The sequence below is a fragment of the Oncorhynchus clarkii genome, chromosome 4 (genome assembly GCF_045791955.1).
Source record: "Oncorhynchus clarkii lewisi isolate Uvic-CL-2024 chromosome 4, UVic_Ocla_1.0, whole genome shotgun sequence".
NCBI lineage: Eukaryota > Metazoa > Chordata > Actinopteri > Salmoniformes > Salmonidae > Oncorhynchus > Oncorhynchus clarkii.
Window position 1 is genome coordinate 37,510,330 of NC_092150.1, and position 118,166 is coordinate 37,628,495.

Below are 118,166 nucleotides of genomic sequence, written 5' to 3' on the forward strand. Positions count from 1 at the left end.
CAAAAAAAAAACAGATACCGATATTAAACATTTTAGCAGCCTTTTAAGCATTCTAGTACAATTAAATAGTTAACACACACACGGACGCAGTGGTCTAAGGCCCTGCATTTCAGTGCAAGAGGCATCACTACAGTCCCTGGTTCGAATCCAGGCTGTATCACATCCGGTCGTGATTGGGAGTCCCATAAGGCGGCGCACAATTGGTCCAGCATCACCTGGTTTGGCCGTCATTGTAAATAAGAATTTGTTCTTAACTGACTTGCCTAGTTAAATAAAAATTACACACACACACACACACACACACACTTATCAAAAAGTTATTTTGTTGATATTTACGTATCTACCCATTACCAGTAAAACATAATCAAAACCTATTTCTTTCACTTACGTGCTGTGCCGTTTCGTTGTTCATTTGTTCAGTCATTTCATCCTCAACCAGGATTTCTATGGGACGCCGTTTGGGTATTTGCGTGTCAGAAAATATACTATTTAACAGTTCAAATAACACTATTTGATGTGTCAAATAAGCTTGTTGACCAATCAGGACCTGAATATGAGTGCACGTCACATAATAATTTAAACGGGTTCACACATTTTTTATGTAGTTATTACACATTGATTACACTATCACTCGTATTTCATATGTCACAACGATTCATCGATACGTATGCTATGATGCTGGAAAAGTTGTATCGCGCACCTACAGTGCTGGTCATAAAAAAAGCTAGCTAGCTCATGGATGCAAACAATGTTCTTCCCCAAAAACATAGCAAAACGACGTCCTGTTTCAGTAGCTATAGTTAGCTAGCTACCGATATAGCTAGGTGTCATTTAAAAATAACCCTAATTTATAAGACAGTTCTTATTTGATTAAATGGTGGTCGGACCCATCTATGTGAAGCTAGCCAAAGTAAGGATTAGCCACAATAGTGGAATTGTATGCATAATTCTACTATTTGTATTCATTTGCATTACTTTCAATGACATACCTTTATTTTGAACCAAACTGCAAATTCCAATATTGGGCCTTATCCTTATTGTGGCTAGCTTCACAACACATAACCCAGTGCGGTCAAGCCTCACCAGCCAGATGAAGCTACCTGGCTGCTTATAACGTTAGCTTTGGGCAACAGGGTTAGGTAGCTGGCTAGCTATGTATTTTCATGAACTGAAGTTCAATTTCAATAGGCGAACAAGTGGCTACCTAGCTAATACTTACTTACAAGGATTCCTAAACCATTGCTAAGAATAATGAAAATGACTGCAGGTTCTACTGCAGGTTTTCAGGCTGGTTGTATTGCTGTGGCTAAAGCTAGCTACCCCAGAAGTTGCGGTCGCGGTATTGTAAACACATAATTCGTGGCCGGTGTTTGCAGACTTTTTTGTACATATTTTTTAACACGCAAAGACCCAAACGGCATTCCATAGTATGTATGTCGTGAAGCTAACAGCAGTGATGCTATTACTGTGTAACGCCGATAGGGAACCATCTGAAAAATAGCGCACTTGGTAGCATGTACCGGTGCTCGACCAGTTGGCAAAAGCCAACATCACCCACGACAGAGAACAGTTGATTGTCAATGGCAATGAATTCCATTATCTTGGCTTTAATGGATTTCGCCTTGGAGTTGTCTCGCTGAAATGTTGTTACTCTTTGAAATGACTGCTCCATCCACACAGCAGACATTGTGGGCTAGTTTAAGAATGCTGTGTTGCACATATAGCTCAGATTTTACATGGCATCATTATGTCATGTACCTACGTTATATAGGTATGCACGTCAGCTTTGACATCGGTTTTGCACAATGGGGCGTTAAACTAGACGTTGGGCTGATACCGATGTTGGCATTTTTAGCTAATATCGACCGATTTCGATATGTTCACTGATATATCGTGCATCCTTACAAGAGATGAATGTTACACATCCAGAGTCAAAAGAGTTGCAGACTAGTTTGGTTCCGTTTATTTCTGTCTGTGTAATAGAGGTCTAGTTGTGTATTTTGGACCCAACAGCACTGCTGTTCACTGATGGCTAGGCTGTGTTAAGGCGAGAGATAGAGATAGCGAGAAACTGAGATGGCGAGAGAGAGCAAGTGAGGGGGAGAGAGATCTGCCATCATCTAGCTTGTGATGTTTATAGTAGTAATGAGGTCAGAAGGAGCAAAGCAGCTGCCAATAAACACACAACTTTATAGAGTGCAGGACCATTTATCTGATTGGTTCAAACAACATAACTTTATCATTGTATGACATGGAGAAAAGCCTGTTTCCGGGAAGGGATCCATGTGTGCTGCAGTCGAAGTGGAAAGAGAAATGGAAATAGGTTGTCTCCTTCATGTAGTACGGTATGATCAAGATGAATAACACTCATATGACTGTAGTGTGGAGGAAATGGATCAGAGGTCACAATATACACATTTTCAGTGAAAAGGAACAGAAAAGAGGTCTAAACATGTTGGTGTGAAAACAGGATTTGCAGCATAACAGGTTTGCAGCATAAGCAGGTTTGCAGCATAAGCAAAACAGGTTTGCAGCATAAGCAGGACATATTCCAATAGCCATTGTTTCATTTTATGCCATTTTAGCCTACTTTAGAGGATGAAGCAATAATTGATAACTGAAACAGATAACACACAGTAATGAAGATACCTCCTCCAGCTTCTTTTTTATCTCCTGGAAGACTGCATAGGCCTTGAACCTCTCCAAGCTGCTCTCTGCATTGGTGTTAACTGCCTGGATTCTCTGGGAGCTGAGAGAGGAGAGAAAGAAAGAGAGAGCGAGGGGGAGAACGAGAGAGAGAGAGAGACACACATAATGGACAGAGGGCATGACATACAGAGCCTGTGAGATAGGCTGCACCTATAACAAGCCAATTAGGATTATTCAGCAGGAGAAAAGAGATATAGCATGGGGGTAGATCACCCAGGCTAAAGAGACAGAGTCCTCATTACATAAGGCTCTTGCCACAGTCCCAAGTAGCTACTTTTAGCAAGTATATAGCTACTTTTAACTAGTATTTACACACTAATGTTGCGAGATATTAGCTTGCAAAAAAACAGAATAGTCCTCCAAAGGCCAGGAGTTAAATCTAATTCAATGTACTATTCCGATTGTCCGTAGGGTAGGTCCTTGTGCAGGAAAAAAAACAACACAAATCTGCTTCTTTGTGCAGGTATGTTGTAGACTCACTTCCTCTCTGCTTACTTCATACTAAAATAAAAGTCCTGCACGTGCACCATACCTGCACAAAAAAGCAATACTTTTATTTTGACATGAGGTAAGCAGAGAGGAACTGAATGGGTCTCCAACAGACACACATTTGGAAATTCTGTTTAATTATACATCCATTCTGTTTTTCTCAAATTCCCTACTGCACAAGGGTTCAAACATACAGACAATCAACAGAATAAGTTGGAATGTAATTCGATTTAACTTCTGGCTTCCTGCGAACTATTGCGTTTTTTTTTACATGATGGTATCAGTGACTGACATCCACTGTGAGAGCAGTCCAAATGCAGAGAGCAGAAGACATATTTGATGCAAGTTGTAGAAAGGGGTTGGCTCTTTGATTACATAATTAGACTAAAGTTGACCTACATCTAAACGCAATATTATGAATGTGGTGTGAAAGTAATAGCAGTGGCTAAAGTTAATAGCTAGCAAGTATATGGATAAATAAAGATGGATTCCATAGGAATATAATATAATACTTGTCAGGTTGTTATCTTGTTATTATTACACACGTCATGTGTTAGCACAGCAGTTGTCATTGTTTTCAAAGAGCTAGCCAATGAGCTAGCCAGCAGCTAGCATAGCTCCACACTTGCATTTCACAAGGTTGGCCCGTTCCAGATGAATAACGCGAGGAAACGAGTGGCAATTAAATGGCTGTGATAATGTTACTCATTTGAAGTATTTCTCACCTTACAACCTGTGATTCGCGCATTTTGAAATTTGAAACAACCATTTTCAAACAGGCCGATGCAGCTCTTATGCTTGCTGTGTTGTGAATAAACTTTGTAACCGGAATTCCTTATTATGTTTCTCTGCAAGACCCTACATGTCAATAGCCGAGAAGGCGATGATTTGATCTTCAATGCAGAGTTCTACTACACTGTTCCTTGGAGCCAAAGATTTTGATTCTGTTTTTAAAAAAAACAGCAGAATTTGCTCTAAGCCTATATGACCAAATAACTAACATCTTTGTTCGTGTGTTGATGAGTATTATTGGCCACTATTCCAATCACACGATCTTATTCTGCCTTAAACAACTAATTTCACTTATAAGCCTTGCTCTTTTTATGCAATATTATTTTTAAAATTGTATTTATTTAATGGTTTCATTTTTAATAAAACATATGTAAGACATTTATATTGCAAACCATTTTTTAAATAGATTGTCGAACACGGTCAGTACCATGAAATTGTCTTGTCCCTCGCGTCATAAGTCGTGGTTTAGTGACATATTTTGAGTTAGAAAATACATTTTTCTACCACTTTCAAACCTGTTAAACTCTGAGCGGTTGTTTTGGGTCATGTACAAGGCCTGGTGAGTATGGGGGTACACCCCCCAAATGAAAAAATAAAGTAAAATATTCATCATAAAATAGAAAGTGACAAATCATTTGAAAGCTACAGCCTTGTCTTCTTGGATATTGAACTCAAATCTTACTACTGGCAAGTCATAAGAATCTCCTCCCTCCCCCATAAAGGGTGGCAGGTAGCCTAGCGGTTAAGAGTGTTGGGCCAGTACCCGAAAGGTCGCTGGATCGAATCCTCAAGCCGACTAGGTGAAAAATCTGTCGATGTGGCCTTGAGTGAGCCACTTAACCCTAATTGCTCTTGTAAGTCGCTCTGGATAAAAGTGTGTGCTAAATTACTAAAATGTAAATGTCATAGAGTTGAATGGCTGTGATAGGAGTACTGAGAATGGATCAACGACATTGTAGTTACTACACAATACTAACCTAATTGACGGGGGGGAAATAAGGAAGCCTGTACAGAATACAAATATTAATCCTGTTTGCAACAAGGCGCTAAAGTAATACTGCAAAAGATTTCTGGGGAAAAAATAAACAGAATGGAACTAAGCACAGGCAAAATCCTAGAGAAAAACCTGGTTCATTCTGCTTTCCACCAGATACTGGGAGATTAGTTCACCTTTCAGCTGGACAATAACCTAAAACACAAAGCCAAATCTACACTGGAGTTGCATACTAAGATGGTGAATGTTCCTGAGTGGCCGAGTTAGTTTCGACTTTAATCCACATGAAAATGTATGGCAAGACCTGAAGACTCACAGCTGTCATCGCTACCAAAGGCGCTTCTTAAAAAAATTGAATCATGGGTGTGAATACTTATGTAAATTAGATATTTCTGTATTTAATTTTTAATACATTTGCAAAAAAATCAAAAAACATTTTAACTTTTCCATTATGGGATTCAGGCTGTAACACAACTAAATGTGGAATAAGTCATGGGGTATGAATACTTTCTGAAGGTTACTGTAAACAGGAGTAATAGTAACCAGTATCTGGATAAATAGATAGATACTAATGGTAATGGAAATCAATAAGCAATGAATTGCAGCGTAGTGGTAGTAAAAAATCGAATCAATAATAATTTTAGCGGCAGGTGTGAGGGGGAGCAGTAGTTGTTAGCCATCAAAACTTATCTGGATTTTCGCCTGTCGGATAGGATTAAGTGCATAGGAATAGAATGAACGAATTGTTGACTTGAATGTGGACTCCCGTTCTATTCATTATATTTCTATGCATTTAATCCTATCCAATAGGCGAAATCCAGATAGATAACATTTGAAAACTGGTCCCTGGGGATAAAACCTGTACCGCCTGCCGGACGGGAGCATGGAGAGCAGTCCACATCTCGGGTGGCTGAAGTCTTTGGCAATTTTTCGGGCCCATCTCAAACACGGCTTGGCATGTACATCCTGGATGTCTGGGCGCTCACCCCCAGTGATGCGCTGGACCGTCCGCACCACCCTCTGTAGGGCCTTCCGAGAGCGGTGCAGTTGCCATACCAAAAGGTGACACAACCAGTAAGGATCCTCTCGATGGTGCAACTGTAAATTCCCTAAGGATCTGAGGGGCCAAGCCAAATCGTTTCAGCCTCCTCAGGGAGAAGAAGCACTGTCGTGCCTTCTTCACGACTGTGCTTGTTTGAGAGGACCCTGTTAAGTCCTCAGTGATGTGGACACAGAGGAACTTGAAGCTCTTGGCCCTCTCCACTGCGACCCCGTCAATGTGGATGACGGGGCCGCAGTGTGGATGAATATTTGATGAGGGGTGTTGACGTCAACCGCCTGTATTCAGTTAAGAGTGATATGCTATGCTGGCCTCATGAATATGCATAGACCATCTCGAATTTAAACAGGGACAACTCAGATATTAAGTGTTTTTGGTAGCGCTTCACTTTAAGGGGTCCTTATTACAGTGTAATTACATGTTTAATTACACTAACAAGCATTGTAGTTAATTGTAATAACTCCTAGTTACAATGTAATAACAACATGTAACTCACTGGTGGTTATTGCGGTTTGTAATTACAGAGGTGTAACAACAAATGCTTATTACCATGCTTGTTACAATTTAGTGTTTAGTTTATTCTCAGCTGCATCTGATTCAGTAATAACTGTTACAAGGTAATAACTGTTACAATCTCTTCTGGACAAGATGTGCCAGGTGTCCGAGATTACAAAGGTTGGAGGCTCAAAAGGCTCTAATTACCTACCTGTGAATGTGCACTCTTCAAAATCACCACTCAATGTTTTTGCTAAAACTTGCCCCCAAAAAGTGTATAATCTGATTTAACTTGGTTGAGTTTACAATAACAGATCAGATGTAGGTCGACCTCACTGACTGGGGTCTACCAGATGGGTGTCATCCCAGATTATAATAATACAAAAATTACTTATATGTACTTTACCCATTATGACAACCTGAACCTGAACCCACAAGTACACCACAGAGTAATATCTGCATAAATACAATGTAATTACTAGGTGTTACACAGGAGTTAGCTACTTAAAATGAAGTGTAACTTGAGGGGTACTTATACTTGTAATTAATGTGTACTTATATAGCACATTACCGAATCCTGACAATCTGGCCCTTACTTTAAGGCTTCCGGAAGCGCCCTTTAAGTGGGAGGATAAACACACTAGAACACCACAGAATACATGTAATATCTGTCTAAGTACAATGCAATTACTAGGTGTTATGCAGGATTTAGCTAGTTAAAATGAAGTATATCTTCGGGGGTACTTACTTGTAATGAATGTGTACTTATATAGTACATTACTCATCCTGACCCTCATTTTAAAACATCTGTAAGCACCATGTAATATTTGCATAAGTACAATGTAATTACTAGGTGTTACACTTAATTGTAATTAGCTAAATCCTGTGTATCTTGAAGTGTACTTAATTGTAATTATTGTGTACCTACAAAGTATGACAATTCTGACAATCCATTCTTACAATTTAATCGTCAGCTTTTGAAAGCGCCATTCAAGTGAGAAAATAAACCCACTATTACACCACAGACTACATATAGTGGAGCGGGTTGAGTTTCAAGCTCCTTGGTGTTCACATCACCAACAAACTATCATGGTCCAAACACACCAAGACACTCATGATGAGGGCACGACAACACCTGTTCCCCCTCAGGAGACTGAAAAGATTTGTCATGGGTCCCCAGATCCTCAAAAAGTTCTACAGCTGCACCATCGAGCATCCTAACGAGTTGCATCACCGCCTGGTATGGCAACTGCTAAGTCTAGGTCCAAAAGGCTCCTTCCTTAACAGCGTCTACTGCCAAGCCATAAGACTGCTGAACAATTAATCAAATGGCAACCCGGACTATTTACATTGACACTTCCCCCACCCCCTTTGGTTTTTACACTGCTGCTACTCGCTATCTATTAGCTACGCATAGTCACTACCTACATGCACAAATTACCTCGATTAACCTGTACCCCCACACATTGACTCAGTACTGGTACCCCCTGTGTATAGCCTCGTCATTGTTATTTTATCGTGTTACTTTTTATTTAATATTTTACTTTAGTTTATTTAGTAAATATTTTCTTAACTCTATTTCTTGAACTTCGTTGTTGGTTAAGGGTTTGTAAGTAATAATTTAACGGTAACGTCACACCTGTTGTATTCGGCACATGTGACAAATAACGTTTTATTTCATTTGTGATATCTGCGTAAGTACAAGGTTGTCGCTAGTTATTACACAGGATTTAGCTATTTAAAGTGAAGTGTAACTTTATAGTTACCTATGAGCAATTGCTTTATAATGGCTTTACTCATTACCAAGTGGAAATAACTACAATATGGATTTTTGTTTGTTTAATCTCATTAATCAAATTATTAATCTAAGATATATAGACCTACTCAATAACATACAAATAACTATTCTAGTGGTGACTCAAAAATGCAGCCTATAGTATGCTGTGTAGCCTAGACCGCTAGCTAATTCAGAACAAATGGGATTGTCTTTTTCATCCATTTTTAACACTAATAATGGCAATCGAAAACTCTGTCTCTGGCTCTGTCTTTATCCGTTTATTTTTTGCAACAATTTTACCATCCTAGAGTCTGAGACCTTGTGGGAATCTGTAGTAGTTATCATCATCATGATTTCTATAGTTTAGGCATATAGCTATCCAGGCCAAGCTAGTTGTGTCATCCAGCTAGCAATAATAGTTAGTGCTTGTGTTGACACAAGTAACTAGCTAGCTAAATTTAACATGCTGGTTCAGTGTTGCGAACTTAGCGACTTTGTTGCTATATTTAGCGAGTATTCAGGCCCCTCTAGCTACACATTTTTTTTAAATTGACTAACGACAAATCTAGCTACTTTTTCTGGTGATATTGGAGTCTTTTGGAGACTCTGATGTGAAAGCACATATCAACGAGCAGCGGGTGCTGCCGTGGGCCCCACCCCCATTCCAAAGCACTCATTGGTGGCCCAGTCCTTGCGCAGCAGTCCTTCCCAGCTGCAGTCAGAGCAGGAGATGTTCACCCCTCCGCGTCCAGAAGCCGCCGCTGGCTGATCCCGCCCTGGGAAGGAAAGAAATTCCACAAATTAACTTTTAACTAGACACACCTTTTAATTGAAATGCATTCATGGTGACAACCTCATGAAGCTGGTTGAGAGAATGCCAAGAGTGTACAAAGATGTCATCAAGGCAAAGGGTGACTACTTTGAAGAATCTCAAATATAAAATATATATTGATTTGTTTAACACTGTTTTGATTACTACGTGATTCCATATGTGTTATTTCATAGTCTTCACTATTATTATACAATTATTTGATGAAACATTGAATTTGGCCCTTACTTCTATAGCCCAGAGAAACGCATTGAATAACACATTTGTACATGGCAAAACAAACAGTTAAAACATAAATCATAAGGAACAAGGTGTCACGCCCTGATCTGTTTCACCTGTTCCTGTAATTGTCTCCGCCCCCTCCAGGTGCCACTTATGTTCCCCTGTGTTTCCTGTTTCTATGTGCCAGTTCGTCTTGTATGTTTCCAAGTCAACCAGCGGTTTTCCCATTCTCCTGCTTTTTGCATTCTCTTTTTTTTTTGTCCTCCCGGTTTTGACCCTTGTCTGTTTCTGGACTTTGTACCCGCCTGCCTGATCATTCTGCCTGCCTTGATCACGAGCCTGTCTGCCACTCTGTACCTCCTAGACTGTGATCTGGTTTTGGATTTATAAACATTGTAAGACTCCAACCATCTGCCTCCTGTGTCTGCATGTGGGTCTCGACCTTGTGCCTTGATACAAGGTTTTGAAGTGTGAGTCTGATATCTGAGAGACATAAGAAAACTCAGAATAAATGTTTGTTTTAGACCCATGTTTGGTCACCTTTTCCATGGTACATTTGACCCCCTATGCACTTTTTGCCATTTTTACAGCCATGTAATGGGTTACCTTCAGACAACTGCCCCGAAGCTTGTGTGCATCATAGAGTAGAACAACCGAAACCTTTGTGTTCATAAGAATCCCCCCTTTCGATATTGGTGTTATACAGATGATTTCATGACGATTCTTGTCCGGATCCTCTCGTTGAGAAAAATAGGGCTTTCACAAGCCCCATGTTATGGAATAGGCACGAATGTTATATCGGCGGGAAAAGAAAATTGAGTTGCAGCCACTACAAGAAACAGTAAGTGTCTAGCATAAACACTAGGGGAGCTATTCACAATTCACTGTGTGATGCGCTGGTGTGTCAATCGACTCTAGGGGGATTTATTTAAAAAGTCATGATCTGCTTAACATTAAACAGATTTTGGGTGGAGTAAACCCTTTCGCTTCACCTCTTCTTCTCTTGAAGGCAATACAACTTTTCAGCATGTAGTCCACCCTAAAACCCCACGAAGAAGAAGGTTCATTGGAGGCAGGGCTGTTTTGAAAAGCATATGGTGGGCCTGCACTCTCTCTTCATATGTTAGCAATTTGGTAATTCCATGCGAGGCCTGAAACATCTGTCACTTGTGTTACGCAGTTTATAGTAAGAGGAAAGGACATTTTTTTTATTGATCAAATCACATGGTTAAGTGATTTATTTACAATTTAAGAAGTATGGTTTGAGCTACTGTGGCTGCCATATTAGCTATGCGATCGTATCTGCAGATTTGTCACTGGTGTTACCATCACTGGTGTTACTGTTCAGGCTGGTGTTATTAGAATAGTATGCAGATTTGTCACTGGTGTTACTGGTCACTGGTGTAATTATAGAAAAATGTTACATAAACGATCTTTACACATACTTGTTTAAAGGAAATCAAAACATTTTCTTAATATTTTCATGAACCTTTTTCGTCTTTGATTATATATGAAATAGTAAAATGCCCTACCGGAAAGCCTGAATTGCCATCTAAAATATAGGTAACACGAGTGACAAAAAGGCAACACAAGCAATTTCTTTCAATAGAAAGTACTAAAAATATCAAAATACATTCATCCTTAAGTTTATTGACGCACCCATGCGTCAATCTAAGTAACATAACAAAACAATCCCCTTCAAAATCTGTCAGTTTAAGCAAAGCATGGGCATCTCAACAGCTCAACACATCGCATCCGCCTATGTCGGCCTTCTACAGGTGACCTAGCTACAGCAGTGTTTGTCATCCCGAAAATCGGTCTTCTCACAAAAACGGTCTGTAGGGTCCAAACGGTTTGGCCTACAAACTATTATGGAAAGGGGAGACTCTCACAAACACAATTGTGTTCTCTGTTTTGCTCTACAACGCCCACAAGTGTCAAGGAACTCGTCTGAACTTAACCCATACAAACCAATGGAAATATGGAGGTAGTTTTGTTTCAACAAAAATAAGGGGTTAAATACGTGTAAAAAAAAATATATATATTTCCTGGATATAGGACAGACACTTCAAAACCTTATTCCTTATGATACACTTTTTTTACTGTCTTTTTCACCATTTATGAATGTGTTATTCAACATGTTTTATGGGCTACAGTAGTAAAGGCCAAATTCTATATTTTATCAAATCATATTTACATATTTTTTTTTATACCTAAAGGGGTCCTAAAATTCTAATTTGTATCTTAGTAAAAATATATTTGGGATTTTTATAAGTGAAAAATTATATTTTTCTGAATATCACTAGCCGCGTTGTGGACACCATTTTTATTTATCTGCGTCTAGTATGAAGGAAGTTAGAGGTAGTTTCACAAGCCAATGCTAGCTTGCGTTAGAGCAATGATGTCTACAGGAAAAGTTAGCATGCTAGCTGTTCTTTTACATCTGTCACGTTCGTTATAAGGATCAGACGAAGGCGCAGCGTGGTATGCGTACATTCTTATTTATTTAAAGAATGAAACACTGAACAAAATAACAAAAAGAAACATGAAGCTATACAAACGAGTGCTGACAGGCAACTACACATAGACAAGATCCCACAAACACCAAAGGGAAATGGCTACCTAAATATGATCCCCAATCAAAGACAACGATAAACAGCTGCCTCTGATTGGGAACCATATCAGGCAACCCTAGACAATACAAAAACTAGCTTACCCATCCTAGTCACGCCCTGACCTAACCAAAATATAAAGAAAACAGAGATATCTAGGGTCAGGGCGTGACATCATCTGACTTTGGGGAAGTAGATAAATTGCTTCATTGACAATCTCGAACTATACCCTTAATATGGAGGAAATTACAGTCATTGGAGCTAATTACAGATTTTATTTCTATATAGACAATTCTTAGCGGGGTAAGTGGTCATTTTTGGAATGGAAAAACTGTTTCAGTGTCAACTTAAACAAGCAAAACCAGATTAAAAGCATGCAGAAAAGATATAGAACTATATCTATGTTAGGAATTTTATGAATAAATGACTAAACAATATCCCCATTTTAAATAGAACTGCAACTAAGTAAACTTATACTCTGTTTTATTATATCTGATTAACAATATGAGTTCACAAGAAGGGATTGTGGAACCTGAAACAGGGGGTAATTACATTTAAATAAATACCATTCCAGCCAGGTTGGAGGAGATTAGGAGTGGGGTTTTTTAAGTAAGCAGAAAAGGTCTTTAACCTATGGTTGAACCGACGAAACTTAGCTCTGGGGTGTTTTAGATAAGGCAGTGAGTGCATTCCTAGGTTTTCTGTTAACTAGAACTGTCAGCTAAGTGGTGATCGATAATGGGGAGAAGTCAAGAATTAATTCAGTTATGTTGTGTGTCCTGTGTGTGTGCTAGTGGATCGGAATGATCTTTTAAACTTGCTCTGTCTTGGTCGAGAGGAGATTCATTCACCAATGACGTCTTATTTTGTATATAAACTGTTGTTCGTGGTTAAATGGCAGCGTGCTCCGAGAATAAATACTATTATCCATTATTGATAAGACTGGTCTCCGTCTATTTTATGCAAATAAGAATCTTACAAATTCTCATAAAATAGACTAAGTGAATTAAATGAATGAAAACATATTGGAAATAATGACATTACAGTAACAATCTACTTTTTATATTATACCATCTTTGAGAAACCAGGCATTCAGGACACATGCCCATTGATTTTGTTATAAAGTTTGAGCAGAGGAACACAGCATTAGTCATGGCAAAATGCATAGAATTGCATGAATTTAGCTTTAATAAAACTACTAAATTGTCTCTCACCTCCATACCAAACTGTGTAGAATTGCTGGAAATTAGTTTTAAAACTGCAACATTTTCTCTCACCTCAATGGAACAATGTGTAAAGTGCAGAAAATGTGCTTAACAGAAACATTTTCTCTACACTGCCAAGATACCTAGCTAATAGACTATGTTAGTGTTTCCACTTCCTTGTGAAAAATACAATATTTTTTATTTTATTTTTGTCACCGGTTTGCCCGGGCAGGGGTCCCTGGGCAAGAAAAGTCAGAAAACTCCTGCTCTATTCAACCTGCATGGAATGTGTTGGTATAGTGGACAAATGTTTAATGGAAGTTTAGTTGGTTGTCACAGAACCAGTCATGGCTTAACTACATTATGAGGACACTGATATCCAGGCCACAAAATGTTTTTATAAGTCTAAGCGTGCTGCCTCTTTGCGAACGTGGAATCATGAACAGTGGTTTGTTCACCTGCGTCCCCCAGATTTGCCTTTTTAGCAGCACATTCACCACTCTCTCAAACTGCTACCTCTGCCCTCTCGCGGCACAGGTCAAGGGCCACATGAAACGTTTGCAGTCGGCTCAATAGGCAACTAGTCTGGAGACACTGCTGACAGTGTGTTTGCCAAATCCGGACAAAAGGCCATTTGAAAACCTTCCCACGACTCCGGCCACAAAAACGACTCTCGGAGAATGAGTGCAAAATTAGTAAATAGTCGATTATAGATATCAGTGAAGTGACGGAGATTTCTATTGCAGTAACGTTGAATTTTTTTATTTTTTATTTAACTAGGCAAGTCAGTTAAGAGCAAATTCTTATTTTCAATGACGGCCATGGAACAGTGGGTTAACTGCCTTGTTCAGGGGCAGAACGACAGATTTGTACCTTGTCAGCTTGGGATTGAAGGGCTCTGGCTAGTATTACTTCAAAGCACCGCATGGTCAATCCGACGTCTGCACTGGCCGTGCAGCATTTAAGGTGATATAGCCTCTGCAGAAGTCAGGGCATTCTTACTTCTTGCGTTTTGTGGAGCAGTGCAGAGCTGTTGTGAAGGAAGTTGTCAAGGAAGTGTGTTTGTGTTTATACAGGTCCTCCCGACCCCAACTACCATCAACCAATCATGTCAATGCGGAGCTATACCAAGTCAAACTTTGCTTTACAGAGTAAGCTACTGAGATAGACAGTGATGTGGCACTCAGTGGTGAGGCTAAAAGCCAATTTATGCTTGATCTGAAATGTGGTCGGATATTTTATTTTTATTTCACCTTTATTTAACCAGGTAGGCTAGTTGAGAACAAGTTCTCATTTACAACTGCGACCTGGCCAAGATAAAGCAAAGCAGTGCGACACAAACAACAACACAGAGTTACACATGGAATAAACAAGCGTACACAATAGAAAAAAGAAAGTCTATATACTGTGTGTGCAATTGGCATGACGAGGAAAGGCAATAATAAATAGGCCATAGTAGCGAAGTAATTACAATTTAGCAAATTAACACTGGAGTGATAGATGTGCAGATGATGATGTGCAAGTAGAAATACTGGTGTGCAAAAGAGCAGAAAAGTAAATTAAAACAATGTGGGGATGAGGCAGGTAGATTGGATGGGCTATTTACAGATGGGCTATGTACAGCTGCAGTGTTCAGTTACAGTGCCTTGCGAAAGTATTCGGCCCCCTTGAACTTTGCAACCTTTTGCCACATTTCAGGCTTCAAACATAAAGATATAAAACTGTATTTTTTTGTGAAGAATCAACAACAAGTGGGACACAATCATGAAGTGGAACAACATTTATTGGATATTTCAAACTTTTTTAACAAATCAAAACTGAAAAATTGGGCGTGCAAAATTATTCAGCCCCCTTAAGTTAATACTTTGTAGCGCCACCTTTTGCTGCGATTACAGCTGTAAGTCGCTTGGGGTATGTCTCTATCAGTTTTGCACATCGAGAGACTGAATTTTTTTCCCATTCCTCCTTGCAAAACAGCTCGAGCTCAGTGAGGTTGGATGGAGAGCATTTGTGAACAGCAGTTTTCAGTTCTTTCCACAGATTCTCGATTGGATTCAGGTCTGGACTTTGACTTGGCCATTCTAACACCTGGATATGTTTATTTTTGAACCATTCCATTGTAGATTTTGCTTTATGTTTTGGATCATTGTCTTGTTGGAAGACAAATCTCCGTCCCAGTCTCTTTTGCAGACTCCATCAGGTTTTCTTCCAGAATGGTCCTGTATTTGGCTCCATCCATCTTCCCATCAATTTTAACCATCTTCCCTGTCCCTGCTGAAGAAAAGCAGGCCCAAACCATGATGCTGCCACCACCATGTTTGACAGTGGGGATGGTGTGTTCAGGGTGATGAGCTGTGTTGCTTTTACGCCAAACATAACGTCTTGCATTGTTGCCAAAAAGTTCAATTTTGGTTTCATCTGACCAGAGCACCTTCTTCCACATGTTTGGTGTATCTCCCAGGTGGCCTTTGGTAAACTTTAAACAACACTTTTTATGGATATCTTTAAGAAATGGCTTCTTCTTGCCACTCTTCCATAAAGGCCAGATTTGTGCAATATACGACTGATTGTTGTCCTATGGACAGAGTCTCCCACCTCAGCTGTAGATCTCTGCAGTTCATCCAGAGTGATCATGGGCCTCTTGGCTGCATCTCTGATCAGTCTTCTCCTTGTATGAGCTGAAAGTTTAGAGGGACGGCCAGGTCTTGGTAGATTTGCAGTGGTCTGATACTCCTTCCATTTCAATATTATCGCTTGCACAGTGCTCCTTGGGATGTTTAAAGCTTGGGAAATATTTTTGTATCCAAATCCGGCTTTAAACTTCTTCACAACAGTATCTCGGACCTGCCTGGTGTGTTCCTTGTTCTTCATGATGCTCTCTGCGCTTTTAACGGACCTCTGAGACTATCACAGTGCAGGTGCATTTATACGGAGACTTGATTACACACAGGTGGATTGTATTTATCATCATTAGTCATTTAGGTCAACATTGGATCATTCAGAGATCCTCACTGAACATCTGGAGAGAGTTTGCTGCACTGAAAGTAAAGGGGCTGAATAATTTTGCACGCCCAATTTTTCAGTTTTTGATTTGTTAAAAAAGTTTGAAATATCCAATAAATGTCGTTCCACTTCATGATTGTGTCTCACTTGTTGTTGATTCTTCACAAAAAAATACAGTTTTATATCTTTATGTTTGAAGCCTGAAATGTGGCAAAAGGTCGCAAAGTTCAAGGGGGCCGAATACTTTCGCAAGGCACTGTAGCTGCTCAGATAGCTGATGTTTAAAGTTAGTGAGGGAAATATAAGTCTCCAACTTCAGCGATTATTGCAATTCGTTCCAGTCATTGGCAGCAGAGAACTGGAAGGAAAGGCGGCCAAAGGGGGTGTTGGCTTTGGGGATGACAAGTGAGATATACCTGCTGGAGCACGTGTTGTTATCGTGACCAGTGAGCTAAGGCAGAGCCTTACCTAGCAAAGACTTATAGATGACCTGGAGCCAGAGGGTCTGGCGACGAATATGTAGCAAGGGCCAGCCGACGAGAGCATACAGGTCGCAGTGGTGGGTGGTGTATGGGGCTTTTGTGACAAAACAGATGGCACTGTGATAGACTGCATCCAGTTTGCAGGGTAGAGTGTTGGAGGCTATTTTGTAGATGACATCGCCAAAGTCGAGGATCGGTAGGATAGTCAATTTTACAAGGGTATGTTTGGTGGCGTGAGTGAAGGAGGCTTGGCTGCGAAATGTTGCGATTCTAGATTTAATTTTGGATTGGATATGTTTAATATGAGTCTGGAAGGAGAGTTTACAGTCTAGCCAGAACACCAAGGAATTTGTAGTTGTCCACATATTCACATAAGTCGGAACCGTCCAGAGTAGTGATGCTAGTCGGGCGAGCAGGTGCGGGCAGCGAACGGTTGAAAAGTATGCATTTAGTTTTACTGGCATTTAAGAGCAGTTGGAGGCCATGGAAGGAGTGTTGTATGGCATTGAAGCTCGTCTGGAGGTTTGTTAACACAGTGTCCAAAGAGGAGCCAGACGTGTACAGAATGGTGTCATCTGCGTAGAGGTGGATCAGGGAATCACCAGCAGCAAGAGCAACATCATTGATGTATACAGAAAAGAGAGTCGGTCCGAGAATTGAACCCTGTGGCACACCCATAGAGATTGTCAGAGGTCCGGACAACAGGCCCTCCGATTTGACACACTGAACTCAGTCAGAGAAGTAGTTGGTAAACCAGGTGAGGCAATCATTTGAGAAACCAAGGCTGTTGAGTCTGCCAATAAGAATGTTGTGATTGACAGAGTCGAAAGCCTTGGCCAGTGAATACGGCTGCACAGTAATGTCTCTTATCAATGGCGGTTATGATGTTGTTTAGGACCTTGAACGTGGCTGAGGTGCACCCATGACCAGCTCTGAAACCAGATTGCATAGCGGAGAAGGTATGGTGGGATTCGAAATGGTCGGTAATCTGTTTGTTAACTTAGCTTTTGAAGACCTTAGAAAGACAGGGTAGGATAGATATTGGTCTGTAGCAGTTTGGGTCTAGAGTGTCACCCCCTTCGGAGATGGGACCGTGGAAGCTTTCCAATCTTTGGGAATCTCAGACGATACCAAAGAGAGGTTGAACAGGCTAGTAATAGGGGTTGCAACAATTTCGGCAGATAATTTTAGAAAGAGAGGGTCCAGATTGTCTAGCCCGGCTGATTTGTAGGGGTCCAGATTTTGCAGCTATTTCAGAACACCAGCTATCTGGATTTGGGTAAAGTTGAAATGGTGGGGGCTTTGGCGGGTTGCTGTGGAGGGTGCCGGGCAGTTGACCGGGGTAGGGGTAGCCATGAGGAAAGCATGGCCAGCCGTAGAGAAATGCTTATTGACATTCTCAATTATAGTGGATTTATCGGTGGTGACAGTGTTTCCTAGCCTCAAAGCAGTGGGCAGCTGGGAGGAGGTGCTCTTATTCTCCATGGACTTTACAGTGTCCCAGAACTTTTTTGAGTTAGTACTACAGGATGCAAATTTCTGTTTGAAAAAGCTTGCCTTAGCTTTTCTAACTGCCTGTGTATATTTGTTCCTAACTTCCCTGAAAAGTTGCATATTCGATGCCAATGCAGAACGCCACATATCAAGGGCAGACAGGTCTGGAGTGAACAAAGGACTATATCTATTCCTAGTTCTACATTTTTTGAGAGGGACATGCTTATTTAAGATGGTGAGGAAGGCACTTTTAAAGAATAGCCAGGCATCATCTACTGACGGGATAAGGTCAATGTCATTCCAGGATACCCCGGCCAGGTCGATTAGAAAGGCCTGCTCGCAGAATTGTTTCAGGGAGTGTTTGACTGTGATGAGGGGTGGTCGTTTGGTCGGAGACCCATTACGGATGCAGGCAATGAGGCAGTGATCGCTGAGATCTTGATTGAAAACAGCATAGGTGTATTTGGAGGGCGAGTTAGTTAGAATGACATCTATGAGGGTGCCTGTGTTTACTGATTTGGGGTTGTACCTGGTAGGTTCATTGATAATTTGTGTGAGATTGAGGGCATCAAGCTTAGATTGTAGGATGACTGGGGTGTTAAGCATGTCCCAGTTTGCTTAGAAATTCTAGGGACAGTAAGGAGGCATCTGTGTAGGTATGTACGGCAGGACCAAATCGGAAAGATAGGTAGGAGCAAGCCCATGTAATGCTTTGTAGGTTAGCAGTAAAACCTTGAAATCAGCCCTAGCTTTAACAGGAAGCCAGTGTATAGAGGCGAGCACTGGTGTAATATGATTTTAAAAAATGGTTCTCGTCAAGATTCTAGCAGCTGTGTTTAGCACTAATTTAAGTTTATTTAGTGCTTTATCCGGGTAGGCGGAAAGTAGAGCATTGCAGTAGTCTAACCTAGAAGTAACAAAAGCATGAATTTTGGATGAAGCTAGCATGCTGTTGTTGGGGGCAGGGTTTAGTAGTTGTGGGAGGATTTAAGGCCAAGCGTCAAACTCAAGCTTGGCTAGCTTGATTACTCTCTCATCCAACAGTCTGACAATATTCCAAGTTGAGTGAAGCCAGCCAATGTTGTGCTGCTGCTGCTTCTGACTGCTGCCAGACAGTGGGGGGGAGCAGGCCCCCGTTATGGCCTTTTGGGGCCATAAGCAAAATGTTGTTGGTCGAGTGTCCCCTAGCAGCCATGGTCGCTTATTGGCTAGGGCCGGCTCTGAGAGCAGCATAATAAGCTTGCTGTAGCCGAACCCATAGAGATGGAAAGAGGTCTTAACTTTGTGTCTGTGACAGTCTCAATGGTGCTGCCCATGCTATCTCCTTTTTAAAGTTTTCAGTTATCTTGGTCTTTTGAGGTTTGAAAGAAGTGTAAAGCTTATATTGGTGATTTACTGCCATCTGCAGTGCTGGAGTCTTGAACAAAATCTTGTGTCATTCATAAATTGTGGCCACTAGATGGTGGTGATATAGCTTAAATCCATTTACAAACTAGGCAAAACAATTTGAAGAAGAAGACGCTCTGCTCTTTGGCTGATTGCTGCCAACTCATAGGACTCACCAGTTGACTACTTTAAAATGGTGGAAGCCTTCAATGATAGTGTCCATGCAAAAACGGGTTATTTCCAAGTAGAGAGCTCTATACCACAGGAGGTTGCTGGGAACTTAATTGGGGAGGATGGGCTCGTGGTAATGGCTGGAGCGGAATTAGTGGAATGGTATCAAATACATCAAACATATAGTTTCCATATGTTTGATGACATTCCATTTGCTGCATTGTTTTAGCCATTATTATGAGCTGTCCTCACCTCAGCAGCCTTCACTGCTGTATACATCTATATGGGCCGAACCAAACCTTTCACTGATAAAGTAGATGCTGCCCTCTCCTGGAAAAGTATTGCGCTAATAAATTAGGAATGGTGTGTCTCTTTAAATTTCAATATACTAAGCAAAAACATTTGTCTGAACCATTTGTAGCTATTATGTCACGTGGTCAGGCAGGGAAAATATCCTCAAATTTTAAAGAGAAAAATGTGTTCTTCTTAATGAGGAAACCTGTCAAGCTGCGTAGCAATATCTTGTGTTCTGTGTGTGTGTGTGTATAAAAAGCTTACTTTGTCAAAGTACAGTAATGCAAACTGAGAGGTCACTAGCTGTGACTATCAGGAACCTGATCCATGGTGGGTAATTGTTCCCCTGCTCCTAAATTCTTATGTACCACACAATGTCAATTTCCGGTAAAACACTTCCTGCTTCCGCTGTCACAAATTCTTATTCATTTATTTCTGTCTGTCTGGCTCTGTTGTCATTGTCAATCCTTAGGCGGTAGTAGGGGAAGTTATGGAAGGAGGACTTATCTAGCCACTGGGCAGTCATAGGAGTTAACTCATTCATTGAGTAAATAGCTTGCGACCAATTAAAAGTGCCACACACTAGCTAACTTAGCTAGCTATCTAGCAAGCAGGTCGGTCATTGCCAGCTCTCCATATATGACCCTCTCGTTTTTGTAAGAATAGCAAATAAGATTACTATTGGCAACAATTTAAATGACACATTATGGCTAATTTTCTCTACCTGCAGTTTTGTGCTACACTCAGAAAATCTGGGAATCTGAAGCCTCTGAGAAGCATATAGTACCTAGCAAAAGATGTAATAGGAAGTCCAGCTGGCCGTAGCACAATATCAGGGGGGCACTCTTCTCAGTAGAGCCCAGGACGCAGCCACACCTTGTGTTGAGTGTGCCACCACAGATCCCAGCACTAGCCTGCCAGCCAGGCGGTATGCTGTCGTAATCGTGTCCACAATCCAGTGAGAGAGCCTCTGCTTGATAGCCCCGCCCCCAGGACTCTCTCACCATAGCAGACAAAAAGCTGGTCTGTTTGCACTGACTGTATTCGCTCCACATAGGCAGCCAGTGCCCACACGGCACAGCATGCCCGGAGGGAGGCCCAGGCTCCCCCGCCACTGCTGGGGGGTCGTAAACAGACAGGATTAAAGGGATGTTTACATGCCTGTCTGACAGAATCTTCGGGAGGAATGAAGGGTTGGGGCGGACAGATATACTCCTCCCACTGGGGTCCATCCGGTAGCACTCAGAACTTACAGAAAAAGCATGGAGCTCACCCACCCTCTTCATGGAAGTAATCGCTACCAAGAAATCCACCTTCCTAGAGAGGTGTTTCGGGGAGGCAGACTCCAACGTTTCTAAAGGCGGCTTTGCCAAAGCTGCCAAGACCACATCCAGATCCCAGCTCGCCATTGAGTGGGTCCTAGCTGGACGCAGGCAACAAACTCCCTTCATTAACCTGGAGACCAAGGGATGGCGCCCCACTGGCCTGTCCATCCACCCCACATGGCAGGCAGATATAGTGGCCAAATACCCTCTCAGTGTACTAGAGGCTGCCATGCCCTCATCCAAGCAAGACTGCAGGTATTGGAGGACATACTGCACCCTGCATGATTCGGGCACAACCTCAATACCAGTGCACCAAGAGCAGAACAACCACCAGCGCAACTGACATGCTGCGGTTGTAGCCGGTCACCTTGTGCTCTGCATGGTGTTCCTTACACCGTCCTGTAGTCCTAACATGGACCATTGGTGCCGTTCAGCGGCCAAGCCCACAGACTGAGGCGGTGCAGTCTCGGATGCCACAGTGTTTTCTCAGGCCGGGTCTCAGGGGCAGCCCCAGACAACAGGGACAGGAGAAGGCTGAACCAGGGTCATCTGGGCCAGTATGGGGCCACCAGCAGCAGACAATGCTCCCCATACCTGGTCCTGTCCAGCACAGCCTGGATCAGGGAAAAAAGGGGGGGGGGGGGGGGGTGCGTAAGCTCCAGCTCTGGCCAATCATGAGCCAGAGCATCCAAGCCTAGAGGCCCTGGTGGCTCTGACATGGAGTACCACAGGAGGCAGTGTGCATTGCCTAGGGAGTCAAACAGGTCCATCTGCACCCTCCCAAACTTGTCCCACAGGTGCTACACCGCCTGGGGATGTAGGCTCCAGTCCCAAGGTGGCGGGCCTTGCCTCGAGAGCATATCCGCTGCCACATTCAGGATGTCAGGTTGTACGTAGAGACGCTAGACATCCCTGATCCCAGAGAAGGAGCTCCAATGCTATAAGATTGAAGCGGTGGGATCTCAGTCCACCCTGTAAGCCACCACTGTGGTGTTGTCTGTTCTCACCAGGACATGTCTTCCTTTCAGATGTGGAAGGAAAGGCTGCAGGGCCAGCAGTACAGCTCAGAGCTCTAGTGTATTGATGTACCTGCCACTCCAAGGGGGTAGCCAACAGCCACTGGCCGACCTGCCCTTGGTCACATCCCCACAGCCGATCTGGGAGGTGTCTGTGCTGACCAGCTCCCGGTGGCACATCCTCAACATCTCCACCCCACCTGAGAAAAAGGAGCCACCTCAACAATGCCCTGAGGCCCTGTGCGGTCACCCGCAGCTGGCGGTGACGGTGGTGCTTCAGGTGCAGCCGGTGGGAGTTGAACCACCATTGACGAGGCCGGAGATGGAGCAGGCCTAGGGGAATCAGCAATGAGGCCGCCGTCAGTAAGCCCTACAGGCAAGATAAGATAGCCTGACCCCTTCTGGTGGGCAGGCGTGCTCTCATGAGGACTGAGTCCAGTTCCATGCCAATGAAGGTCACCCTCTGGGTGGGCGTCAGATGACTCTTCTTGTCATTTATAGTAATGCCCAGCCCGCCGATGTGGGTCAGGAGCATGTCTCTGTCTGACAGGACCTGGGTCCTGGTCGGGGCACAAATCGGCCAATCGTCCACGTAATTGATGATCAACAATCCTCGGGATGTGAGCGGTGCCAGGACAGCATCCATGCACTTTGTGAAATTGCAGGGTGCCAAGCAGAGGCCGAGGGGAAGAACCATAAATTCGTAAGCTGTCCCTTCGAATGTGAATCGGAGGTACTGACAATGAGCTGGGTGAACAGGAACATGGAAGGATGCATCCCTCAGGTCCAGCATCACAAACCCCTGGTCCCTGGACACGGCCTGCAACACGTGGCTGAGGATAGTATGTGGAACCTCGGTACCTTCAAGTACCCATTGAGGTTGCGGAGGTCCAGAATCCGTTAGAACCTTCCGTCTCTTTTTAGAACCACAAAGTAAGTGGAGTAGAACCCAATTAGCCGTTCCACCTAGCCGTTCTGATGCCCTGAGAGAGCTTATGTCATGACCTGCTTGGAGGAATAGGAACCCGGTGAGGGATAAATTACCCAGTACCTCTGCAAAAACCGGGGAAGACCCATGTGGGAAAAAACAGGCTGCTTCACCTCACGCTGTGCCCCTCCCCGCTGTCGTCCCTTAGCACGAGGCGATGGGGCAGGAGAGGGACCCCAACGTCGTTCGGGTGCAGGTAGGTGGCGACGGTCCGTCTGCCTTGGACCCAGGGCCTGAGGAGGCGGCATGGACCGTCTCAGGGTCTCTCGTCCCTATGAACCTTATCGGTCTGCTCTAGAATGTCATCAACCCCTGGGCCAAATGCCAGCCGTGGGGTGATGGGGTGAGTGGTAAATGTGCTCTGGAGAGCAGCTGGCAGACGGGATTGGGCCAGCCAGAGATGGGGCCGGGAGGTAACCACCTGCACCATGGCCCGTCCGTTGGTGCTGGAAACATCCCTATAGGGCAGGGAAAGTAGTCGAGACACCACCATCACTTCCAGGAGGAGCTCCTATCACCCATTTACATCAAGTGAAAATTAGACTGTAGTGGAAGTTGGGATTCACCACGGGATGATTGACTGCAGTTGTATAGTACATTGGGGTGAATGTCAGGTTTTAAAGGTACTTTACCTCAAGCGTAGAGTGTGCGTTTGAAGTGATGGTATGGATTAATAAGGGATGCAGAACACAAGCTCTGCATAGGTCAGTAGAGGGCATATTCCTATACTGTCAGGTAGATAACTATGAATGTTCTGTCCATATCAAATTCATAATAGATGCCCAAGAAAATACCCATAAAATAAATTCTGAAAGAAGAACAATGGAATCTCCAAGTGTGTTCGAACCAATGTTTCTTCCCTTTCTAACTGGCATTGCAATGTATCTATCAAGAGCCTTATACTAACAATACTAACTTTTATATTGGAGGCCAGTACGTTTAAATGAATGACTTCATGTAAAGACCTTTAGTTTGATATTGAAAATAAATCTAGTAATATATCGATAATGTATGATATTCAGAGTAGCACCTTGTTCTTGAAAACGTTTTTGCTGTGTAGCAAGCTTTGTCACATGTTTGTATGACAATTTATAATCTCCACTTTGATTTGTGATGTGAAAAACATTTTAAAGCAATACCTCAGACCTTGCTATTAAGAGGCAATGTATTTCCTTCTATGCCTTATGGAATGTTCACTGGTAATGTATTACATACGACTTTACTGGGGTAGTGTAAAAGAGAAGGTTTACAAAATGACAAATGTATATGCATATTTTCTCATTGTACATTTTGGCTAGACTAATTAAAGCTGGAATTCTTCATTTCTACCTAGATTTTTGGACTTGTGAATTAATATACCCATTGATTCTTGAATTTAACTTAGAAATGCCTCATGAGCTTAGTTCAACTGTCATACGTACTGCACCATAATCTAAAATACAAGCTTGTTTTACTGCAATGTTTGTTAAACATGTAAATTGAAACATACCGTATAGCCTAAAAACATGGTCATTTTGATACCATGGGTGGTCATCCTTGCATCCATAGCTCTAGCTCTGTCTATTAATTTCTCCAGGCTCATCTCTCAGCTTTGTACCAAAACAGAAGCGGGGTGACCGCATTGTTTTCTACGTAATAAGCAACTTCATGTTTATAACAGCCTGTGGCATCAATGAGTCAAACATTTATTCTAGTGTCAAAATGTACTACAAGGTGTAAATAGAATTTGTCAGAAAATCAGTCTAGTCCTAAACGGAAATTTGCAAGACAATTAGGAAAATATGGTTTGTCATGGAATGAAGGGTACCGTAAGTTTTCCTTTGGTTGGGTTTACTTCAACCCTGCCCACAGCTGGCAGCACCCAAGTAATCATCAATTCAGTGCGCAGCTGCACGTGATTTGACATTCGATATCCCTATGGAGCTAAATAGAGATCAGTAAATTATACTTTTTAAAATGTCAATAGCTCCAAATGTCAATGACTTAACCTCAAACCAACTATAAATGGTAGAAAGTCATATACAAATATTAAAAGCATTTGAGAGAAAGGTGTACAACATGAAGTCTCATTTACATTGCATTATTTGACGGTCCTTAACTAGCTCCACAGATAGGCTATTCAAAGTCTAAGTCGCCCCACCCCCAGCTGTGTAGTGCTAGGACAAATCCAGAACGTACACCCAGGGCCGAGTTTGGGAAACCCTGGTCTAGGCTACTACCAGACAAGACCTGGTTAGACAGTTTCAAGTTATCTAGAAGGGTGACTGACTGTGTACTGTTTTGGCAGTGAAAATACAAACGCTTCCCATATTTGAACACACACACTTTCAAGTGACACCCAGACCAAAGGACACAAAATCTCATTCTCAGTCACATTTCCTAATGAGAATTGAAACAGAGGCCAAATCAGGAAGTTCAGCCCACCTTTAACAACTTCCTGTTCATGTGTGCTCAGCTAAATGCTGAAATAAACTGACCTCTGTATGACAAGAGCAACAGAGTGTAGTGTGCAATTCTCCAACCTGTTTTTCATACTACCAAGATCAACCAAACCACAGCTATGGCTTCCAGTAAGTAACTTTAAAAATGTATAGATAACCAAGGCTATTAAAACATGCCATTTTTCCAATCATTTATTTAAAATTTAAAAAAGAACAGATCAACCAAAAGCAAATGTACAAATGTTGTAATCGGCGCAAACATAAAACATTTTCCAACAGAGAAAAAAACATCCACTCCTCTTAGATGGGCTTGATCTTGAAGTGTAACCCGATGAGACTGAAGACAAGACATTTCAGATCCTGGACCAGGTAGTAGAACACGCGGAGGCCTTCTGGGTCCCTGGAAAACACAACTTGTTTTTAGGAAGCTGGCCCCCAATTCCACATCAACCCCACTATGCAGAACTGAGAGCATTACATAGGTGTAAGCTAGGTATAATTTACACTATTCTGCTTATATCTTCAAATCTTCAGTGTCTACTAAATAGAGGCTAGGGGTCAAATAGGAAATTGGAGGAATATATCCTTCCAAGAATTCCCAGATCATTTGAGGTAGTATTATTACTTACTTCGACTGGTTGACATCAATCAAGGAACCAATCTTGGAAGTTGTGAAGGAAATGTGCTCATCCCCAATGACGATCTCCAGCTCCTAAGAGTTCAGAAAAGTTAACTCTCCCCAGACACGATTAGTAATTCAAGCCACGAATAAAATAACTTTTACTAAATCATTGTAACTTTCTGGGGTTATGCCCAGGTCCCATCTTGTGCTGAAAGGGTCAGAATTGAACACCGGTTACATTTATTTTGTTGGACAGATTTGTTTAAGTCTGATGAGGACCGAGGTCACAACCCCATGAGGGCTAAAATCACTAAGTAAACAGGCGTGGCTAGACATTACCAAGAGCACAATAAGTAGGAGACGCTCTGCTTTCCTCAACATACACCATGCTTTTACAAGTAGCAGTGTTTATTTAGGTATGTGTGAGTGAATGGACAGACCTGTCTGCCCACTCTGTCTGGGGGTGGCCACAGTGCATCATCTTCCTTGGTGATCTCACTGTCATCTATGATCCTCTTCAGTTCCTCCATCACACTTTTGTGTACGTACGCCTGTAGTGGAGAACAATCCCAATAAGGTTTTGATGGCATTTTCAATCGTTTTAAGCAGCATCCCACATATAAATTGGATTGATGGGCCATACACTGATCAATGTAACCAAGAAATCCTTTAAACACGAAAGAAAAAAAGAAGCTACATGTATAGTGTTGTTCCCATGTTTCATTAGTTAAAATAAAAAATTCAAGAATCGTTCCATAGGCACAAAAAAGCTTATTTCTCAAATGTTGTGCACAAATTTGTTTGCATCTCTTAGTGAGCATTCCTCATTTGCCAAGATAATCCATCCACGTGACAGGTGTGGCATATCAAAAAGCTGATTAAACAGCATGATCATTACACAGATGCACCTTGTGCTGGGAATAATAAAATACCACTAAAATGTGCAGTTATCACAACACAATGCCACAGATGTCTCAAGTTGAGGGAGCATGCAAATGGCATGCTGACGACAGGAATGTCCACCAGAACTTTTGCAGAGAATTTAATGTGCATTTCTCAACCACAAACCACCTCCTTTGTCATTTTAGAAAAATGTTTGTAGGTCCAACTAGCCTAACAACCGCAGACCACGTGTAACCACACCAGCCCAGGACCTCGAAAGCCAACTTCTACACCTGCAGGATTGTCAGACCAGCCATTGACAGCTGATGAAACTGGGTTTGCACAACCGAAGAATTTCTGCACAAACTGTCTGAAACCGTCTCAGTGAAGCTCATGTGCGTACTAGTTGTCTTCACCAGGGCCTTGAGCTGACTGCAGTTCGGTGTCATAACCAACTTCAGTTGGCAACTGGAGAAGTGTTGCGCTTCACAGATGAATCCTGGTTTCAACTGTACCGGGCAGATGGCAGACAGCATATATGGCGTTGTGTGGGCAAGCGTTTTGCTGATGTCAACTTTATGAACAGATTGCCCTATGGTGGTGGCGGGGTTATGGTATGGGCGGGAATCAACTACAGACAATGAACACAATTACATTTTATCAATGGCAATGTGTATGCACAGAGATACCGTGATGAGATGTTGAGGCCCATTGTCGTGCCATTCATCCGACACAATCACCTCATGTTTCTCCATGATAGCGAACGGCCCCATGTAGCAAGGATCTGTACACAATTCTTGGAAGCTTAACATGTCCCAGCTCTTCCATGGCCTGCATACTCACCAGACATGTCACCTATTGAGCATTTTTGGGATGCTCTGGGTCAACATGTACGACAGCATGTTCCAGTCCCCACCAATATCTAACAACTTCGCACAGAGATTGAAGAGTGGGACAACATTCCACAGGCCACAATCAACAGCCTAATCAACTCTATGCGAAGGAGATGTATCGCGCTGCAAAATGGCAGTCATCAGCTACTGACTAGTTCTGAGCCATGCCTCTACCTTTTTTAAAGGTTTCTGTGATCGATACAAATCTGTATTCGCAGCTATGTGAAATCCATAGATAAGGGCCTAAGGAATTTACTGATTTCCTTATATGAACTCTAACTCCGTAAAATCTTTTAAATTGTTTCATGTTGCGTTTATATCTTTGTTCAGTGTAAGTTTGATAAGTTACCTCTTTCCTGATCATGACATCATTCTTGTAGTTGCTGTTGTTCGCGTATCTCAGCTTACCTGAAAAGATAGTTACATTTATTGCGTTATCGTCACGTTTGTAGTGAATGCTGATACACTGCTATTGTTGAATAGTAGTTAGTTCACAGAAGTTTTTAAACCTACTGTAAACTAATCAAGCATTTTGGATACATTAGTTTGCTAACCAGCTACATAGCTAGCTGGATACAATAAATGAGTGAGGTAATGGTTAACTATGCAACTGAAGTATTTCTGAGATCATGTTATAACTGAACACACGAATACAAAAACTAGCTAATTGCGATAAAAATCAATTAGGAAATGCCGCTAGCAAGCAGTCGTTTGCATGCTTAGCTAGCTGGCTAATGTTGCTAATTAGTCAAATTGCCGCCTAACTTACCGTCTGGTCTAAACTCAAATTCCAAGAACTCGTGTCCAAACTTTCCCTTGTGCCCGACATAATATCTCAAATAAAAGTCACTCGTTGACATTATAAACTGCAAATTCAGTGTTTGCGCGGTCCTTGAGAATCAACGAAAGCACACTGCTTCCTTGAGGGTATTTTAGAAAATCTGAACGCGCATGCGTGAGGGGGCGCTTCTCTGTGATCTCATACGAGTTGTCGCATTGCAGTGATGTCATCTTCTTCGATGAGGTTTAACAGATGAGGTTGGCAACCAATACATTTTTTTATTTCACCTTTATTTAACCAGGTAGGCAAGTTGAGAACAAGTTCTCATTTACAACTGCGACCTGGCCAAGATAAAGCAGACAAAGCAGTGCGACAAAAACAACAGCACAGATACACATGGGATAAACAAACATACAGTCAATAAAACAAAATAAAAATTATCTATATACAGTATGTGTAAATGTAGTAAGATTAGGGAGGTAAGGCAATAAATATACCATAATGGCGAAATAATTACAATTTAGCATTAACACCGGAGTGTTAGATAATGACTTCTGTTTCAACACTCATGCCACAATGCCTGCGTCGCACCAAACAACGAGCATCAAACACTGGGAATCTTCCCCTTTAGTTGGTCAGCTTTCACAGTTACCGCTACCCCAGTATTCACTCCTTTCAATGGTGCACTTTTCTTGAGAGCACTTTTCTTGCCCCCATTCCTTGAACACAGAGCGCCTGCGCCGTCTGACCAGCAAAAAGACAAACAATTATTACAACACCACTTCTGGTTACCTTCACCGATTCCACAGCACTCAACTCTGTTTTCACCCACCCTGACACCACAGGGTGGTATTCCAGCAGCATACCACCCTGCATCCCACTGCTGGCTTGCTTCTGAAGCTAAGCAGGGTTGGTCCTGGTCAGTCCCTGGATTGAAGACAAGATGCTGCTGGAAGTGGTTTTGGAGGGCCAGTAGGGGGCACTCTTTCCTCTAGTCTAAAAAATATCCCAATTCCCCTGTGTAGGGTGCTGTCTTTCGAGGCTCTCTGAGGTCATGGCACTTATTAAGATCCCATGGCACTTATTGTAGGGGTGTTAACCCTGGTGTCCTGGTTAAATTCCCAAGCTGCACCTCATACCATCATAGTCACCTAATCATCCCCAACTTACAATTGGCTCAGTCATCTCTCCCCTGTAACTATTCCCCAGGTCATTGCTGTAAATGAGAACATGTTCTCAGTCAACTTACCTGGTAGAAAAAACGTATCATTCAAAAGGCAAGGGTCCACTTTTTCCAAAAACTTCACTCCGACTGCCACAGACTCATCTTTAACCTGGCCCTCGGTGCAAGCCTCCAGCTCCGAGAACTTCACCACACCTACCACCTCCAATATTTCTGCAATGATGTCAGGATCAGCCGTGTGTTGCTGCGTTCAAAACAACTGGTTACATGGAACAATATGTGGTCAAATCATGACGTCAGTGATCTTCTGGTCGTAAAGTCCGAGCTCTAGAAATAGCACCGAGTTGCAAATTCCGAGTTCAAAAATATTTTTCAGAGTCGGAGTTTTATTCCAAGTTCCCAGTTGGTTTGAACGAACTGAGGTCGGAAGTCAGAGATTTCCATGTTCCCAGTTGTTTTGAACGCAGCATGTGGATTTGAGCAGATACTTAGAATGGAGGAAATAGGAATCCCACCAGCCGAGAATAGAGACGTATTACGCCCCACCCAGCCGACTGTTAACCAATCGCGTTCCCGTGGTTATGCTGTGTCAGGCGGTTGCTAAGAGAATCGTCACGCAATTCCTTGCCTATTTTCTTCGAAAGTACGCAATGTCACGATTTTAAAGCTATATTATTTTACAGAAAACAAGTTCCTTATCTCAAATCTCGGAAAATATTAGAAATATTGTAGTTATTGTTGACGTAATACATGCTAATGTTGTGTTTTTGCGCAAGCGCCCAATTGACTCCCATTTACTGCTTGAAGACGTGCACTCCTTGTCCCGGAATCCCAGAATGCAGCGCGCAGCCCATTGACGACGCGTGGGCAACGTTAATATGATTTCTAATTGAGTTTCTCCATCTCCTCAAAACGATCTCTGATTTTAACCAGCGATGTCACTTAAACCAAAGTAATAGATCGATCTTTCCATGACTAAAACATCATGTTATTTCATGATTGGGTTTCACTGATCTTTTATATTATTCTATTCTGCATATTCCATATTACTGGCAATCCAATTCTATTGTTTTCTCCATCTCTGAATCTCGTAAAGAAAGCACATACACATAGCATACATAGTACAAAAACTTTATTTCATTATTTGATTGCAGTTTCTTGATACACAACCTGTTTGATAACACATGTACATTATAATACAGTTATGAATGCTCTTGTATTCATGTAGTCATATCCAGGTGTGTCAACCAGAAAATCTAGCCCTACTTTTTACTGTTTAATAATTTCAACTTTCAGGTAAACCAGTAAAGTCATGGTCATCACAACTTGATAGGTAACCTGGTTTTCTGTTTTACTTGTTGGTCTGGTAACAGTTTTGGTTATAGTCATACTATTTATTCCTCTCTCATCACAGGTCTCTTCCATGCTAGAGCCATGTACAACAATGCCTGAGCTATGTGTCAAAGGCCTCATTCTTCACATACTGTATAGCAGTGGTGTAAAGTACTTAAGTAAAAATACTTTAAAGTACTACTTAAGTCGGTTTTTGAGGTATCTGTACTTTACTATTTATATTTTTGACAACTTTTACTTCACTACATTCCTAAAGAAAATAATGTAATTTTTACTCCAGAAGTACTCATTACATTTTAAATGCTTAGCAGGACAGAAAAATGGTCCAATTCACACAGTTATCAAGATCTGCCTCTGATCTGGGGGACTCACTAAACACAAATGCATCTTTTGTCAATTATGTCTGAGTGTCAGGAGTGTGCACCAGATCAGAGGCAGAAGGGATGGGGTACTTTTTCCACCACTGCTGTATAGCACATTACTATTTTCAATGTGTTTGATTCTAAAATACATACAGTTAGTGTTCACACTGAGGCAGTTGACATTACTGTCTCATTGATTCACTGTTACACCCTGATCATGGAACAAATACAGTACAATAGCTAGCTAGCTCTTGCAAGCAAGTAGCACATATGGTATCATGTCATTGAGTTAAATGAGCAGACATTTACAGCAGATTTCATCACCAACATTGAAGCTAAATGTATGCAATAATACACAAAGCAACATTTGATTGACATAAATACAGACAATCCACAGCCTTTCGGACTATAATATATTTGAGCAAGGGAATTAATTTGTTACTGAACGTCTGCAAGATGGCTGCCTATGATAGATACTACTTGACTGACTTTTTGAAGGCCTTTGAAATTAAAATTAGGCCATTTCCTCCACACTTAAGTGAGGCATCGTATTACTAGTGTTTATGGTTATATTCATAGTCTTCTCTTTCTCTTCAAAGGCAAAATCTCAAGTTCCTGTGCTGTGTGAATCAATAAGTTCACTTTCTCTAGTTCTACATCTCACAAATTAGATAGCTAACTCATGGAGTGAACACAGTACTTTAGAATCCATTTCTCATTTCAATGATCAATCAATTTGAAGCTAATAATAAAAGTATTGATGATGCACTGATGGACAACATTGTGACATGCCCATCATTGGCCCTAGAAATTAGAAGAAGAAAAACTACAGTATACACTTTGCATACAGGTATCAAATATGTTGAGGTAGGAAACATCACAGCAGTCATGACTTTTTAAAAATATCTATATGTCTGAAAGCAAAACAATCTATTGTAACCGTAGACTACCCATTGCAATACAGTACAACCTTTAATATAACACTACTAGCACAATTCAGTGAGTGAATGTTAACAAGACCATAACCTCACTTTTTATATCAGTCTGGGAATATTGCAGTATACTTTGATTGACTTGAATACATCACTGATAAATGAAACAATATATGGTGGGCAATTTGACGTGGAATTAAAGTATATGAATGGCCCGAGAGAGAGCCTACTCCTAAAGGAAAATGTTTTGGTGGTGCAAAATAGAAAAAAAAACAAAGCAGTTGCACATTGATGAAATACACTGTTAATTAGTTCTAAAAGAGCAATTATATATATTAATGTTTGTTGAGTCAATTGTTACTAATGTGGACAATCACCATCTTTTTTAAAGTGCAAATTTACCTCAAATCCTGCAGTTCAAGACAACCTACAATATTTGTAGGCTTAAAACACCACTATCAAATGAACCCTTTCAATGATCGAACATTATGTAAAGAACACGTACTTCACTGATGTTCAGACAGAGGCATTCTAGTGATCTCATCATTCAAGAGCTTTAAAATAAAAAAATGTTACAAGTAAGAACCCTGAAAGAATTATATTGTCATGGGGGCATTACAAACTACAGCGTAACGGTTTCAGAGGGGCCATGTGGCCAAGTACAGAACGCAGTTTATTTATTTGGTGGGGTTGTCAGCCACCATACACAAAACCGGTCGAGGTAAAGATTAATTCGTCTTTTTCAATCTCAGTTACGTTCTGAAATGTAGGTTGTTTGTTCCAAGATGCATGGTAACAAGCAAATACTGTGAAAACACTGAAAAATGATTGAAAAAGTACAACATCAGGAGGGTAAATAATACTACACTATGTACAAACTAAGAACACTGCTTTGATTTGTGAAGTCAAGTAGTTCCGTTTTTTTTTTCTTTCAGATGGAGAAAACATTAAGTTGCTTTGACCCATTGAATTGGTGAGCAAAGGCAGATAATCTGTGTAGGGCCTGAACATTTCCCCTTTCACTCGCTCAAGAGTAGGCTTGTAACACTGAGGCAAAGGATAAAGGGGGATAACAGAGTAAAGGAATGTGAGAAGTGGTATCCTATACCATGTCAAACATGATTAGTGCTCTAAGGTACATACATGTACGTCAGTTAATCAAATAATTGCTAAATCGGAATCTACAGAGGTGAATTGCATTCAGTTTTGCATCTCGGTTCTTGGATAGTTTCCAAGATCATGTAGTGTGTGTCTTGGAGTTCCCTCTGTAACAAATAAAATCTGTCACACGTCCTTCCTTCCATTCCAAACCAACAGTACAGAAAGACAGACAACATGACCAATCAAAATGCACTGACCACTGAACACACAGCAAGGTCTCAAGCTCAACCCAACTTCCTCCTCATTTATTAACATCTGCAAGCTCAAAAAGGGGCCAGAATATCAAATAAAAATACATAAATAAAATAACTGCTTCACCTTTGAACTGAAACAGTTCCTTCCTCCCTTACAAAACATTTCATCATCCAGTCAAAAAAAAAACTAATCAAATGAAGGCCTTGCATATTCTTGCTAGAGTTTTTTTTTTAAGTTTTTTTTTTTTTTATATATATTTTTTTTAAATACAGTGTAGCAGATAGGTGGTAGGTATGTACAGATGAGCCCTCTTCCATCGATCCCTAGCTCCCTGGTGTTCAGAGAGGGCCGGTGCGGTTAGTGGGGCCGACTGCTAGACTCTGACACCTGCCGTTTCCGGGGAGTTCCGTAACCGTTAAGGCTGCCGTTCAGGCGTTTGGTCAGACCACCGTTCAGAATGTCCTGGATGTGCTGAACTATAAGGTTTATGGCAACTGTTAAGGAGAGAGAGAGAGAGAGGAGGGGGCACATTCAGAGGACATTGAAGGATAATCTGTAACGGTGTTCCATTCCTCTTTTATTCAGATAAAATTTAAGCAGAACAAGTTCCAGAGTTTAAAAGCACCACTCTTTGCAAATACATGTTGTTTTGAAAAATCTACAATTGACCTTGCCATTCCAAAACAGAGATAGTCTGAAACATTCCCAGGACAAAACAGCTAATCTAGTCTGCTTCCCATGTATAGGTCTCACCAATCACAGACCACAACAGCTATCTCAAGACAGTAGAATAAACAAAACAGCCATCACATTCACATCCGCCTTTAGTAAGTTTACCATCGCAGGGTAAGAGACTGGACTGATTAACAATGTCAATGACAGACTCTCTATAGGGAGATGTGTCCAAGAATGAGTCAGTGAAGTTTGTCACATAACAGCATGCTTGCTTACATAAGGCAGCAATCTTGAGAAACAAACAGCCAGAAACTCACCAAGATTATCTGCTCCTCTAGGAATGATCACGTCAGCACACTTCTTGGTCTACAGAGGGAGAAGAAATAAACATGTTTAGCAATACGATCTGAATCACATCTTAACCAAGATGGCGTAGCAGTAAGACGTGTTTGTTTTTTGTCCCATGTAAATATTAATTTTCTTGTATACATTTCTTCCATTTTCAAATTAAATATACCTTCCTGCAACCCGCCTCACCCAATGTGGTAAGGATCTGCTATTTTTGAGACCTTATAACTGGATCTCCATCAAAGGCTAGCCAGCCGATTAGCTACTCGCTATTTAGTCATTGTTAGCCACTGCTAGCGGCCTTTACCTTTAGCGCAGACACCAGCCGCTTTAGCCCTGCCAGTCTGCACACCGCAACACCTGCACAGCGCAATATCAGCCCTGAGAATATCGGACTGCTTTTTTCCACTACATCACCAGATTCTTGCTGCAAGCTCTGGACCATTACACCGGATCACCGCACCTAGCTATCTGCTACCGAGTGGTTATTGTGGCTAACGCCCTTGTCCAGAAGCAAGTGTAACGGATGTGAAACGGCTAGCTTAGTTAGCGTGGGCGCTAAATAGCGTTTCAATCAGTGACGTCACTTGCTCTGAGACCTTGAAGTAGTAGTTCCCCTTGCTCTGCAAGGGCCGCGGCTTTTGTGGAGCGATGGGTAACGACGCTTCGTAGGTGTCAGTTGTTCATGTGTGCAGAAGGTCCCTGGTTCGCGCCCGGGTATGGGCGAGGGGACGGTCTAAATTTGTACTGTTACACAAGCACCAGTTAGCTTCAAGCTAGGCCCACCTCCCGGCTAGGAAATGAAGTACAGCAAATACAATAACGCTTGCCAATTGGCCTGAACCCTTTGTCGACACGGAGCCCGGCCGATCCATCACGACTGGTTTGCTGACGTATTTCGGCCGATGTGCTCTCAACCGGCCTCTGCGTCGTGGATGTCGGTGAAGACCCTTCTCTGCTAGCCCCGGCCCGCTAGCTTCCTGAACACCGCGTCTACCGCTCGCCTAGCATAGTAACGACTACCGAACGGCTCCCTGTTTCATCTATTGCTGCTCATTGGACCCTATGATCACTCGGCTACACAGCTGATGCCTGCTGGACTGTTCATTAACACGCCATTTCATTTTGTTTATCTGTTGGCCCCAGCCTCGAACTCAGGCCCTGTGTGTAGCTAACTGGCCCTCTGCCCAGTCATCGCCATTTACCAGTTGTTGTTGTCTTACCCGTTGTCTAGCTCTCCCACTCAACACCTGTGATTGCTTTATGCCTCTCTCAAATGTCAATATGCCTTGTATACTGTTGTTTAGGGTAGCCATCACTGTTTTATTTTACTGCGGAGCCCCTAGTCCCGCTCAACATGCCTCAGATAGCTCCTTTGCCCCACCCCACATGCGGAGACCAAACCTAGCTTAACTGGCACCTCCAGAGATGCAACCTCTCTCATCATCACTCAATGCCTGGGTTTACCTCCACTGTACTCGCACCCTACCATACCCTTGTCTGTACGTTATGCCCTGAATATATCCTACCACGCCCAGAAATCAGCTCATTTTTTTGCTGTTCCCAATGCACTAGACAACCAGTTCTTATAGCCTTTAGCAGTACCCTCATCCTCCTCCTCTGTTGATGTAGAGGTTAACCCAGGCCCCTTGTGTCCCCAGGCGCTCTCATTTGTTGACTTCTGTAATCATAAAAGCCCAATTACAACATTTTCTGTCAAGATAAAACTGCTAAAGGGGGCAGAGTTGCAATCTACTGCAGTGCCTGCAGTGTTCTGTCATACTATCCAAGTCTATGCCCAAACAGTTAGAGCCTCTACTTTAAAAAAATCTCTCTCCAGAAATAAGTCCCTCACTGTTGCCGCTTGTTATAGACCCCCCCTCAGCCCCCACCTGTGCCCTGGACACCCTAAGTGAATTGAACTGGGATATGCTTAACACCCCGGCCGTCTTACAATCTAAATTAGATGCCCTCAATCTCACACAAATGTTCAAGGAACCTACCAGGTACAACCCCAAATCCGTAAACATGGGCACCCTCGTAGGTATCATCCTGACCAACCTGCCCTCTAAACACACCTCTGCTGTCTTCAACCAGGATCTCAGTGATCACTGCCTCATTGCCTGTGTCCGTGGTCAAACGACCACCCCTCATCACTGTCAAACGCTCCCTAAAACACTTCAGCGTGTAGGCCTTTAATTGACCTGGCCCGGGTATCCTGGAAGGATATTGACCTCATCCCGTCAATAGAGGCTGCCTGGTTCTTCTTTAAAAGGGCTTTCCTCACCATCTTAAATAAACATGCCCCTTTCAAAAAATGCAGAACTAAGAACAGATAAAGCCCTTGGTTCACTTCAGACTTGACTGCCCTTGACCAGCACAAAAACCATCCTGTGGCGTACTGCACTAGCATCGAATAGTCCCCGCGATATGCAACTTTTCAGGGAAGTCAGGAACCAATATACACAGTCAGTTTGAAAAAGCTAGCCTTTGCTTTCCTAACAGAAATGTGCATCCTGCAGTACTAATTCCAAAAAGTTTTGGGACACTAAAGTCCACGGAGAATAAGAGCACCTCATCCCAGCTGCCCACTGCACTGAGGCTAGGAAACACTGTCACTACCGATAAATCCACGATAATTGAGCATTTCAATATGCATTTCTCTACGGCTGGCCATGCTTTCCACCTGGCTACCCCAACCCCGGCCAACAGCTCTACACCCCCCGCAGCAACTGGCCCAAGCCTCCCCCACTTCACCTTCACCCAAATCCAGAAAGCTGATGTTCTGATAGAGCTGCAAAATCTGGATTCCTACAAATCAGCTGGGATAGACAATCTGGACCCTCTCTTCCTAAAATTATCTGCCGCCATTGTTGCAACCCCTATTACTAGTCTGTTCAACCTCTTTCATATCGTCTGAGATTCCTAAAGATTGGAAAGGGGCCGCGGTCATCCCCCTCTTCAAAGGGGGAGACACTCTAGACCCAAACTGTTAGACCTATATCCATCCTGCCCTGCCTTTCTAAAGTCTTTGAAAGCCAAGTCAATAAACGGATCACTGACCATTTCGAATCCCACCGTACCATTGCCGCTATGCAATCCAGTTTCCAAGCTGGTCATGAGTGCACCTCAGCCACTCTCAAGGTCTAAACGATATCATAACCGCAATTGCTAAAAGACAGTACTGTGCAGCTGTATTCGTTGACCTGGCCAAAGCTTTCGACTCTGTCAATCACCGTATTCTTATCGGCAGACTCAATAGCCGTGGTTTTTCTAATGACTGCCTCGCTTGGTTCACCAACTACTTCTCAGATAGAGTTCTGTGTGTCAAATCGGAGGGCCTATTGTCTGGACCTCTGGCAGTCTCTATGGGGTGCCACAGGGTTCAATTCTCAGGCCGACTCTTTTCTCTGTATAGATCAGTGATGTCACCGTTGCTGCGTGTGAATCTCTGATCCACCTCTACGCAGACAACACCATTCTATATACTTCTGGCCCTTCTTTGGACACTTAACAAACCTCCAAACGAGCTTCAATGCCATACAACACTCCTTCCGTGGCCTCCAACTGTTTTAAATGCTAGTAAAACTAAATGCATGCTCTTCAACCGATCGCTGCCCGCACAACTAGCATCACTATTCTGGATGGTTCTGACTTAGAATATGTGGACAACTACAAAAACCTAGGTGTCTGTTAGACCGTAAACTCTCCGTCCAGACTCATATTAAGCATCTCCAATCCAAAATTCAATCTAGAATCGGCTTCCTATATCGCAACAAAGCCTCCTTCACTCATGCCTTCGTAAAACTGACTATCCTACTGATCCTTGACTTCGGCTATGTCATTTACAAAATAACCGCCAACACTCTACTCAGCAAATTGGATAGTCTATCACAGTGCAATCCGTTTTGTCAACAAAGCCTCATATACTACACACCACTGCGACCTGTATGCTCTCGTTGGCTGGTCCTCGCTACATATTCGTCACCAAACCTACTGGCTCCAGGTCATCTATAAGTATTTGCTAGGTAAAGCTCCACCATCTCAGCTCACTGGTCTCCATAGCAACACCCACCCGTAGCAAGTATATTTTACTGGTCACCCCCAAAGCCAACACCTCCTTTGGCCACCTTTCCTTCCAGTTCTTTGCTGCCAATGCCTGGAACGAATTGCACTTTTTTCTTTTAATCACTGAAATTGGAGACATATCTCCCTCACTAACTTTAAGCATCAGCTGTAAGAGCAGCTTACCGTTCGCTGAAGCTGTACACAGCCCATCTGTAAATAGCCCATCCAACCAACTACCTACTCCATATTTGTTTTTGTTTTTCTGCACACCAGTATTTCTACTTGCACATCCTCATCTGCACATATCACTCCAGTGTTAATTGCTAAATTGTAACTACTTCGCCACTATGGCCTATTTAGTGCCTTACCTCCTTACTTCATTTGCGCACACTTTATACAGATTTTTCTATTGTGTTGTTGACTGTACGTTTGTTATCCCATGTGTAACTGTTGTTTTTGTCACACTGCTTTGCTTCATCTTGGCCAGGTCGCAGTTGTAAATGAGAACTTGCTCTCAACCGGCCTAACTGGTTAAAGAAAGGTGAAATATATTATTTTTTTAAAGAAATCAGGGCCAGGGTGTTCAATACCATTCAAGAGGAGGTCAGAGACAACTGACAATAACCAGGTTCCCTGCCAACCTTTTTATGTGAGTATAGTACATGTCAGAAAAAAATGTGTCACTACAGGCCAGATGGAAACAACAAATGTCTGTAAACTTTCCAACTGTCAACAAAATAAAATACGCTTGTCTGTAAAATGTATTGTGAGAAATGGTGATGGAAACTATGGGCAAACATTGATATAATAACCATCATATTTTATATGATAAACTTGGAGTCACGCAATGATATGCTGTGTGGTCCTCCCACTATGACTCAGGAAAGCATGCAGTTTATTAGGCTACAAATTAAATAAGCTACGATGAACTTCACAGGGTGGTGAAAATGCAGCTTGATGCTTCTTTCCAATAAATATCGAGCGTCTTATTCTGCTGACATGATCGAGTCTTGGCTGCCGTTTGACAAATAAAAATAAAATCATACTTTTTTTAATCCATAATAACTCATCATGTAGGCTATACCTGCACTGTATCTGAGAGCTGTTGGCTAAAGTGCACGTGCCAAGACCAGAGTGGGTATATTCGCTAAATAACTTTTGTAGCGACAAAACCATCAGTAGAGTTGAAAATGCAATGGAAACCCATTGAACTTGTATTTTTTATTTGGTACATGGGAATTTAACCGCAAAAGTAATTTTTATGTGCACTACATCACGCACAGCCTTTTATCCACAACAAGTCAATTTAACTTCTTTGGGATAGGGGGGGCAGTATTTTCATTTTTGGATGAATAGCGTGCCCAGAGTGAACTGCCTGCTACTCAGGCCCAGAAGCTAAAATATGCATATTATTAGTAGATTTGGATAGAAAACACTGAAGTTTCTAAAACTGTTTGAATTATGTCTGAGTAGAACAGAACTCATATGGCAGGCATAAACCCGAGAAAAAAAATCCAGACAGGAAGTGGGAAATCTGAGGTTTGTAGTTTTTGAACTCAGCCCTATCGAATACACAGTGGCATATGGGTCAAGATGCACTTCCTAAGGCTTCTACTAGATGTAAACTGTCTTTAGAAACTTGAATGAGGCTTCTACTGTGAGGTGGGACCGGATCAGAGCTCTTTGAGTCCGTGGTCAGGCAGAGTGTCACAGCCTCATGACGCGCGGTCACGAGAGAGTTAGCTCTCGTTCCATGGCTTTTCTACAGGCAGTGGAATTCTCCGGTTGGAACATTATTGAACTTTTATGATAACATCCTAAAGATAGAGACTTGTCAAACTAAGTATAGAATCTTCGAACTGTAATATAACTTTTTGAACGTTTCGTCAGACTGGACCAGATCGCTCTTTTGGATTTGTTTACCAAACGCCCTAACAAAAGAAGCTATTGGACATAAATTATGGACATTATCGAACAAAACAAGCATTTATTGTGGAACTGCGATTCCTGGGAGTGCATTCTGATGAAGATCAAAGGTAAGTGAATATTTATAATGCTATTTATGAATAATGTTGACTACCCAACATGGCTGATATTTCTCTGGCTGGTTTGGGCTCTGAGCACCCTTCTCAGATTATGCTTTTTCCGTAATTTTTTTTGGAAATCTGACACAGCGATTGTATTAAGGAGAAGTGTAACTTAAGCTCCATACATAACACTAGAATTTATCAACATTTATAATGAGTATTTCTGTGAATTCATGTGGCTCTCTGCACAATCACCGCATGTTTTAGAACTACTGAACGTAACGTGCCAATGTAAAATGAGATTGCATATTTATATAAAACACTTTATTGAACAAAACATACATGAATTGTGTAACATGAAGTCCTATGAGTGTCATCTGATGAAGATCAAAGGTTAGTGATTAATTGTATCTCTATTTGTGCTTTTTGTGACTCCTCCCTTTGGCTGGAAAAATGGCTGGGTTTTTCTGTGGCTTGGTGGTGACCTAACAATCGTTTGTGGAGCTTTCGTTGTAAAGTATTTTTGGAATCAGACACTTTGGCTGGGTTAATGAGAATTGTATCTTTAAAATGGTGCCTAATACTTCTATGTTTGAGAAATTTGATTTATGAGATTTGTATTTGGCTCCCTGCAATTTCATTGGCTGTTGGCGAGGGGTTCCGTCAGTCCTAGACAGGTTAGTGGAAACATATCTTGCAGGAAAATGCAGATTTGAGAATATTCGCATGAAAATCTGTTGACAAGTGGATGGAAACCTAGCTATTGATATCATTTGGTTGGTTGGTCCAAGGCTCTTAGAATACGTGTTGTGGCAGTATCATAGCTAGGTACTCACTGGCAGACAGAACTCTTCAAAGGCGGGCTTAACAAAGGTTATGTATTGCGTTAGCACCTGCTCCAGGTCCCTTCCTCGCTCGCTGATGTCTCGGAGCACTGGGGAGTGAACACAGAACAGGAGTGGAGCTTTCAGTATGATTTCACAGAAAATATTCTTACAAAACTAATAGACTTCTACATCCGGTTCCCATTCATGCCCTCCAGGCCCTGTATTGGAAGCCCCCTGGTATTTTTGTACAACTCACAAGTATGATGCGTTTCATCCAATGAAATAGTGAATATATATGTCTAAGGTTTCACCCCTGCGTGAGAGCCGTGTGTCTGCGTCTGTGTCCACAAACAGCTTCATCTGGAACAGGTCCCTAATCTCCTGGGAGTAGAACATCAGGATGCCCTCGAACAGCACCACATCTGCTGGGTACACCGTCACCGCCTCTTCCTTCCTGACACACACACCAGAGAGAGGACAATGTGTATGAGATGAGATGAGTGAGTGAGTGGAGTGAGTGTCCTAACCACTGACCTGGAATGGGTGACAAAGTCATACACTGGGATCTGCACTGTTTGGCCCTCCAAAATGTCCCACAACGTTTTGACGATGAGCTCATTGTCAAATGCATCTGAGAAGAGAGAGAGAGCAAAGGCACTCAGAACAATGTCTATGTTTCTGCTGGTGCCACTGTGTCAGGCCATAGGATCTAGATCTAATCCCACAAGGTGGCAAGTTGTTATGGAGGATAGCATCTGTGCTGATATGCAACCTATTTAGTGAACTACTTTTGACCAGGGCCCAAACATTATCTACCACACTGTCTGAGACCGACAACTCTGCTACCAGACTACAATCTACCAGAGGCACCGCTGCTAAGTATGTACTCTGAATGAGACAGATTTTGAATACAGCAGTCATTGGCCCCAAGGCAGGACATGTAGAAACCTTTAGTTCTCTCCAGTTCTCTCCATTACGGTAATTATATTTCTAAGAACTAGGGGAAAAAGCCCAACAGAAGTATCCTTTGAGTATAAACTCAACAACGCAACTATTTATCTTCAATGAGAGAGCAAAGGGATGTGAGAAACTATTCGTATTTTTTTTTACACTGGAAAGCAAGCAAGGGATAAAGCTACATTTGCCAGTTGTTAACATATACCATATGACTACGATTTAGCGATTGACACAGTATCCAAATAAATATATAGATTAGATAAATACCTGGGTGGTCGAAGTTGAACTGTCCCTTCAGTGCCTTGGCCTTCTGGTCCGGTGTGAGGACCCTGTAGAAGCTGTCTTGGCTGAGAATGGCCACCTGGCGCTGGTGATGGTCAATCTTGTTCTGGCCAAGCAGCTCCATGATCTTACCGCAGACAGACGACTGGCCATGGGCAGAGGGAGGAGCGAGAATGACAGTTAAGTCTGTCAGATAGATAACACTATCTGAAGTAAATTGTAACCCATAAAGATGTAAGAGTGGAGTTGTGTTCACTGAGCTATGGAGATATTGAATATATTGGTACCAGACTATTACATAGACGTACAGACAGTACAGAAGAAGCCAAATCTGCAGCAATGTGCAATAGCTCTCATTTAAAAATGTTCTTAGATGTTTGCAATACTCTCTGACCTATTTTATAACTAGAATCCTCACTTACTCATAGGGCCTCTCTATGACTTAGGGCCCCTGGGTGTGGTCACCTTGCTGGCTTCTAGTTGACTACGTCACACGTGGCTAACCTCTGCACTTCCTAAACGAACAAGGAGGAAGTGACAGCGTTCTTTTACATTGGAAAATAAACTAATATTAATAACTCCAAAAGGGCACTACCCCATCCCTACTGATCTCGCAGTACAGCCCAAAAGACATGTCGCTATGGTTCATTAGCCAATTCAAGGAAGAGGAGAGTGGGCCTACAGCAAATAGGATAATAAGATCAGTAAGAAAGATCTCACATTATGACATTAACACTGTTGAATGGAACTTTAAAAAATAAAATGTCCAACACATGAAGTCTTGTAACATTATTTAACACATGAAGTCCGAACCAGACTTGTGTCATTGAGAACAGTAAGGCTGCTACTGACCAAGTCTGAGGCACACCACAGTAGACAGGATGTCGGTCAGTCAATATCGAGGTGCTATTCTTAGACCACTGCACCTACACGTGTCACCAGCCATGATAATCTAACTGCTTGCTCCAGGCCTAATAGAGAACAGAATAAGAGATGACTGGCAACAGACATTAGGGTCAAGTTGAACTTGTTGTTAGAGAAGGGAAAATGTATGCCAGCAACCAGTGAAAAATGCATTAGTGTCTCCTTGAAAAGAGCTCAGACAGGGCAAAGATAATACAAGACGATGAAGCAGAACACATTTGTCTGGAGTCAATCCACGTTTATAAATGAGAATACAGTCAGAGGGAATAGTTCAAGGATGACAAAGGGGCATTACAAGATGTTCATGCAGCCACAATGTTATTTGATGAGACTCACTGTACTTAGTCACCAGTCCGGGTCACACTCAATCCATTTAACTAATAATCTGCAAGTTGGGCCTGGGCCCTACAGACTTCATACACACAGCCTAAACTGAAACTGCATTGTCTCTCCAGACTTCCCAGAAAAGTGTGTCAGAAGAAGAAAAAACACTGTCGGATAACCAGGTGGCTCTACTGGTAGTTTCTCACTTTCGTTTGTTGTGGGGTATGATACCAAGAAATATTACACGCAAAGGAACGTCAAGTGGACCACAATTCATGCTCTAGAACAGCCTTTCATAGAGGATGTGAATTACTCAATTTCTTATCTGCATTTAATTTCTTCCCAAACTTTTCTACAAAATTAATCTACAAAAAATTACAAAGCAAACAAATGTTAGCGAGATGATTGTCAGGTTAGTGCTTGTGAGGTTTCTGAGAGCTCTAACTCTCCCAATACCAGACCCCTTTGTCGTTTCACATTTCTTCCAAGCCCTTAATAAAACAGTGATTGCCGAAACTGCTCTTGGTTACAAAAGACCAGGCCAGGTCTCTTACCCAAGCTTGGGTCAGTCAGACATACATTCAAAGTCTGCCTCTTCTATTGCCAACGCTGACTAAACATTCCCCTGCCCCAGTTAAAAATTCTATTGTGTCCAAAAAAGCTAAACTGCAGTTTACCCAGCAATCCTACGTCAGAGGTACATAAAGACAATTGACAAGCTATGTCATGATCAGTTACAGTGGGTATAGAAAAACGTTTTTAGGGGAGAAAAATCAGGACATTTTTTTTCTCTACATGGTTAGCCCATTGGCTGTTATGACAAAACACAGCTGAAGGTCAAATAAACATCACTGGGAAGGAACAGTAAAATTGTGCCTGACTGACAGTATGCCTACTAGTGATGGGGGATTATTATTTCTGATGACAAAAAGTATCATTTTTGACCATATTGCAATATCATTTTTGCGCTGGTTTACTGTACTCCAGTATTTTTCCTTCATAGCTTGTACTCCATCTTATTTTTTAAAATAGGGAGCCCATTTGTTTTCAGAACTTTTATTTCTCTCGTCACTCTGCAGTAGACATATGGTGAGCAATATGTTTGGAACATCGAATTGCAATAAAATCACAGAATCGAATTGCTATATATGGTATTGCAATACATAATGTATTGGCACCTAAGTATCGTGATGAGGTCCCAGGCAATTCTCAGCCCTAAGGCCTACTGTGCTAACCCGAACTGTAGGCTATTGTGCTGGCTTGGATATTTCAGGAAATATGGTGGATGCATAACCAGGCTAGCAGAGTGAAGCTCTCCCCAGCTCAGTAGGCCTATAGTGTATACAGTTCCACAATATGACTCGTGACAAGAAATGGGTTTGACCATAATAAATCCTCCCTTTTCTTATTAAATACTATTCAAAACATTATTTAAAAAATAACGTATGCAACCTTCGAAAAAGATAGAGGGATACTCATTCAAAACTTTGAGACAGCAGACTACACAATACAGCAGAGGACATAGCTGCAAGGCCATCAGCCATTTCAGGGGACTGTTTAGGACTATCTCAGGTAGACAGTGAAAAACAAAAATAGAAAAACAAGAGATAACAGTCACTTTCTTCAGAGGGGTGGGGGAGGTGCATTTGAAAGGCCATATGTTTAGACTACCGGTTTACCTAACCAGACAGACAATTGTGAATATAAGTGTGCTAGATTATAAAGTGATGTCTGTATTATTCACAATATGACTTTGGCATGGTTGAATTCTTGATTCTGGAGAGAAGAACACTTATTATTTACTGTACCATGATGAACAGTAGCATACATGGAAAAAGCGGCAACACATTGACTTAGACTGAGGCTCACCTCCTTACACGTTATGAGGTAAGATGTGACACATATTACGCAAGACAGTAGGCTACCGTATGAAGACGGGCTAAAACAGCTTTTCCAATCGAAACTCCAGTTTACACTGAAGGCAGTGTCATGGCGACGCTGGATGGCTAAACGCATGCGTAGTTACACGTCATCTGGTCTAACGGTCGTATCGCGCATGTGCAAGCCGTCAACTCAGACACTCCGGACCGAAGCTGTTTGACAACATTTTTTGTCCCTTTGGAGTAATAACATGTTCAAATAAAGACATTACCTCGAATCTACCTTCGTGCCTTTTGATTTCTAGAAAACTAACTACTAAGATGTTTTTTTTTTACTTCTCTCATCGACTTTTCAAACCCTGACCAAGTCTGTTTGGCAAGCGTACCCGGAAGTCTCGCGATGTTGCGCCTCTGGGTTTAGACATTTTATTTATTTTACTGTGCCGCGAATTATGCGCATAGGCAGTTTTCACTGCTTTGCCAGGTGTAACCAGCTGGTCCTGTCGACGCATTAGAAAGTGAATATTAACAGTGGGCGGACTGGAGCTCGACGTCACTTTTTTTTATGAATAAGAAAAGTACTGATTTCAGCACCCGTTCTGAAATCAGTAGTTTTGTGATAAACTAAAATGGTATATGCTGTTTTAGCTCCAGTCCGCACACACTAGTCGCCGCTCAACTCCATCGTAAATCGTTGAGTTTAGTTGGCTAAGCAAAGTATTGCTTTTCGGTTGTCGGTTGTCATAAATGCCCTTTCTGAATTGAATAAACCACAGGAGTAGATTCCTCTCAAAATCCTTGTTTCATATAGGTTTATATTAATATTTAATTATTTGTACACGAATTGATAGGGCTATAGATGTTATAGACAAAGACATGAATGCAAGTTGGATTAAGGTCAGTTCCCTACAGCCACATAAGTGGGATAAATTATTGCCAAACAGGGCCTATTCCTATACACGCTTTAAAAATGTCAATGTTTTTCCAGAAATGATTAAAAAACAAACTAGCTTTAATGGAACTAATTAATTCATTGGTCTGTCATGACAGGAGCCACGCGGTCAATGAGTTCTCATCTTTCAACCACGTTGACAATTCAGTGTTTCAAATAAAAACATGACATTTCTAATTAATTAAAAATCACAATGCCAACCTTGCCGCTGGCAGTCCCTCCGGCTACCCCGATGAGGAAAGGTTGCCGAATAGCATTCTCGTTTTCGGCTTGACTGTCCACCCTTGTCTCGCTGTCGCCTGCCATGCTTGCTATAAACGCATACAGAAGCACGGAGGTGGTTTTGCTCCAATAGCGCTCCTCCCCTCTTTTCAGTTGTGCGTTTGCTTTGATGCTATGAGTAAGCCTGGATATCAATCCGTTCTTTTGTAAACTACTTGAAATGCAGAACCTTCACATCAGGTTATGTGTTATTGCAATTCAGTTATCAGACTCTAGGCCCATATATCAGATTTCTGGACATTTTGTGGCCTACATTTATATCAGCTCAGTTAAAGATGCACTCCGGGATCTTAAAGGTGACAGGCAAAGGGCTCCATAAATACCTTAACACTTAATAACAATGAGCATGCAGGCTTCATTAAAAAGTCCTCAACAGCATTTTTGTGTATCACAAAACTTTTCATTTCTAGTTTTTGGTGAAGATGTCATTTTCTGGGCATAAATTGCAATGAAGACATCATTATTAGGTAAAAAGAAAGAACAATGCCCTTGCTGCAAGCAAGACAAGCTACAGACATGGCTTTTGTGAGCCCTTTTCTGGATCAGAAATTAAACAAATTATACTGACACGATGTGAGAAGACACTTGCACATCTGGGGAAAATACATATATGTCAACAACGATCACTCATATACAGATAATGAGATCTGGCTAGTTAGCTAGCTATAGCCAGTCAGTGAATTCCCAATCAATCTGATGTTGTGGCTGCAGTTCAAACAGCCAATACTAGCTAGCTAAAGTTTTGAGTTGATAATAAATTATTGGATGACACAACACATGTATAAATTGGCTAGGAAATAAATTTAGCAGAAATAGCTATTGCTTCCCTAGAATATAACTAACTATAGGCTATAGCTAGCTAGCTAGAGTCATTGATGCTGTGGCAGCTAGCTAACTAACTAACCAAAACGTGGCTAACTACCACATGAAAATAATACAGCTATGGTAATTCTGGTTAGCTAAATGTTACCATATAGCTAGACCCTTTCTGTTAAATGTACTGGTTAGCTTGCTAGCAAATGTTAGCTAGCCCAAATGTGTATAGATTATAGTTAGCTAGCATAGAAATCCCCAACAATAATCCATGTGCCTACAATAAATACTCAGTTTAATTCACACTTAATAGACAACCAACAAATTTGAATTTGTTTTGTGACAGCAATATTACAGACACGACAAATTGTAGACTATAGCATGGGATACAACATTACAGTAACATCTAGATAAATACATTAGATACAGTATATTGTCAAAAGTAGGATATTTCACGTATTTATGTTAGAAATGTGGATCACATGTAATTATCTATGTAATTAGATAAGGATGTAAGGATAAACATGTATTTAATCTGTAAATAGTCATCCACCCAAAACAGTTAACATGCATTGATAATAACCAATGATAGGTGGCCACATCAACTATTTATGAGCATGTAGTTAGTGCCTTTTGCTTCCAAGAAAACAGAATAAGGTTGTCTCCCACAATGCTTTGGCTCCGACTTCAAGTTGTAGTTGGTGAGGAGCAACAGCAGAAATTTCCAGTCGACTGCAGTCGAAATATTTTGCGGGACATTCACTGGACAGTGTAGCCTACAATAATATTTTTTTGGGGAAGCACCCCCCATCCCAGACACAGAAAAACTGCACTGAACAAGCTAATGGAAGCACGCCTACAGGCTACTCCCTTGCCTTGCGAAAAATGTGGTCATGTAGGAAATATGGGAGTAATACTTGTCCAAGGAAACAGTTCTGGTTGGTCTCAGGGAATGTAAAACAGTTAGGAAGGCAGTCTTTGAAAACCAGCTTGAGTGAAGTAGCAGCAAACATGTTAAATTAGCAACGAATGAGCATGGAGAGCCTCACAAGTTTGACAAAATCCACCATATCTTTTCAGTTTAATCACATTATATATTTTTTCAGTCTAATACAGCTATTTATTTACTTTTGTAAATCTTCCATAGAAGCATGCTTTTTTAACTGTCCTCTCCAAGTTTAGCTGGAATTTAGACCGAAAGGATTTTACAAATGTGATTGGTTGATGATATGACATTGGCCTATGTATCGCTTGGCGGAATATCAGATCTCAATGATTGGGGAAGTGTTTAACATCACCAGTACCACATCCTTATGATATATATATTTTCAAAAAAGCAATGTGACTGTAAACAGAGATCTGTATAAAATGAGGAAATGCAATTTTCTCCGCCCTAACAATGGGAGTCGTTATCCCACAGGCGGGAAGGCAGGCGAAAACGTTAGGTCCAAAATTAGCTAAAAGAAACGCATTGGGTTTATTTATAACAAATTTTGGCGAGGGAAACTTCTCGCTTCACCTCATCCTCTCTGCAAAACAGACATGAGCCTGAATGAAATACTGAACAAATCTACCTTTTTTTTGGAAAGTAGTGGTTTTTTAAAATAAAAATGTATTGATTGAATTGATTAGACAATTTAAAAAAAGTATAATACATAAGGGCGCTCCAGCTGGTGACGCCTCCACATACAATTTAAGAAAATCATTAAGGACTTCATCACGTCATCCAAAAAACATGGCGGATTAATTTAAAATGTTAATATCTTCAGCAGTCAGTGATGAAAAACAAATTGGCCTTAATTCAATGGATGTTTTGTGCACAAAGGTAATGACTAAAGTGTCTTATTATGAAGTTTCAAATCTGTCTTCTCTATGTGGCCATGTATGGAAATTGTCTTTCTGGGCCAGGTGTCAGTTAAACTGGAGTACCAAAGCAAAACTGTAGGAGCAGTCGAAACCATGCTTCTAGACCGGAACCCTGTGTCATTGGTCATACAAATCAAATCAAAGTTTATTTGTCACGTGCGCCGAATACTACAGGTGTAGTAAACCTTACAGAGATATTCTTACTTACAGGCTCTAACCAATAGTGCAAAAAAGGTATTAGGTGAACAATAGGTAAGTAAAGAAATATGCAGTCGACATCACTGAGGTATAATAAAAACTGGAGACTGCATCCAAGATGTCTGACCATTGTTTTCAAGATAATCTACTAACATTCACATATGCCGATTCATGGACCGTCTATATCCGGGTTACATCTGGTTTATATGGACCAACATCACATGCGCACAAGCACACAGGGAGCAGCGGCGACATCAACACTTCATCCAAAAACATGGCAGACATTGTATGAATATAACATGTTAATATCTTCAGCTGTGAGTGATGGAAAACAAATCGGGCCCCAGCTACAATTATTTGAATAATGAAATGTATGTCTTGTGCATATGTTTTATTTGCATATTTCCATTAGGGACCGCCTCATCTGTGAAGTGCGGGTGTGCAGAAATTCAATTCGACCTTGCACTCCTAGGAAACTTTGGCAAAGCATCAAGTCTATAAAACGTAGTGCACTGTCTTTGTAACAGATTCTAGTTTTGTGAACATAAAAATGTATTGAGATCAGATTAGGTGCATACATCGCCACCTACTATACTGGTGTGTGAGGCCATTCACAGCCTACCTACATTAAATTATTTGAAACAATAATTCAAAACCAACAACTATTAGCACTCTCTAAAAAAAACTAACACCACATTTCGCCATTTAACCAACGGTCTGAGAGGACATAACACTGTCATTCAACACCCCCTGCAGCTGTTCTGCTGTAAATCCTTGCAATCCCAAGTACTTCTCTGCCACTACAACCTCTATTTTCTGTTACTTTCAATCCATTTCTGCAGATCAATTGACAACCATGGCTATAAATGCTACAATGCCCACCTTACAGAAGCACATATTCATCCCATCACTCTCTTGGTCTCTGCCTACTCTCAGGATCCCTCACCCTGTACCCACCTTCCTCTGCCACTCTCTTCACTGCTTCAGCATACAACACTTTCTATACTACCCTAATCCGGCAACCTTGGTCTTCCTTTCTCTCACCGGACACCTTCAATCTGCAGCCCCATGGGCACCTCCACAACTAGCACACATAACTTTCGCCACCAATATAACAGATTCCTTCGTTTCATCCCCTCCTGCACACTTCTCATATCTAGGCATCTGCCTCATACACACTGCTGCAACATGTCCATAAACTTGACACTTAAACCACCCATTGCTGCACCCCTGCCCAGTCCTGTGAAATCCATAGATTTAGGCCAAATTAATTTATTTCAATTGACTGATTTCCTTATATGAACTGTAACTCAGTAAAATCGTTGAAATTGTTGCATGTTGAGTTTATATTTTTGTTCTATATAGACTCAGCAGCAGGACAATTTCTTCTTGAGGGGATGGTCGGGGGGCCAAGACACAATTACAAATAATTGTAGACGACAATTTGACTACAAGAAGCCCAAACAGATATAATTGTCACGCCTACTCCCGCTCCCCCTCTCTGGTGCTCGAGGGCACCAGGTGGGCCATCATTACGCGCATTAGCTCTCCATTGGACTCACCTGGACTCATTCACTTTGTTGATTGCCTACTCTAAATCTGTCTTATCCTCAGTTTGATCCTTGTGTCAGCATTAATATTGTTTTGTTCCCCCTGTCCAGATGCAGTCCGTGTTTCGTTTCATGTCCGTTATTAATTAAAATGTTCACTCCCTGTACTTGCTTCTTGTATGCCAGCGTCTGTCCTCACAGAATGCAGACACCAATATTGGAAGCATCAGGGAGTTGTATTTTTTGGGGGGGGTTGGTGACGTCGGGTCCAGGTGCCGCTGCCGAAGGAACCGGGGGTACCTCAGCTGGCTCGTCAGGCTTCCAAGCCTTGCTGGCTCAATAGTTTTTTTTTTGTTGCCTCGGTTGGCTCATCATACTCCCATCCCATGACTCAGCCGGCTCGTCGAGCTCCCACACCTCAGCTGGCCCATCAGGCTCGCCCAAGTGGAACGGCGGATGGTGCCTCTAAAGGGGGGGGTACTGTCCCAGACGACCCATCATAACGCACACCTGTCACCATCATTACGCGCTTAAGCGCTTCATTGGACTCACCTGGACTCCTTCACTTTGTTGATTGCCTCCTCTATATCTGTCTATTCCTCAGTTTGATCCCCATGTAAGTGTTAATGTTGATTTGTTCACCCTGTCCAGATGCTGTCCTTGTTTCATTTCATGTCCTTTATTCATTAAATGTTCACTCCCTGTACTTGCTTCTCATCTGTCCTCACAATGTTTCACTAAAACATAATAATTTCAAACCTTGCTTACATTTGTATACGATCACATAGCTCTCTCTATTATGTGTGGGAATACGTTGGAACAAATGTCTTATATTAAAATCACTTGGAGCTGATTTCCTGGTGTTTTTAGTCTAATATGTCCAACAATAAAAAATACACATTTTGTTTTTTTGCTCAGAAAAGTTAGGGGGCCAAATAAAACCGCCAGTTGGGGCACACTGCATTACAGCCATGACCATGTAACAAAAGACAGACAACACACTTTGAAAATGGTGACAAATGTTGGTCAACAACTGGACAAGTGATCCACACTCACAATGAAGCCTATTTTCTCAGATTTCCTCTCCGTTTGCACTGTGCAGTTGATAACCAAAGTAATAAATGCTACAAAGTCCACCTTCTTAACATGCAACATGTCAGGATCCCTGTTGACATGAAACATCATCTTGTATCGCTACTCCTACTACTTCTTCAACTTCACGCCTTTCTTCCACTCTTCTCAATTCCTCCGGACAGGAGGAATTCTATACAGCCCTTATTCTTGTCACCTCCGTCTCCTTCACCCTAACAGGACACTTCAGAAATGTGGGTGCGTCTCCCGAGTAGCGCAGCGTTCTAAGGCACTGCATTGCAGTGTTCGATCCTAGGCTGGGAGGGTTTGGTCTGCTGGGGTTTCCTTGTGCCATGGCGCTCTAGCAACTCCTTGTGGAGGGCTGGGCCGGCCGCCTGCAAGCTGACACTGGTGGTCAGCTGGACGATGTTTCCTGCGACACATTGGGCTTCCGGGTTAAGCGAGCAGTGTGTCAAGAAGCAGTGCAGCTTGGCAGGGTCGTGTTTTGGAGGATGCATGGCTTTCGACCTTCGCCTCTCCCGAGTCCGTAGGGGAGTTGCAGCGATCAGACAAGACTGTAACTACCAATTGGATATAACAAAATTGAGGAGAAAAAGGGGTAAAAGCTCAAATAAAAATAAAGAAAGGAATGCGGGTGCATGTTCACCACCACAATTGTAGCATTTAGGCTCAGCTGGCATATAATACTCCTACACACACTTGACACATGCCCAAATAATTTACATTCATCACACTGCATGGGTTTGGGCACAAAGGCTCTCACAGGTAATCTCATATAACCCAAATACACGTGAGAAGGGAGACACTTCATCTAAAAAACAATAGAATGGTTGGAGTGGTCTTCTACACTCCATCTACCATGCGGGTCAGTCATTGTTCACCAACCACTTGATCCAATTCTTCACATATATCCTTTGCATTTACTTCTAGCGCCACCCAAGATATAACACCCTTGATAGGTGCCCTGCTTCGAAGATCCACACACGACACATTCCAATCTGACATCTTCTTGAGGCGCAAAGCATGCTCCTTCAGTTCCATAGAAACACAAAGAAACAAAATAAGCCCACTTCTCGTTATTGTCATCAACGCCACCTCATCCAACACATCCACAATTTTAATAGAGACTTCAAACGGATCTCCCAGGTAACAAGATCGATCCAAAGATTTACTAGTTTCCACTACCACTTTACTTCTCTTTTTACTTTTTTCATTCGCCACTGTAATCCAATTCTTCTCCCTCTCATCTACACTTGACACGCCATCTGAAACAGAACATCCGCTTCCGCCATTTTCCCAAAACACCCCCCTCAAAACATCTGAGATGACCAGCTAGCTAGCCTTGCACAGAATAGAGATCCTACTAAATTACTAAAGGGGCTATGTCATGAACCCAAAAAGCTCCATACTGGGGCGAAAATGGTAGCCATCTTGGTCAAGGAGAAATCCAAAACCTGTCTAATGGCGAACGTGCATAAAGATGGCTGAATTCACTTTGTTATGTAGCACAATATTGGATCACTCCAACATGGTATCCGTCCGCGTGGCAGGATACATTCTGAGTAAGAATTTCCGATTAGTCCCGTATACTGGGTAGTGCTGCGGCGGACCCCCTTAAATAGCTGCCATCGCACTACTTCGACCTATTCCTTTTCTATGATCGTTCCAGAGTGGATTCGCTTGATAAGAGGTCTATGGTAGTGTATAAGCGCGGACATAAACCCGCAGCTATTCAGTAGCTCGGTGCAGATAGCTAGCTAGCCCCACCAGCCACTCCGTCTGGGTGTTCTGCTGTCCCTCAACTCGGTTTGGCTTGTGCCATCTCATTTGGGTTTTGTCTTAGTTTTTATTACTGGTGACAGTGAACCAAATCTGGGCGACACTCGGTTTGGTCTACCAGTATTGGTGCGCTGAGGGTTTGTCTTCATTGTTTGTGACTTGTCTGTCCACCGGAACCCTCGAGTTTTTAGCCGTAGGGGGACCACGCCTACCATGCACTATTGTAAGATTATGTTTCGCTCCAGCGGGTTTGCAGTTCTGCCCTGAGAGTGAGTTAGGTGTCGCGAGGCGCACCACTTTAAATCTCGCACAGGCCACAGCCATCTTGCCTAGACTCTTGTGTGTTCCATGGTGAATAAGCTATGCAAAGTAGCTAGTTTAATGAGAAGTGACCATTGCAGGACTAAGCATGGTTATTAACCCGCCTTCCCCAAGTCCTGCCAACCTGAACCCCCGTGGATATAGCAAGAGATGAGCTATACATGTGGCGTGAGTTAGTCGACCCACATGTATAAAGCAAGAAATGAGCTAGAATGCCCTGCCTTTAACAGCCAGGCAGTTTACACAGTTGGCGTAATTATTTTTTCCACAAGAAAAAGCTACTGCCAGTCATATCTCCTTTCCTTCATTCAGAGTTTATGATGTCAGGAAAACAACCTCTCACTCAACGTCAACAAAACAAAGGAGATGATCGTGGACTTCAGCAAACAGCAGAGGGAGCACCCTCCCCATCCACATTTAAGTTCCTTGGCGTACACATCACGGACAAACTGAAATGTTCCACCCACACAGACAGTGTGGTGAAGACGGTGCAACAGCACCTCTTCAACCTCAGGAGGCTGAAGAAATGAGTCTTGTCACCTAAAACCCTCACAAACTTTTACAGATGCACAATTGAGAGCATCCTGTCGGGCTGTATTACCGCCTGGTACAGCAACTACACCACCCACAACCGCAGGGCTCTCCAGAGGTTGGTATGGTCTGCACAACGCATCACCGGGGGCAAACTACCTGCCCTCCAGGACACCTACAGCACCCGTTGTCACAGGAAGGCCAAAAAGATCATCAAGGACAACAACCACCCGAGCCATTGCCTGTTCACCCCACTACCATCCAGAAGGCGAGGTCAGTACAGGTGCGTCAAAGCTGGGACCGAGAGACTGAAAAACAGCTTCTCTCTCAAGACCATCAGACTGTTAAACAGCCGTCACTAACACAGAGAGGCTACTGCCTACATACAGACTTGAAATCATTGGCCACTTTAATAAATAGATCACTAGTCACTTAAATAATGCCACTTTAATAATGTTTACATATCTTGCATTACACATCTCATATGTATATACTGTATTTTTATACCATCTGCTGCAGCTTGCCTATGCCGCTCAGTCATCGCTCATCCATATATTTCTATGTATATATTCGAATTCCATCCCTTTACTTAGATTCGTGTGCATTAGGTAGTTGTTGTGGAATTGTTAGATTACTTGTTAGATATTACTGCACTGTCAGAACTAGAAGCACAAGCATTTTGCTACACTTGCAATAATATCTGCTAACCATGTGTATGTGACCAATAAAATGTGATTGAGACAGATATTTCACCACATGTATAAATGTGAAGCATCCGGTTGGCTTTCCCATTCACTACCTATGGTGGTGAGAGGAAGACCAGTGGCCGGCAGTGGGAGCAGATGGAGCGACATTTGATCTCAGTACAGTTTTCTGTTTCCAAAACTAGAATCTGTTACGAACATAGTGGACCAGGTTTTGTAGACTTTACCCTTTGCCAAAGTCTCAAAAATGGCATTCTTTAAAAGGAGTGCACGGGCAAATCGAGTTTTTGCACATGCGCACTTCACAGAACGAAAATATGCAAATACTCTTTGGTGTGGACTTGTTAACCCTTTCCCACTCTCATTGACGTCAGTATTATACACACCTGGCATGGTACATCAGGTGAGCGGAAGCACTAATTAAGGTTATACGACATACAGTTAGTATGATAACAAAGGGAAAGGGTAACCTAGGGTCCATACAAATAGTACAGTTTACCACCATGTTCACTGGCCTGACAAAATACAGGTGAAAAAAAAAAGAAATATGAAGAGAATGTGTTTTATACTTTCATTTTGTCTTAGATCTGCAAAGGTGTAGGGAAGAAATAAGCAGATTAAGTCTAAATGAGATATGAATAAACAACAAACAACTGACTTTGGAAACATAATTTAATAAGTATTCAAGTACAGGAAAGAACATGACAGGTTTTTTTTTAAAAATGTAACTATTGAAAGAGGTGTATGTGCGTGTAAAAAAAACAATTTAAAAAATGAATGTGTAGCCTGTAATCTGTAAGAGAACAACAAGAGCACAACTGCAGACCGATACAGGGACTTCTCATTAAGCCTAGACGTAGTAGGGGAACTTCAGACATGGCCATAAAGAAAGAGAGGGCAGGGCACTGGAGATCTGAGGTACAGAGAGGAGTGGAGGAGAGGTGTGTGTGTGTCTCCGTCTCTGAAAAAAATAAAAATAATGTGTAACCATAACACAGCTAAACAAACAAATGGCCCCTGGACTAACTTCACATACAGGTTCAACATCCTGGTTTTCAAGTGGTTTTAAATTAAAGAAATATATTCACCATTAGTCTTGTAAGAGACCAACAAGAGCATCTGTGAATTCTCCGGTGTATGAGTTTCAATTCTGTCAATTCAGAAATCTATGTAACACTAATAATGGATGCTATCCTAAGACTTTATAAACAAATTACTTTATGAATTGACTGAATTTAAACGGAACTGACGTGTGTGAAAAGAAAGGTACAATGAGGGAGGTCAAAACAACCAGACAACTCATCTCTTCTTCCTGTCCTTCCTGTGAGCTGGTCGGCTAAATTGACTCCATTTCTGATAGGGAAGAGAAAAACAACACATTCAAGCTTAACATAATATAACCCCATAAAAGGTGAGATTTATGTTAACTAAATACTGGCATAAATATTGGAACAGTGTGGTAAAGTTGGTAATACTTGCTGTTTACTCATGGAATTTGTATTTCAGATCAAAAGATGAATATGACAGGCAAATATTTAGACAGCAAACTGTTATTTTAGGATATTTTCTAACCCAGAAACAACAGCTATACATTTGCCTCATTAATACTTTGATCTGAAATACCAATTAACCCACATGACTATACTGTAAAAATGACCTACTTTACTTCACTGTCGCACACTTATGACACTACCTGTGATGTGGGGAGAAAAAAACGTACCATTGAACTCTGCTTCGAAAAGCAGCTGATACATTTGATCCTTGACTGCTGCTTTTCTTTGCTGAGGCAGCCTCTTCAGTGTTGGCACCAGGCTCATGGCAAAGAGGGTCTCTTCATCCTCCTTCCTGTGTGCATCAGGTTGGGCTGCATCCCTCTCGACGGCTTGGAGGAGCCTCTGCTGAAATGAGTTGAGTGGATCTGGGGGGCTAATACCTCCGATGACGCCTGGTGTGACGTTGTTCCTCTTCGTTTCGCTCTCTGTTTCTCTCCACGGCCACATCCTGTTCAACAAGGTCCTCAGTGGTCACTTCCGTGAGGTTCATAATAATCTCAGGTGGTCCTAGATCCAGAGGTGCTTCCTCCATTTCATCATCTTCCATGGCTGCACCGGTGGTGGTCATACTTGTGGATGATGTAGACGTTGTAGAGGGTCTCGCTGCACCGGTGGATGCGATGGTCGCACTTGTAGGTGACGTTGAGGGTCTTGATGGACCGGTGGCGACAACACTTGTGGATGACGTAGTAGAGGGCCTGGCTGTAAAATTGCCACTCGTTGCCCTAGGCACAATAAATGGATCCAGAAAAGAAAGAATTTGGCAGAAGCGCCAAGGCTGCTGACCTGAAGCTGCTGACCCAGACCTCTTCTTCTCTTTCTCTGCCCTTCTCTCTCTCTGATACCTGTCCCCGAGTCCTCTCCACTTCCTCCTACAGTCTTCTTCTACATAGACATGAACATGATAAGCCAAACCATTATCTAGCATAACTATAGTTATTAGATAGCTATCATGGACATGTCACCTACTGTACACATAGACACACACACACGGTTATCTGACCAAATTATCAGCGGTGGTTGTATCTACCATTTCTATTACTATTTATCTGACATACACACTCACACTCTTTCAAACATGATTATTTTGGTAATGTTATCAGGGGTAGTAACTAGCATAATTGATTTGACTATTTCTTTCACACACCACACACACACACACACACACACACACACACACACCATTGGCTAGGTTAGCTAGCTAGCTAACTAGCCTCATCTAGCACAAGCTCACTACTAAACTGACCTGGCAATCCTACTATCATGGACACTTGTCTCCAAGCAGCACTTTGTTGTGTTTATGTCCCTGTAGCGGTCAGCAGTTGTCAAAAAGACACGGTTTTGAGGATACTGAGAAAATGATTCTCTCCTCCCTGTGTCCAACCGCATGTGACCATCTGCAAAAGATACCTGCATCAGTATAGTTGCCTAGCTGCGCAAAATGTTATGCAGCAGTGATGCTGCATGACACAGTAGGTGTGTTCGACGCAGTAGGTGTGTTCGAAGCGTTAGGAGAATTTACGGAGCAGGTTAGAATAATTAGGCTTGAGAAAATGGTTAGGTTTGCTAAAATGCAAAAACATTTCAACTTTTGACTTCAAATCTGCAATATGTAACTTTTTGAGCAACCCGAGTAAATTCACATAGACATGCGAGTTATACATCTGTAATTCTGGTTGAAAGCAAGTCTAAGAAGCAATAGATATGTTCTATGTGCACTATTTCTTTGCTTCCCAGTCTTACGTTTCTGCATCTTTTACTTTTAGTTTTGGACACCAGCTTCAAACAGCTGAAAATACAATATTTGGGGTTTATTGAAAGTATTGTAATGACCTGACTAGATCACAAATTAACAATTTTCCAGACAGAGGGTTGAGTTTACGAATTGACGGTTTCTTAACCCAACTTTACACAGGCTACTGCTTGGCCGTAGCCCACGCCAAATAAACGAAAGATACCCCACAAGCCAACCGTGACCTTCTCTTGTGAAGGCCAAACGTAAGAGAGAGAACAAAGGCTAAACCTGGTCTTAACTTTCAATGCTCCGTCCCCCTGCCCAACCCCCCTCCACGCCACTCCGCCAACCACCAGGATGCCCGGCATCAGAACATTCCAGGCATTCCCGTGATTGGCAGATAGCAGGTTGATTGGCATGTCGGACCCCGCGAACACTGGGTACTGGTAAGTACAACACAACCACCTACGAGCCTAACACAACACTGTGCGGGTCGTTACAGTATATTTCACAGCGGTTTAGATGGTACAATGATTCTCTACAGTCTCAATGCTTGTTATGTCACATAAATTGAAATTAAGCAAACTATTCGAATTTTTGCAACCAGGAAATTTGCGATTTCTGCATAGTGCATCTTTAATTAGGCAAAATCGGGATGCCTTCTAGCCATGACCAGAGTAAGTTGCCACCACTATTTTGATGTAGTTTCCTGTACTAGAGAGGAAATGCACATTTAGGTTCCACCTCCGAAGAATGAGGTTACCACAAGCATAAAGTAAAAAAATTGCTATATCGTCAAAATGTGTGCAAACAAAAATTTAAGGTTATGGTTTATGATTGACTTTTTATGACTTCGGAAGAATGATGAAGGTTACTTCACAGGAGGTTTGTGGATCTTAATTGGCATAGGCTGGCTCGTGTTATTGACTGGTGCGGAATTAGTGGAATGGTATCAAATACATCAAGCACATGGTTTGATGCCATTCCATTTGCTGTATTTGATACCATTCCACTTGCTCGGTTCCAGCCTTTATTATGAGCCATCCTCCCCTCAGCAGCCTCCACTGCTACTTATACATATTCACAAATTGAGTGTGGGAATCTCCACATGGAGTTGATAAACATCAAGTAGGGCACTGACAGCTATCACTGTAGCGAGCTAGCATTAACCTTATCTAGCTAGTTATCTGGCTAACCTTATCTAGCTAGTCATCTGTTGTTGCTTGTTTTTTTTTTACTACACCATATTCCAAAGATTAACCAGCTTGATCTATGGTTGGCTCTGGGGCTGGATTTGTCATAAGCATTGGTTTAGGGAAAACTTCACCACAGATGGAAACCACTGGCCTTGCCAGAAGATACCAACTCTACCGTTACGCTTGTTTACACTGAGCTGCACTGGGCTCGGAATGCAATCATGGTTACATTAAGACACCATCAAATTTGGAGTATAGTGGCATATCCCATCCCTGCATTGAGGTATGTTTTCCAACCAATATCTTGCACCGGCTCCACGGTGTCACAATGTAACCATGAATTAATAAAATGCAATTTTAATAAAATGCAATTTTATGGACAATGGTGGATGGTTCTTTAAATAATCTTTGTGTTAGGGGGCTCTTAGAAGAGCAGTTTCACTCCACGGCATACTGCCAATGGACTTCACTTTCTGGCGATGAGAAGTAGGTGGTCAGCTTCTCCCTCACCTGGAGTTCCTGTCTAGGGGCGTTGTTAGACATCAGGTAGGTGACCATTTGGCGTTCCCATCTCCATCCCAAACGGCTCCTGAAATGACCTCCGCAGGTAGTTGTAGACAACACATGTGGCCTTCACGCAGGCATTGACATTTGAGAGGCTGAGACCAAGCAATCTCCAATACATTCTCCACCGGGCTGCCAGAATCCCAAAGGCGCATTCAACAACTAACCTTGCCCCGGACAGTCGTTTGTTAAAGATCCTTACAGGCTTTGGCAATGGCAGCTGGCGTCCAGTGTAGGGCCTCATGAGGTTGGGTCTCAAAGGGAAGGCCTCGTCATCGACGAAGACGTGGGGAACAGGTCCCAGGTCTTCAGCCCCAGGGAGTGATGCGGGTGGTGGAATCTCCAGGGTGCCATCCTGAAGTGCCTGGCCGAAGGCAGAGTCCCGGAGGGTCCCGCCATCACTTCCCTTGCCGTAAGCACCAACATCGACAACACGGATATAGTAGATTGCGAACCCGAGCACGGTGGAGCCTGGATTACTACATGTTTCCCGTCAATGGAGCCAAGACAGTTGGGGAAATTCTACCTCTCCAGGAACTCAGCAGCGATGGCCCTCCAGTCTTCCTCCTTGGGGACAGGCATGTATTCACCAACCAGACAGTCCCAAATGGCTTGTGCCACAGAGGGGACAATGCCTGCCACCGTGGATCATCCAACTCGGAAGCTGAATCCACTGGTACTGTAGGAGTCCCCTGTCGACAAGAATCTAAAATATAATTCCAAATAATTATCAATATTGTGTGTAACTTGAATTCCACCCACATATTATATCCACCCACTGGCTCCATGTCATCTACAAGACACTGCTAGGTAAAGTCCCCCCTTATCTCAGCTCACTGGTCACCATAGCATCACCCACCTGTAGCACATGTGCTCCAGCAGGTATATCTCTCTGGTCACCCCCAAAATCAATGTCTTTCTTTGGCTCTCCTTCCAGTTCTCTGCTGCCAATGACTGGAACAAACTACAAAAATCTCTGAAACACTTCTCTCCCTCACTAGCTTTAAGCACCAGCTGTCAGAGCAGCTCACAGATTACTGCACCTGTACATAGCCTACCTATAATTTAGCCCAAACAACTACCTCTTTCCCTACTGTATTTATTTTATTTAGCTCATTTGCACCCCATTATTTTCATTTCTACTTTCCACATTCTTCCACTGTAAATCTACCATTCCAGTGTTTTACTTGCTATATTGTATTTACTTTGCCACCATGGCCTTTTTTTGCCTTTACCTCCCTTATCTCACCTCATTTGCTCACATCGTATATAGACTTGTTTCTACTGTATTATTGACTGTATGTTTGTTTTACTCCATGTGTAACTCTGTGTCGTTGTATGTGTCGAACTGCTTTGCTTTATCTTGGCCAGGTCGCAATTGTAAATGAGAACTTGTTCTCAACTTGCCTACCTGCTTAAATAAAAGGTAAAATCTTTAAAAAATAATAATATTATATCTACTCATATCTCATTACTGTTTATTATGCTCTACAAATTATATTGTAATACTCATCAACCATTATTAACAAATCCATGAAACAGTACAATTCAGTCTATGACTATATCAATCAACTGGAGCCCAAGCCAACTCTACTCTTAGAAAGAATGGTACTGTCTACTTAAAAGGGTTCTCAGGCTGTCCCCATAGGAGAACCCTTTTAGGTTCCAGGTTGTACCCTTTTTGGTTCCAAGTAGAACCCTATTGGGTTCCATGTATAAACTTTTCCCCAAAGGGTTATACCTGGAACTATAAAGGGTTATCCTATGGGAAAAGCAGAAGGACACTTTTGGAACCTTTTTCTCTAAGAGTGTATGTGAGTCCAATAAGAATGTAATGAATGACTGTAACTGTCTTGAACAACAATGGGTCCTGGAGAAGACTAGCCTACCTTCATCAGGGCAGAAGGCACCTCAACTTTATTTTCATTTGGTAACATTGCATAATTAAAAAAGGATTATAAACCAACTTTGGGAAACGTTATAGTCCTAATGAACATTCTGTAAAAGGATATCGGATGTCAAATAGGGCCTATTAACTGGAGAGCCCTTTAGCTAGCTAGGTTGCACATAAAAACAATGTATCAAATATCAATCAATTATGGTATCAAATGCTTTAAAAATGTACTTGAATTTAGCTTACCGGAGACAAATCGTCAGGAGTTCAACTGGGCTGATGGACTCCCGGGCGATCTTGGCTCCAACCATCTGGAGCAGGTGATCGAACTGGCTTCGGTCCAGACGAAAGTAATGTCGGAATTCCTCTCCAAACAGTCGAAGCTCTTGAATGAGACCGTGGAACTCCCATGCCTGCTTTCGGGACTTTAACCATCTCTAGACCTCTGCTTTCGGCGGGGCTGGTCCCGGGCCAACAGGCGCGATCAAGACCAACTTCCTCAACGTTGGTCTCATTGTTGACTATTTATTATTGCATTTCGCTCCAAAACTGCATTTTGGAGGGAAATTATATTATAGGCTCTCACAATTAATTTGTGGATGTCATCGAATAAATGATATACTTGGCAAATAAATGAATAAAACATTTAAAGAAATTCTACAGTCAAACTGTTTTTATTATGTTATCCCACATGTGTTTACTGGATAAGTGTGCATCAAAAATTCAACACTCACATTTTGCTGCTTTCTGTCAAGTAAGTCCACGCATACAATTTGATGCATACGTTCGATAAATCCATGCTGCAAGGCAAACGCATGGTTCCATTGGAAATTAATGTACTTCTGGTGAATCAAAACGCAAAACACAGTCGTTGTGTTCGAAGCGTAAAACGAAAAGTCAAATTTGAAGTTAATTTGACAAATATTGGATCCCTTCTAGCAAAGACAAAAGTTGGATCCCGTCTACCCATGACCACTTCCTGTTCTTTGCACAGCGGAGACAAATGAGCCCTATCTGTGGACAGTCTACGATCGTTCTTTATGCCGCATTCAAATCAACTGGGAACTCTAAAAAATGGGGAAAAAATAACTCCAGCTGGTAAAATCGTTTTAATGGTCATACAACTTGGAAATCCAAGTCGGGAACTCTGGCCTCTTTCGAGAGCTCCAACTTTCCGGCCTGAAGGTCACTGACGTCATGATTTGACCTCATTTTTCCGAGTTCAAATCAGTGATTTTCAGGTTGGAAAATCGGAGCTCTAGAAAGAGGCTCGAGTTGGATGACAGTTCAAATCAATTTTCCCAGTCGGATCTCGCTTTTTGTGAATTCCCAGTTTTTTTGAACGCGGCATTATAACTCAGCGTAATACCTACCAACGACTGCATCAGGAGAAAAATGCGATCAAACCCCGGAAACGGAAATCTTAGCAAAATGAATTCAGATTTTTTAAACAGCTAATTATTTTATATTTGTGACCGGGCCGTTGAAGATTATATAGGTTGTTTTACAGATTGATACCTGTAACAGTAAGTGGGAACTGTTTGAATACAGCTGCTTGTCGTTTTGTTATGGCAGTGTATTGTTTTGATATAAATTACTGTAGGTGGAAGTGGGTAGAACATCTGCAAATAAAATATAATTGGAATAGATTCTGTTCTCAATCGTGTCAAATGTAATGTAAAACAGGTGAGATGATTAAAGAGATACATTACGTTAAACGTAATGTAGTCGAAGGGAATGTCAGTGAAATGAAATGACACCGAAAACATCATCATGTACTGACATTTGGGTTGCTTATTCCAGTGTTCATGGTTATTGCACGATGCAGTGCCATTGCGTGTCCGTTTGTTGGAGGATTGCCTAATAACTGGCATTGTAAATCTGACAGACCGCAACAGTTATACAGTTGTCCACCCTACCTCGTTTATTGCAAGTTGATTGCAGACAGGCCTTGTTTAACTGCAGCCGGCTTCCGATTGCACACCTTGATTTTTAAGAGTCACCATATCTACTGGGTAAGTGGAGCGATTATTGGACTAATTTCACTGTGACTTTAGTTCCATCTATTAGAAGCGGGTCTTATTTCGAGTATCGAGTATTAGCTAAGAAAAGGTGCAATAGGCTAGCCTATTGTAGCCAGTGATTCTAGATGACTAAACTCAACTGCATGGCGAAGGAAGTAGTTCTTAGACCAGTGACTGAGACGGTCCAGGTGTGGACTCAAATCTCGTGTGTCTGTGGAAACAGCAGCTCGCTGACAGTTACTCTCTTGTGGACCGATCTATGTAAACCTAACTGGTACCATGGAACTGTAATTAAGCAGCTGGCCAATTACGCAAGCCTTTAGTTCTGGTTAATCGAAATGAGCTGACAGTCAGAAGTTCTATGAACCAGAGGCAGGAGGATCAGGCCAGGGGGAGTGCTGGGCAGGATATTTGGTTCCTTTCATTGTCTCCCTTTCTTTACCACCCGCAGATGAAGGTACTGGTTAGGTTTTCAGCATGATCATGGAGACGACACAATAATAGCTACTTAACACTATTGAGATGCTCAATGTGAATATCCCAACGGCTGTGGCATCTGTCATCTGCCCTGTCTTTCAGGTACACATGGCAGTGGCAGGTAAAAATGACTTTGCAGTTCTCAACACCGGGCGGAAAATGCCTCTCCTCGGTCTAGGAACATGGAAGAGCGAACCTGGCAAGGTAGGTGCCTCACACGTGATTGATTAACCATTCCTCTTTTGGATCAAATATTTATCCCGACTAATTTAGGTTTTATCAAAATGGAGTGTACTATCAATATGGGCTTGCTGTTGGGGTCTTTGTAACAATGGCTGTCGTCTTGGGTTGTGCTGTATTCCAGGTAAAACAGGCAGTGGTGTGGGCTTTGCAGGCTGGCTACCGTCACATCGACTGTGCTGCCATCTATGGCAACGAGGTGGAGATTGGCGAGGCTCTGCAGGAGACACTTGGCCCTGACAAAGTAAGCCAACAGCAAGGAACATGGTAGCTCTGGTCCAGGGCGTTACATGCGGCTTGAGTCGTCTTCTTATTTAATGGTTGTTGAAGAAGGCTCAAGCAAACACTTAACACCCTGGCCCAGAGCTACGAGTATGGTATCTAAGGCTTATCAATGTGGATACCATAGACATCATCGGGAGATACTGAGAAGGACAGAGATGTGCTAGTCCAGTGGTAGCTGCTGATTGGCTGAATACCCGGGGTGTGAGGTGGTTGGAGTTGTCAACAAAGCAGCATGACAGAATAATGGTGCCAAGTTTTCAAACTACTGGTAGTTTGAGAAGATATTTTAATTGATCTGTGCATTTGAACAACAGCATAAATACACATATTTCACTTTGAATGTCAAACTGAATGACAACTGCAGCATTTGCTGCCACTGTTTTGAACAGATTAGATTATACTATTTAGAATGAACAGTATTCAGACCCCTTGAATTTTTCCACATTTTTTAAAGTTAGTCTTATTCTAAAATGGATTCGTTTTTTTCTCCCAGGATGCACCTGAGCTCAATTGAGTCTCATAAGCAAAGGGTTTGAATACTTATGTAAATAAAGTATATAATTATTTTTTATACATTTGCACAAATTTATAAACTGTTTTTGCTTTGTCATTATGGGGTATTGTGTGTATATTGCTGAGATTTTTATTTATTTAATCCATTTTAGAATAAGCCTGTAATGTAACAAAATTTGGAAATGTCAAGGGGTCTGAATACTTTCTGAAGGCACTGTACATATCAAATTGTATTCGTCACATGTGCTGAATACAACAGGTGTAGTAGACCTTAAAGTGAAATGCTTACTTACGAGCCCCTAACCAACAATGCAGTTTCAAAAAGTACAGATAAGAATAAGAGATAATAGTTACAAGTAATTAAAGAGCAGCAGTGAAATAACAATAGCGAGACTATATACAGGGGGGGTACCGATACAGAGTCAATGTGCAGGGGCACTGGTTATTTGAGTTAGTATGTACATGTAGGTAGAGTTGTTAAAGTGACTGCATAGATGACAACAGAGTAGCAGTGGTGTGAGGGGGGGCACTGCAAATAGTCTGGGTAGCCATTTGACTAGATGTTCAGGAGTCCTATGGCTTGGGGGTAGAAGCTGTTTAGAAGCCTCTTGGACCTAGACTTGGCACTACGGTACCGCTTGCTGTGTGGTAGCAGAGAGAACAGTCTATGACTAGGGTGGCTGGAGTCAATTTTTAGGGCCTTTCTCTGACATCGCCTGGTATAGAGGTCCTGGATGGCAGGAAGCTTGGCCCCAGTGATGTACTGGGTCGTTCACACTACCCTCTGTAGTCCGACCGCAAGGCACCCGATGGTGCAGCTGTAGAACCTTTGAGGATCTAAGCACCCATGCCAAATCTTTTCAGTCTCCTGAGGGGGAATAGGTTTTGTCGTGCCCTCTTCACGGCTGTCTTGGTATGCTTGGCCCATGTTAGTTTGTTGGTAATCTGGACACCAAGGAACTTGAAGCTCTCAACCTGCTCCACTGCAGCCCTGTTCATGAGAATGGGGGTGTGCTCGGTCCTCTTTTTCCTGTCGTCCACAACCATCTCCTTTGTCTTGATCATGCTGAGGGAGAGGTTGTTGTCCTGGCACCACACGGCCAGGTCTCTGACCTCCTCCTTATAGGCTGTCTTGTCGTTGTCGGTGATCAGGCCTACCACTGTTGTGTCATCGGCAAATTTAATGTGTTGGAGTCTTGCCTGGCCGTGCAGTCATGCATGAGCAGGGAGTACAGGAGGGGACTGAGCACGTACCCCTGAGGAACCCCTGTGTTGAGGATCAGCATGGTGGATGTGTTGTTACCTAACCTTACCACCTGGGGGCAGCCCGTCAGGAAGTCCAGGATCCAGTTGCAGAGGGAGGTGTTTAGTCCCAGGGTCCTTAGCTTATTGATGAGCTTTGAGGGCACTATGGTGTTGAACGCTGAGCTGTAGTCATATATATGTATGTGTGTGTATATGTATGTGTGTGTGTATATATATATATATATCTATATCAGCGCGCTGCTGCTTCCAAACACACACACACGTGTGTATCGAAGTATGTGAACACCCCTTCAAAAATGGGTTGATTTGCTATTGCATTTGCTGACAGGTGTATAAAATTGAGTTCAGTGACTTAACGTGGCACTGTCATAGGATGCCACCTTTCCAGGAGCAGGAGCAACAACGGCTCAGCCACAAAGTGGTAGGCCACACAAGCTCACAGAACGGGATCGCCGAGTTCTGAAGCGCGCAGCGCGTAAAAATCGTTGACATCAGCAAACCCCTCACCCACAGGACTCCCTACACGCCGTCTGTCCGGTTAAGTTGAAACTTGGATTCATCCGTGAAGATGCATGCCAGTGGCCATCAAAGGTGAGCATTTGTCCACGGAAGTTGATTACGACACCAAACTGCAGTCCAAGACCCTGGGGAGGACGATGAGCACGCAGATGAGCTTCACTGAAATGGTTTCTGACAGTTTGTGCAGAAATTCTTCATTTGTGCAAACCCACAGTTTCATCAGTTGTCCAGGTGGGTGATCTTAGACGATCCCGCAGGTGAAGAAGCCAGATGTGGAGGTCTTGGGCTGGTGTGCTGATGCGTGGTCTGCAGTTGAGGCCGGTTGGACATACTGCCAAATTCTCTAAAACGGCATTGAAGGCGGCTTATGGTAAAGAAATTAACATTTAAATTCTCTGGCAAGTGCTCTGGTGGACATTCCTGCCGTCAGCATGACAATTGCACATTCCCTTAACTTGAGACATCTGTGGCACTGTGTTGTGTGACAAAACGGCACATTTTAGTGGCCTTTTATTGTCCTCGGCACAAGGTGCACTTGTGTAATGATCATGCTGTTTTATCAGCTTCTTGATATGCCACAGATTTTTTGGTGCGTATGGAAAATGTCTGATCTTTTATTTCAGCTCATGAAAAATGGGACCAACACTTGTTACATACATAACTAAAAAGGTATGATCTTTGTCCCCATGTGCAGTTGCAAACTGTAGTCTGGCCTTTTTAAGGCGGTTTTATAGCAGGGGCTTTTTCCTTGCTGAGCAGCCTTTCAGGTTATGTCGATATAGGACTCGTTTTACTGTGGATATAGATACTTTTGTACCTGTTTCCTCCAGCATCTTCACAAGGTCCTTTGCTGTTGTTCTGGGATTGATTTGCACTTTTCGCACCAAAGTGTGTTCATCTCTAGGAGACAGAACGCGTCTCCTTCCTGAGTGGTATGACGGCTGCGTGGTCCTATGGTGTTTATACTTGCGTACTATTGTTTGAATGTGGTACCTTCAGGCATTTGAAAATTGCTTCCAAGGATGAACCAGACTTGTGGAGGTCTACAATTATTTTTCTGAGGTATTGGCTGATTTCTTTTGATTTTTCCATGATGTCAAGCAAAGAGGCACTCAGTTGAAAGGTAGGCCTTGAAATACATCCGCAGGCACACATTCAATGGACTCAAATTATTACAATTAGCATATCAGAATTTTCTAAAGCCATGACATCCTGGGGATTTTCCAAGCTGTTTAATGGCACAGTCAACTTAGTGTATGCAAACTTCTGACCCACTGGAATTGTGATACAATGAATTATAAGTGAAATAATCTGTCTGTAAACAATTGTTGGAAAAAGTACTTGTGTCATGCTCACAGTAGATGTCCTAACCGACTTGCCAAAACTATAGTTTGTTAACAAGAAATTTGTGGCGTGGTTGAAAAATATGTTTTAACGACTCCAACGCAATTTATGTACATTTCTGACTTCAACTGTATGTATGTATGTATGTATGTATATTTATTATATATTTCTTTTTTGGGACTTGTCACACAAGTTTTCCATTGTGCCACTAGCCCGATGGGGTCAAGTAAAGGTGTGTGTGTGTGTGTGTTTCTGTTTACACCACTAGCCCGATGATGGGGTCAAGTGAAGGGGTGTGTGTGTGTGTGTTTCTGTTTACACCACTAGCCCGATGATGGGGTCAAGTAAAGGGGTGTGTGTGTGTTTCTGTTTACACCACTAGCCCGATGATGGGGTCAAGTAAAGGGGTGTGTGTGTGTTTCTGTTTACACCACTAGCCCGATGATGGGGTCAAGTAAAGGGGTGTGTGTGTGTGTTTCTGTTTACACCTGTCTCTGTTTACAGGCTCTGAGGCGAGAGGATGTGTTTATCACCTCTAAGCTGTGGAACACACAGCATCACCCAGAGGATGTTGAGCCCGCTCTGCTTAAGACACTGAAGGAGCTGAGGCTGGAGTACCTGGATCTCTACCTCATCCACTGGCCCTACGCTTTCCAGTGAGTAGCCTCCATCATGGGTTCTGGAGAGGCACTAGCCTCACTGAACATGATACAGTAAAACATTTATAGGATTGCCAGACACTAGCAGAATTTCCTTTTTAAATTAATTTCAATCTGGGTATTAAACTTGCTATAATAATTTTAACAATGATCAATTCACATGACAGGGGTTGTGTAACAAACTGTATGGGCTTCCTACTGTTCAGTGGTAACATTGTGCCCGTACTTCTCCTTACCTTTCCCACAGACAAGGTGACACTCCTTTCCCTAAGTCAGAGGACGGCACCCTGCTGTATGACGACATCGACTACAAGCTGACTTGGGCTGCCATGGAGAAGCTGGTGGGAAAGGGCATGATCAGGGCTATCGGCCTGTCCAACTTCAACAGCAGACAGATAGACGACGTGCTGTCTGTAGCCAACATCAAACCCACTGTGCTTCAGGTAAGGAGAAGATGTGTTGACTGTGCGTACATTGTACCTAGCTACCAGGATTTCCATTATGAAAATGCATTTTAATTAAGTGCGTAACCTGATTAGGGTTTCCACCCACGGTGCTCAGAATGATAGAAATCACATTTGATATAATTCATCTTAACAGAACATGTAAGTCGAGGATGCAATGAGGTGTGTCCTTACTGCACATGTTGAAGATGGTATAACTGTCCATTTACTTTTCCTCAGCCAACAAGATGAGTAACAAACAGAAAAATCACTAGCCTACTTACTGTATGCTTAGGCGGCGCACGACTTTCACGTTTGGGGAAGCAATTTTCCATCCATCTAAACTGGAGGAGGAAATTATTGTCCAAAAACTTAAGAGGCACTGACCCAACAATAACGAGTGAGTATGCACAGTGCACACTCACCGGGGATATAGCCGATGCTCTCAGTTGGTGCCAATAAGATGGGCTATAGGACTACTGTTGTTCGCTCAATTAAGTTGAGAATTTTTATTACTAAAAGACATGTCTTTTCATTCATCTCCTCTTTACAGCAATAGCCATTTACTTTCCAAACTGTCTGGCTACTGGACAATGAAAGAGAAATTAAAAACAAAAGAACATGAGAGAAATAGGCTACTGGTTTCAATGGCATATGGAAGTCTATATAAAATAATTGCCTCCACGGATATGCTAAGATTTTGCCTAAGTTACTTTGAAGCAAGGTAAAACATGCCTCCTAATATTTTGTAAAACATTCAAGTTTCAAACCATTTAAGTAGCTATATGTTTTAAAAATGCATACTGCCACCAGCTCATCCAAAGAGGTGTGATGCGCTGATGAAGCCTGCCTTCCGTTGACTATGCATTTGAGTGGCGAATGGGAAGAATGCCTCAATTACCGGCTGAGAAATAGAAATATTAGCTATTTTTAACACACAATTGCAATTAGAATTATTGCACTTAAAACCATGTCTGACAGATTTTCTGCTTGAAGTATCTGTATGCTGTGCATGAGATACATAAGATGCATAACGAATAAATATTCCACAAAATTATGCAAATTAACCCATGACTGGTCAACTGGTGTTCCAATCAATGAATAGGCTAAAAAGCATTAAACGGCTTAAAGCCGGATGTTATCAGCTAACGGAAACCCTGCTAGCTACCTAGCTGAAGATCAGTTGAGAAACTATTTTTGTTTATTTAACTAGGCATGTCAGTTCAGAATTTCAGTTAAGAACAAATTCTTATTTACAATGACGGCCTAACCTGGCTAATAATTGTAATTGTAGACCCCTACCCTAACCCGGACGACGCTGGGCCAATTGTGCGCCGCCCTATGGGACTCCCGATCACGGCCAATTGTGATACAGCCCGGGATCGAACCAGGGTCTATAGTGACACTCGGGAGCAAGGAGTCAAATCTAGAATGTTCTGATCCGTAATCAGGCGCGCTATCCATTGCGCCACTAGCCCGCTGAAAGGGGTGGCGTTTGTATGTTTGTCACTACCACAACCAGTCTTCTCACAGTCCATCGCTCCTCCAATATCCTTGCATACAACCCTCCCCCTACTGTCTCTTCGTGTCCCTGTCAGAAATACAGCAAGTGTTTGTTTGTTGACAGTTAAATATTAGAACATACGAGTTTGTTTTTGTTTGGTTTGAGTTTTTCTAGGTAGGGAGATCTTGATATGTGGCATGTGCTGTGTGTACATTATTCCTCCTTACCTAAAGATCAGTTGGTAAAATATTGAAAAAGTTTAAGAGCTAGACAGGAGTCAAACCTAGAATATTCGGCTCCATAGTCATTCATTGCTAGCCCGCTGACAGTTGTGGTTTCTGTTTCTGTTATTCAGGTGGAAAGCCATCCGTATCTGGCTCAGGTGTTGTTGCTGCAACACTGCCGGGACAGGGGCCTGGTGATGACAGCGTACAGCCCACTGGGGTCACCGGATCGGGCATGGAAGCATCCTGACGAGCCCGTCCTCCTGGATGAACCAGCCATCGGCACCTTGGCCAAGAAGTACAACAAGTCCCCAGCACAAATTATCATTAGGTGAGTAATGTTATATAATGTTCTAGCTTAGTACTCTTTACTCAATGATAACCCAGCATCCCCATCCCCAGAGGTGATGAACCCATCCTCTTGCATCTGTACAGTGAAACGGGTGTAAAATAAATAAACAAACAAAACCACACACCTTGCCTTGACCCAATCTGGGGGCTAGTTGAGCCAAATGTGGCACAATGGATAACAATGTGTCTGATTACGGATCAGAAGATTCTAGATTCGACTCCTGTTTAAATCGTAACTTTTTTCAAAATCGCAATTTCTCTTTAGGTAGGCAGAATAAATGTATCAGTACGATATATCAAGACCTGAATTTAGCACAATAATTCCTAAAATAAATTAATAAAACACTCATATGGTCTAGTGATTAGATCTTGCTTTTCATGTAACCTATTTGGCCTCAAACCAAACCATGTACATCTTGTCTCTTTGCTAGATGGCAGACGCAGCGAGGAGTGGTGACGATCCCTAAAAGTGTGACAGAGGCTCGGATCAAAGAGAATATCCAGGTGGGTTATTCTGTTTGATGACGATCTATAATTGTAAATTGCTGCACAATTCAGTCTACTACTGCAAGAACCCACAGCTCTATTACTACTATTTCTACCCATCAAAACTGTTTTTATAATTCCCATTGTGTAATTATTTGACTACTGAGTGGACTCGTAATCTAAAATGCGTGTGTATCCTCAGGTGTTTGACTTTACCCTTGCAGCAGAAGAGATGAAGTGTATAACAGCATTGAACAAAGGCTGGCGCTACATTGTACCAACCATCACAGTGAGTGACTTTAGAGCTCCCTCTACTGGTACATGTGTACAATGGATGTGAGACCAGAGAATGTTATTGAAGTTCTATGGGTTATGTGATAGCCAGCTCACAATGGTTAAATGTTTCATAGAGAGCTAATACTATATATGCTGTATGTAATCAGTTGGTTGAATTAAGCAACCAAAATGTAGTGTCTCTGTTGATATTCTACCATAGCAGTTGTCAGTGGGCTAGTTGGGCAATGGATTACACGTCTGACTACGGATCAGAAGATTCTATGCCCGACTGCTGGCTAGCTTGTGACATTTTTCCAATTGTTGTTGCAGGTTGATGGGAAGCCCGTCCCCAGGGATGCAGGACATCCACACTACCCCTTCATTGACCCCTACTGAGTAAATCCCCAACTGCTGCCCACTTGTGCCTTGGGAACCCCCTCCCCTTCCTCAACCCCATCCTAGGCTGTGTCCCAATTCAATTAAATAGCTTCATTTTGTCATAATCCTCCTGAGTGACAACTGATTTGAGAAGTATTATTTTTAGGGGAAAGAAGGTTGGTAGAAAAAGTCCAGCTCCTGTCAGATCAGTTGTCATGGTGGTGAGGTGGCGGGGAAAGAGTGCTTTAGAGTGTATTAGGACATAGCATCTGTGTTCTTCGTAATAAAAATGTTTTGTTACTGCCCTTGAATTATTTGCTTCGACTGATTGGTAATTAAAATGCATCTTTACTTGGAGGGAAAACTAGTCTAAACAATAGTGTAAATACTAAACTAATTTACTTTCTGACTCAGGCTGCACAAAAGCTCTGACGTGAAATGTTTATGGAAATGCAGTGTTATAAACCATTTTACAGCTGTGTTTTGTAATGTATTTATCCCATCTTTCACCAAGCCCAGTACCTACATCCCACTAACTCAACATGTGTAAATAACAATGTATATGTAGAGACTAGTATACAGCTGCAGCAGTTTTATGCTCTTGTCCCAGACAGAAGATATCCCAGCTAGACAGACAGATATCCTGTTGGACTTCCTGTTGCACACCACAAACCCAGACCACCTGGATGGAAAGAAGGATTCTGATTATGAGTTGTTTTGATTAATTTTACTAATCGTGCTAGGTGGGGAGCTTTTTATATAAATGTTGCACGTTCAAAAGTACATTTAGATTATTCCTATCTACCTAAAGACCAGTTGGGAAGTGAAAAATGTATTAGATTAGGAGTCGAACCTACAATCTAATGATCCATAGTCAGCCGTGTAAAATTACGTTGTCGGGGCGCCAATATGGGATCAATATCATGCCAAATGTAAATCGCTATCCACATGCAATTCACTATCCACAAACAACTTTTGATTTGTAAATCGAGGGCCTTAAGTTAAATGAATGCCATAAAGATTTGCACATAGGAGAGATATGTGCAAACATGACATATGGCAAACCTGCAACTCCATATTTGGAAGCGCTTAGGTCACCTAACTTTTGGCAGGAATTTGACAAGAAAAAAGAGAACGCCTAGACGAAGTTCTCACACAATTGTTTCTATCCCGGTAGAAAGTGTTAGGGTTGCGTCAATTCGAATCTGGTATCAGGATAAATATGACATTGGTCACCGATTGTATACAATGTATTTTTTATTAGCTAAGCAATAAGTGGTAAATGCAATTTTCGTATATACGGGCTCTCTGTCCCACCTCGCACGGCAAACAGAACTGAACCGTTCCTGACAAAGATATTATAATATACTCTGAACAGAGGTAGTTCCTGCTTCCGAGCCGGCCTGTCACAGAGTAGAGACTGGGTGTGGTTTAGACTCACCCAGCCTATCGTTGATTGTTGGCGTATGAGCTGGTACCAGCCCCCGGGCGCTCCAGTTGATAGATGTAACTGTTGCTGTGTAGAGTATCTATGCGCTCATTCCCTAGATACCGTTATCACATATCTGGTTTCTGTTATTAAGTTTGAGTTCTAACAAAAAACAGTCTTTAACTGCCTACGTGCTGTACGTGTCTCCCACAATTCATGATAGTTGCCTATACCTCAAGGCCAGCCACAGCCTTTCCGCTAGTCACATCATATGTTGGAAAATGTTGATTTTAACATACACAGCCTCATGATAGGCCAAGCATATTTTCAATCCTCACGAAAGCGATTTGTAGTTTAAAAAAATGGTTCTCACGCGTAGTCGTATAAAAAAAGTTGATCCCATTGATGCTGTTGACCCGGATCACTGGTTGATGCGGAGAGAAGGGGGTGAGTGTAACCGGTGTGAAATGGCTAGCTAGTTAGTGGTGCGGAAATGCCCTTGACCACAGAGTGAATTGCACACTGCAGTCAGGGGTACTTGGCTGTGCGCGCCAATAGCGTTTCAATCGGTGACGTCACTCGCTCTGAGACCATGGAAATAGGTGTTTCCTTACTATTAAATGATACAGTTAAGTTTGAGGTTAAAGATCTGCTTTCACACTTTTGGTAAAGGGCTTGTGGAGAAAATCTTATTGCAAGAACTGGGAGCTCTTTAAATTTGAGGTGTCCAAATACCTTAGAAAATATGGTAGTAATCTTGCTAAGACCAAAAGAGCTGAGGAGGAAAAGGTGATCATTAAAATAACTTCCCTTTCTCAGAGGTCCCCAGTCGGCCTCTCGGGGAGGAGAATATGGAACTAATTGAGTTACAAAATAAACTGGATAATATATATCGATTAAAAGCAGAAGGAGCCTTTATTAGATCTAGAAAAAAAATGGATTGAGGAGGGAGAACAGAATTCATCCTACTTCTTTAGACTTCAGAAATGTTATTCTAAAAATAACACTATCCATAAGTTAAACATCGATGGTGTTATTACAGATGACCAAAAATGAATTGCTAAATATTGTAGCAGTTTTTACAGAAAGTTGTATAGCTCTACGTACTGTCAGGAATCCATAGATATGTTTTTTGACTCACTGAATGATGTTCACTCTATCAGTGATATAGAATATAAACAGTGTGATGAACCCATCAAAGTTGAAGAGATTATAGAGTCTATCAAACATCTAAAGAACAATAAATCACCAGGTGTTGATGGAATTATATCAGAATTTTACAAATTACTTCCTGAACAAGTAGCTCCCTATTTGAAGTATTTTTAGAGAGTATTAAAAACAATGTTCTCCCTCACAATGAGTCAGGGGTTAATAACACTGACACCTAAGCCTAAAAAAGAAGTGCTGCTCATCGATAACTGGCGTCCAATTTGTCTTCTTAATTAATAATGACTATAAGATTAGCCTTACTACTTGCAAAAATAATTAAAGAAGTCCTGAATGCAATCATTGATGAAACACAGTCTGGCTTTATGAGGAACAGACATATTTCTAACAATGTCAGACTAGTATTAGACATACTTGACTACTCAGACCTAATAACCGAGGCTAGCTTCATATTATGTTTAGATTTTTATAAAGCATTTGACACAGTAGAGCATCAGTTCCTCTTCTACTCCCTTGAGAGACTTGGCTTTGGGGATTTTTTCTGTAAGGCTCTATACAATGGTAACAGCTCTATCAAATTGAAATATGGCACCTCACCTAGATTTGAGTTAAAGAGAGGAATTAGGCAAGGTTGTCCTATCTCTCCATACCTGTTTTTATTAATCACCCAACTTCTTACAATTTTTTTTAATAATAGTCCTGTACAAGGTATTTCCATAGCTGGTAAAGAAATTATTATAAGCCAGCTGGCTGACGATACTACACTTTTTCTGAAAGACGCTAACCAAATTCCCATATCAATCAATGTGATACAATCCTTTTCCAAAGCATCTGGTCTATATCTTAACATTAATAAATGTGAACTCATGGCTGTCAAAGATTGTGTGACACCTTCATATTATGATATTCCAGTAAAAGAAGAACTTACATATTTAGGCATAACCACTACAAAGGATCAGAAGTCTAGAGGCTTACTAAATTTTAATCCTCTTATTAAAAAAACCCAGAAGAAGCCAAATCAATGGCTACAGAGGGACTTATCTTTAAAAGGAAGAGTCCTAATAACCAAGGCTGAAGGTATCTCTAGACTAACATGTGGCGCTCTATCTTTATATCTTGACAGTAAAATAAGCAAGGAGATAGACCAGATGCTTTTCAACTTTCTGTGGAGAAACCGTAAACATTACATTAGGAAAACTGTTGTAATGAACACTTACGAGATTGGTGGGCCGAATTTTCTGGACTTTACTACCTTAAATAATACTTTAAGATCAATTGGATAAAACAATTCCTAAGAAGACCCACTTCTATGTGGAAATGTATTCCTCATCATGTCTTCTCTACTTTTGGTGGCCTTAACTTCATGTTGGTTTGCAATTATAATATTGGCAAAGTTCCAGTGAAACTTTCTGCTTTTCATCAGCAGGTTTTCTTGTCATGGTCCTTAATTTATAAGCATATTTTTTCTCCACACAGATATTATATATGGAATAATCGAGATATATTGTATAAAAAACACTTTGTTTTTAGAATATTGGTTCCGAATTACTATCCTATTGGTGAGACAACTGGTAAATGCAGAGGGTCTTTTACTCAGTTATAAGGAGTTTGTATCACTTTACAAGGTCCCTGTAACACCTAAAGATTTTGCAATTGTTTTAGATGCCATTCCCTCAGGTTTTGCTTTATTATTCAGGAACGTGTCAAGACCTGACCCTCAGAGCCTACTTTCCGTTGACCCTGTTGACTCATCAGTAGGAAAGATTTGTTTCTCTTTTGGTCCATTCAACAACAGAGAGATATGAACCTTGTTTCAGCAGGATGTTGTATGTATCTATACCTTATGTCATGCCTTATTGGAATGGATTTATTTATAATATCTGTTGGAAAAGAAGTTTGGATGTTGGTTCACACATACCTACTTGTTAACAAAATGAAGGAAGTTTCCTTTAAAATTATTCATAAATATTATCCTGCCAACCACTATATGAAGAATTTTAAGGTAAACATAATTGCTCCTTTTGTAATGACCACCCAGAAACAGTGTTGCATCTTTTTTGGCATTCTATTCATGTAAGAAAACTGTGGCAAGACATCAGTAGATTTATAATTGAACACATTTATGAAGATCTTAAACTATTGTGGAGAGATGCACAGCTTGGATTCTTGACCTATGATAGAAATAAGATGAAACATTTTTATGTAATTCATTTCATTATTCTTTTGGCCAAATTTCATATTCACAAATGTAAATAAAAAAAAATAAAAAAAATGTTCTTAACTTACAAAAATAAATTGAACTATATTTTAAGACAATTAAATACTCTACTAACAAAAAAGCTGTTAGAATTATAAGTGTATGTATGTCCCTTAAGGTCCTTGTGTAATGTGATATTGTACCCCCTAGCCCAATTGTCCATAGCATATTATTCATATATACTTGTGTTTCCACATGTACTTCCTGTATTGATTTGTTGTTAATAAAAAATAAAAGGTGTTTCCCTACCCTGCAAGGGCCGCGTCTTTTTTGGAGCGATGGGTAACGATGCTTCGAGGGTGACTTTTCGATGTGTTTAGAGGGTCCCTGGTTCAAGCGAGGAGAGGGACGGAAGCAATACTTTTACAAAGTCTGACCCCATAACCTACACCACCCCTCTCTTTTGCATGCCTCTCCAGGGGAAAGTCCCATACAGGGGAAGAAATTCACCCGTTTTAAACAAAGTCCTCTACATGCAATGGATTGATTTCATTTTTTTTATTACCAGTTGAACGGCATTCTTTCAGATAATTTAAGAACGTTACATTCGCAGGTAGCCTAGTGGTTAGAGCGTTGGGCCAGTAAACCGAAAGGTTGCTAGATCGAATGCCCAAGTTTACAAGGTAAAAATCTGTCGTTATGCCCCTGAACAAGGCAGTTAACCCACTGTTCATAGGAAGTCATTGTAAATAAGAATTTGTTCTTAACTGACTTGCCTGGTTAAATTAAGAAAATACAAAATTGTATCATGTTACTTTCCCTTTAATATTTTCTCCCGCGTTTAATCAAGTTGAAAGTTCAACGGAAGTGTGCACGGTGTCAGCAAACGCGCCAACAAAGAATAGTGTCAGTGAAATAAAGAACTTGACATTTTCCTAAAAAATCTGTTCATTTAGCTAGCTACACAGTTTACACCACGTTGTATGCTGAGTCAGTCACGTAACATGGCAGAGGAAACAGCAGTTGCTTCAAGCTCAGGGAGGTGAGACATTTTGTAGGACATTTGTTTGTGTGCCTTCGCCTATCCCTCTGTGTTAGCTAGAAGCTAGCTCACTTGTGTTTTGATAACTACCTACAGTATCTAGCTAATCACCAGTGTCTTTAAGCCGTTGTGTACTAACTAGCTAGTTAGCCGAAACTTGTTCATGTTCCCATTCAATAAACAATGCAATATATAGCAAGCTAACAATAAGTTCCGCTCCAACACCCAACCAGCTACTTAAGGTGCGTTCGTAAATTCGCTCTAGCTACACTCCAATTTCGGAGCAGTTTCGTCAGTGCCAGACAGAGCGCAGAATAACTTAATTTACGAACGCACAACACCCGTTGAATATAGCCGGTGTCAGTAAACGTCGTCAAAGCTTAATTAAATTGCTGTCAGCAACACAGTCGCCAACACTCGGGATAACATGGAACCAGCTCTGCTAGGGTGAGTAAGAAGGTCAGTGAGCCAACGTTAGCTTGACTGCCTTTGAGGTCAGAACGCTCGGATCAACTCCTACTCCTCGGCTAGAGCGTCTAGTGTGTGCTCCAATAGCGAAATAGTGTGAATTTTACGAACGGACAACATGACAATGCTCTGAATTTACGAACGCCCACAGCGCACTCCAGATTGACTTTACGAACACACCCTTAGTTAGCCCAATTGATGCTATTCGTGGGTGGTTAACCGTAGCCAGCTAATTGTCGTTAACTGCGTTACACTATCCTCTAGCTAACGGTACCGATTATTAGCTAGCTACCTCGAATTGAACGTGACGATCTGTTGCACTTGCTAGCTGTTAATTTTCTTCGCCAAGGTAGCTAGTTAGAGCTAACTAGTTAGCCCAAAATTGTTAGATAATTGGCTGCGTTGCTAATTGGCTAGTGAAACTAGCTAGCAAAGCATGAATCAATTCGCCTACTTCCTGGTACTCAAGAAATGCACGTGCTTGCTGGCGTGACATAGCTATGATGCTAACTAGAAACATTTTTCCAAAGCTTTCTATATCTGAACAACGAACGCCAATTAGTTTTGCTATCCAGTTCACCAGTTCAATTCAACGTTATTGTCAAGACACGCCAGTGTCAACTTGCAAAACGTGTTTTTTTTCTAACACTAACGTTACCTGGATGGCTCCTATCTCCTAGAAGCAACACTTCCGTTCGAAACAGGATAGAATAATAGTCACTGGCATACTGAGATTACCGGGGGGCGGGGTGTCTGACTAAATTAATAAAGTTACGTTGCCCGAAGGACATTTTAACCCCTCCTGCACTTGGAGGTTTAACCCTAGCCTCATGACCTCTGCAGAAACAATTTAACGTTCACAATAATGTAAATGTACCTAAACGGTACTTGACTAGACAATATTTTGTAGCCTTTATTCTATAATTCACTGCATGTGTCACTGTTTCAGCATGGATGAAAAGCCTGGGTCATCAAGTGCTATGGCAGCAGACAGGTGAGGAACTGTGCTTTTTGATTTTGCTGGTTTGAATTTATACAGCTTTTATGATAAGGTTCCTCTTGTACCTTTTTTAGTCTCAATTCCACACTGATTTATCATGCAATAGGTTTGTTTGAGTGAAGTCCAAAATATGTATTGTGGCTGTCTTGTCTGTACCACAGCTCTGTCGACGTGATGGCGGAGGCAAAGAAGCTGATCGGCGCAGGGAACAGGCACCTGGTGATGGGAGATGTCGTTTCTGCAGTCCATGTGTTCCAGGAGGCTTGTGGCATGCTGTGAGTACTGAGAACAAATGGCTTGGATCCAGGGCAGTCACCCAAGTTTCATAGCATTCGTAACTCAGTCCTGAAGATCATGGGTTTGAGGAAGGGGTCTGAGGAAAGAATGCCTTTTCTAAAATTATTTTCTGTCATTTTACATGACTGCAGACATTACATTATATATGTTTTGTTTTTATACCACGCAAATTATCAAAATGACAAGCTCCTCCTGACATTTGCACACTGAGATCAATAAATTACCCATGCCTTAAGTGTAGCCAATAGCATGGGCCAATTAAGAGTGGATACACTGATGTTAGGCCTATAATATGAGGAGGAAATTATAGTCCACCAACTTTCCAGTGGCACTCACCTGTTCAAACAGATTTTTCACTCAAATGTATTTTGAAATATTGCCAAACAGCTTCTAGCCGCTGCCTGCTGTTCATTGAGTTGTGGCTGTCAATCAGCTGTTTTATATTTCCCACGCAGGCTGCCTATGTGCTCATGATGTGACAGCACAATCTACAGCAAATTTTTAAAATAAGCTATTGATCCTCAGTGTCTCTTATGCTGGTGTAGTATTTTCAATGATTTAATTTATTAATAGACAGGTGTAGCCTAATTATATAATTTTGCAAATGTATTTCAATTTATCTCCAGCACCCCTTTCTGCAACATTGTTTTCTTCCATGTTTTAAATTAAGGACAAATAAGTTAATCAACATGTATTAATTCAATCAATTGTGGTCAGTAACCCCATATGCGGTTGTGTAGGTAGGCCTACTGTTAAAATAATCAGCAAGTAGCCTAGCCTACAATTACGAGAATTAATTCAGTAAGTCAATGAAGCGTGGTTTCAGTTATATTGTTATTGAACAATGCAAACATATCAAATTACTTGAAGAGCTTATGTACAAATGTTTATTTGCATCAGTAGGCTAACTGACTGAAAAGTATCAATGTTCAGGGAAGCTCATCAGGTAGGCTATAGACTAGAGGTTGACCGATTTTAATCGGAATGGCTGATTAATTAGGGCCGATTTCAAGTTTTCATAACAATTGGAAATCTGTATTTTTGTACGCCTATTTATATATTTTTTTTACACCTTTTTATTTAACTAGGCAAGTCAGTTAAGAACACATTCTTATTTTCAATGACTGCCTAGGAACGGTGGGTTAACTGCCTCGTTCAGGGGCAGAACGACAGATTTTCACCTTGTCAGCTCGTGGGATCCAATCTTGCAACCTTACAGTTAACTAGTCCAACGCAATAACGACCTGCCCCTCTCTCGTTGCACTCCACAAGGAGACGGCCTGTTACGCGAATGCAGTAAGCCAAGGTAAGTTGCTAGTTAGCATTAAACTTATCTTATAAAAAAAAAATCATAATCACTAGTTAACTACACATTGTTGATATTACTAGATATTATCTAGCGTGTCCTGCGTTGCATATAATCTGACTGAGCATACAAGTATCTGACTGAGAGGTGGTACGCAGAAGCAGGCGTGTAAACATGAATTCAAACAGCACTTTCGTGCATTTTGCCAGCAGCTCTTTGTTGTGCGTCAAGCATTGCGCTGTTTGACTACAAGCCTATCAACTCCTGAGATGAGGCTGGTGTAACTGAAGTGAAATGGCTAGCTAGTTAGCGCGCGCTAATAACGTTTCAAACGTCACTCGATCTGAGCCTTCTAGTAGTTGTTCCCCTCGCTCTGCATGGGTAACGCTGCTTCGATGGTGTCTGTTGTCGTTGTGTTGCTGGTTCGAGCCCAGGAAAGAGCGAGGAGAGGGACGGAAGCTATACTGTTACACTGGCAATACCAAAGTGCCTATAAGAACATCTAATAGTCAAAGGTTAATGAAATACAAATGGTATAGAGGGAAATAGTCCTATAATAACTACAACCTAAAACTTCTTACCTGGGAATATTGAAGACTCATGTTAAAAGGAACCACCAGCTTTCATATGTTCTCATGTTCTGAGCAAGGAACTGAAACGTTAGCTTTCTTACATGGCACATATTGCACTTTTACTTCTCCCATCACTTTGTTTTTGCATTATTTAAACCAAATTGAACATGTTTCATTATTTACTTGAGGCTAAATTGATTTTATTTATGTATTCGAGTAAGTTAAAATAAGTGTTCATTGAGTATTGTTGTAATTGTCATTATTACAAATAAACACATTTTTAAAATCGGCCGGTATCGGCCTTTTTGGTCCTCCAATAATCGGTATCGGCGTTGAAAAATCATAATCGATCGACCTCTACTATAGACCTTGTGTGTGTGTGGAGAAGATATGCATTGCTTTCAATTGCTAGAATCACATTTATTTATATAGCCCTTCTGATATCCCAAAGTGCTGTACAGAAACCCAGCCTAAAACCCCAAACAGCAAGCAAGACAGGTGTAGAAGCACGGTGGCCAGGAAAAACTCCCTAGAAGGGCCGAAGCCTGGTTCCTCTCTAGGTTATGAGGGGTGGCCAGTCCTCTTCTGGCTGTGTCGGGTGGTGATTATAACAGAACATGGCCAAGATGTTCATAAATGACCAGCATGGTCAAATAATAATAATCACAGTAGTTGTCGAGGGTGCAACAGGTCAGCACCTCAGGGGTAACTGTTAGTTGGCTTTTCATAGCCGATCATTGAGAGTATCGCTACCGCTCCTGCTGTCTCTAAAGAGTTGAAAACAGCAGGTCTGGGACAGGTAGCACGTCCGGTGAACAGGTCAAGGTTCCATAGCTGCTGGCAGAACAGTTGAAACTGGAGCAGCAGCACGGCCAGGTGGACTGGGGACAGCAAGGAGGCAGCATGGCCAGGTGGACTGGGGACAGCAAGGAGTCATCATGCCAGGTAGTCCTGAGGCATGGTCCTAGGGCTCAGGTCCTCAGAGATAAAGAGAAAGAAAGAATTAGAGAGAGCATACTTAAATTCACACAGGACACCGGATAAGACAGGAGAAATACTCCAGATATAACAGACTGACCCTAGCCCCCCCGACACAAACTACTGCAGCATAAATACTGGAGGCAGAAACAGGAGGGGTATAATCATAAGAATAATGAGAATCATCAGAATAATGATCATGAGCGCTCACCTTCAATTTATCAAATTTTTTCCAGCCTAATTATAACCAAATATTGAAAGAGATTCAGTGGGGTAAAACATCTGACATTGATGCTGGTCTCAAAGCAGCGCAATGACGCTGTCCCAATCAAACCGGTGCTGGAATTATTAGTTGACCACACATGGCAGTTGCGTTACATTTATTATAACCAGTGGTATTCTTTTAGCCTGCCAGAGCATTATTATAAGGCATCATTCTGAATGAAACTTCTATAAAATAATTTTAGAATATAAGCTACATACAATGCATCATGCATGATTACCTACACATACTGTGACTAATCCTAAAACACAATTAGGCCTACCTTATTATAAATCGGGCCTTCGCTGTCAGTTGATAACTTTTCATGTTGTACAGATGAAATGCCCATGCTGCATATGCATGCCAACTATTTGATCACAATCAGTTTCATGGTGTTAGTTTCTACATTTTCAGAGTAAATAACTCACGGACCCTAGACCCAAGTTTAATTCTTCCCAAAGGGCCGTTACAGCTTTGGAAACTCCTCCTTTCTAATCCTTACATCTTATGAATCGGCAGCAAGTAACAGGATAATAAACTATTATTTCTCCTTTCAGGGGATCTGACTTGACCTCAACCCCTCCTTCGCCTTATCCACAGATGTCCATCCATTTCCCCTATAGCAATCCTGTGACCACCTGTTCACCCAACACATTCCAAAGCCATCTGTCTTTCTACAGAGACCCATTACCTTCTGACATAAAACCCAGTCTTTTTCACTTCTTATACACTATGTGTCTGATCTCTCATGTCTTTGATCTCTCAATGGTCAAAGTTTACCCCGACTCCCAACAATGGGAATATGTGTTTCGACCTTCTTGAATGATGTAAGGGTGGCTAACCAGCTGAACTCATCCACTTTTTTTTACAGCAGATGGAGTTAATCACAGCCACATGATGGAGAAAAAAATGCAATATTTCAGCACAATCATCCTAAATTGTCATAATAAGTTACATGGTGTTTCTGGTATAACAGTAGCCTGACACGATCACGCTATTATATTCGGTTTGTTATGTAGGATACTAATTCATCATGAAGTGATCTTGTGAGACACGGCTCCATTCTGAGACGTGGCGGAGCGTCGCTCCGCTGTCCACCGGCAGCACTACACCCCTGATTTATAACGGTTGAATAACTTTGAGTTAAACGTAACCACATCTCTATGAACTAAGTGGCACATTCAGTTGACTACAATTTATTTACACCGTTGCAGCAGTGCCAAAGATTTGGGCCTGACCCAAAATTATTCGGTGCTAAAGCCCTCGAAAGCCAGGTCCTGGTGAAGTCCATGCTTGGATTGACTGGATTTGTAATGCTATGAGGGTCATGTAATATCAGAAATACACAATCAATACAAGGAGCATTTAATTTATTCTTTACCTGACCAGTACTGCTAATCTGACATCTCTTGTCCTTCAGGGCTGCGAGGTATGGGGACACCGCAGATGAGTGTGGAGAGGCCTTCTTTCTGTGTGGGAAGTCTCTACTGGAGCTTGCCAGGTAAGTGGAAGAATGATACTGTTACTGTATGGGTCTTTTTTGACACATTTTCTAGTTACATTTTAGCAGACTTTATCCAAAGTGACTGGAAGAACTGTTGAGAATGAGTGACTTGTGTATTCACTATACATGGGGTATGTCCGGGTTTGGCTGGTGTAGGCCGGCATTGTAAATAATAATTTGTTCTTAACCTTTTTATTTAACTAGGCAAGTCAGTTATTAAAACAATTGTGGCCCATGTGGGATTCAAACCCACAAGCCTGCTGTTGCCAGCACCACGCTCTGATTTATGAATATTTGAATTAAATGGCTGTGTGGTGTTTCAGGGTGGAGAACACTGTCCTAGGTAATGCTCTTGAGGGAGTCCCTGAGGAGTCCTCTGAGGAGGAAGGAGAGGGAGAGAAGCTGGACAACTCAAAGATTGAGAGTGCTGACAACTTGGAAGGTGAGGAGTAGCCCATCTTAACCTGACCATCACTGTTCATGGCTGCTTGTCACTTAACTCCTAGCTAGCTAGGACAATTGACTTGTGCTGGAGCAAAAACTAACAATTGTTAATTTTTTTCATTGGCATTAGTAGGTGTCTTCAACATGATACCAAGTATTTACATGCCCCCTGTCAATGGGCTTATCTGACATGGGAAGAGGGAATTACCCAGTCAGCTCTGTTCAGTGAGGGGGGGGAAAGGCTCGTTCATGCTATGGTCGCAGATTGAAAATTTATTTTGACATGCACTCTTTTTGGGGAGAATGATTTAACATAAGTTTTCATGCCCCATGTATCTCTGGTGTAGACAAAACAAGGGACGAGCTAAGAATGCAGGTTTATGATGCGATGGCAGAGAAAAAAACTGATGGGGAGGATGGCAAAGCTGAGCCAAAGGAGGAAGGGAAGAGTGAATCTGAGGCAGTGGCAGAGGGGGAGAAAGAAACCATGGAAACAGAAGCAAAGGAAGAGGACGCTGCCAGGCCTCCTGCCAAGAACGGGCGTGATGAGAAGTCTACGCCTCCTGTGGATGGGGTGGAGGAGACTCTTTTTGCTTCTGAAGATGAAGCTAGAAAAGATGAGGCTGGGCAAGAGGAAGCTCTGAAGGAGATTGGCGTGAAGGCTTCTGAAGAGCGGAATGGAGAGGAGGCTGCGGAGGAGAATATGGAGGAAGAGGGTGAAGTTAAACTTATGTCCTGTGTAGGAATCTGTTCGGGTGCACCAAGTGGATTGGGACTAAAAGACTATAAGAATGGCTGTTAAACAAATAGTTGTTGAACCTGCAGTAGGGCTGTAAAGGGATTGTAAACTCAAGTCTCACTTCTCTTGCTAATGGAAGTTTAAGCTGCACTGTTGGGAACGGCCGCTGTCACATTATTACTGGAATCACAAGCTCTTCCTCTTCCACTTGTCTTTCCTAGCGAACTATCACACTCTGGTTTTGTACAGTTGGTCTTTGGTTTTCCTTAAGTGTAGGACTGCTGCAGTTTAGGCTTACTGTATTCTCTTGGCCTCCACTCTTAGATGATGACGACGATGAAGGGGAAGGCACTGGTGAAGACAAAGTAAGTTATCCTTTAACCTCACTAGGGGGTGAGGCCAGGGGGTTGGCTAGCATCCCACCTGGCCAACATCCAGTGAAATTGCAGAGCACCAAAAACAGAAATACTCATAAAAATTCATGAAACTTACAAGTGTTATACATGGGTTTAAAGAAACTTCTTGTTAATCCAACCACTGTCAGATTTCAAAAAGGCTTTATGGCGAAAGCATACCATGCGATTATCTGAGAACAAAGCCCAGCAGCCAAATCATTACAAACAGTAACAAGTCAGAAATAGTGATACAATTAATCACTTACCTATGGTCTTCATATGTTTGCACTCACAAGACTCTGATTTACTCAATAAATGTTTGTTTTGTTCGATAATGTCCCTGTTTATATCCAAAAACCTCTGTTTTGTTGGTGTGTTTTGTTCAATAATCCACTGTTTAAAACAACATCTGGTGAAATTGCTGAGCGTGAAACTCAACAAAACAGAAATTATCATAATAAACATAAGGTACAAATGTTATACACCGGTTTAAAGAAACTTCTTGTTAATCCAACCGCTGTGTCCGATTTCAAAAAGGCTTAACGGCGAAAGCAAACCATATGATTATCTGAGAACAGCGCCCAGCAGACAAATCATTACAAACAGTTAGCCGCCAAGAAGAGGAGTAACAAAAGTCAGAAATAGCGATTTAAAATGTATCTTTGCTCTTCATATGGTTGCACTCCGAAGACTCAGTGTTACGCAATAAATGTTTGCTTTGTTCGATAATGTCCCTGTTTATGTCCAAAAACCTCAGTTTTGTTCAGCAATCCTTTGGAACAAAGTGTAGTCACACAGACGAAAAATCAAAAAAGTACCTTAAGTTCATAGAAACATGTCAAACGATGTTTTGTCATAAATAATCAATAATATTTCAACTTGACGAAAGCTTCGTCAATAGAAAAGGAGAAACAAGAAAGGCGCGCTCCCGATCGTGCGCTGGACTCATGTCTGGAAATTTCCACTGACCTCTCATTGAAAGAGCTGTATCACCCTCATTTTTCAGAGTAAAAGCCCGAAACGATGCCAAAAGACTGGCCACGGTGTAAAGGAAGCAGTTTACTTTAGGCGCACTTTTCATCCAAAATTCCAAATGCTGCCTCCTACCCTAGTGAAGTTAAACAATGTCCCTTTGTCACAATGTACTTATTTTGTATGAAAATATTTCACGAACATCTAACCTTTTTGTTTGCTTCTTCCCATCTCTTGTAGGAGGAGGAAGTGGGTAACCTGCAGCTGGCTTGGGAAATGCTGGAGGTCGCTAAGGTCATCTACAAAAGGTAAACGCTCCCTGTAGAAAGCTACCATGAAACTTTGTTTTGGGTATACATTATTCCAATGGACTACCTTTCACCTGTTTCCCTCTCTCCTTATACAAACAGAAAGGAGAACAAGGAGGACCAGTTGATGGCTGCTCAGGCCTATCTGAAGCTGGGAGAAGTTGGAGCAGAATCTGGTATGATCTCCATTTGCTCTTTCTTGCACGTTTTATTTTTTGCTCAATGCAAAATGTTTTGCTACGGCTTGCCCTACTGAAAACGCACGTAGTTAATGTTGACTTTATACATCCCATTTCTGATCACCTTGCCCTTACCCCTCCCTCAGGTGTTAGACCCTTGCACCACACACTACAGATGTTTGTTTCATATTCACGTGCCTTCCCTCTTCTAGGTAACTACCCTGCAGCTGTGGAGGACTTCCAGGACTGCCTGTCCTTGCAGCTGAAGCACTTGCCCCCCCACAGCCGCCTGGTGGCCGAGACCCACTACCAACTGGGCATGACCTACTGCATCACAGGCCAATACAGCCAGGCCATCCAGCACTACAGCAGCTCAGTCAAAGTCATCGAGAGCCGCCTGGGTAAGGTGGATAAATAAAATGATACATGCCACGTATCTATGCATTTTAGTATTTGAACCTCCAACCTAGCCGTCGCTAGCGCCATGTTACCAATTTGGCCTTACAGGATGGATGGCGGGAGTGGGGTCTAGGGGACTCCCCTCTGACCTTCTCCAATGGGTTTTAAGGAGGAGAGAGAGAGAACGTGACGAGTATGCAATTGAGATTTTCCCTAAGTTTTAAGGAACTGACTGGCCCTCATCGAAGCCGATTTGGCATACTCTCTCAGTGGCGTCGGTCAACAAAGGAGCTAAAAGCGTCTTTTACCGACGACCGCTGTTTAGATCTCTTGTAGCTTATCAGCAACAGTTTGGGAAAGAACATCAACTTTTTGCACTTGATTCGAAGCTACCTGCAGTCACTACTGCACTAGGTATGACTTGTCAACCTCTGACCTGTTACTTACAAACCTTGTTTCTGGTTTCTAGCCATGCTCCAGGAGGTGATAGACAAGGCGGAAGGTGAAGACGGAGCCAAAGAGAAGACCGAGCTGGAGGAGCTGAAGCAGCTGCTGCCTGACGTCGCTGAGAAGGTAGAGGATGCCAAGGAGAGCCAGAGTATGGCAGGATCAGCCTCTGTGGCCATACAGCAGACATTGGTGAGTCCCTGTGGGATACTGGCTCGTCTCAGGGTTGTGTTTATTCGTCACCAAACAGACTGAAACTGGCAGGAACTTGTCCAGTAAATGCTCCTTTTAACCCTCCTGTTGTGTTCGTTTCGTGTTAACAACTTACGTCTCAAATCCCCCTAACGGGGTCGATATGACAGCCAGTGAAAGTGCAGGGCGCCAAATTCAAACACATCTCATAATTAATATTCGTCAAACATACAAGTATTTTACACCATTTTAAAGAAACTTAGTGTCCGATTTTCCAAAAGGCTTTATGACGAAAGCATACCAAACGATTGTTAGGTCAGCACCTAGTCACAGAAAAACACTGCCATTTTTCCAGCCAAAGAGAGAAAATTAATCACTAACCTTTGGTCTTCATCAGATGACACTCATAGGACTTCATGTTACACAATACATGTATGTTTTGTTCGATAAAGTTCATATTTATATCCAAAAATCTCAGTTTACATTGGCGCGTTATGTTCAGTAATGTTTTTCTTCCAAAACATCTGGTGATTTTGCAGAGAGCCACCTCAATTTACAGAAATACTCATAATAAACATTGATAAAAGATACAAGTGTTATGCATGGCATTATATAGATCCACTTCTCCTTAATTCAACCGCTGTCAGATTTCCAAAAAACTTCAAAAAAAGCACGCCACGCAATAATCTGAGTACAGCGCTCAGACACAAAAACAAGCCATGTTGTGGCGTCAACAGAAGTCAGAAATAGCATTATAAATATTCACTTACCTTTTGATCTTCATCAGAATGCACTCCCAGGAATCCCAGTTCCACAATAAATGTTTGTTTTGTCCAAATACCTCCTTTTTGTTCGTGTTTAGTTCACAAATCCAAATTCATGAGGCGGGAGCACTAGGTCCAGACAAAGTATAAAAAGTTCCATTACAGTTCGTAGAAACATGTCAAATGATGTATAGAATCAATCTTTAGGATGTTTTTAACATATCTTCAGTAATGTTTCAACCAGAGAATTATTTTGTCTTTAGAAATGCAATGGAATGCAGCTAACAAACCCCTGGTTGGATTTTTTTTCTCAGATTTTTGCCTGCCATATGAGTTCTGTTATACTCAGACATCATTCAAACAGTTTTTTAGAAACGTCAGTGTTTTCTATTCAAATCTACTAAGAATATGCATATCTTAGCTTCTGGGCCTGAGTAGCAGGCAGTTCACTCTGGGCACCTTATTCATCCAAGCTACTCAATACTTAATTCTGTGTTCTCGGTCCAAAATGACCACCCCATTATAGCTGATTCTAAATCCATAATGATACATGTTATCACCTGATGTTGTGTTAGATCTTTTATCAACTTAAGTTGTTGTGAACGTTGAGTTTTGAACTTCTATTTGCTATTTATGGCCTGTAGGCCTCATTGACCTGAGCTCACAACTTGTTTTTGAGATAATAATTTTTAAAAAAGCAGTGTATGGATTATTTTCACTGTAACAAATACTCAGATGAACCTTTTGCTATTTATCACAGGCTACTTTGTGTCAAAGTTTGACAAGGACTCTCGCATCACCCGCGTGTCATGATCAAGAGCCTCACATACAGTACATTGTTTGGTCATTGTGCTGCCACAGAATGAATTGTGAGCAAGACCTCAAAAGCTTTATATACCAGAGCTGTGAGAAATGTTCTATATAATGTTGTTCCCATATAGAATAGGATAGGTTCCCATTGGGGTTGCCTTGGAAGCCACGAAGGGGAGTGCGGTGTGTGTTGCATGTAGGGGTCTGAAAGAGGAAGTGTGTCCATCTGATGAATGGGATAGTGCCTGAACTCAATGTTATACTATAATTGTAGTCTCACCCATTCATTTCTAATGACCGGGAACACCACAGGTGTACAAAAGTTAAATAAAACACCCAAAATCTAATGAAAATCATCAATGTATTTTGTGTGTTCATATGCCCCTTTGTGGACAAAGTCATTGACACTTATGACAATCAGATTAAATTAACTACATTTTTCAGAGAACTTGTAAATCGGTCCAATTTGACCGGAACACAGCAGGAGGGTTAATTTACTGTTGTAAAGCGTTTTGATACGTGTTCTAATGAATGACTTAGTATAGCAGGTCTACTAAATGTTTATCACCAAGCAAGGAACAAGTTCAGTCCACTTCTCAATTGCTAATGAGAAGAGAAGTTAATATGATGATTTAGCCAGCTTGTTTATGCCATTGATCTGTGGATGTACTGTCTTTCTTCTACTGATCATGTCTGATCTCTTCCAGGCTGGAGCTTCTACTTTGTCAGCATTCCCATCCTCTTCCTCATCAGCGTTTGCAGAAAATGGTGGACCTTCATCTTCCTGTTCATCAGCATTTGGAACCAGTCAGGTAACTACAGTCTACATTTTTTTTTTCTTGCACCTGGAATGAAACCTTGTGCTAATTCAAACAAATGACTTGGATGTGATTAACTTCAGTAAGCAGCGGCTCTCATGACCAATTCCCTTGTCCTGCGTTTTAGATTTCTGTCAGATCGGCAGCCGATGGCGCATCTTCCTCCAAATCTGCATCAGACATTTCCCACCTGGTCAGGAAAAAGGTGAGATCCCTCCCCACCACCATTGGGTGCTACTACACCCAATCCCAGCCTGGGGTAACAGGTGGCGAGGCTGCTCATACCCTGGTCTATACATCATGCTGTACATTACTGTGCTCTGCTTGTAGTAGACCCCCCCCCCCCCCCCCCCCCCTTGTCAAATTGGTTCATGCCCCCATTCCTAGTATGCTCATGTTGCATGAATTTCTTGCTTGGTCTTAGTTGCGAGGGTGACTTCTCTTTTTAATGGTGTTTGACTACTTTGCTTTCCATTCCAATCTCCCCTTTTGTGGTTGAGCATTATGCATGTTTAGTACATGTTTTGATCATGCTTGAATTCTGATGGCTGTGTGTGTATAGTTGTGATTGTGTAGCGGTGACTTTTGGCTTTTGTGATTGTGTGGGTAATGTTGAAGTGACTTTGGTTTGTATTCCTGAACAGAGGAAAACTGAGGAGAGCCCCGTAAAGGACACTGATGCTAAAAAGACCAAGCAGGAAACTACAGTTAATGGCAGCGGCGATTCCGGCTCTGGCAGTAATGGAGTCCAGGAGAAAGGGGCACAGGAGGCGAGTTGATAGGTTTATAACTCATTCTCAAAAGGGTTAGGTGCAGCAGAGGAAGTTGGTATTGGTGGCATCATGTGAAAGGGGGACCCCCACCTTGAATTGTCTGTTTTAAACATTTGAACAGACTGGAGTGCTATGACATATTTGACCAAGACTCATACAGGGGGTTTAAGTTCTCAAACTGATTCATCTCTACAGTGTTAATTGACCCCTGATAAGAATGGCAGGTTTGTATATGTGGATTAAAGCAGAGTCCAGGCATTTAACATTCTGATCTACTTCTGCTGTCAGATTGGATGACACCCCCCCCCCCCCCCTGTTATTTATTTGTATAGCCCGGCAAGCTGTCCGCCTCTGTGGAATCCTCGGTGTGAAGTAACTTCCTCTCCCTGATCTTCCAGCCAGCAGAGCAGGCCTGCCCCTTACGCCGATTTTACACTTTTGTTTCTGTAAATATGACAATTTTTCACATTTGTTTGTCTAGTTTTTGTATACTTGTTGTAATAAAAGTTCATTAGAGTATTTGCAAATGTGAATCACTTGTCTTTGGAATTAATTCCACTTTTTCCAGAGCTAGTGGAGATGAGGCATCTTTTGTCTCATCTCCACTAGCTGTGCTGTTTGGCCACGGCATCACTATAGGGCTCAAAGGGATTCCTCAGGCAGGTCTCAGGCTAACAAGCTGATGCAGACACCCAAATATGAGAATGTTATCCATGGAATGGTTGCCCACCTTAAAGACAATATTTAACTGGGGCAATATGTGTGAGAGGTTTACCAGAGTAGTGAGAGCCATGGCATGGGGACACTGGACCCCCCCCCCCCCCCCCCCCCCCCCCCCCAGACTGTTAGGAGCTCCCCCCTCTTGGCCAGGTTCCTTGGGTTAAATGCGAGAGGCATTCAGTTGTACAACTGATTAGGTGCGCCCCAACCTGACCCATGGAGGAGCCTCTTTTTTTTCACCATCCCACTCCAGGAAACACTGCTCCCTGCTGGCTAGTGGTAGATGCACAGAATCAGAACTATGTCCTTGCCAGGTGAGAGCCCACCAAAATAAATCTGCGGGGTGGGGAGAAAGGAGCTCTGTATGAAACAGAATCGCATTTGGTTGACTAAGTAGGTACTGGCACATTTGCTAAAAATGAAGTCGCCATAAGTGATGGAGTAGCTTGCTGTGGAAGTGCAGCAGTGGAATACTGAGTCCCCACACCTGTGAGGCAACAGGGAGGGAAGAGCCACTGCCTGCCTGATAGACAGATCTACTGTCTTACTAGTAGACAGGTTTTTAGAAATGTTTGCAAGTGAAAACCTTATTTACATAAGTATTTAGACCCTCTTGCTATGAGACTCAAAATTGAGATCAAGTGCATCCTGTTTCTATTGATAATCCTTGATGTTTCCAAAGCTTGACTGGAGTCCACCTGTGGTAAATTCTATTGATTGGACATGATTTGGAAAGGCACACACCTGTCTATATAAGGTCACACAGTTGACCATGCATGTCAGAGCAAAATCTAAGCCATGAGGTGAAGTAATTGTCCGTAGACTTCTGAGACAGGATTGTGTCGAGGCACCGATCTGGGGAAGGGTACCAACAAATGTCTGCAGCATCGAAGGTCCCCAAGAACACTTAAATGGAAGAAGTTTGGCACAACTAAAACTCTTCCAAGACCTATCCACCTGGCCAAACTTAGCAATCGGGGGAGAAGGGCCTTGGTCAGGGAGGTGACCAAGAACCCGATGGTCACTCTGACAGAGCTCTAGAGTTCCTCTGTGGAGATGGGAGAACCTTCCAGAAGGACAACCAAGAGACAAACACCTTTGCTCACCTTTCCAGTCTTTTGGCTGTAGTCCCTGAGGGGACACCCAACCCTTCTACCTCCTTGTCCTCCAAAAAGAAGGGATTGATCTCACTGAAACCCAAGTGCAGTAACCGAGCAAGGTTGGTTGGTGTGTATTGTGGAAATATATTAGATTCCAGCTAAATTATATTGAACAAAAATATGGATGTAAAGTGTTGGTTTCATGAGATGAAATAAAATATCCCAGAAATGTTCCATATGCACAAAATGCTTATTCCAAATTTTGACCAGAAATTTGTTTCGATCACTGTTAGCATTTCTCTTTTGCCAAGATAATCCATCCACCTGACAGGTGTAGCATATCAAGAAGCTGATTAAACAGCATGATCATAACATAGGTGCACAGGACAATAAAAGGCCACTCTAAAATGTCTTGCCACAACACAATACCACCGATGTATCAAGTTTTGAGGGAGCGTGCGATTGGCATACTGATTGCAGGAATGTCATTGAATGCCGCAGCATTAAAATGTCCCTTCACTTGAACTAAGGGGCCTTGCCTGAACCATGAATAACAGCCCCAGACCATTATTCCTCCTCCACCAAACTTTTGTCCGTCAGACTGCCAGATGGTGATTTATCACTCCAGAGACTAATGGCGGAGAGCTTTACACCATTCCAGCCAAAGCTTAGCTTTGTGCATGTTGATCTTAGACTTGTGTGTGGCTGCTCGGCCATGGAAACCCATTTAATGAAGCTCCCAACGAACAGTTATTGTGCTGATGTTGCTCCCAGAGGCAGTTTGGAACTCAGTGAGTATTAAAACCGAGGACAGACGATTTTTACTTGCTTCAGCACTTGGCGGTCTTGTTCTGTGAGCTTGTGTGGTCTACCACTTCACAATAACAGCACTTACAGTTGATCAGGGCAAAAATTTGACAAACTGACTTGGAGAGGTGGCATCCTATGCCGGTGCCACGTTGAAAGTCACTGAGCTCTTCAGTAAGGCCATTCTAAAGCAAATGTTTTTAGCTATGGAGATTGCATGTCTGTGTGCTCGATTTTATACACCTGTCAGCAATGGGTGTGGCTGAAATAGCCAAACCCGCATACCTCTGTGTAGTGTGTGTTAACGGTCTTCATCATAATACCATCACTGAAAACTGAAAAATAGAGTCATGGGTTTTTGTGTCTTTATTTGCACATTGTAAATGAACAACACATCCAGACAACTTACAACAATCAATGGAAAATGTCAAATGAAGTAACAGGTACACCTCTCTCTCTCCTAAATAATCACAGTGATTATTTTACTTATTTCCATGCACTAAAATCATCAGTGTCATCATCAATCACCTCTGATTGGGGTCCTCCATGGGGGGAGGGTCTTCGTGATCAGTGTAGGGAAGGAGAGAAAAAAGGTTATTGGCTGCGGAGGGCTGTAACGTTGACAAGGAAAGGGGTCTATTTCCTTGAAGAGTTGCAGGGATATTGGACACCTGTAATGACAGAGTACACATAACTACTATCAACAGAATAAACTCTCTGAAGCTTTATGTAGGACTGAACACACCAGGTCAGGATCTACAGCATTTTTTTAAATGCGTACAGTGCATTCGGGAAGTATTTAGATCCCTTGACCTGTTCCACATTTTGTTACGTTACAGCCTTATTCTAAAATGATTTAAACAAAAAAAAAACATCCTCAGCAATCTACGCACAAAACCCCAAAATGACAAAGCGAAAACAGGTTTTTAGAAATGTTTGCAAATTAAAAACCTTATTTACATAAGTATTTAGACCCTTTGCTATGAGACTCAAAATTGAGATCAGGTGCATCCTGTTTCCATTGATCATCCTTCAGATGTTTCTGCAACTTGATTGGAGTCCACCTGTGGTAGATTCAATTGATTGGACATGATTTGGAAAGGCACACACCTGCCTATATAAGGTCACACAGTTGACAGTGCATGTCAGAGCAAAAACCAAGCCATGAGGTCGAAGGAAATGTCCGTAGAGCGCCGAGACAGGATTTTGTCGATCTGGGGAAGGGTACCAACAAATGTCTGCAGCATTGAAGGTCCCCAAGAACACTGGCCTCCAACATTCTTAAATGGAAGAAGTTTGGAACCACCAAGACTCTTCCAAGGGCTGTCCACCCGGCCAAACTGAGCAATCGGGGGAAAAGGGCCTTGGTCAGGGAGGTGACCAAGAACCTGATGGTCACTCTGACAGAGCTCTAGAGTTCCTCTGTGGAGATGGGAGAACCTTCCAGAAGGACAACCATCTCTGCAGCACTCCACCAATCAGGCCTGTATGGTATAATGGTCAGACGGAAGCCACTCCTCAGTAAAATGCACATGACAGCCTGCTTGGAATCTAAAGGACTCTCAGACCATGGGAAACAAGATTCTGCTGAGCATCACTTCTAAATGCTGAGTGTCACTTCTGGAGGAAACCTGGCACCATCCCTACGGTGAAGTGTGGTGGCAGCAGGGACTGGGAGACTAGTCAGGGTCGAGGAAAAGATGAACAGAGCAAAGTACAGAGAGATCCTTGATGAAAACCTGCTCCGGTCCTCAGAGTGGGGCGACGGTTCACCTTCCAACAGGACAACGACCCTAAGCACACAGCCAAGATAATGCAGTAGTGGCTTCTGATCTAACATCTCTGGAGAGACCTGAAAATAGCTGTGCAGCAATGCTCCCCATCCAATCTGACAGTGTTTGAGAGGATCTGCAGAGAAGAATGGGGGAAACTCCCCAAATACAGGTGTGCCAAGCTTGTAGCGTGATGCCCAAAAAGACTCTAGGCTGTAATCGCTGCCAAATGTGCTTCAACAAAGTACTAAGTAAAGGGTCTGAATACTTATGTAAATGGGATATTTACATTTATTTTTACAACCCTGTTTTTGCTTTGTCATTATGGGGTATTGTGTGTAGATTGAGAGGGGGAAAAAAAATATTTTAATACATTTTAGAATATGGCTGTAACCTAACAAAATGTGGAAAAAGTCAAGGGGTCTGAATACTTTCCGAAGGCACTGTAAGTCACCACACAACTGGCAAACAGAGTCATGTTGAAACAATACAATGATGTGGTCAGAGAAGGGTGATTTTTGGGAAATATAATTAAATGTACCATGGAGGGGTACTTATAGTGGCTGGTGTTGCTTGGGTCAATCTTGGCGAGCGACTGCACATCCCGGTCCCGAGCATTGACCACCCGTAAACACAGCTCCATGTTGCCCACCTAGAAAACCCAGACACACGACTTAGACGTCTGATCCCTTCGTGTGTGTTTCATCATGTGTCATTGCATCTTGCATGGCTTTCACACCTCATGACTTTTGACTCATGAATTGTATGTCATCCTCAACTGATATTGTAATTTTTAAGACATTATGTATAATGGATTTTCAATCCAACTTCATTCTAACCACTAGCAGTCAGCGAGACGGGTGTCTGCCCTCACCTGGGGGACTGAGTTGAGCTGGACTGGACTGAGGGATGGTCGGATGGGGAGGGCACGTACTGGCACTCTCCAGTATCCGCTCTGGACCTGATTGTGCTGGTCGAAGAGCTCCAGCCGTGCCCAGCCTCGGGACACCAGCCTCTGGACCTCCTGACTGTAGGCGTCCAGACCTCCGGCAGCTTGAAGCTCAACCACCAGAGACAGGGAGGGAGACGGCTGCATCCTGAAGGTAGAGAGTTTTGTCTTTTATTAATATTAATATATATAAATACACACACACTACCGTTCAAAAGTTTGGGGTCACTTAGAAATGTCCTTTTTTTTTTTTTTTTTTTCATTTAAAATAGTATCAAATTGATCAGAAATACAGTGTAGACACTGTTAATGTTGTAAATGACTAACTGGAAACGGCAGATTTTTTATGGAATATCTACATAGGTGTACAGAGGCCTATTATCAGCAACAGTGTGTTCCAATGGCACGTTGTGTTAGCTAATCCAAGTTTATAATTTTAAAAGGCTAATTGATCATTAGAAAACCCTTTTGCAATTATGTTAGCATAGCTGAGAACTGTTTTTCTGCTTATAGAAGAAATAAAACTGGCCTTCTTTAGACTAGTGAGTATCTGGAGCATCAGCATTTGTGGGTTCGATTACAGGCTCAAAATGGCCAGAAACATAGACCTGTCTTCTGAAACTCGTCAGTCTATTCTTGTTCGGAGAAATGAAGGCTATTCCAAGTGAGAAATTGCCAAGAAACTGAAGATCTCGTACAATGCTGTGTACTACTCCCTTCACAGAACAGCGCAAACTGGTTCTATCCAGAATAGAAAGAGGAGTAGGAGGCCCCGGTGCACAACTGAGCAAGAGGACAACTGCATTAGTGTCTAGTTTGAGAAAAAGACACCTCCCAAGTCCTCAACTGGCAGCTTCATTAAATAGTACCCGCAAAACACCAGTCTCAACGTCAACAGTGAGGAGGCGACTCCGGGATGCTGGCCTTCTAGGCAGAGTTCCTCTGTCCAGTGTCTGTTCTTTTGCCCATCTTAATCTTGTATTTTTATTGGCCAGTCTGAAATATGGCTTTTTCTTTGCAACTCTGCCTAGAAGGCCGGCATCCCGGAGTCACCTCTTCACTGTTGACTTTGAGACTGGTGTTTTGCAGGTACTATTTAATGAAGCTGCCAGTTGAGGACTTGAGGCAGCTGTTTCTCAAACTAGACATATGAATATGTAGATATTCCTTAAAAAATCTGCCGTTTCCAGCTACAATAGTCATTTACAACATTAACAATGTCTATACTGTATTTCTGATCAATGTGATGTTATTTTAATGGACAATTTTTTTTGCTTTTCTTTCAAAAACAAGGACATTTCTAAATGACCCCAAACTTTTGAACGGTAGTGTATGTACAGTGGCAAGTAAAACTATGTGAACCCTTTGGAATTACCTGGATTTCTGCGTAAATTGGTTATCAAATTTGATCTGATCTTCATCTGAGTCACAACAATAGACAAACAGTCTGCATAAACTAATAAAACACAAACAATTATACGTTTTCATGTCTTTATTGAACACACAGTGGAAACATTCATTCAGTAACTGGTTTACCCTCCGTTGGCAGCAATAACCTCAACCAAATGTTTTCTGTAGGTCAGGAGGAGGAATTTTGGACCCTTCCTCTTTACAAAACTCTTTCAGTTCAGCAATATTCTTGGGATGTCTGGTGGGAACCGCTCTCTTGAGGTCACTGTTGAACATCAAGGCTTTTAGAGATACTTTTGTAACCCTTTCCAGCTTGATGCAAGTCCACAATTCTTACTCTTGGGTCTTAGATCTCTAAAGTTCGAGGCGGGCAATGCTTCTTGTGAATAGCAAACTCTCATTTTGTGAGTTTTTTTTTATAGGGCAGGGCAGCTCTAACCAACATCTCGTCTCAATGATTGTACTCCAGGTTAGCTGACTCCTGACTCCAATTAGCTTTTGGAGAAGTCATTAGCCTAAGGGTTCACATGGTTTTGCCAACCTACACTGAGTGTTTAAATTATGTAGTCAATATAGACAAGAAAAATACAATAATTTGTGTGTTATTAGTTTAAGCAGACTGTGTTTGTCTGTTGTTGTGACTTAGGTGAAGATCGGATCTAATTTTAGGACCAATTTATGCCAAAATCCAAAGGGTTCACATACTTTGTCGCGTGTGTGTATACATGCATACATTTATTTTGCCTCTTTTTCTTAACACGACATTGGTATCTAATTGGTAGTTAGTCTTCTCCCATCGATGCAACTCCCGTACGGACTCGGAAAGGTGAAGGTCGAGAGCCATGCGTTCTCTGAAACATGACCCTGCCAAGCCGCTTCTTGACACACTGCTCGCTTAACCCAGAAGCCAGCCGCACCAATGTGTCGGAGGAAACACCGTCCAGCTGGTGTCCAAAGTCAGCATGCATGTGCCCGGCCCGCCACAAGGAGTCACTAGATCGCGATGGGACATGGGCAGACCAAACCCTCCCCTAACCCGGACGACGCTGGGCCAATTATGGGCCGCCTCATGGGTCTCCCGGTCGCGGCTGGCTACAGACCCGGGATCAAACCCAGGTCTGTAGTGATGCCTCTAGCACTGCGATGCACTGCCTTAGACATCTGCGCCACTCGGGAGGCAGAGAGTTTTGTCTTAGACAAATGTGAAAGAGTGCATTTTCATTCCACCCCAAGTTGTAGGGAACATGCAACCTTCTGAACAACACCACACACAACTCAAAGGAAACCTTAGCTAACAGAGCACGAGACAAGTCTGTCACTCAGTGAGCAACAATTGCCTTTTGATCTCAGGGAAGGTGGGCTGTCACCGATAGACTCCAGCCAACATGCTATGGACGAGTTTCACATGTACTTTTTCTTCTCCGGGTGCGTTGCTTACCTGGGCATAGGCTGTTTGACTGCCAGGATGGCATAGTTCCCAGGGGGCACAGTTTGACTGTAGGGCTGGCCCCCTCCAGGCTGGCACTGTGTAGCGGGCAATGGGGTAGGCCGCCCCACCTCCTGGCCTCCAGAGTAGAGACCAGCCACCGGACGCAGAACCCTCAGCGTGGCATCTACCCCAAGCATCAAGTCATAAAAGACAGCAAAACCAGCCCTGCAAATCAACAGGGTTTTAGAGTAGTTTAGAGGTACTTCATACCTGCACATCTGAGTTAGTTACATAAATGTGTCTCTAATAATGTATGTGAAGGTAATGTTTAATTTTAATCATATAGAAAACTGAAATAGCCAACATAGATGTGCTAGTCATAATGGACTCACGCAGGGTCATAGGGCGCAGGCCCAAGAGAGTTGAGTCCATGCTTTTCCTTGAGTGCGGAATGGGGCCTGGGCTGGGTCTGAAACAAGAACATATGGGGGATATACTATATGGGCCTAATGTCGTCAAAGAAAACCAGATAGATAAACAGCAATATTAACATAATAGCTTTACCAGGGCTGAAGGGGCATATATCTGGGCAAGGGGATGCATGGCTGGTGGGGCAGGGAATGGAGGGGGTGGGGGCAGCCTCCTGTCCCTAGGGCCCTCTCTGGCTCGCTCTACTTCCCTGCGAAGGCTCTCAAGCTCAGCCTGAATGCTGGCCATGTAGTGGGTGTGTTCTCTTTGGATCTGATGGAGCTCAGACCCCACTGTAACTGGATCAGAGGAATATAGAATCCCAACGAATTAGAATGACTCTACAAGCATTGGAATGGATAGTAATTCTACACATCCCATGGTAGTCACTGTGAATGTGGTTACTCCAAACTGACATTGTTTATCAGCAATGTTGCTTGTCTATGTATATAATTATGTGCATGTTAATCACAGAGATGAGATGGAGAGGACAACCCACCGTCTTCCCGACGGTGTTTGTCTCTGGCCAACTGGATTCTGAAGATCTCTTCCTCCAGTCTCTGGTTCTCTTGCTCCACAGCCAGCACCTCTGAGTTCCCAGCCTGCTGAGGAGGCTTCGTCCCTGGGCAGAGAGAGCGGGAAAGAAGGGGTGGTTAGAGAGGCACCAAAGTTAAGAGGAGACAGTACTTTTTTATTTAAAAAACAAACAGTATACAGTTATTTGTCTCTTAAAGATAACAGAAAGACAAATAGGTGCAGGCACAGATCTCAGAGACCGAATGGTAAACTCTGATTTACCACCCCAAGATATTCCTGAACAACGTCAATTTGCGCCCCTACTGGATGGAAATTACAAATGTAATGGCTGTGCTCAATGCAATGGCACTTATACATGTAGATCCTTCAAACACCCACAAACAGGGAAATCGATCCCAATAAAAGGTGTTATTACGTGCTCCACTAAGACTTTGATCTGAAGCCATTCTTGTGATTATTGTGACTTTGCCATTGTAATTGTTTGTAAACTTGTGTAGTCAAATTAATCTATGATCGTATGCTATCCATTTGTTGTTTGTATGCTGTTCTTTGTATGACATTTTAATATTTTATAATTAACCAATGATATTAGGCCACTCTTGGCCATGATTACAGACACCTGTGTCTTTTGACACTATATAAACAAGTCATCCCGCAGTGTTTGTGATTATACCTTGATGAAGACAGCTTGGCTGTCAAAACGTTGGTAAATACATTTTTGCATCTGAGCTCCTAGAGTGTGCGACTCTTTTTTATTTTCAAGTTTTCTACTCCGCTAGCCAGCACCTCGTCTTAATAGGTGTTCTACTCCGCTAGCCAGCACCTCGTCTTAATAGGTGTTCTACTCCGCTAGCCAGCACCTCGTCTTAATAGGTGTTCTACTCCGCTAGCCAGCACCTCGTCTTAATAGGTGTTCTACTCCGCTAGCCAGCACCTCGTCTTAATAGGTGTTCTACTCCGCTAGCCAGCACCTCGTCTTAATAGGTGTTCTACTCCGCTAGCCAGCACCTCGTCTTAATAGGTGTGCGTTTCTTTTTCTTCTAGCAGGCACAGACATAAACATGCACAATAGAAACAAATCACTCAACGTGGCACTAAAGCACCAAATGGATGTGACATCCTCCATACCCCAATGAAGGACCATGCAGGACTGACACTCACTCTTCCTCCTGCCATTGTTGTCAGTCCCAGATTGGGCCTGTTGCTCCAGAGTGTGGGCCTCTGCCTGCATGTCATGCATCTGGGCCAGGACAGCCGGATCAGAACCACCTGACTGCATGTAGTCCAGCCTCAGAGCTCTGTCACACCCAACAGACACAGTCAAACACAGACATAGATACAGGTATGTTGCAGGATAGTAATACCGTACATTGCTACTACTAACACTACAGCAACTATTTAACCAGGTTAGTCATTGAGAACACATTTTTCTTTTTGAATAATGACCTGACGGCTACTTACTTGCTCTATGATTACAGCTTCTAATATCACCAACATTGGTGCTAATAATAATGTGTACTTTTTGTTCTATGAGGTGTAGCTACACTAAGACATACAAACAGTACTTACCTTATTTGGGTGGAGAGGGGTCCATCCACAGAGGATATTAGGTCAAAGTTGCCATTATGTCCCTTCCTGTGGTCAGGGTTGGGTGAGTCAAACGTGACCTCTTTGACCCTATGAAAAGCACAGAAGAACATCTTTGTTTGTATGCTCCTTTTTTTTCTTCTAGTTTATAACCATGTCTATTTATAACTTGTTATAACTCATCACTTACAGTTGAAGTCGGAAGATTACATACCCATTTTTCAGCCACTCCACAAATTTCTTGTTAACAAACTCATTTTGGCAAGTCAGTTAGGACATCTACTTTGTGCAAAACACAAGTATTTTTTTAATTTTTTACTTACAGACAGATTAATTCACTGATCACAATTCCAGTTGAACAGAAGTTTACTTACACTAAGTTGACTGTGCCTTTAAACAGCTTGGAAAATTCCAGAAAATGATGTCATGGCTTTAAAAGCTTCTGATAGGCTAATTGACATAATTTGAGTCAATTGGAGGTGTACCTGTGGATGTATTTCAAGGCCTACCTTCAAACTCAGTACCTTCAAACTCAGTGCCTCTTTGCTTGACATCATGGGAAAATTAAAAGAAATCAGCCAAGACCTCAGAAAAAAATTGTAGACCTCCACAAGTCTGGTTCATATTTGGGAGCAATTTCCAAACGCCTGAAGGTACCACGTTCATCTGTACAAACAATAGTACGCAAGTATAAACACCATGGGACCACCTAGCCGTCATACCGCACAGGAAGGAGACGCGTTCTGTCTCCTAGAGATGAACGTACTTTGGTGCGAAAAGTACAAATCAATCCCAGAACAACAGCAAAGGACCTTGTGAAGGGTACAAAAGTATCTATATCCACAGTAAAACGAGTTCTATATCGACATAACCTGAAAGGCCGCTCAGCAAGGAAGAAGCCACTCCTCCAAAGCCACCATAAAAAATCCAGACTACGGTTTGCAACTGCACATGGGGACAAAGATGGTACTTTTTGGAGAAATGTCCTCTGTTCTGATGAAACAAAAATAGAACTGTTTGGCCATAATGACCATTGTTATGTTTGGAGGAAAAAGGGGGAGACTTGCAAGCTGAAGAACACCATCCCAACCGTGAAGCACAGGGGTGGCAGCTTCATGTTGTGGGGGTGCTTTGCTGCAGGAGGGACTGGTGCACTTCACAAAATAGATGGCATCATGAGGGTGGAAAATTACGTGCATATATTGAAGCAACATCTCAAGACATCAGGCAGGAAGTTAAAGCTTGTTTGCAAATGGGTCTTCCAAATGGACAATGACCTCAAGGATACTTCCAAAGTTATGGCAAAACGACTTAAGGACAATGAAGTCAAGGTATTGGAGTGGCCATCACAAAGCCCTGACCTCAATCCTATAGAACATTTGTGGGCAGAACTGAAAAAGCGTGTGCGAGCAAGGAGGCCTACAAACCTGACTCAGTTACACCAGCTCTGTCAGGAGGAATGGGCCAAAATTCAACCAACTTAATGTGGGAAGTTTGTGAAAAGCTACCCAAAATGTTTGACCCAAGTTAAACAATTTAAAGGCAATGCTACCAAATACTAATTGAGTGTATGTAAACTTCTTACCCACTGGGAATGTGATGAAAGAAATAAAAGCTGAAGTGAATCATTCTCTCTACTATTATTCTGACATTTCACATCCTTAAAATAACGTGGTGATCCTAACTGACCTAAGACAGGGAATTTTTACTATGATTAAATGTCAGGAATTGTGAAAAACTGAGTTTAAATGTATTTGGCTAAGGTGTATGTTAACCTCCGACTTCAACTGTACAGTCGTGGCCAAAAGATTTGAGACTGACACAAATATACATTTTCACAAAGTCTGCTGCCTCAGTTTGTATGATGGCAATTTGCATATACTCCAGAATGTTATGAAGAGTGATCAGATGAATTGCAATTAATTGCAAAGTCCCTCTTTGCCATGCAAATTAATTTAATCCCCAAAAAACAATTACACTGCATTTCAGCCCTGCCACAAAAGGACCAGCTGACATCATATCAGTGATTCTCTCATTAACACAGGTGTGAGTGTTGATGAGGACAAGGCTGGAGATCAGTCTGTCACGCTGATTGAGTTTGAATAACAGACTGGAAGCTTCAAAAGGAGGGTGGTGCTTGGAATCATTGTTCTTCCTCTGTCAATCATGGTTACCTGCAAGGAAACACGTGCCGTCATCATTGCTTTGCACAAAAAGGGCTTCACAGGCAAGGATATTGCTGCCAGTAAGAATGCACCTAAATCAACCATTTATCGGATCATCAAGAACTTCAAGGAGAGTGGTTAAATTGATGTGAAGAAGGCTTCAGTGCACCCAAGAAAGTCCAGCAAGCGCCAGGACCATCTCCTAAAGTTGATTCAGCTGCGGAATCGGGGCACCACCAGTACAGAGCTTGCTCAGGAATGGCAGCAGGCAGGTGTTAGTGCATCTGCACGCACAGTGAGGCGAAGACTTGGCCTGGTGTCAAGAAGGGCAACAAAGAAGCCACTTCTCTCCAGGAAAAATGGCAGGGACAGACTGATATTCTGCACAAGGTACAGGGACTGGACTGCTGAGGACTGGGGTAAAGGGTTATGTGGCCCATAAGTTAATTGACAGCATGCCGGGGCGAATTGCAGAGGTCTTGAAAAAGAAGGGTCAACACTGCAAATATTGAAACTTTGCATCAACTTCATGTAATTGTCAATAAAAGCATTTGACACTTATGAAATGCTTGTAATTATACTTCAGTATTCCATAGTAACATCTGACAAAAATATCTAAAGACACTGAAGCAGCAAACTTTGTGGAAATTAATATTTGTGTCGTTCTCAAAACTCTTGGCCACGACTGTATGTGTGTGTGAGATGGTCATTTGCTGCCGTCTAGTGGACTCACCCAGGCTGCAGGGTAGTGATGTGGTCTTTGAGCTGCTGTAGAGCCTCTTCGTTTCTCTCCTCCCGATCCCTCAGCTCCAGCAGCAAGGTCCCCAGGTGGGCCGTGCTGCCCTGCCCTGCCAGGGCCCCAAGCTGCCATGCAATGTCTGACACACACGTACTAAATGTAATCCATTACAGTTACTAGTTACCTGTCCAAAATTGTAATCAGTAATTTAATTTTGGGATTACCCAAATTCAGTTACTTAATCTGAATACTTTACCTTTGGATTACTTTCCCCTTAAGAAAAACACAAATTAATCATCAAGCACATTTGGTGTGTCATGATAGTGGTCTCTGACTTGTGGTCAGACTCTCTCAGGTAGAATAAACTTAACTTGAATGTCATTGAGAAAACAGAAAAGTATCAATGTATTTTTTTGTTGCAAATATCCTTTCTGTATAAAAAAATGATACAAGAAGTTATCTTTTTTTTTTTTTACCCCCTTTTTCTCCCCAATTCCGATCTTGTCTTATCGCTGCAACTCCCCAATGGGCTCGGAAGCCAGCTGCACCAATGTGTGGAACACCGTTCACCTGATGACCAAGGTCAGCCTGCAGGCGCCCGGCCCAGCACAATGAGTCGCTAGAGCGCGATGAGTATAGCCCCCTGGCCAAACCCTCCCTTAACCCGGACAATTGTGTGCCACCCTATGGGACCAATCACAGCCAGTTGGATCATACCTAGGTCTGTATTGACGCCTCTAGCACTGCGATGCAGTGCCTTAGACCGGCTACGCCACTCGGGAGGCAATCTAGTTTTTTTGTATTGTATCTGTATCTGTAAAGTTACATGGAACTGATCACACTAGCCAATTTAACCTTTCTACATGAAAATCTGTATAACAGATTCCTTCCTCCATATCTCTTTGTGTTGGAGGATCTCTTACCCTCTCTCTGTTGCTCCAGGAGGTGGTTGTGGGTCTGTATCTCTGCCAGCTCCTGGTTGTGCTGCTCTGCCATCTCTCTCAGCCTCTCCCTGTGGGCACACTTTCTCCCCAACACCTGGACCTGGTCCTCCAGACCTTCGGTCTCAGTAGGCCATTTCGGCAGGTTGGGCATACTCCCCTCAATCGACATCCTCAGCTTGTGAAACTATAATTTCAAGCATGACATTTGTCTGAGTCTGTTAATTAATATTAAAGGGACTACAAAGGTGGCTATAGGTTATATTGCATGTCTAGATGGTTCAGATTAAGCGTTGGTAGGCACCTCATTAGTAAGGTTCCTCAATGCTAGGCTCTCTGACACACTGCCCTGTAGGTTATCTTCTTTCCCAGCTCTCCGTTCTGTGTCATTGGTCCTCCCCTGCATATTCTGTAGGTGCGTACCCCGCTGCTCTCTCAGCTACCAGGAACAATCAATGTTAGACAGACACACTACAAGAGCCACTATAACAGCTAACACACTTACCCTTATAAGATCAGGGGTGCGTGCCGGCTTTGGATAGAGTCCCTTTCGCTCAGGCTCCTCTTGTCTCAGCACCATAGGGTCTCCAATGCTGCTCCCGATACAGAATAATGCTTTATGTTTCTCCAGAAGGCCAAGGGAGCGGAATGCCATACTACACTCCCGACAACGGAACTCTCCCAATGACTCCATCACTGCGTCCATTTTAGTCAAGTTCGCAGGGTAACAACAAAAGGCAAACACCACATGTCCCAAGAGTGAAAAATGAAATGTACTCCTAAATGAGCTAAACAATAATCATTAGACTATTTACCCCTTCCCCCCCCAAGTAAACATAGGTATGCGGTAACAGGACTGGATATTCTTCTGGTGATTTCCCTGTTTGTTGGTTACTGTCACCATGTCGACGACTGTGTTGTGGAGGACGGAGGGCCACAACACGGAATTCTCAAATCAGCTCTATAGTCTTTGACTACGCAAATTGCTTTTACAGGTGTCACTGGATAAGTCTAGTACTAAACATATCACTTCTGTATGATTTGATTCTTTTATACAGAGAAGCAGACAACTGTTTGGCAATCTGATGCTAAATATTTATTGAAATGTTCTTTTTCTAAGATGCAGTAGTTTCTTTCTCGTACAGTACATGACGCCAAATCAGTAAATAATGTTCTCAAAATAATCTGGAATCTTTCAAAAGTCACACTTTATATTTTTTACAGTCCACCTTGAATAAAGGCTGCAAGAACAATATGCAGACAAAATAAATGTATGTTTCAAAAATAAAACAAAAAACAAAGAGGCTTACATTTGTGGTAAAGCTGTCTGAACATTCTACCAGCCAGGATTTTTTTTCTCCAAAATCTAGTACTGTAAATGCATACATTTTACAACAGCAGTTTCTCATGTAAGAAAGCAAACACGTTGTATCTTAATACAAGCAGTAAGGGGATTTGGGAGACTAAGTTTACAGTCTATCAACCAAAGAACTTTAATTTTGCATGTCTGAAAATTAAAAAGACAACAGCTACGATGAGAAGTCACACTTAATGTTGGTTAAACATGAAACTGACATTACTTCTGAACTTTTGTTTTATTGTTTATGCCCCAACTGGCTACATTCAAATCAGTATGGAATTAAAAAGAAAATGTTGGTCCATTACTGCAAATTACAGTTTTTCTACCACGTACGAGAAATATAATGATAAGCAAATGCATGCCTTAGACTGTTCAAATAAGACAGAGACATTTGTCGACTTTAAAAATCGACCAAAACAAACCTAAATCCTCATAGAAGGGTTATTTAGGGGACAGGAAGCAATGTCATAATCAACTGCTCACAATGATAGTTTCCTCAACACAAATTCTACAAATTGTTTCAGCAAGAGCAGGTGTCAAAGCCACTTTTCAAAATAAACTATTGAGTGAAGTAATTTGCCAGTTAAATCATTGTTGTTGATTTGCCAAAACAAAATAACAGTTCTGATGTGTTTTGTGTTCATGTAACGGTCGTCGTATGAAGGAGAAGAGGAGGACCAAGGTGCAGCGTGGTCTGTGTCCATATTTATTCAAATGAACACGGAAATAACAAAGAGAAACAACCGAAAACAGTTCTGGCTGGTGCAGACACACAACAGAAAACAAACACAATAGAAAACAGTCTACCTAAATATGGTTCTCAATCAGGGACAACGATTGACAGCTGCCTCTGATTGAGAACCATACCAGGCCAAACACAGAAATAGCAAATCATAGAAAAACTAACATAGACAACCCACCCAACTCACGCCCTGACCATACTAAAACAAAGACATAACAAAAGAACTAAGGTCAGAACGTGACAGTTCAATTGACATTTTAGCTCCTGGGAAAAGACTAAAAAAATGTGTCGAAAGAAAGAAAATCCCTAAGGAAGGCGTCACCTCTGAACCCTCTGTCACACCAGTGTTTGTATGACCAGTCTCTTGTGAATGAGCAGGAAGAGTGCAATTGAGCAAGGCACCGTGACGTGAGGAGGGGTGTAAAAGCCACGTTAGGTGTCTGTGTCGTCATCTGATGTCTGGCTGCTACTGGTGCTCTCGGTCTCTGTAACCTCTTCTAATTCAGGCTCTAAAGGGTTTCTCAAGGACAACAGCAGGGGCAGGCCCTTGAGAAGAGGCTTTAGGTGAACACTGTTCTGGCCAAACCTGTTCCTCTTCAACTAGAAAAGAGATCGTTTTGCACCAGGTGAAAGTTGATTGTATTAGTTTTGGAACAGGGCTGCCTCTTGGGCGCACAAAGTACTTAAGTAAAAATACTTTAAAGTACTACTTAAGTAGTTTTTGGGGGGTATCTGTAATTTGTATTTGACAACTTTTACTCCACGACATTCATAAAGAAAATAAATGTACTTTTTACTCCATACATTTTCCCTGACACCAACAATTCTTGTTACATTTCAAATGCTTAGCAGGACAGGAAAATGGTCAAATTCACACACTTATCAGGAGAGAATCCCTGGTCATCCATTCTGCCTCTGATCTGGCCTGGCTATCCGTAAATTGAAAACAAGAAAATTGTGGCGTCTTGTTTGCTTAATGTAAGGAATGTCAAATCAAAATCACATTTTATTAGTCACATGCACCGAATACAACATGTGTAGATTTTACAGTGAAATGCTTACTTACGAGCCCCTAACCAACAATGCAGTTAAAAAAAAAGTCTGGGTAGCCATTTGATTAGATGTTCAGAAGTCTTATGGCTTGGTGGTAAGAAGCCTCTTGGACCTAGACTTGGCCCTCCGGTACAGCTTGCCGTGTGGTAACAGAGAGAACAGTCTATGACTTGGGTGGCTAGGGTCTTTGACAATTTTTAGGGCCTTCCTCTGACACCGCCTGGTGTAGAGGTCCTGGATGGCAGGAAGCTTGGCCCCAGTGCAGTACGCACTACCCTCTGTAGTGCCTTGCGGTCAGAGGCCGAGCGGTTGCCATACCAGTCAGGTTGCTCTCGATGGTGCAGCTGTACAACCTTTTGAGGATCTGAGGACCCATGACAAATGTTTTCAGTCTCCTGAGGGGGAATAGGTTTTTTCGTGCCCTCTTCACAACTGTCTTGGTGTGCTTGGACCATGTTAGTTTGTTGTGAAGAGGGCACGACAAAACCCTGTCCTGGAGGGCCAACACACTTGTGGTTTTCATCCTGTCCTTCTAATAAGGGACTAATTCAGACCTGGGACACCAGGTGAGTGTAATTCACTACGAGGTAGAAACAAAAAAAGTGTTTTCGGCCCTCAAGGGCCGTAATTTAACAGCCCTGGAGGCAGAAAAAAATCAGTGGCAGAGCAGCAGTTTAAGGGTTAAGAGTCTACTCAAGGGCTTAATGGCAGCAGATGGCACCTGAGATTCTGATGTCAGAAATCCACTGGTTGCCAGCTCACTCCCACCAAATTTCCCCATCAGCCCTGGGATTTGAACCGACAACCCTCCGGTTACTGGCACTGGAGATGATGAATACATTACATTATTAATTTGTTTAAAAGGTTTCATCACTTTAGAATACGCTTTCTTAGGAGTTATTGCGTTCATGTTTGTACGAAATGCTTATTTGCATTTGATTATGTGATTAAATAAATGTCAGGCTGTATGAAGAACAACACAGCATGGACATTTGGAATTGGTTGCAGCCAGGTTGTGGTTTTGAGAGCTTCAAAGTTGAGAACCCATAGACCTTCAGAAGTGTGTCAATTTATTGGAGGAAGTATTAGAGGAGGTCCAGCCATGGTGGATTGGGAGTTGAAGGGAAGTGAGTGGTGATTGGGTTGTCTGCAAGTCCATCAAGGAGTGTGGTGCTGGAAGTGAAGCATGATGGGGTTGGGCTTGGAAAGTACTTTTCTATAACAGCCTGAACTCTTTTTATCAATCTCTGAAATGATATTACAAATATCCAAACAACAAATAATTAATGTAAGAAATGTGTTTTATTGAAAGGAAAATGCAACAGTTTATACAACTCAAAAAATACATACTCCAAAAATTCCTTATCTTTTAAGTAGCAGTAGTAGTAGGTACTTTTTATTGCATTTTGCTGACATATATCCAAATAAAAACATTTAATTTCTCATTCTTATTAAAAACGATGCAATCACGTAATAAAAAAAGTGTTAGATAAAAAATAAAGCTACTTATTCAGGATGAATTTGTTGTTTTAATTCAGTATATTTGTTCAGATCAGTAACTGTAGATGTTCTGCACATCCAAAAACAGGTCTTAAACTAAACTATAATTTAGGCTGGGATATTTTGTAGAGAGGTTGGTTCACTTCCTCTTGGGGTTTAGGTAGACTTGTTGGGGGAATGAGAAGCTTGTTTCTGCTCCTCCTGATATCTACGGGACTGGGAACTGTGAAAGCAGAGAAGAATAACATGAAAAAAAAAACATTTATTATGCATGTTAAAAGGACAATTGCACTTCCTGATTTGGCCCAGTTTTGAAGATTGCTCATTAAGTAATGATTGCGGCCATGACTGAAGCCAAACGAGAGTTGTCTTGGTGGTGTGGTTTGATGTGGGTATGTTATGTTTGGATATTGTACCCTGGCAGGTTATGTTTGTCCCTCATGAGTCACCATAGCAACAGCATAGCCATTTCTTTAAAATAGCCATAATTAATTTAAGATCAATCAAAAAAAGCTGTAACTAATTTAGACGTTTTAGAGGTCTTAGTAGTGCAATTTGACATCGAGCTAAGGTCTTTGGTGCAGTATTTCTGAAGTTAAAACATGTGCATGAAAAACTGGTCAGTGCACTGCTTAGCATTCTTTCGAGTTGGGAAAGTCTGGCTGCGTGCTCAGGACTGATTTCTGAGAACAATAACATGTCTACAACTTCATAATCGGCAAGCAGTAAAACTATCATAGATAAAGCACAAGCTACACACTGTTTATCAGTACCTGAATCACTTAATAGCTAGCTAAGTTCCAACTGTTTGTCAATGAAGCTAGCAAGTAGTAGCGAGCAGGCACATTGAGCAGCCAGGCCACAATCAACTTATTAATGGCAAATGGTGTGTAACGGCTTTCTTCTATCTCCTCTTCTGATGAAGAGGTAGAACAAGGATCGGACCAAAATGCAGCATGTAGATTGCGATCCATGTTTTAATGAACAAACGTAAAACACGAATCAATGCAAACACTACAAAAATAAAGAACGTGATGAACGTAACGAAAACCTAAAACAGCCTATCTGGTGAAAAACACATAGACAGGAACATAGAATGCCCACTCAGATCACACCCTGACCAATCAAAACATAGAAAATACAAAGTAAACTATGGTCAGGGCGTGACAGTACCCCCCCCCCAAGGTGCGGACTCCGGCCGCAAAACCTGAACCTATAGGGGAGGGTCTGGGTGGGCATCTGTCCGCGGTGGCGGCTCTGGCGCTGGACGTGGACCCCACTCCATGACAGTTTTAATCCCCCTCCTAAACGTCCCTAAATAGGTTACCCACCACAATGATAACATGGGACAGAGGGACAGCTCGGGACAGAGGTAACTCGGGACAGATGGGTAGCTCAGCACTGAGAGGAAGCTCAGCACTGAGAAGAAGCTCAGCACTGAGAGGAAGCCCAGGCAGGAAGTAGAAACTACCAGAACCTGGCTGGCTGGCGGTTTCAGCAGATCCTGGTCGACTAGCAGATCTGGAAGAATCTGGTCGACTGGCGGATCTGGGAGAATCTGGTCGACTGGCGGATCTGGGAGAGTCTGGTCGACTGGCAGATCTGGAAGAGTCTGGTCGACTGGCAGATCTGGAAGAGTCTGGTCGACTGGCAGATCTGGAAGAGTCTGGTCGACTGGCAGATCTGGAAGAGTCTGGTCGACTGGCAGATCTGGAAGAGTCTGGACGACTGGCAGATCTGGAAGAGTCTGGTCGACTGGCAGATCTGGAAGAGTCTGGTCGACTGGCAGATCTGGAAGAGTCTGGTTGACTGACAGCTCTGGCTGCTCCGTGCTGACTGGCTGCTCCATGCTGACTGGCAGCTCTGGCTGCTCCATGCTGACTGGCTGCTCCATGCTGACTGGCAGCTCTGGCTGCTCCATGCTGACTGGCTGCTCTGGCTGCTCCATGCTGACTGGCTGCTCTGGCTGCTCCATGCTGACTGGCTGCTCCGGCTGCTCCATGCTGACTGACTGCTCCATGCTGACTGGCGGCCCTGGCTGCTCCATGCTGACTGGCGGCCCTGGCTGCTCCATGCTGACTGGCGGCCCTGGCTGCTCCATGCTGACTGGCGGCTCTGGCTGCTCCATGCTAACTGGCAGCTCTGGCGGCTCCTTGCAGACTGGCAGCTCTGGCGGCTCCTTGCAGACTGGCAGCTCCTTGCAGACTGGCAGCTCCTTGCAGACTGGCAGCTCCATGCAGACTGGCAGCTCCATACAGACTGGCAGCTCCATACAGACTGGCAGCTCCTTGCAAACTGGCAGCTCCTTGCAAACTGGCAGCTCCTTGCAAACTGGCAGCTCCTTGCAAACTGGCAGTTCCGAACAGGCGGGAGACTCCGGCAGCGCTGTAGAGGCGGAAAGCTCTGACAGCGCTAAACAGGCGGGAGACTCCGACAGCGCTGAAGAGGAGGGAGGCTCTGGCAGCGCTGGACAGGCGAGGCGCACTGTAGGCCTGATGCGTGGTGCTGGCACTGGTGGTACTGGGCCGAGGACACGCACAGGAAGCCTGGTGCGGGGAGCTGCTACCGGAGGGCTGGGGTGTGGAGGTGGTACTGGAAAAACCGGACCGTGCAGGTGCACTGGAGCTCTTGAGCACCGAGCCTGCCCAACCTTACCTGGTTGAATGCTCACGGTCGCCCTGCCAGTGCGGCGAGGTGGAATAGCCCGCACTGGGCTATGCAGGCGAACCGGAGACACCGAGCGCAAGGCTGGTGCCATGTAAGCCGGCCCAAGGAGACGCACTGGGGACCAGCTGCGTAGAGCCGGCTTCATGGCATTAGGCTCGACGCTCAATCTAGCCCGGCCGACACGCGGAGCTGGAATATACCGCACCGGGCTATGCACCCGCACTGGAGACACCGTGCGCACCACTGCATAACACGGTGCCTGTCCGGTCTCTCTAGCCCCCCGGTAAGCACAGGGAGTCTGCCCAGGTCTGCGTCCATTTTAGTCAAGTTCGCAGGGTAACAACAAAAGGCAAACACCACATGTCCCAAGAGTGAAAAATGAAATGTACTCCTAAATGAGCTAAACAATAATCATTAGACTATTTACCCCTTCCCCCCCCAAGTAAACATAGGTATGCGGTAACAGGACTGGATATTCTTCTGGTGATTTCCCTGTTTGTTGGTTACTGTCACCATGTCGACGACTGTGTTGTGGAGGACGGAGGGCCACAACACGGAATTCTCAAATCAGCTCTATAGTCTTTGACTACGCAAATTGCTTTTACAGGTGTCACTGGATAAGTCTAGTACTAAACATATCACTTCTGTATGATTTGATTCTTTTATACAGAGAAGCAGACAACTGTTTGGCAATCTGATGCTAAATATTTATTGAAATGTTCTTTTTCTAAGATGCAGTAGTTTCTTTCTCGTACAGTACATGACGCCAAATCAGTAAATAATGTTCTCAAAATAATCTGGAATCTTTCAAAAGTCACACTTTATATTTTTTACAGTCCACCTTGAATAAAGGCTGCAAGAACAATATGCAGACAAAATAAATGTATGTTTCAAAAATAAAACAAAAAACAAAGAGGCTTACATTTGTGGTAAAGCTGTCTGAACATTCTACCAGCCAGGATTTTTTTTCTCCAAAATCTAGTACTGTAAATGCATACATTTTACAACAGCAGTTTCTCATGTAAGAAAGCAAACACGTTGTATCTTAATACAAGCAGTAAGGGGATTTGGGAGACTAAGTTTACAGTCTATCAACCAAAGAACTTTAATTTTGCATGTCTGAAAATTAAAAAGACAACAGCTACGATGAGAAGTCACACTTAATGTTGGTTAAACATGAAACTGACATTACTTCTGAACTTTTGTTTTATTGTTTATGCCCCAACTGGCTACATTCAAATCAGTATGGAATTAAAAAGAAAATGTTGGTCCATTACTGCAAATTACAGTTTTTCTACCACGTACGAGAAATATAATGATAAGCAAATGCATGCCTTAGACTGTTCAAATAAGACAGAGACATTTGTCGACTTTAAAAATCGACCAAAACAAACCTAAATCCTCATAGAAGGGTTATTTAGGGGACAGGAAGCAATGTCATAATCAACTGCTCACAATGATAGTTTCCTCAACACAAATTCTACAAATTGTTTCAGCAAGAGCAGGTGTCAAAGCCACTTTTCAAAATAAACTATTGAGTGAAGTAATTTGCCAGTTAAATCATTGTTGTTGATTTGCCAAAACAAAATAACAGTTCTGATGTGTTTTGTGTTCATGTAACGGTCGTCGTATGAAGGAGAAGAGGAGGACCAAGGTGCAGCGTGGTCTGTGTCCATATTTATTCAAATGAACACGGAAATAACAAAGAGAAACAACCGAAAACAGTTCTGGCTGGTGCAGACACACAACAGAAAACAAACACAATAGAAAACAGTCTACCTAAATATGGTTCTCAATCAGGGACAACGATTGACAGCTGCCTCTGATTGAGAACCATACCAGGCCAAACACAGAAATAGCAAATCATAGAAAAACTAACATAGACAACCCACCCAACTCACGCCCTGACCATACTAAAACAAAGACATAACAAAAGAACTAAGGTCAGAACGTGACAGTTCAATTGACATTTTAGCTCCTGGGAAAAGACTAAAAAAATGTGTCGAAAGAAAGAAAATCCCTAAGGAAGGCGTCACCTCTGAACCCTCTGTCACACCAGTGTTTGTATGACCAGTCTCTTGTGAATGAGCAGGAAGAGTGCAATTGAGCAAGGCACCGTGACGTGAGGAGGGGTGTAAAAGCCACGTTAGGTGTCTGTGTCGTCATCTGATGTCTGGCTGCTACTGGTGCTCTCGGTCTCTGTAACCTCTTCTAATTCAGGCTCTAAAGGGTTTCTCAAGGACAACAGCAGGGGCAGGCCCTTGAGAAGAGGCTTTAGG

The 118,166-nt window shown here is 42.3% G+C and overlaps 6 protein-coding genes, 1 non-coding gene and 2 pseudogenes across 11 annotated transcripts in view; 3 read left to right on the forward strand and 6 right to left on the reverse strand.

Moving 5' to 3' along the window:
- LOC139406776 (sterol carrier protein 2-like) overlaps nt 1–4,068 on the reverse strand; it is a 10,856-nt gene extending 6,788 nt beyond the window's left edge. Inside the window, exons 1-2 of the mRNA XM_071149802.1 lie at nt 3,924–4,068; nt 2,650–2,749 (exon numbers count right to left, since the gene is read on the reverse strand). Coding sequence (XP_071005903.1) covers nt 2,650–2,749; nt 3,924–3,967 — 144 coding nt within the window. The 5' untranslated portion in view covers nt 3,968–4,068. The remainder of the gene's footprint in view (nt 1–2,649; nt 2,750–3,923) is intronic.
- A 21,892-nt stretch (nt 4,069–25,960) lies between these two features.
- LOC139407686 (protein mago nashi homolog) lies at nt 25,961–29,132 on the reverse strand. The gene is made up of 5 exons (XM_071151534.1): nt 28,951–29,132; nt 28,531–28,589; nt 26,847–26,957; nt 26,414–26,496; nt 25,961–26,184 (listed from the first exon to the last, which is right to left on the reverse strand). Exons 1-5 carry the CDS (start codon nt 29,039–29,041, stop codon nt 26,085–26,087), a joined length of 444 nt encoding a protein of 147 aa, XP_071007635.1. The 5' UTR covers nt 29,042–29,132; the 3' UTR covers nt 25,961–26,084.
- A 5,039-nt stretch (nt 29,133–34,171) lies between these two features.
- Nucleotides 34,172–47,728, reverse strand: LOC139406777 (uridine-cytidine kinase 2-A). Of its 2 annotated transcripts, none has more exons than XM_071149804.1 (7): nt 47,614–47,728; nt 43,318–43,477; nt 42,628–42,724; nt 42,405–42,547; nt 42,103–42,200; nt 35,141–35,189; nt 34,172–34,642 (listed from the first exon to the last, which is right to left on the reverse strand). In XM_071149804.1, the coding sequence occupies exons 1-7, from the start codon at nt 47,716–47,718 to the stop codon at nt 34,506–34,508; spliced, it is 789 nt and encodes a 262-aa protein (XP_071005905.1). In that variant the 5' UTR covers nt 47,719–47,728; the 3' UTR covers nt 34,172–34,505. The 2 variants fall into 2 exon arrangements, with proteins under 2 accessions (XP_071005905.1, XP_071005906.1); XM_071149805.1 differs by lacking the exon at nt 47,614–47,728 and adding an exon at nt 46,450–46,557.
- Nucleotides 47,729–57,754: 10,026 nt separating this feature from the next.
- On the reverse strand, nt 57,755–60,204 carry LOC139407975 (uncharacterized; annotated as a pseudogene).
- Nucleotides 60,205–61,470: 1,266 nt separating this feature from the next.
- On the reverse strand, nt 61,471–64,005 carry LOC139406778 (uncharacterized; annotated as a pseudogene).
- A 466-nt stretch (nt 64,006–64,471) lies between these two features.
- LOC139406779 (aldo-keto reductase family 1 member A1-B) lies at nt 64,472–74,784 on the forward strand. 2 transcript variants are annotated; one of them, XM_071149807.1, is made up of 9 exons: nt 64,472–65,016; nt 66,094–66,195; nt 66,356–66,475; nt 70,663–70,814; nt 71,065–71,260; nt 73,120–73,319; nt 73,771–73,843; nt 74,028–74,114; nt 74,432–74,784. In XM_071149807.1, the coding sequence occupies exons 2-9, from the start codon at nt 66,100–66,102 to the stop codon at nt 74,495–74,497; spliced, it is 990 nt and encodes a 329-aa protein (XP_071005908.1). In that variant the 5' UTR covers nt 64,472–65,016; nt 66,094–66,099; the 3' UTR covers nt 74,498–74,784. The 2 variants fall into 2 exon arrangements, with proteins under 2 accessions (XP_071005908.1, XP_071005907.1); XM_071149806.1 differs by lacking the exon at nt 64,472–65,016 and adding an exon at nt 65,286–65,505.
- A 4,974-nt stretch (nt 74,785–79,758) lies between these two features.
- Nucleotides 79,759–94,474, forward strand: LOC139406780 (histone-binding protein N1/N2-like). 3 transcript variants are annotated; one of them, XM_071149808.1, is made up of 14 exons: nt 79,759–80,314; nt 81,732–81,776; nt 81,944–82,057; nt 86,618–86,698; nt 87,025–87,143; nt 88,209–88,249; nt 89,492–89,559; nt 89,662–89,735; nt 89,951–90,139; nt 90,607–90,776; nt 93,058–93,162; nt 93,296–93,373; nt 93,813–93,938; nt 94,274–94,474. In XM_071149808.1, the coding sequence occupies exons 1-14, from the start codon at nt 80,256–80,258 to the stop codon at nt 94,310–94,312; spliced, it is 1,308 nt and encodes a 435-aa protein (XP_071005909.1). In that variant the 5' UTR covers nt 79,759–80,255; the 3' UTR covers nt 94,313–94,474. The 3 variants fall into 3 exon arrangements, with proteins under 3 accessions (XP_071005909.1, XP_071005910.1, XP_071005911.1); XM_071149809.1 differs by having other exon boundaries at nt 80,139–80,761; XM_071149810.1 differs by lacking the exon at nt 81,732–81,776 and having other exon boundaries at nt 80,150–80,314.
- Nucleotides 90,369–90,504, forward strand: LOC139408150 (small nucleolar RNA SNORA16B/SNORA16A family). The gene has a single exon (XR_011634206.1). It is a non-coding gene; the product is annotated as a small nucleolar RNA SNORA16B/SNORA16A family (small nucleolar RNA).
- Nucleotides 94,475–97,092: 2,618 nt separating the features above from the next.
- LOC139406781 (coiled-coil domain-containing protein 17-like) lies at nt 97,093–109,259 on the reverse strand. Its single transcript, XM_071149812.1, has 13 exons — nt 109,071–109,259; nt 108,870–109,004; nt 108,548–108,752; nt 107,619–107,763; nt 104,703–104,810; nt 104,295–104,431; nt 103,096–103,218; nt 102,693–102,895; nt 102,521–102,597; nt 102,138–102,353; nt 99,215–99,437; nt 98,882–98,992; nt 97,093–97,239 (listed from the first exon to the last, which is right to left on the reverse strand). The coding sequence occupies exons 1-13, from the start codon at nt 109,257–109,259 to the stop codon at nt 97,093–97,095; spliced, it is 2,019 nt and encodes a 672-aa protein (XP_071005913.1).
- Nucleotides 109,260–118,166: the final 8,907 nt, after the last annotated feature.

What these genes read in the sequence shown, in the direction of transcription:
- LOC139407686 (XM_071151534.1), bottom strand. Translation starts at nt 29,041, where the DNA reads ATGTCAACGAGTGACTTTTATTTGAGATATTATGTCGGGCACAAGGGA. An exon ending in ATGTCATGATCAGGAAAGAG is followed by an intron (nt 26,958 to 28,530) that starts GTAACTTATCAA and finishes TCTCCACTACAG; the next exon opens with GCGTACGTACACAAAAGTGT. An exon ending in CAGACAGAGTGGGCAGACAG is followed by an intron (nt 26,497 to 26,846) that starts GTCTGTCCATTC and finishes CTGAACTCTTAG; the next exon opens with GAGCTGGAGATCGTCATTGG.
- LOC139406781 (XM_071149812.1), bottom strand. Translation starts at nt 109,259, where the DNA reads ATGGAGTCATTGGGAGAGTTCCGTTGTCGGGAGTGTAGTATGGCATTC. An exon ending in ATCACTACCCTGCAGCCTGG is followed by an intron (nt 104,811 to 107,618) that starts GTGAGTCCACTA and finishes TGCTTTTCATAG; the next exon opens with GGTCAAAGAGGTCACGTTTG. An exon ending in CAACAATGGCAGGAGGAAGA is followed by an intron (nt 103,219 to 104,294) that starts GTGAGTGTCAGT and finishes CTCTCTGCCCAG; the next exon opens with GGACGAAGCCTCCTCAGCAG.
- LOC139406780 (XM_071149808.1), top strand. Translation starts at nt 80,256, where the DNA reads ATGCTGAGTCAGTCACGTAACATGGCAGAGGAAACAGCAGTTGCTTCA. An exon ending in GAGTGCTGACAACTTGGAAG is followed by an intron (nt 87,144 to 88,208) that starts GTGAGGAGTAGC and finishes CTCCACTCTTAG; the next exon opens with ATGATGACGACGATGAAGGG. An exon ending in AGGAGAAAGGGGCACAGGAG is followed by an intron (nt 93,939 to 94,273) that starts GCGAGTTGATAG and finishes TTATTTGTATAG; the next exon opens with CCCGGCAAGCTGTCCGCCTC.
- LOC139406779 (XM_071149806.1), top strand. Translation starts at nt 65,299, where the DNA reads ATGGTTATTGCACGATGCAGTGCCATTGCGTGTCCGTTTGTTGGAGGA. An exon ending in GGAAGAGCGAACCTGGCAAG is followed by an intron (nt 66,196 to 66,355) that starts GTAGGTGCCTCA and finishes GCTGTATTCCAG; the next exon opens with GTAAAACAGGCAGTGGTGTG. An exon ending in ACATTGTACCAACCATCACA is followed by an intron (nt 74,115 to 74,431) that starts GTGAGTGACTTT and finishes TTGTTGTTGCAG; the next exon opens with GTTGATGGGAAGCCCGTCCC.
- LOC139406777 (XM_071149804.1), bottom strand. Translation starts at nt 47,718, where the DNA reads ATGGCAGGCGACAGCGAGACAAGGGTGGACAGTCAAGCCGAAAACGAG. An exon ending in GAGGGACTGCCAGCGGCAAG is followed by an intron (nt 43,478 to 47,613) that starts GTTGGCATTGTG and finishes GCCCATGGCCAG; the next exon opens with TCGTCTGTCTGCGGTAAGAT. An exon ending in TAGAGGAGCAGATAATCTTG is followed by an intron (nt 34,643 to 35,140) that starts GTGAGTTTCTGG and finishes TCTCCTTAACAG; the next exon opens with TTGCCATAAACCTTATAGTT.